Source organism: Dipodomys spectabilis, unplaced genomic scaffold, assembly GCF_019054845.1.
Source record: "Dipodomys spectabilis isolate Male_0828 unplaced genomic scaffold, ASM1905484v1 ptg000105l, whole genome shotgun sequence".
NCBI classification, from domain to species: domain Eukaryota; kingdom Metazoa; phylum Chordata; class Mammalia; order Rodentia; family Heteromyidae; genus Dipodomys; species Dipodomys spectabilis.
Genome location: NW_024870782.1, coordinates 3,780,969 through 3,925,147, shown reverse-complemented (window position 1 = coordinate 3,925,147; position 144,179 = coordinate 3,780,969).

Sequence of the window (144,179 nt, the reverse complement as noted above, 5' to 3'; positions counted from 1 at the left end):
ATTGTCTAAATGAATGACTGAAGGCAATTTCACTTTAATCTCTTTTTCTTTGCCAGTCCAGGTACTGTTATAGTTTTATTTATAGACAATTTTTGTGTATATGTGCACATTAATTGTAAAATGTTACTTTTTCCTCCTGTTTTCCTTTTTTAATTTTTCTTGGTCATGGGGCTTGAATTATGGGTCTGGGCGTTGTCCCTGGGCTCAGTGCCACTTCCGGTTTTCTGGTGGTTAAATGGAGGTAAGAGTGTCAAAGATTTTCGGCCAGGGATAGCTTTGAACAACCATCCTTAAATCTCAGCTCCTGAGTAGCTAGGATTACAAGAATGAGCCACTGGCACACAGCTAAAATGGTACTTATTTTAAGTTCTATGATTTAGTTGAGGGAGTAGCATGAGTGTGTAGAAAGGTAACTTTCAAGTCATCTCTCTAAATAATTTTTTCATTTTCATAATATTTATTTATTTAATAACAGAAGCTTCCAAATTAACAGTATGATCCTTCATTTTCTCCCTCCCATAGATAATATTGGAGACAATGAGTGAGATTTAAGTCTAAGACAATATATACTTGAAATTATAAAAAAATATTTTGATGATACATAAAGAGCCAGATAACACAACGTGCTTTTCATTTTCTATAGAAAGGAATGTCATACAAGTATGTTTATTGGCAGGCTTTTTTCATCTGAAAAACAAAGAAAAAACAATATCCTAAAAAAGCTGATAGCAATCAGCAACCATGAAAATGTGATATAGCATTGGAGACTTGAAGACATGAATTGGTTCAGGTAAAATAATTCTTTGAGAAAGGTATCTGTTCAATTAACTTATTCATTGTAAATTTTTTATTTACATGTTAATATATAAATACATACGTGTGTGTGTGTGTGTGTGTGTGTGTTTGTGTGTGTGTGTATCAGCAGTATGTGTCCAGTAAACTGTTTGGTTATGTATGGTTAGGTAATTTCATCATGTCAAGTTCATCAAAAGGATGGACTTCCATAAATATTAACAACCCTGAAACACCACTGCACATGCAAACTTAAGTGTTCATCATTGTAAGCTAGACCTGTGTTTTACCAAAGCTTTATATATAGTGTGCTATTTTTCATTTAGGCTTGACACAAAATATGTTTGGCCCTAGAAATAAATGATGGCATTTATTACTATGATAATTTAGTGTAAATCTTTACATTGAACACTTGGTCAGTATGAGTTGTTATTTCTTTCCTTTTCTTATTTTATATTTAGGAAGTTGATTTGAGTTTTGATGTTGTGTTTGCCAGACAGGTACTCCACCACTGGAGTCACATCATCAATCCTTTCTCATTTAAGTTACTTTACTCCTAGAGTAGCAATTTTTGCACTCATACCAGAAAGCAGGGATTATGATTGCATTCCAATATCCCTACCTAGTAGGTGGATATGAGTGTTTCTTTTCCTTCCTAGACTGATTCAGAACTGTGATCCTCTCAAATTCTACCTCTTTATTTTATGGTGTGAGCTCCAGTTCTTCCTACTTCTAGAAGATATGACAGAAATAAATGATTACAGGAAATTTGAGTTAATCATTGGTTAATATAGGTGATTTGATATAAAAATGTAGGGTAAGTTTGAAAGTATAATCACAGTAGTTAGATATTTTGCTAAGTAATTTTGTTTCACATTGAAAACACCTCTCAACCAAAATTAAGGAATTATTTTTGTTGTCTGTCAACTTGTATGTCATTTGGGAAAATAAACTTCATGTCTTCCATGTGTGATAAAGGATTTTGAGTGGTCTGATGTGTTAGTTCACATCTATAATCGTGGTTAGCAATCAGAAATAAATAGATCACAATTTGAACATAGGCTAACCAAAAAATTAAGAAGTCCCAATCTCAACAAATTAGTGGATCATGTTGAAGCATGTCATTAATTTCAGCACAACGAGAGGCTAAGTCTCTGCCAAGTACCTGTGCCACTTAGGTAACTGGCTCTCATGGAGCCAGTCATCTCTCCTGATGCAGAAACTGGGCTATGATTGCCCAAGAGGAGGGAGGAGTCTGCCACACTTTCCCAGGTTGGACCTCACAGAATGCAGTGAGCATGCTTGCTTTACTCCCCTAAATGCCTTAATATGCTATGCTGCTGAGTGTTCATTATTTGATTCAACTGATCTGTGATACAGGTATAAGGGAACATTAAATTAAAGTTCACATTCACTAATTGAGCTGGTCTTCCCAGCCTGTGAGTTCAGCTCAGCAAGTGTTCATTGAGAGTTAAGAATACTGAGGTATGGGAGCCTACCTCAGAGAGAGAAAGACAGACAGAGAGAGAGAGAGAAGGAAGGACGGAGGGAAGGAAGGAAGGAGGGAAGGAAGGAAGGAGGGAAGGAAGGAAGGAAAGAAAGAAGAAAGAAAGAAAAAAGAAAGAAACAGAAAGGGAATGAAAATGATTGACAATGAATTTTTTAGAGTATGAAGTCTAATGGCAGACGTACTTCCTGTATTTAATATTAGGTCTGCCCCAGGCCATGCAGACCCTATGCAGATGCCTTTTCACTTCTTGGCTAAGTTTCCACCCTTTATGTGTTATCTAAGTATCTGGAACACCTGGAGGCAGCCACCTCCCCCTCCCCCTAAGTCATGACCTGGTCAGCCTCTGATCACACTTTCCATCTGATCGGAGGTGAGTCCCAGGCCCTGATGTCACATCTAGATCCAGTATGGCTAGTCTTTCCTCCCACCTGGCTACACCTCATCCGATCCTTTGCCTAGATACATCCTGGCCCGAGGTTGGGTCGCCCTATTTTTTGTACATGCCTTTCCACCATGTATGGCATGGGCAACAGTTCAGTAATAAACTACTTTACCTGGCTTAATACTGTGCTATGTTCTCGTCATTGGCTACCTAATGAAATTCAACTAATTAGCATGCTTTACACTTCAGAATGTCTAGTCATGAATCCATGGATATTTTTGTGACAAATGTGAGTTCACTATCTAGAAAACACGTGCATTAACTCATCATTTAACAGTATAATTCTGCCAGGAATCTTTAATAACAGATTAATTAACCATAAAGTCTATTTTGTTTGCTTTCCTTTGGGTTTTTTTTTCTTAAAATAATAAAAGAGTTGTCGGGACAATCTGAAAGGATCGCTGGTTCCATATTTTCTAATCACACTGGGCTACAACCTGTGTGCTGCCAGTTCAGATGATGGTACTTTGAAATCCTGGAAAGTAGACGCACTTCATAAGGGCCAATGGCTACGGGATTTCTCAGATTTTTTTAAAAGTGTAATTGTTACTAATTGTACAGTGAGGTTACCATTTCACAATTCATGTAATGTGTACATTTGCCTTGTAGACATTGCCATCCTTTCCTGAGCTTTCTCCCAGTTTCTGTTTTTTTTTTTGTTGTTGTTGATTGTTTTTGTTTTTGTGCCTGACTTTCTATTGAACTCAGGATTGGGTGTTGCCTCTAATTTTTTTATTTTTTTGAGGTCCGGTTGTGGGGCCTGAACTCTGGGCCTGGGCACTGTCCCTCACTCTTCAGCTCAAGTCTAGTGCTCTACCACTTGAGCCACAGCACCACTTCTGTTTTTTTTCTTTGTGCTTATATGGTGCTGAGGAATTGAATCCAGGGCCTCTTTCATGCAAGGCAAGAGCTCTAGCACTGAGCCACCTTCCCAGCCCCCACCTCTGACTTTTTGTAAGCAAGGCTACTCTACCTCTGGAGCTCCAGCTCCATTTATAGCTGTTTGGTTGTTAATTGGAAAGAAGAGTCTCACAGATTTTCTCACTCTAGCTGGCCTTGAACTGTGATCATCAGTCTCCTGAGTAGCTAGGATTAGGCCTGAGTCCCCAGTGTCCAGCTCATAAAGAGTTGGTTTCATGCTTTCCTGGTTGTGTTACCATTTTCCTCACCTTTTGACACTAATACTACATATTGCCTGGCTCAAATCTGAATTGGTGGAACATGCTTGTATTTGAGGAAGGCAGGAATAGGAAACTATAGGCCATAGGAACATATAAGCTAAACAAATCATTCGGAATATCGCATAAAGGCAAATAAGTTTATTGCAAGTTGACTGTGTCCTGTTTTTACTGTTAATTCTGCATGGCCTGTGAATGATGACATACATATCCAATTAGCCGTTGGCAGAAATAAGGATTCTCTTCCTGTCCTAAAAACAAAACAAAAACCAACCAAAAATATTATGTATGAATCCAGCAATTTCCTCTAATTAGAGACCTATCTGCCCTAGTTTATGAAAAAATGTCCTTTATTCAAGTGCTGCTACTTTTTCTAACCACAAGTATAATGAAATCTGTAGTAGACTGTAGAATTGTATACCAGAGCTGTCATTTTAATTCAGAAGAAATTCAGACATTTATATGTTTATTTTTTTGTCAGTTGTGGAGCTTGAATTCAGGGCCTGGGAACTGACTCTGAGACTCCGTGCTCAAGTTAGTTAGCACTGGGTCAATTGAGCCATGGAGCCACTTCAAGTTTTTGAGTTGTTAATTGGAAATAAGAGTCCTATGGGGAGTTTTCTTCCTTGGCTGGCTTTGAACTGCTATCCTCAGGTCTCAGCCTCATGAGTAGTGGGGATTACACACATGAGCCACTGGCACCTGGCTTCACATAGACTTTTTTTTTAATTGTGAAAATAACATACAGAGAAATTACAATTAAATGGACAGGGTATTGAATACATTTCTTATCAAGCATTGCTGCCCTGTCCTTTGTTTCCCCTTCCCATACCTTCTTATCTCCACCACACACCTCCCCAACCCCCCCACTGCCTACCCCTCCTGGCCAAAGTTGTAAAGTTCGTTTTTCAACATAATGGCTTGTACATCTCATTGTTGCACTGGGTCCCCCTGTATCCTTATTTAAAAACGTGTTTTTTCCTTCCCCTCCACAAATTATACCAACATCAAATACAGTGAAAGCAGTGGACATACTGTGGGGGAGGGACATACAAAGCAACAAAGAAATAATCTTATGAATTTGTTCGAAACAATCGCAAGAAAGAAAAAAAATATTTGAATCCTTCTCTGGGGGTTTATTTCATCCAACATCAACTTAACTGACCTTTTCTGCATGTCTCAGACATATACTAGTAATTGAAAATAAGGGAAACCATGGGACCTATGTTTCTTTGGGCCTGGATTACTTCACTTAATTTAATTTTTTCCAAGTCTTTCCATTTCCTAACAATTGGGGCAATGTCATTCTTTCTGATAGAGGCATAGAATTCCATGGTGTATATAGACCACATTTTCTTGATTCATTCATCTACTGAGGGGCATCTGGGTTGGTTTCATATCTTAACTATGGTAAATAATGTTGTAATAAACATAGGTGTGCTGGTAGATTTAGTATGATCTTGTTTGTGATCATTTGGGTAAATGCCAAAAGTGGGATTGCTGGGTCATAGGGGAGCTCTATGTGGAGTCTTTTGAGGAATCTCCATACTACTTTCCAAAGTGGTTGAACAAGTTTACAGACCCACCAACAATGCAGTAGGGTTCCCTTCTGTCCATATCCCCTCCAGCATCCTTTGTTATTAGAGTACTTGATTATAGCCATTCTATCTGGGGTGAGGTGGTACCTCAATGTTGTTTTGATTTGCATTACTTTTATGGCCAGGGAGGTTGAACATTTCTTCATGAGTTTATTGGCCATCCTTCTTTCCTCTTCAGAGAAGTTTGTCTTTAAGGCTTTAGCCCACTTATTTATTGGGCAGTTGTTTCCTTGAGGATTTGTTGTTGGGGGCTTGAATTTTTTGAGTTCCAGGCATAATTTAGATATGAGACCCTTGTCCGTTGTATGGCTAGTAAAGATCTTCTCCTAATCTGTGGTTGATCTATTGATCTTGCTAGCTATGTCCTTTGCCATGCAAAAGGTCTGCAATTTCATGCAATCCTATTTGTCTAACCTTTCTTTGATTTGTTGTGTTTCTGGGTGTCTTTTAATAAAGTTTCGGCCTGTGCCAAAGAGACCTAGGTAGTCTCTTATTCACGGATTCCAATCCCAAATTACTCCCGGTGATTCAAACTTTTGGCAAAGCAACAGGGTATCAAATTAACCCTCAAAAATCAATGGCTTTTCTGTATGCCAACAATGAGAAAAGCGTGGCTGAAATTAGGATAGCAACTCCATTCGTAATAGCCCCACAAAAAATAAAATACCTAGGAATTAACTTAACCAAAGAAGCAAAGGACCTCTATGATGAAAACTTTAAAAACCTTTTAATGGAAATCAAAACAGAACGTAGAAAGTGGAAAATCCTCCCATTCTCCTGAATTGGATGGATCAACATCATGAAAATGGCAATACTTCCCAAGGCTATCTACAAGTTCAATGCGGTACCAATCAATATTCCAACCTCATTCTTCAAGGAAATAGAAGTAATCCAAAAATTCATATGGAACAATAAAAGACCCCAAATGGCAAAAAATTATCCTTAACAGAAAGAACAGTGCTGGAGGAATATCAATACCAAATTTCAAACTCTACTACAAAGCCATAGTAATCCAAACAGCTTGGTACTGGCAAAAGAACAGACCTCAGCACCAATGAAATAGAATTGAAATCCCAGAAATGAACCTACAGACATACAACCATCTAAACTTCGATAAGGTAGCTATAAAAAGAATGGAAGAAAGACAGCCTCTTCAGTAAATGATGCTGGCAAAATTGGGTAACTACTTGTAGAAAAATAAAGCTAGATCCTTATATATCACCTTGCACCACAATCAACTCCAAATGGATCAAAGACCTTGGAGTCAAAGCAGACACTCAAATAGTCATTTTATAATGATGAACTGCTTAGTACCTCTGGCTAACATATATGATCCAAGCTATAGTTAGGAATAAAGGTATGAAAAACAAACACTGAGTGTGTGTTGTTCATGATGCTTTGCATTGGCATGTTTTAATATTGTTTGTTTCTTATACTACAATGCTCTTTCTTTATTTTTACCTAGGTGGGGGAGATAGGTGCTAGCCAGTATTGAACCTTCTTTGGTTGAGAGGGAGCCATGTGGAAGTTATTGACTTGTATGGCATGTAATTGAAATCCTCCCGCTTTCACCTCCCTATGGACCTGGGTGATTCCATCATGCACAGCCAGGGGTTGGGGATCATTGCAGGTAAAACTTCACTGGTCTTGAAATGATGTCCCAAATAGCTAGCTTTACAGGCATATGCCTTCAAAACCTTGTTGTATTCCGTTTCACTTTGAAGTAGTGTTTGTACATACTTAAAGATAAAATGATAACACACTACATGTTTAATATATAGAATAGTCAATATAATTAGCAAGTTTATCTCCTAAAACATTGCAGCTAATGTATTTTGGTAACTTCCTCACTCTGCTAGTCATTTTTTCGAATATACCATAAACATGAATACATTGATAACTTGCACTAGAACACTGTATGTTAATAGATAGAGACAAGTTAGACTATGTGTAGTGAATATATATTTATCTATTGCTGCTCTGAGGAACATTATCATATATTCACCATAACAATACCCCCATATATTCACCATGACAACAATTTTCCTGCAGTGTAGAATTTTCCATTTCATAATCTGCCATTTTTTTATCTTTTTACATTCTCATAAGTATGAATTTTTTCTTGTTTCTTATAATGTTTTGAAATTATTAAGATGGAATTAAAAAATTCGTAGAGTCTCCTAAAATTAGCTCATTTTGTTTGGTTTTGTGTTGCTAAATCATTAAAACCAAGGTTTCCTGAAAGTTATGCTAGCAGACTATATCACTAAATGCATCTTATTATTGTATTTTGATATAAGGATTTGCTGTTGTTGTTTTATGATATAAAGTGTTGTGAAGCCAGACTGAAACTTGCAACCCCACTGCCTCCAGAAACAATGTTTTATCACCAGGTTCTGGAGGCTCATAATTATAACTCTAGCTGATCAGGAGGTTGATACCTGATATTTAGTTCAGACAGCCTGAGCAGGAAATTTTATGAGTCTTTCCTCTCCAGTTCACTAAAAAAAGCTTGCAGCTGAACTGTAGTGCAATTAGTAGAGCACTAAGGTCAAGATGCTTGGGATTGTCATGTAGCCCCCGAGTTCAAGCCCTAAAACACAAATATGCACAGACACACATTCATACACACAGACACACACACTCCCACACACATGTACACGCACAAAGTCCCAGGCAATGTTGTATCTTAAATTCTTATCCAGAGATTGGACAACAGCCTACTTATTTGTGAAAGTTTTTTCCTTGATTATTTTGATGGAGGAGGATAGTTCATGGGACACAGACGACAAGACTTTAGTGAGGAATACTTTATAAATGACTAGCTTATAAAAAGAACAGGAGCACAGTTTTTATTTTCAAATATTACATTCCTTCAACTATACTATTTTTAAAAAATAATCATTGAATTATTAGAAAACAATGCAACACCTCTTCCCTTCTCCCCTTCGCCTCTCTCATAAAATATGACAAAAGATTCAAAAATACTCTTTTATCTTACAAGAATGTACATCTGTAAAAATGTCTGACTATATTGTAATGTTTGTTTTCCAATTCTGGTTTGATTTTCACACCGCTAAGAACTTGCCTTTTTTCCAGATGACAGCACACTGGGACTTCAATGGCAAACAAGATTAGGAAACAAAATCCTAACAATGTCTTAGGGAGTAGACGTCAAAAATAGATGCAAGAAGCACAAGGCAGGCCGAGGGGGCCCTGAAAGGCAAAATGATTTGTGCAGGATGAGAGGAATAGTGACAAATAAGGCCTGGATCTGACCTAGGAAGGGCTCTTTGAGGCTGAGTCATGACTGTATCTTGGCCTAGCTGAGGATATAGGGATTTGACAATGTCCACATGTGTATAAAGTGATGTGGGAGGGGAGATTTCATCCTTCAGTTTGTCTTTGGGATCGTCTTATGTGAGCAAGCAGCTTAGATCATTGGGCTCTGAGAGCCACGCAACTGTAACCTACAGTCAGCTCAAGCCAGCTCACTTGGCCTGTGGCTCAGGAACAAGAAAGATGTTCCTGTGTTCTTTTCAAAGTCAAGAGACTCAGGTCTCAGGCATGAGAGGTGTGAATGCCTCACTCGATGCTGCAGACATTGGATCAGTTCCAAACCACGAATCCAATGTCTCAGGATTTTTTATAAGAAGAAACCAAGGAAATCACAAGGAAATTCAGGCCAGGTATAACTATGACAGAAACCTATTTAATCTCATCCTAGACCACACTAGAAACTTTTTCGTATGTGCTCTTATATGTGTAGGCAGTGCACTTTTCAATCCACTCTATTACAATTACTCAGTTTGAAGTGTACTCCCATTTCCATGTTTCATAGATCCATTCTTTTTTACCACCTTAGTGTGACAATGAGTCAGCCCAAACCCTGAATGTGCCTTATAATATATGGAGCCTGGACTCAGGCTTTCTGGAAATTCTGGTAATGGACCTGGTCCCTGCCTTCCAGAAAGCTGATCCCTTCTATGTTGGAAACTTACTCCACGACTACACAGAGTGGAGGACAATGGAGCAGTTGCTGGATATTCTGTTTAAAAAGTGAGTGTCCTTGGGTGGAAAGGTGCCTCAGTGGTAGAGAGCTTGCCTTGCATGCATGAGGCCCTGGGTTCGATTCCTGACCACCACATAAGCAGAAAACAAGCCAGAAGTGGTGCTGTGGCTCAAGTTGTAGAGTGCTAGCATTGAGCTGAAGAGCTGAGGGACAGGGGCCAGCCCCAGAGTTCAAGCCCCATGACCGGACACACACAAAAAAAGTGAGTGTTCCTAAGCCAGGCAACAATAATTCGTGCCTGTAATCCTAGATACTCAGGAGGCAGAGATCTGAGGTTCATGGTTCAAAGCCAGCCCTGGCATGAAAGTCCATAATACTCTTATCTCCAATAAACCACTAGAAAACCAGAAATGGTGCTGTGGCACAAGCGGTAGAGTGCTCCCCTTGAGCTGAAGGGCTGAGGGATAGCACTCAAGCCCAGAGTTCAAGCCCCATGACCAACAAAAAAAAAGTAAGTGTTCCTCCTTCAAACCCAGGGCTGATGAGACCCCGTGGCAGAGTATTGGAATACTTAGTACATCTCTGAGACAGTTTCACTGGGGTCTTATCAAAGGAACTTGGCTTGAGACAATGAAGTGCAGTCCTTGGCTAATTCCTTAGGATTGGGCTGCCAGAACATGTTATTTGCCTCATAAGCTAATGGAGCCTTAGCAATTTGCTTGCTGAGAGACTAGTATTTAAGGAAGGAGCCAGTGGCACCCAACGTCCACGCTCACCTAGGAAATCACTATCTTGGAGGCCTTTGAAGGAATATAGACAGAAGAAAGGAGGCAACTTTAACTTTAATTGGAGGCTTGAGTGCTGTCCCATTTCTAACACACTACCAATTGAGCCCCAGGTAAAATTCTGGTCTTTGGCTGGTTAATTGAAGAAAAGTGTATTTAGATTTTTACAAACTAGCCTGGGTTCAAACTGTGATTCTCAGATCTCACCCTCCTGATTAGTAGGATTAGAGGCATGACCCATTGTGCATTTTTTGGACAAATGCACATAAACATCTTCACAGAGTTACCATGAGGTTGTATAGACATATCTCCAATTTTGTCTGTCATGTTTACATTACCATGTGAGACTTAGCAAGTTCCATGTGTGTCCCATTAGTTCAGAAAAGGAGAAGCATAGATTTAACTTCCTTCTCTCCTCCCATTGGTACAGATCCTTCTACCATAACTGGGAGGAAGATGAACAAGTGAAGAAGTAAGTGGACGCTAGCACAAAGAGAAGTTCTATCCTTGAAAACTTGGTATCTTTGAGGTTTCTGAATCAAACTCAACTTTCTTCTTTGCACACCAGTTGTGATTTTCACCAGGGGGTTGAGGCTTGGCACTTCAGTGGATAACAGATTACACAGTTGTGATTGTGGTTGTGCTTTTGGACTCTCATGATGACAGGGAGGGCTGTGTATAGCAAGTCAGATCCAGTGGGGAAACAAATTTGTCTTCCTATTACAGGGAGAATTTTAGAGGATTATATTTGAGAAATTACTAGAAGTGCTTTGTGAGGAACATCCTCCTTGCAGGAGTCTCTTCCCACTTCCCAACATGGGATGGGGAAGGTTGGCTCTCATTTTCCTTGTCATCAATCTGCCCACAGCCTTGTTTGTTTCATCCTCCCTATGTGGATGGACTTCTACCCTCATGAATTTCTATGAGCCCAAGAACAATGACACCCTGAAAGAACTTACACAGTATGTCAAGCTCAACATGCCCTCTTCAGACCTGCTCTTCCGCTTACATATTTTTCTGGACCAGCTGGAGGAACCCATGAGACCAAGAAAAAGAGTAAGAAGTCCTTGTTTAGATGCCTCAGAGCTTGTGAGTAGAGATGGAACCTGAGTCTCTAGGGATTGGCCAAGAGCCCTTAGACTCCCCAGCTTGGAAAAATGTCCTTTTATGGATATTCTTTGCCAGGTAAAGTCTGTTTTCCTTTTGAAAGAACTTGGAAGTAGCCACTCGTTAGAAACAGCCTACCTCCACATCAGTGTTCAGTCCCAACTCAAATTCTACTGCTTCTCCCATTAGATCCTCTTGGAAGTTTAGTGACACCTTAAATACTATGGTCTACTCAAAGACTCCTGTACCTATTTTCATTCTCAGGTTTGCATCACCGTAGAGAAGCTCCTGCAGAACTCCAGATAAAGAACCCATCAGTGATGTAGTCTATGGTGACTGATGGAGAAGGGAAGCCATTGCTGATCTCCAGAAATCATGTGAAGGTAGAAGGGTTTTTTCAATTTGTAGAAAGGCCCAAGTAGGTTTAGAGTCCTGTGGACATCCCACTGATTCTGAACCCCACATGTGATGCAGGTGTATCTACACATACCACCAAGGAAGAAGACGATACAGAATGTCTTCCATTGATATTCACTATCCAGCTAAATCAGCTCTAAATCAATCAGAAAAACAAACAACAAACAAACACGTATTGGTGTGCAGGGTAAATGTGTGCTAATGGAAAAAGACCCCAGTCTATGTTTAGGAAAACCAATAAGTGAGGTCCAAAATCTAGATTCAGTTGAGGAAAGGGAATCTGTCCTCACAGAATACCCAGACAAATCTCTCCACTTGCAAGGGTTCCAATTTCCAATTGATAAATTAGAATCTGTCCCTCCCTGGACTCAGGAAGAAAATCCTGATCCCTTTGAAGAATCTGAGGCAGAATTTCTGCCTGAAGGCAACTTAGAGGCCAATCTAGATTTTGAGATTCCTTCTCCCCTTCCTGAGAAAATCCTTATTTTTCTTTTTGTCCTGATTTTTGTAAAAGGTTCATTCTATTTATTTTTCTAACTTTATTAAAATGTCAATGTTTTTGACATATTCTAGAATTCATGAATCCTAAATATATTTCTTTTTAAACCTACAATCTGAAGCACCATGCATACCTATTCTGGTGGTGGGGAAGCAGAGTGACAGGGGGCTGTAGAAAAGAGCCTACTGGATATAATGGGAGCTGTTAAATGCAAAAAGAGTGGCAAGGAAGCCAGGCCATGCCTGCATGGAGTGATAAGGTGGCTACAAAAGGTCTAGGACATAGCAGATCAGATGTCCTAGAAAGCTATTCTGTCAATTGGGACAAATACCACAATACTTATAGTGGTAACTGGGACTCTCTTCCAACAACAATGAGTTTAAATCTGTATACATTTTCATTGTATTCATTTGCTTTGGGCAAATATGGCAGAAAAGTTTGGCTCCAATAATATAAAAAGTCTACTTTGGGCTGAAAATATTTGACAAAATATATAGGAGATATGTATGCTGGACAGTAAAATCCATCATCAATAGAAGAAAGAAGGCATACATAGATGAACAAACACAAAATCAGGAAAAGTTTCCACAATTAAATCAGTTATATGTAAATACATGTTATATTCTTTATGTTATATATAGTATGTTATATAATATATAAGATTCAATATGATTTTTCAAACTAAAAAGGCATTTAAAATTTTAGAATTGAGTGTTTTTTGCCCAAAACATTAGTGTAAATATCATTGGAGAAAGTAGTGATATAATTTGATTATAATTATATGACTATATATTTGTGTGTTTCTAAATATAACACTGATTATAAATAAATATTATATGCATATATTTGTATATATCTGTCTATGAAGTGAATATAATGAAAGTGAATATAATGAAACTGACTATAGTATGTATAAAAAAGTTGAGTCCATGAGACTCAGACCTGTAATCCTACTGTTGTAGGAAGCTGGGTTTTGAGTTTTAGTATCTCTTATCCCCAAGCCTTAGATTTTTCAGAGGAGGCATGGCCCCTTCAGTGTAGCAAACAGACACATATGCCATGGGATCACACTCCCTGACTCCAGAGGAAAGTCAGTAGAAATCAGGACAAGCCTCTTATCTTGACTGTGTACTCAGTTCCTGTACCAAGAAGGCCATCTGTAGAACACCAGATGGAAAATTGGCATTCCCTCCAAAAGGTTCTAAAAAGATCCTTCTGAATGATAGTCTGACTATATTGAATTAAATCTTTTTTCCCTTCGCAAGCTGCAAACACATAGAAATATGACAAGAGCTCAAGAAAGATGGACAAAGACTTACAAATACATAAAATTATATACTCTGTTTCACTAATTCAATGACAAATCATCAAAGGCATGTCTTGAATTTTTTTTAAGGCAATAGAAACATACTCTGAGTTTATCAGGAACTGGATGATATTTTGGTTGCTGAATTGTTGAATGCACTTCTGGTCAAAGGAGACACATATCTTGGGAAAATTGTGTGGGGTTGGGTGTCCTCACACAGCTTCACAATAAAATGGCCATAACTTCTAGGATGTCACAGCCAACTTTGCCATGGCAGCAAATAGGTGTTAGACACTGATTTTGCCCTGAAGTGAACCCAACAACACCAACAGGCACAAAGAATGAGAGGGAATGGCTACTAGCCACCAAACTTCAGCTTGAAGAGCTGTCCTGACCAGAAGCTAGGATAAATTGAGCTGGAGAAGGCTGATCTCCATGTAAGGCTCTTGAGCACTAAGGACTAGTGTGTGTGTGTGTGTGTGTGTGTGTGTGTGTGTGTGTGTGTGTGTGTGTGTGTGTGTGTGTGTGTGAATACTGGGGCTTGAACTAGGGAGCTGACCTTTACCTTTTTTAAATCAAAGGTAACAGTCTACGACTTGAACCAAACTTCCATGTCTTGATTTTGAATGGTTAATTGGAGATCAAAGTTTCAGTGTTGCACATGTTCATTTTTTGTCCCTCCTTTTCAATGACCCCTTTAACTTCTGAAATAGAGATAAATGTAAAAAAAATGACAAAAATGAAAGAAAATAAATATCATCTTGTTTCTGTTTCCTGGTCACTGATTATTTTTGAGATAGTGCTTCTTACTAATAAGAATAAATGTTAAAATCTGAAAACATATTTGAGTAATAAATAGACTAGGAAAAATGTTGTCTCCTATTTTTTATCACTACATTTCTTTTTGTCTAAGTATAAATGCCAGACTTACCCTAAGGGCCTAGAATAAGCAAAATGGCTTATAGAGCTCAGATCATATCTTTCAACAGAAGATGACAGCCCCAGAAGAAAAACAGATCCACAACTTGCACAAGGAAGAGAGAGTTTGATGTCTCCTTAAATCTTAGGATTGAATGCTCATGAGGAGCCCTCGGGACTGATGACAGCTTAAGGACCTAACATTTCCTGTGTCATTCCATCATAGGCACAGTCACCAATCTCCCATCACACTCTAGGTGCCGCGCCTGACTGGTGACCTTGGCTGTGTCATGAGAACATGTAGCAGGGCTCTGTCATGGTCATTGGAGAGTCAGGATTGCACACTAAGAGGACATTCATGAAAATGGTAACAAGGCCTGAGTCAGGATTTTGTCAGATCTAGATGATTTGTAACAGGCACTACTGTCTTCTGGCTAAGAATGTGGATATATCATCGCGGTCTTGCACACAAATTTATCTTGTTAGCTTACAACATTTCCGTATGAAAGCCAACAAAAGGTCATCAATGCCCTCTGAACATATTCTCATCAATTGTCCCGACCCGCAGGACTTCAACCAGGGCAATGAACCTAAGCAAGAAGGAATGACAGGACAAGAGACACGAAGAATGACAGCAAGACAAGGATTCTGATCAAGCTGCCAATTTTTATTTTTCACACAAGGGTATTTATATGCTTGGACTTAGGGCGTGGTGAAAAGGTGGTCGTTAGTAGCTGCAGGGTGTTTACGTAGGGCATGGTGAAAAGCCTCAAGAAGTTCCAATGAGATAGTTAAGCCTATTACATTGAGAGACTTAACTTTTGGCTCCCAACATCTCCCCCTTTCTTATTTAGAAAATTGACCATCAACTGTTGGCTGCTTTTTTAAAGGGGTGACAGAGGCTCTGTTCCTCTAAGGGCCCAGGGTTTTTCTCCACTCCCGAGCGAGCGTCCTCACTCGGGGAGGGGAGTTTTACAGGCCTTGGCATGTTTTTTGAGGAGACGGCTTGTGGGTATGCATGCCAACCGTCATGCACCAGAGCTTGCCACTCAGGGGTCTTGGGTTTTGGGATCTCGCAGATCCATCCCCCTGCAGTCTTACCTGCACCCTTGATTTGAGCATTTTTTCTTCCTCCCATAGGTGCATCCTCCCCCAAGCGGAGGGGCCTATAGGAGGAGGGGCGAACCTATCCCTTATGGCAAGGGCGCAATAGGTCTTGCCCGTTGAATGGTCAGGAGTTATGGAAGGGTTTTCTAAATAAGAAAAAGGAAGGGGGGAGTGTTTCCCACATGGCAAAACACTAATTAAAAGCCTGGGGTAAATCCTAGATCTCAATACCATGGTCTGCCATATCAAGGCGATGGTGATGAACTTATATGGGCTTAGAAGCCAAGAGACTAATCTGTTATTTAATAAATTCAAACAGGAAGGTCCACGTCTGGAGTTCTAGCTGCACCTGTAAGAGAAAAGGCATCATCCTCGGGGGGGGGGGGGGGGAAGATTTTCCCCGGGTTGTGGTAAGCTATTCACTTGTTTTATCAAGCCTTCTGGCAGCCACCTTGGGGCCGCTTGTTCTTTTTTTTTTTTTTTTAATTTTAAATGTTATTTTTATTATAAAGATGCTGTACAAAGGGGTTTCAATTACATGAGTAAGGTAATAAGTACATTTTTTGTAGAACATAGAAGGAGTCTTTTTTCTTTTTTTTTTAAATTTTATTTTATTTTATTTGAGAACATACTGTACAGAGGGGTTACAATTACATGGGCAGGATAATGCATACATTTCTTACCAAGTATTGCAGCCTCCTCCTTTGTTTACCCTTCACCTCCCTTCCCAGCCTCCCCCCTCCCCCCCACCCAATCATACCCCCCTCCCCCCCATACCGACATTGTAAAGCTGGTTTTGACATGACATTTTGTACTTCTCATTGTTGCAACAGGTCCACCTGAATCCTTAAACGACTTGTTTGTCCCCATCTCCTCCACATGTTATACTGACATCAAATATAGTGAAAGCGGGTATTAACTGTGGGGAAGGGACATACAAAGCAACAAAGAAATAATCTTATAAATGTGTTAGAAACACATGCATGAAAGAAACGAAAACATGAAAAGCCACTGGTTCTTGATCTAAAAGACAATGAGTGGCAGGGAGTGGTCTACCTAAAGCTTGGGAGGGCATTGCCCCTTGGCTTTGTTTGCCGAAGGGACATTCACTTGCAAAGTGACCAGGTTGTTTACAAGTAAAACAAGTATGGGAGCCTAGAGCCAAGGACTGACCTTTGAAAAGCCTTGGTAAAAGCAGCGCCCATGGCGCCCATGGCATGGGCGGTTCCTACTCCAGCAAAAAGCCTGAGGAACTCAGATAGGTCACCCTTGTTTTTATGTGGCCGGAGGACATCTTGTCATGCAGGGTTAGCATTTTCAAAGGCAAGATGTTTAACAAAGGCACTTTCACTTTCACTAGGCCCAAGAAGCCTTTCCACAGCCAAGTTAAGCCAGGAGACAAAGTCACTGTAGGGTTCATCTCGCCCCTGTCTAAGTTTTGCCAGGGAAGTAGTAGCCGATCCCTTTTGAGGGAGACGCTTCCAAATATAAAGGCCAGCATTTTGAATTTGCACCAAAAATCCGGTAGGAAAGCTCACCTGTTTACCATTGGTATCAAAGGGCACATTACCCAAAAGTTTAGTATAGGTCCAGGTTTTTGAAGATGTTTTAGCCAATTTTTTTTTTTGCGCGGTCTCTCTACATTGTTCCTTAAAGTCCGCATTCCATAAAACAAAATCACCCTCACTAAGGGTGGCGTGGGCCAGGAACTTCCAATCATTAGGGGTGAGCCAGGGCACACTTTGGTTTTCTAACAAGGCTAACCTATAAGAGGGAGTCGGGCCATATTGGGCACATGCATTTTTAAGCTTTTCGACAAACCGGAGGCTAAGCCTCTTATACTCTTGTTGGCCTTTTCCCTGGGTGGGTTGTTCCTCTTCATCCCCTGTATCCTGTTCCTCATCTTCCTTTTCCTCCTCTTCTGATTCATCCTCCTCACCCTCTGAGGTCCTATCTGTCTGGCTCCGAGTTACTGGAAAGGTGAGAACTGATTGATCGCCTGATCTAACCTTAATTTTATTAGGCAGTTTTGGCGTATCCGCCAAGGCCAGTGTGCGGAGTTCATAATCAAGGGACCGCAGTTCTTTTAAAAGTTGAAGGTGTTCTCGCCTATGTTGAAGGGTCTCTTGTAAAGGGGCCAGGTTAGGTAAAGGGGGGGGGGAGAATAAACATCTGGATCTGGAGGGGCAGTGGGCCCTTGAAGGGCCGGGCCACAAAAGGAAGGGATTTTCAGTAAATTGACCAGCAGTCATATCTAATACAACTGATGGGCAAGACGAGGGGGGCCTAGAGGCATGTTGGAGAACCTCCTCTCCAGTTTTTACAAGATTTAAAATTCCACTATCAAATAGAGAACATTTTAAAACTTCGTTAATCAAATTCCAATAGGAAAACGTGGTAGCAGGAACCTTTTCCAAACCAAAGATTTCATAATAATCTTTTAAACAATCTCCTACTCTTTGCCATCTTTTTGCATCTATGATTCCTTCAAAGGAGAACCAAGGACACACATCCTCTATGAATGAGAAAAATAATTCTAAATCCTTTTTCTTAACCCACGTTCCCCGTGTCTTGAAGGTCTCCTTGAGGTCTGACAGAAATAGATCATATGACGATATTGCTTGTCCCATAGTGGGTCACTCACCATGCGCCATCCCCACTCTCCTCCTGGATCTGTCTTTCCGCGGGGTCTGTCGAGGCGATCTCGAGATCTCGGACTGTACTTGGCCAAGTTTGCCAGGAGGACAGTGTTCCTTCCTTAGTCAGAGCCTCATGCCCCACGTTGGGAGCCTGTTGTCCCGACCCGCAGGACTTCAACCAGGACAATGAACCTAAGCAAGAAGGAATGAAGGGACAAGAGACACGAAGAATGACAGCAAGACAAGGATTCTGATCAAGCTGCCAATTTTTATTTTTCACACAAGGGTATTTATATGCTTGGACTTAGGGCGTGGTGAAAAGGTGGTCGTTAGTAGCTGCAGGGTGTTTACGTAGGGCATGGTGAAAAGGTAGGATTCTGTAAACTCAGCCTCAAGAAGTTCCAATGAGATAGTTAAGCCTATTATGTTGAGAGACTTAACTTTTGGCTCCCAACAATCAATATTTAGGAGGTAAAAAGCTATAAAATCAAGTTCATCATGAGGAAAAAACCGAAATGAAAACCAAATTGAGGAGCATTTACAAAAAATGTTTTTCTGTATGTATCAAATGTGACAAAATATTAAAAGTTAATGAAGCTGGGAAAGTTAAATTGATTTCTTTTTTTACTATGGTTGCAACTATCTTTTACATTTCAACTACTTAACAAAAAGAAGGTAGGCCAAGCACCACTGGTGGGTTACACTTGTAACTCTAGCTATTTAGAAATATGAGAACTGAGGAAAGTAAATTGAAGTTAGACTACTTAGGAAAAACCAGTGAAACTTTGATCTCCAATTAACCATTCAAAATCAAGACATGGAAGTTTGGTTTAAATCGTAGACTGTTACCATTGATTAAAAAAAGCTAAAGGTCAGCTCCTTGAATTCAAGCCCCAGTATTCACACACAAACACACACACACACACTCACACACACACACACACACACACACACACAATCTCAAAAATAACCAGTGACCAGGAAACAGAAACAAGATGATATTTATTTTATTTCATTTTTGTCATTTATTTTTACATTTAGCTCTCTTTCAGAAGTTAAAGGGGTCATAGAAAAGGAGGCGCAAAGAATGAACATGAGCAACACTGGTACACTGGTATTCAATTGGTATTATATTGAAAATGACCTATGCGATTTGTTTTTGGGGAAGAACGGGAAAACAGAAAAAGAGATAAAAATGCACTCAGGGAATTAGAGTTGTGGCTCAATATGAGTGCCATTATTTAGCAAAAGAGCTCAGAGAGAGTGTCCAGGCCCTGGGTTCAAACCTCATTACTAAAACAAAAACAAAGAAAAAAGAAATGTAATCATTACCACACAATTGTAACTAAACCCTCTACAGCACAATAATAATAATAACAATAATAATAATAATAAAAGAAGAAGATGATGAAGAAGAAGAAGGAAGTGGAAAAAAAACAAACCAGTGAGAAAAATTGAGAGAGCAAGGGAAGGACTGACCTTTCAAAAAATAATATATCTGTATCTAACTTATATGACTGTAACCTCTGTGTAATTCACATATATAATAATCATGCAAGAGAAAAAACAGAAATTTAGTGCTGGAGCCATAACTCAAATGGGAGGTCAGACTAAGATGTATGTGATATCAAGGTCAAACCCCTTATCAATTTCTCCTTCAAAAATGGCTCTTCTCATCACTTGTGCTTTCCCTAGCTTATAAAAGGGGGTGCAGTTAAAGAAAGAGAAAGGTAATCTGTCAGGCACAGTACTGTACTTGCAGAGAGCAGTACTCACTAGAACACATGTTTACTAGACCACATGATGTCTCCATGTTTTCTGAAATAAACAGAACTAATTGGGCTTGAATACATGCTCCACTATATACTAGATAGGGACTCAAAATTAATGAAATTCTCTGGATCTCAAATTCTTTTCAGGTAAAGTGAGCATAACAATACATATCTCACGGGATTATGAGATCTGGTTGTCATCAAACATGGAGCGGGTTTTATCTTAGGTGTGTGTGCAACATTCAAACACTGCTGGAAGGAGTATAAACTGGCATGATGTTTACTATATTACTTTACAGTAATACAACATACCTATAATCCTACTTACAAAAGTGGCTGAGAAAAGAGGATCAAGGTTTTAAGTCTGGACAGGAAACTGGATCAGACTCATCTCCAATGATCTCTAAAAAAGCTTGAGGTAGAGTTTGGTTCAAGTGGTAGAGTGCTAGACTGGAGCATAAGCCTCAGGAACACTTCTTAGGCCCTGAATTCAAGCCCTAGGACCAGCACAAACACACACACACACACACACACACACACACACACTAAATTTGGTGTGTTCCTATCACCCTGCTTAGCAATATATTCCCTCTTCCAAGCTCACCTGATTTGTTTTGTTTTAAAAGGGACTTCCTGTAGCACAGGCTGCTCCTAAACTTACAATCCTCCTGGGTACTGGGAGTACAGGCATGCCTACTATAATTGGCTTCACTCAGTAACAACAACAACAACAAAAGACCCAATGACTGGGAATGTGTTTAGTGGTAGAGTGCTGGCCTTACATGCAAGAAGCACTTGATTTGATTCCTCAGTATGACCTAAGCAGAAAAACTGGAAGTGGTGCTGTAGCTCAATTGGTAGTGTGCTAGCCTTGAGCAAAAGAAATTCAGAGTAGTGCACAGGCCCTGATTTCAAGCGCCAGCTCTGGCAAAATTAAAAAAAAAAAACAAATGCAAAATGCTGTTTGTTGAAATAAATATGTTGAAGAATTTTTGTACTCACTGGAAAATTGTGCTTTTGGGAATTCATAATGAACTTTGTTAGGAAAAATTAAAATAAATTAATGAAATATTATCTGGCATTGGAAAGGACACAGTGAGATGTAAAAATGATTGCTGCCTATCGTTACTTGATACAACAATGTTACAGATACACTTGCCAGATTGTGATTTTTTTTAAGTATACAATCGTGGGTTTTTTTCTTTTTCAAAATAGTTTTACTGCCAGGCCTAGCTACTAAGAAGACTGAGAACTGTTCAAATCCAGCCAAGGCAGGAAAGTCTGTGACACCTTTATATCCAACTAAAGTTTCAGAAAATGTGAAGTGGCACTGTTGCTCAAGTGGTAGAGTGCTAGTCTTGAGTTGAAGAGTTGAGGTATAATGCCCAGACTTAGAGTTCAAGCACCACAACTGACAAAAATAATAATAGTAATAATATTAAATTTATTGTTACTATTAAGGTGTTATATATAAAGGCTACCAATTCATAAGTTTTTTCTTTGCTAAAAGAAATACATATCAATCTTCATTGCCAACAGCCAGGATATGGCCATCTGCTTTCCAGCTGATCTCTGTGTGTAGAGGCAATGTGTAATATGAAGCAATACAAACCATTTCTGCGTATAAATAATTTTTCTCTGCACATCTTGAAAATCAATGCTGACAACATAAAATAAAAAATCCCTAAGTTTAAAACATTCTTCTAGACAAGTTAAAGAAATCCTGATAAATATTTTAAGAATAATTTCAGAGAGCTTGAACTCAGGGCCTGGGTTCTGTCTATGAGATTTACTACTCAAGATTGGGGTTGCCGCTTTGAGCCACAGTGCCTCTTCCAGTTTTCTCATGGTTAGTTGAACAGAAAAGTTTCACCAACTTTCCTCTCCAACCTGGCTTTGAACTAGGATCTAGAGATCTCAGCCCTCTGAGTAGCTAGGATTATAGGCAATGAGCCCCTGGCACCTGACTTTTTGCTTACCTGAGATAGAGGCCAGTTAATATTAAATGTCAATCATGTTTAACTTTGTAAAATAAAGTTAACTGAAATGATTTCCACTAGAAATAAGGAATCAAATGTGTAGGTGGGTTACAAAGTTCTTACCAAAAGTTACATATTTTCCTTGTGTTTTTTTTTTTCTTCCAAAATTGTGTGCTTTCCAGAATAATACCTTATCTTTACTTCCTGGTTTATTTAATTTATTTCATAAATGTCCACAGCTTCTTCAGCCATCATTTATTTATGTGAAGAGCTTTAAAACATCTGTTTTCAGTCTAAATTCCTTGTATGCACCTCTCATCCATATATTCAACTGCCATAAAAACTTGTGAAACAGTAATCATGTCTTATCATTATTGGATATTAATGTGTAATAAAATTTAAGAAAATAAAGAATAACATCAATAAATAAAGCATGATTTTGATAGTAATGCTAAACATAAATATAACGTTGATTATATGCTTAGAATTTAATAAAAACCTCAAGGAAAAGAAATCACTTTTTTTAGTGCTGATATTATGGTTTAAACTCAGGGCCTTACCTTCTCAATTAAGCTTTTTTCCCTCAAGGGTAGTGCTCTGTATTTCAACCACAGCTCCCCTTGGAATTTTATTTGGGGGATAATATAGAGATAAGAATCTCATGGAATAAAAAAAAAAAATTTGTGTCCCTATCTTGGGGTTCATTTCACATAACATTCTCTTATAAGGTTATATGGTACCATGCATTACTTAGTGCAAGGAGGTTAACCATGGGAACTATGGTTATTTGAGCCTCGCTTATTTCACTTAATAAAATTGTTTCTGCATCTTTCCATCTCCTAGCAAATGGGGCGATGTCATTCTCTCTGATGGAGGCCTAGAATTCCATTGTGTGTGTGTGTGTGTGTGTGTGTGTGTGTGTGTGTGTGTGTGTGTATCACATTTTCTTGATTCATTCATCTACTGAGAGGCATCTGGGTTGGTTCCATATCTTAGCTATGGTAAATAATGCTGCAATAAACATAGTTGTGTTGGCAGCTTAGTATGGTCTTGTGTGTGATCATTTGATAAATGCCCAAAAGTGGGATTACTGGGTTATAGGGGAGCTCTAAGTGAAGTCTTGGAAAAAATTATATTAAGTAAAGTAAGTCAGACAAAAGAAACATAGGTCCTATGGTTTCCCTTATTTGGAATAACTAGTGTATATCTGGGACAAGCATAAGAGTTCAAAAGCTATGTCATACCACCAGATAAGATGATGTTAAGCGAAGTGAATCCCAAGATAGGGTTTACAATTTACCATGTGATTTTTTTTTGTTTTTGTTTTTATTTCCCCCCCCCCAAGGTATAACTCCTGTTTTCACTGTATTTAAGGTCGGTGGCCTACATCTTGTATACAGTGTTTCTCTAGTTTGGGGAGGGCAAGGGAAAAAACAAAATGTTTAAATGGGCAGGTTGACCCATTGTAGCAATGAGATGCACACGACACTATGTTAAAAAAGGAACTTTACAATATGAGCAGGGAAGCAGGGAAGGGAGGAGAAGGGGAGTGTAGTTGTGGAGGTGGGAGGGAAGAAAGGGTAGGGGGAAAACAAAGGAGGAGGTAACAATGCCTCATAGAAAATGTACACATTACCTTGCTCATGTAACTATAACACCTCTATACCATATTTTTATAGTAAAAACCTCTTTTATAAAATAGAAAGTGTCATGTACACCAATTATAGTAGCCCACATGTGTAATTCTAGCTGATTGGGAAGCAGAGATGACAAGGATCATAGTCTGAGGCCATGTCATAGAAAAAAACTGCCAAGACAGCCATCTCAACAAATGAGATTTCCATAATGGTTCACATCTGTAATCCTAGCTAATTATGTGGGAGGCATAGGTAGCAAAGTCTCAGTCAATCTAACATCAGATCTGGGCAAAACGTTCAAGACCTCAAGTAATTAAATTGACTAGAAGTATGGTAAAAGTAGTTGAGCTTCTTGATGCTATACAACCAGAGTCCTGTCTAGCAAGCAGAGAACCCCTGAATAGAACCCTTCCACCAAAAAGCCTAAATAACTTTATCCTATTTGAACATCTAATTTTAAGGCGACTGACATATCCGAGATGATGACATTCTCTTTAAAATTAGCTATTCAAAAGAGACAAAGTTTTTTAAGTTTTGAAAAAATTGAAAAGGAAAATGCATGTGATTTTTGTTAGCTCTATAATTCTTGAAAACATAAAATGTACTCAAGTATTTAATATATATCCATATGTGTGCATATATCCATGTAAGTATGTATATCCATGTATGTATGTATATATGTATATATATATATACATATATATATATATATACACATACATATAAATGGTTCATCTCTTTTCTGTGTAGCCAATGTTACAAATGAATCTGTATAATCACTACTTAAATGCATGAATAGACAAAGAGAATGAGCAGAGAACTCATATTCAGGAAATTATGGCTAGCCCATAAATCTGAAAATCTTTAAATCAGTTTGCATGTTTCAGTTACTGCAGTACAGGTACAGTATGACAACAGTGGGATACCAGGCAGATGAATTGAGAAATGAGAGATACAAATGTTAAAATATTCTTTCTGATGATTAAGTAGAATTTCTTGTGTGTGTGTGTATTACAATTTCTTGATTAATTTTTCTCTTGAAGGTTATCTGGGCAGTTTCAATAAGAATGGTTGGGCTGAAACCTTTACTATATCCTGGTTTGTAATCTTTCAGGTAAATGCCCAGGAGAAGAGTTGCTGGATCATATGGAAGTGGGTAGTCAAAAGAGGGGTGAAGGGTTAAAAGGTAGAAGAATGAACAGGAGAAAAGGGGGGAAATGCAGAGTGGAATCCAATAAATATCCTACAATATTAAGAAGAGTGAAGGAAGAAGTGCATAGAGCAGGGAAAATTAGAATATTGAAAGGGCTGGCATTGATCAAGGTACATTGTACACATAAAATGCTTTGTTTAATGATAATTCCTATGCTACTTAAAATAATAAGTAAAAATTCATGTCCCTGAACTGTTATGCAATTAGAAACAAAGAATAGAATTTGCTCAGATCAGCTCCAGGTTCTATAAGTCTTTTTTGTTAGGATAAGTTTTAGAACAACACTAATGATACATATCACCTGAAGAAAATTTAATGATTTTTAGCTATTTAAATAATCATTTTTGGAGATATAGCTCAAGTGGCAGAGTGCTACTTAGTGAGCAAAGCTGTCAGATAATGAATTGAAGTCTCAATCTCGAACAAAAGTAAAAACAATCAGTAAAATTCAGGCACTTTCCTGGGCACTGGTAGTTCATGAGTTTAATCCTACTTTTAATCAGAAGGCAGAGATCTGGGGAGCTCAGTACAATGTCAGCTTAGATAAGAACATCTGTGAGACTCTCATCTCCAATTCACTGCCAAAGAAAGCTGGAAGTGGAATCATAGCTCAAGTGGTAGAATGCTAGCCTACAGCAAAAAGCTCAGGGGCAGAACCCAATCCTTGAATTCAAGCCTTAGAATCGTGCATATACATACACAAAGGAAGTAAATCACTCAAGTTCTCAATCTTCCATTTCCCTAATCCTAACTGAAATCTTGGACAGAACCCTCAGAGAAACCTTGATGATAATAGTAACCCAATCCTAAAATTAATGGAAAATATATCCTAACAGATACTCATTGTCTTTGAAATGATTTGCAGTGTGCTCCAAATCCTACAGATTCCCTGACTTGGATTCTGAAATCGTTCCCTATTATGAATCAGTAACCTCAAATCTTCATATCATGAAAACTACCGTAGTTTCCACTGATCTTAACTTTTACTGAACTCCTCTATCTCCAAAAAGAAGTTGCAGGTTTACTTCAAATCTACTATCGTTCCTAACCCTAACTATAGATCTAAACCTTACTAGAAACCTAATTCTAAATTTAAACCTATTGAACCCTGAATAGGAATATTAGGAAAACTCTGTAGTTTTTGGTAAATTTCACACTTATTTTACTTAAAAGTGTTAGCAGAAATCTCAGTTTTACCTTAAAGCTTACCCTTCCCTAAGCCTAAGTCTAACCTGAACTAGAAAAGCAACCCTAGCCCTAGAACTAATAGCCTTTGGATTCTAAAAGCCATACAAATACATTACTTTTTATTCATCCTAACTTTGATTCAACTCATCTCTCTCAAAATAGTTTGCAGTTTTATTCATTATCTAGCCATTTTTGTAACCTTAACCCTAACTGGAATATTGAGGCTAACCCTCACACTGACCATACCCTAATCTTAGTATTATTGGCAGTTTCTTATTTCACATTCATCCTAATTCTAACTAGACTTGTTATTCGAAGATTTACTTTCAGTTTGACCCTAAACATTCCATTTCCCTAATGCTAACACTAACTCCAGCTGGAACTGAAACCTAACTTTCACCCTAATGATAGTCCAATTCTAATGTTTAAGAAAAATACTCTAGTTTTTATTCATTCTAATGAATACTCCAGTTTGCACTCTGGAAATGAGTTTGTTTGTCCTAATTCCCACAAATTTTCTGACTCTTCCTCTGAAGTTATTTTATTCCCTAACATGAACCATTATATTATTTTTCCTCACATTGTCTTATCAGGAAAAATACTGAAGTTTCCAATGATTCTACCTTTTCCTGAACCCCTGTGCCCTAAAACAATATCAGATTTACTTTCCATCAATTCCATTAATTAACTTTAACTCTCAACCTAAACCTGGCTGGAAAACTCTCATTAATCATTACAAGAATGATCACTGAGAAATAAATATAATGATAATGGTCTAGTTACTGTTCAAACTCATATTTTTGCTTCCACTTGTTAGTGAAAACTGAATATTATACTAAAAACTTTCCTATTCATAACACTATTCATAATCAGAACAAAATACTGACCCTAATGGTAATCCAAATTATATGTCAATACTAACACTAACACAAGTACACTAGTTTTCACTCATCCTAACTTGATTCAAATAAGCCTTCCAAAAATTGGTTTCAACTTTTTTTCCAATATCTTAGTCATTTTCTAACCCTAAACTTAATCTTACCTGGAACATTGAGAATAACCATAACCCTAAATGCAAGTAGATCCTAATATTAATAGCAATACTCTAGTTCACATTCATTCTAATTCCTGCCAGGCTTATTCTAAAATTTACCTTCAATTTGACTCTCATTTTTTTTCCTTCACTCTAAACCCAATCATGGCTAGAATCCTAACCATATCCTTGACACTAATGGTATCTCACTTCTAAAATTTATGAAAAATGCTTGTTTTGTGTCATTCTTTACTGAAATTCCACCTGTAATTCTTGAAATAAATTGCAGGTTTTCCTAAACCCTATACATTTTTTCACTCTTAACTCTGAATCTATCTTGTTCCTTAACAGGAATCATTATGTCCATTGATCTCAAATCCTGATATTATGAAATACATTGTACTTCCAATATCCAAGCTTTTCCTGAATTCCTAGAACCTAAAATAAGTTCAGATTTACTTAACATTTAACACATTTCTTTTCTTTTTCTTTTTGTCCAATGTGGGGCTTTAACTCTGGGCCTGGGCATGATCCCTGAGCTCTAGGTCATGAGCCCTCAGCTCTTTAGCTATAGGTGTGCACTTTACCACATGGCCACCGCACCACTTTTGGGTTTTCTGGTGGTTAATTAGAGATAAATGTCTCATGGACTTTCTGCCCCGGCAGGCTTTGAACTGCGATTCTCAGAAATCAGCTTCCTGACTAGCTTAGATAATAGGCATGAGAAACTAGTTTAACCAATTTCTTTATCCTATTCTCAACCCCCTTTAACCAGAAACCTAATCCTAATCACAATCTGATTTAACACCAAATAGTTACTGTAAGGAAAATTGTCTAGATTCTAGTCAACCACACATTTTTTTGCTTCTACTTCTTATTGGAAAACTAAATTTTATACTAAAGCTTATCCTTCCCTAAACCTAATGAGAACAAAATGTAATTCACCCTTTAAGCCAAATTATGTCTGAATGTTTAAAGTAACACAGACACTGGTTTTCATTCATTCTAACCTTGATGCCATTCATTCTTCTTAAAATATGTTGCAGTTTTACACCTTTTTATATCTTACATCTTTTTCTCATGCTAAACCCAGCTCTAACTGGAACACCTTGCCTAATCCTAAACCTACATATAACCGAATCATAATGTTAATAGCAAGCCTCTATTGCACTTTTATTCTCTTGCCCAGCGTGTAGGTCTAAATTTTACTTGCATTTTGAGCCTACATTTTTTAAGTGTCTTTCTATTTCCTGTCAGGTTTTCTTTTTCGTTTTTTCTTTCTTTTTTTTTTTTTTTGGTCAGTCATGGGGCCTAAATTCTGGCATTAGACTTTGTCCCCCACTCTTCAGATCAAGGCGAGCACTCTGCCACTTGAGCCACAGCGCCACTTATGGTTCTATAGTGGTTTATTGGAGATACGAGACTCAAAGACTTTCCTGCCTGGGCTGCTTTGAACTCTGATCCTCAGACATCATCCTCCTGAGTAGCTAGGATTAAAAGCGTGAGCCACTAACGCCCATCTTCATCATGTTTTTAAATTTTATTTTATTGTAAAGATGCTTTAAAGACAGATTAGTTACACGAGTAAGGTAATGGGTATATTTCTTTGTTGAGCATTGTTACACTCTTCTTTGTTGTTCTCCTACTACCCCACCTCCCTTACTCCTCCCTCGCCATGGGTGTAAAGTTCATTTTGAACATAGGGTCTTCTGAGTATCATTGTTGCAATGGGTCATCCTGTATTGAACCTATTTCACTAACCCTAATTCTAATTCTGTCTGGGATCCTAAACCTAACCATAATAAAAATGATAGCTAAATTCAGAAGTTAACAAAAATATTCAAGTTTTTATTCATGCTGTTAATCCACTATACAACTTGAAATAAATTGCAGTTTAGTTTAATTTTTTCTCCAAGTTAGATTATATGTGCATATATAAAGACATAACTTTATGTGAAATACAGAAGATCTTTGGAAGAAGAAGTAATGAAAAGAAAATAGAAGGAGGGAGTGTAATCAAATGCTTTAAACATATTATGGAATTGCCACTTCTGACTATTAATAACCATTAACAAAATAACTAAAAATTAATAAAGAACACACTGCCGTTTAGTATTTTTAAGAGAGCCATGATATGTCTTGTGAATAAAATACTTGTGTTAGATAAACTTTGTTCATGCATATTTTATATTGTTATTGGTCAATTACTTAACTTAATGAATAAGAATATATCAAATAAGATTCCATGAAAAAAACATAAAACAGTGTTTTAGCAATTGTTTGAGAAAAAGTTATATTCATGAATTTTAGGAAACTAAATTTCTATTTCCCTATGAAGCAATGATTTAGGTTTACTAATCTAGTTATTTTAGAGAACATAATTTGCATGAAAAACGACTAATGTACATATTGTTTCTTTAATGAGTGATGTTTAAATATTGTCTTTCATTCAAATGAATACTTAGGTTTACTTTTCAAAATAAATGCAATTTTATCTCCTTTTAGAAGTATTTACCCTGCAATTAAATGTATTAGTATGTTCAGGTATTTAAAAGCTAAAATTTCGATGTTTGTTACGTAGCTCTACATATTCAGGGTGACACGATTTTTGTATTCGTAAATGTCTAACCAGTGGGATTTTTGCTTCATCAATATAAATTATCTCATGAGGTTGTTACAAAGGCTCCAGTAACCAGTGTGGTCAAAAACATTTCCTGAATTCTAAATTTTAAATCTAATCATTTTTAGACTTTGATTATATCATTTATTATATCTTCAGAGCAATTAAGCTAAACTAAATACTACTTTTTAAACATTTTGTTCACATTGTAAATAATATCAACACGGATCACAAAGAGACAAATTATTTCAGACTCATCATCTTTGGTAAAATTAGTGTGAAGAATGTAGAGAGCAGAAGGTTCTTATACTCAATAAATATTTTGGTTAATTTAAATTAAATTAAATATCTGGATTTCTAATTTGGAGGTTAATCACATGGAAAGAGGAAGATAATTTTTTAAAAATAATTACTTTGAGACCATTTTTCTTCTTAAAATATGAAGCAAAAATATCTCTAGGAAATATTTTTTTCAATAAAATGTTTCAACCCTTAGGAAAGTGCTTTATACTTTAAAATAAAGTCTGTCTCAAAATAGAAATTCTGCAACTAATCTAATATATGTTTTCATGCACAAAATTCTGTGACTTCTAGTCTTATGTGATTTTAATTATATGTTATAGTTGTGACATGATCGCTACTTATATTTATACAAACTTCTGTAATTATACAAATCATGCCAATACACACTAACTTACGAAAGAAAATATTCAAACAAAATTATCTTTTTTTTCCTGTCTCCAACAGGGAAGGATGATGTGCTAAAGTATATTAAATGAAAGCACACTAACAAAGAGTCTATGGAGTGGAAATGTGCAACATGAGGATGGGAACATGAGCACTTTCTACTTGGCTGAACAGGAATTTTTGTTTCTACAGTACTTTCTTACCTTTTAATCACACAGGAAAAGACATAAAATTTGAAATTCATATGAAGGAATTGCATTACTAAAAGATGTGGCAACCTTGTTCAAAAGCTGGATCTTATCACTAGTTCTTTGTGATTGCTGGCTGATCTATTTCTCTATCATATGTTTCATATTATTAAATATATTAGTAATTGAGCAGTAAGTACATTACAGGAGATTCCTGAAAATCACAGCTATTGCAGTTTAATAATCTGAAGTGAGGAAAAAGATTATATTAATCTCCAATTTCTCCCTTTGGCCTTCAATGTGCCAATTAATTTTCAAAACAATCATGTAAGATGTTAGTTTATTTTTCCCTTTTTATTTATTTTTTTTTCTTTTTTTTTTTATTGTAAAGCTACTATACAGAGGGTTACAGTTACATGAATGAGGCAATGAGTACACTTCCTCTTGAACATTGTTACCCCCTCCATTGTTTTCCCCCTACCATCCTTCCCCGAGGTTCTTTTTTTTTTTTTTTTTTTGATTGTGATTAAATGATTACATAATTTCAAAGTCACAAGTTCATTCTAACTTCCCTGGAGCAAATTGTCTACCACAGTCTGTAATATATAACAGTGTTCACATGTTATATACCATATTTGTGATCAGCAGCATGGGGATATTTAGTAGTGGTTCAACCGGATGAGCAGGAGTTCTTTGTTTCTTAAGTCCTGTTAGTTTTGTCGAATCACCTAACCTTTTGGATTTAGCATCCACTTATCAGGGAGACCATGTACCGTTTGTCTCTTGGTTCTTGGCTTACCTCGCTCAACATGATTCCTTCTAGCTCCATCCATTTCCCTGCAAATGCCATTATTTTGTCATTTCTAATGGCTGCATAATATTCCATTGTGTATAGATACCACAATTTTTGGATCCATTCATCTGTGGTGGGGCATCTCGGTTGTTTCCATATCCTAGCTATTGCAAACAGTGCTGCAATAAACATGGAGGTGCATTTGTCCTTGTATATTGGTTCCTGTTGTTCAGGGTAGATGCCTAGAAGTGGTATGACTGGGTCGTAAGGGAGGTCAATCTTTAGCTTTCTAAGGACCCTCCAGACTGCTTTCCAAAGTGGTTGTATAAGTGTACATTCCCACCAGCAGTGTAGTAGGGTTCCTCTTTCTCCACATCCCCTCCAGCATTTGTCGTTGGCTGATTTGTGGATGTAGGACATTCTGACTGGGGTAAGGTGGTATCTCAGGGTTGTCTTTATTTGCATTTCCTTCACCACCAGGGATGATGAACATTTCCTCATGTGTTTCTTTGCCATTTTTATTTCTTCATTTGAGAAGTCCCTCTTTAGTTCCCTTGCCCATTTAGTAATTGGTTTGTTAGGTTTGGGAGGGATTAGTTTCTTGAGTTCCCTGTATATACAGGATGTTAACCCCTTGTCTGATATATTGCTGGTAAATATTTTTTCCCAATTAGTTGGTTGTCTTTCTAGCTTAGTTGCGATAGATTTAGCTGTGCAGAAGCTTTTTATTTTAAGGTAGTCCCATTTGTCGAGTCTCTCTCCAACTTGTTGTGACCCTGGGACTCTGTTCAGGAAGTTCCTTCCTGTGCCTATTAGTTCAAGTGTCTCTCCTACTCTGTCCTGCAGTAGTTTCAGAGATTCAGGTTTAATGTTAAGGTCTTTAATCCATTTTGAGTTGATGTTGGTGCATGGTGATAGGCTGGGGTCCACTTTTAGTTTTCTGCATGTGGCTGCCCAGTTTTCCCAGCACCAGCGGTTGAAGAGGCTGTGTTTCTTCCATTGTATGTCTTTGGCTCCTTTGTCGAATATCAGCTGGCTGTAGGCCTGTGGATTTATATCTGGATCTTCTATTCTGTTCCATTGGTCTTCAGGTCTGTTTTTGTGCCAGTACCATGCTGTCTTTGTTATTATAGCTCTGTAGTAGAGTTTGAAGTTCGGCATGGATAGCCCTCCCATATTGTCTTTATCCCCTAGAATTGTTTTGGCTATTCTAGGTCTTTTGTTGTTCCATATAAATTTTTGGACTGTTTTCTGTATTTCAGTGATGTACGTCATTGGGATTTTAATAGGAATTGCATTGAATTTGTATATTAGTTTTGGAAGTATCACCATCTTTACTATATTAAGTCGACCTATCCAGGAGCATGGGAGGTCTTTCCATTTCCTAGTGTCTTCTGCAATTTCTTTCTTTAACTTTTTATAGTTCTCATTAAATAGTTCTTTTACATCTTTGGTTAGGTTAATTCCTAAATATTTTATTTTTTGGGAGGTTATTGTGAATGGGGTTGCTCCCTTTATTTCCCTCTCTTCCTGTGCGTTATCAGTGTATAGGAAGGCAACTGATTTTTGTGGGTTTATTTTGTATCCTGCTATTTTGCCGAAGTGACTTATGATTTCTAAAAGTTTGGGGATGGAGTTTTTGGGATCGTGGAGGTATAGTATCATGTCGTCTGCAAAAAGGGATAGTTTAACTTCTTCTTTCCCTATGCGGATTCCTTTAATGTCTTTTTCTTGCCTTATTGCCCTGGCTAAGGGATCTAGGACTATGTTGAAGAGGAGTGGAGACAGTGGGCATCCTTGCCTTGTTCCTGTTTTTAGGAGGATTGGTTGTAGCTTTTCCCCATTAAGTATAATATTGGCTATTGGTCTGTCATAAATGGCTTTTATTGTTTTTAGAAATGTTCCTTCTATTCCTATTTTCTCCAGAGCTTTTATCATGAATGAATGTTGAATTTTATCAAAGGCCTTTTCTGCATCTGTGGCGATAATCATGTGATTCTTGACCTTGATATGTTGATATGCTGGATTACATTTATTGACTTACGTATGTTAAACCATCCCTGTGTCTCTGGGATGAAGCCTACCTGATCATAGTGTATTATTTTTTTTATGTGTTTCTGGATTCTGTTAGCTAGAATCTTGTTAAGGATCTTTGCATCTGTGTTCATCAAGGAGATTGGCCTGTAATTCTCCTTTTTGGTTGGGTCTTTGCCTGGTTTGGGAATGAGTGTGATATTGGCTTCGTAGAATGAGTTTGGGATAGCTCCCTCCTTCTCTGTTTCTCTGAAGAGCTTGAGGAGTATGGGTATTAATTCTTCTTTAAAGGTCTTATAGAATTCTGCTGTGAATCCATCTGGTCCTGGGCTTTTTTTTGTTGGAAGACTTTTGATAGCTTCCTGTATCTCATTATAGGATATTGACTTATTTAATTGGTTAACTTCTTCTTTGCTCAGTTTGGGTAACTTGTATTTCTCTAAAAATGCATCCATTTCTGCCAGATTTTCTTCCTTTAGAGAGTATAGCTTTTGAAAGTAGTCTGTTAGAATTGTTTGGATATCTTGGGTACGTGTTGTGATGTTTCCCGTGGCGTCCCTAATCCTATTAATATGGGTTTCCTCTCTTCTTTTTTTAATTAATCTTGCCAACGGGCCATCAATTTTGTTTATTTTTTCAAAGAACCAGCTTTTTGTTTGGTTTATTTTGGTTATGGTTTTCTGATTTTCTAATTGGTTAATCTCTGCTCTCAATATCGTTATCTGGCTTCGTCTAGTAGCTTTAGGTCCCATTTTTTCTTGTTTTTCTAGCTGTTTTAGTTGCAACATGAGATTATTTACTTGGTCTGTCTCCATTCTCTTGATGTGGGCACTGAGGGCAATAAATTTGCCCCTCAGGACTGCTTTTGCTGTGTCCCACAAGTTTCTTTGTGAGGTGTTTTCATTTTCATTGAGTTGTAGGAAATGCTTTATTTCTTCTCTGATCTCTTCTGTTACCCAGGCCTTGTTAAGGAGTGTGCTGTTCAATTTCCATGTATTAGAGAAATTTCTGCGGTATGCTTTGTTATTGAGAACTAGCTTGATTCCCCTGTGGTCAGATAGGATACAGGGGATTATGTCGATCCCTTTGTATTTGCTTAAGTTCCTTGCATGAACTATGATATGGTCTATTTTGGAGAAAGTTCCTTGAGCTGCTGAGAAGAATGTGTACTGTGTTGTTTTAGGGTGAAATACTCGGTAGATGTCAGTTAATTCCGCTTGAAGTATGGCCTCACTTAATTCGGTAGCTTCTTTGCCAATCCTCTGGTTGGTAGACCTGTCCTTTGGTGAGAGTGGCGTGTTAAAGTCTCCTAGTATTATCGTATTGGGATCTATTTTATTCTGTATGTTTGAGAGCATTTGTTTAACATATCTGGGTGCACCGATATTTGGGGCATATAAGTTGATGATGGTTATATCCTCCTCTTGGATTGTTCCCTTTATTAATATGTAGTGTCCGTCCTTGTCTTTCTGTACTGATTTTAATGAAAAGTTTATTTTGTCAGATATCAGGATAGCTACACCTGCTTTCTTATTGGAGGCATTTGATTGGTAGATCCTTTTCCACCCCTTCACTCTGAGTTTGTTTGTATGTTTGGCTGAGAGGTGGGTCTCCTGAAGGCAACAGATGGATGGGTCTTGTTTTCTGATCCAGTCCTCAGTTCATTTTCTTTTAATTGGCGAATTCAGCCCATTTATATTAAGAGAAAGTATAGAGAGATGCATTGTTGTCCCTGCCATTCCGTTTTCCTAAGTTTTTCTTCTTTCCTTTCCTCCTGTGCTTGCTCAGTTAGACTTTGAGTAATGCCTGTTTGGGGCAGGTCCCAGTTCCTGGTTGCTTTCTTCAGGTTGTGTCCCCCTTCTTAGAATTCTTTGCAATGCTGGCTTAATGTTTATGTATTCATTTAGTTTTTCTTTGCTATTAAAAGTTTTCAGTTCTCCATCAAATGTGAATGCTAGCTTTGCCGGGTATATCAGTCTGGGTTGGCAGTTATTGGCTCTCAGGGCTCGTATGGTGCTTTCCCAGGCTTTTCTTGCATTCATTGTTTGTGTGGAGAGATCTGCAGTGATTCTAATTTTTTTCCCGTTGTAGTATAGCTCCTTCTTCATTTTTGCTGCATGCAGGATTGTTTCCTTATTATTCAGATCCATCATTTTTACTATAATATGTCTACAAGTGTTTCTCCTGGGATCTTGCTTGTTGGGTGTTCGATAAGCTTTTGTCATGTAGTTAAGATGGTCGTTTTTGAGGTGAGGAAAATTTTCATTGACTATCTTGTTAAATAGGTGTTGCATTCCCTTGCTCTTGAATTCCTCACCTTCGTCCACTCCGATTATGCGAAGGTTAAATTTTTTAGCATTATCTGCTTGCTCTTGAATTTCCCTTTGGTTTAATTTGAGTGATTTTTCCATATCTGTCACTTTTTAGTCCAGTTGGTGTATTCTGTCTTCTGTATCTGACACTCTACCTTCCATTTCATTCACTCTGTTGACCGTGGCTTCTATTGTGGTTTGCATGGTGGAAAGGGATCCCTTTATGGATTCAATGTTGGTTCTCAGAGTACTGATCTCACCTCTCAATGAGGTGAGATCAGTATGCATTACCTCTAATTTGGCGTTTATCTCATTTCTTACTGAGGTTTGTGCAGCTTCTATTTTTGCATCCAACTTTTGTTTGATAACCTGTATATCTTTTGATAGTTCATCCTTGTGCTCTTTCAATTTCTGATCCATTTCTCGCTTTATTTCTTGAGTCACTGCCTCCAGCAACCCTTGGATGTAGCTTTTGTCTTCCATTCCTGCTTTGCTCCCACTGGGGCTCTCCCCTGCGTGGCTGCTGGCTTTTGAGGTGAGCTTGCTGTCCTGGCTAGTGGTAAACCTTGTGATTTTTCTCTGTGATTTTCACATGGGGGTTCAGGAGACTGCTCTTCAATCTTGTTTTGGTGTGTCTGTCTTTGCTTGGTTGCTGATTCTGTATTGGTAGAGAGAGTCTGTGCCTGATCTGGATTCTGTTGGGAGCCTATTTCCAGCTGCTATTCTGACTTACTTAGGATTCTCAGCTCTCTGCTGTAGATTGCTGGCAATTCCCGCCTTTGGAAGGGTTGAGCAGCCTAGACTGCTTGTGTTTGCTCCTGCGGGTGCTCTTGGGAAGATCAGATGCTCTGGATGCACTCTCCCAAATACTGGAGTCTGCTATGGGCTCCTGATGTGTTTTTGTTTGTTTGTTTTGGGCTGGTTGTGGGCTTGAACTCTAGGTTTGGGTGCTGTCCCTCAGCTCTTCAGCTCAAGGCTGGCACCTTACCATTTGAGCCACAGCCCCACTTCTGACCCTTTTTGCTTTGTTCAGGCGCCGGTCCCCAGGCCTGGTTCCGGCCCCAGCCTGGAGCGTGCTCGTTAGGCCTGTGCTAATGTGTATACCACCTAGGTTATGCAGCCTGGAGGACACAGTTCAAATTTCTTCTACTGTTGGTAGTCTTGACCCAGGGGCGCTGTTCCTGGCTTGGGCATTTAAGCTCCCTTCCAGGGGCGCTCTTGCTCTGGCCTGGCCAGCAGAGTGTGCTCCACCAGCTGGTGGAGCTCTCGAACAGTTCCCAGTTTTAGTGGGTCCTGTGGTCCGGGTGTTGGGGTAGGGAGTCTAGGTCAGGGTCTGGGGATTCCCTCCAGCTCTGGTCTCCCTTGATGGATTCACTGTCCCCTGTGGGGTACTCACCCTGTAGGTCGTCAGTTGTTGTTGCAATCCGAGTTCAGTTGGGGTGGTTGCGGGCTGGGTTGGACGGCCCCCCGCCGGGTAGTTGCGATCGCGATTGGGCGGGTGGTCTGCCGACAGGTCCCTTTGTCGCGCTGCTGGTGCCGGGCGGCTTTGGCGGTATGGAGCCTCTCCGCTCCGGTGGAGAGTGAGGGGTGGGGGTGGGATCCTCATGGAGACTCCCGGCTGGTAGGTTTCTCTGTTCCTGGCGATCCGCTGTTCTGCAATCCGGTACCTAGTGATCTGCAAGCAGCCCCCTGTGTCTCTGTGGCTCCGGCAGCCCCCGCCGGGCCGGCTGGCCGGCGGCTTGGCGCACTGCCGAGCGGCCAGTAAAGGTTGGGGGAGGGGTCTTCGCTCATCTCTGTTCTGAGTTTCTTCTTTTCCTCTCTTTCTTTTTTTGTTATTTTCCACCTCTGTTTTTTCTCTGAGTGTTCGTCTTTTTGTTGTTGTCGGTCTCTTGGGGAGATTAAACGTTGGAACTCAAACTCTCTTTTTGGTTGGAGAGAGCTGTGGCGTTTCCCTACTGCCCCATCGCCATCTTGGTCCGGAAGTCTATTTTTCCCTTTTTAATTAGAGATTAAGAAAGTGTGTTTTTGCAGTAGAAAGTGATGACAGTGGTATCAGAGCTCTGGTAAGGGCACCTTCTCCTTAACAAGTAATGCTCTATGGACTGGAAATATAGAAGCCACACTAAAATTCTCTCTCTCTCTACACACACACACACACACACAAACACACACACACACACACAAACAACACACACACACACACCGCTGCCACCCAGACACATCAGAGATATGTTCCATTCCCTTGTAATGATAGTTGATTGATGTATGCTGCTTTGCTTTATCTCAGCTTCAAGAACTTCCCTGGACCTTTATCTTTTCCCGAGATCAAGTCCCTAATTCTTAGTATACTGTGTGTCTGTGTATTCACAATAGGTTCCTGGCTGCTTCAGGCCAATTAATACCCTCAATACAGTATCCTCAAACTTCACATCCAAGTCAAACTCCATGAATTTATACACCGTTGCAAAATACTAAAATTTATTGGATGTAGAAACCAAGAGAACACCCACCTTGTTACTATAGTAGCAATTGACATCATGAAAGTAGAAGAATATTGATCAAGAACTGAGGTAAGAGAATGGGAGAATGTCTAAAATGGAGAATACTGGATGTGTATTACAGATACAAAATCATCATCTATAGGCTTATTTATTGAAAACGTCATTATATATTGAAATCACTATTTACAAATACAGTTTTCCAGTTACTTTGCTTACCTATCACTTCTGATCACAAATCCGCTCATGAATTTTTATAGTACCTTTGAATAAATGACACGATTTGCATGTATCATCTTAAAAAAAGACAGTATGATTTAACATCTTCCTTTCTATATGACAAGTCCTTATTTTTTGTTTCCCTGTTTGCTGAATAAATATATTCCTGAAAACAGGATATTCACATCAAATCTGGGTGTAATTTTTATTTTTTAAATTTGAAATATAAACTTTGTTATGACTAGTCATTTTCTAAAGATGAGTGATATTCATGAACACTAATATGTTGGCGCCTTTAAGTAAATTGAGACTTGATGTGGTATGATAGTTCTTGTGTCTAATTGACATAACCATTAGATGATTCATGTATAAACATGTGCATTGCACTTTTTTATTTTTATATATAAAATAGTCCCCAAGGATATACTTTAAAGTGATGGGGGGGGTTGTCTCCATGTTCCATACTTTATATTTATTTCAGTAAAAGTACTAGAAATAAATGATGTTTACTGGAACAATATAAAAGAACATATTTTCTTTAGAACGTATTTCTAAAGATAATAGATTTATTGTTTAAAGAATAGAAAAGAGTAAAATAGGTTTCTTGCTTGAGACTGCATAAATTACATATGAATGTAGCTCAAGATGAGACTCAGAGATAAATTCATATTAATATTACTGAGATTTATATCACAATATAAGCAATATAGGTATTTTAAGGAATGGGTCATTCCAAGCCCTAGATACCTAATGGATGAAGAATGGTATTGAAAATAGCAGAGGAAAACAATTCAACATGCAGATGTTATGATTTCATAATACTAATACAAAGAAAATGGATCATTTGCCTTTCTGAAGAAGAATGTTTAGCCAGTAATTTCAGTGAAAGGCATCAGCGGTAATCAGTCTAAAGTCTTTTCCTCCAAGATATCCAAGAGTACTATACTCATCCTCTGAAGAATAAATAAGAGTTAATTAGCTTTGCTTAATATTAATTTACTTGTAGCAAATAGGTTAAAATGTCTACACTCTTTCTTTCAATGTAATAACTTACATTTGTTTTACCTAAACTCCAATCCCCCGAAGACCACCAGAGACCTCAACCAATGCAAATAACAAAGGCGTCTTTTATTTGCAAGTTCCAGGCTGCAAATAAAAACAAAGCTCTGTGCAATCGGTAACCCATGACACTAAGAGACCCCTAGCATAGAATCAGCACAGTTTTTATAGTATTGAACAAACAACTTTAAGGAAGTTTTACATGAGAAATTACATGATTGATTAACATTTTAAGCAAACTAAGCTATACATATATGATTGGCTAATATGATTGAGGTGTTATTGACAGGAAGTGTCTGGCCACTGGGTCACCATGTCCTGCATGGCCACCCAATGTTTGGTCAATGCATATGGAGAAAATTCCTGTGGCTTTCCCAAGGATTGTTTATGTCTCGGTTGTTCAGGAATTGATTTTCTTTTTGTGTCATTTCTGGGTCCAACCCATGGTTATTTTCATAATTCGTACCTCACAAGATGGTTGCTAGCTTGTAATGAAGTTACTTAGGACTTCATTGTGCCTCATTATGCTTTAAGCTCTTCACATTTTATATTATTACTGTCTATTCATACAAGCCTGAAATCACTATTTCAAAATAACACAAACAGAAAAACAAAAATAACTTGATACAACCATCACAAATCCTAAATTATGTGAAAAAAAATCCACAATATAATAAATGAACCAGAGGAAGAGGAAAAACAGTGGCAGAATAACAACAGAAAATTACCCTAGATTTCTCAAATGAAACAGAGATTTAGAGTCCTAGAAGGTAATCCATTTCTAGAGTGTCACACCAAGTTAGGTATAATTATATATAGATATTCAATTCAAAAGAATATTTTATACTGTCTTCACAAGAAAACAGAAATCTATGAAGTTACCCAACCAGGAAGGTGACTGCTGTGACTCTGTTGGCCAACATATTCAAAAACACAACTGCAGTGTGGAAATGAAAGGGCCACATGGGAAAAAAAAATCATGAACAGAGACAGTCACATATAAACATAGACACAATTCACCTTACCACTGGATAATTGGAATTGTCGTTGGAACCACAAGTATTAATTTGAAAACATCTCTCACAACTGATCTCTTCTACCTACACTTAATGGTCTAGACAAAAACCTAATTACAGAGAAACAAATCACAACAGAAGACCAAAGCAACACCTGGCAAATCATCCAAGAACATAGATAGTCACCTATTAAGATCATATATCCCCCAAATGAAAGCCAAGAAATACTTCAAATGAGCAGAACAAATCAGAAAAATATGAGAAAAGTCATGCCAAGGTAATACAACTCACACAGTAAATAAACAGGCATTAGAACAATCAGTTACCTAGAAGATAGTTTTCAAAATACATTACAAATACTGCTGAAAAATGTGATTAATGAAAAGATACAAAACCTCTACAAGGAAATTTGTGAACAAGATAAGACCAAGCAAAGATCAGTAAAATAATTCATGGAGACTCCAAACACAAAGAAAAACAAATTCTGAGAAGGCAAGAGAGTCCAATGGAAAAATGGATGCCTAGATTAAAGATATGAGAGAAGACACAGCTAAAACACATACCTCCTAAGTCCCCACCCATCTGTTTATTGGGTGGGGGCGTGGAAGGTATACAAGACCTAAAATAAAGCTTTATTAAAGAGATAGAAACCCTAAAACAATAACCAATTGTAAGACAGGGAAATCACAGAGATAGGCTCATTCAGATAAGAGAAGCCTTTAGAACACCAAACAGAGTATACCAGAACAGAACAAACCACCATCACATCATAATCCATTACAGGATCATTAGACATCAATGAAGGGATTCTTAAATCTGTCAGGAGAAAAGACTGATCATTTATAAAGGATATACAGTCAGAATAAATACAAATTTCTTAGCTGATATGGTAAAAAGGGGAGCCTCGCATTATATATGACAAAAATTAAAGGCAAACAACTACCAACTGTGAATATGGTCCCAACCCAAACTCTCCTTTACATTAAAAGTATATATAAAAATATTTCATGACAAAGAAATCTTGAAACAATATATCTCCACCAAATCAGCAGGATAGAAGTTAATCAAATATATCCTACATAGAGAAGATCATGAAGAACAGGTACTGGTTATATAAAATGCTCCCTACCAGTGAACAAGGTAAATATATTGAGAGTAGATGAGACACAGAGCCTAACAGCAGGTGAATAACATAGCAGGACTTATGAGATATTTCACAGACTTAACTCTCAATATTAATGGACTTAACTTTCCAATTAGAAAACAGACTAAATAATAGTATAATAAAACAAGATGCATGCATGTAGTATCTACAAGAGACACATTTTATTGACAAAAACAAACACATACTCACACTGAAAGGCTGGAAGGAAAATTTTCAAGCAAAGAACACCATAACCAGGCCACAGTAAAATTACTAACATAAGATAAAATAGAATTCAAAATAAAATTACTAGGACGAGACATTATATATTGATAAAGGTACATCTCCATAAGGTGGATATATCAAGTCTAAGTATCAATGCCTGGAGCACCCCACTTCATCAACCCAAAACTACTTAACCTAAAAACAAATCTCAACACATCATTGAAATTCATGGATAGCTCATCCAGGAAAAACTCAACCAAGAAACTGAAGACCTAAATAAATAGATTGAACGCCTAGCCCTCACACACATCTACAGAATATACATTCAGCATCAGTATACACATTCTTCCCAGCAGCTCATGGAAGCGTCTCCAAAATAGAACATATCCTATGTCACATAGAAATTCTATCCAAATTGAAAGAAAAAATATTTGAATTCCCATATCTTGTCAGACCACAGCAGAATAAACTTAGAATTAAAAAGCTAAAGCAAAAAAAATTCCCAAACTCATGAAGACTGAACAACACATTGCTGAATGACCAGTGAGGCACTGAATACATTAGAATGAAAATCAGAAAGTTCCTGAAAATTAACAAATTGAACACACCAAATACCAACTCCTCTGGGAAACAGTAAGTGCAGTATTTAGAGGAAAATTTATAGCTCTAAGTGCCTATATCAAGCAATTGGGGAAATCTGAAGTCTGTATATTAATTGTATACCTGAAAATTCTTGAAAACAGGAACAAGGTCAAACCCAAAGCAGAAGACAGAAATAAATAAAAATAAATAAATCAGAAATAACTAAATAAAGACAAACTAAAACATAAAAAGATCAACAAAACAGAATTGGTTGTTTCAATAAATTAACAAACTTGACAAACCCTTACCAAATCTAAGAAGAGAACTTACATAGATAGAAAGATAAATAGAAAGTCCACAGAATGGGAGAAGTTTGTTACTTACTCTGCAACAGGCAATGGCCATACAACTCAAATATATTTAGAGCCCCAAAAGTTAACTGCCCCCAAAAACAAATCTTCAAAGAAACAACCCTCTTAATAAGTGGGCTAAACATTTAGAGAGACCTTTCTGAAGAAGAAATATGAGTGGCCAATTGAAACATGAAGAAATATGCAACATTTCTAGCCATAGAAATACAAATAAAAGCAACATTGAGATTCCACCTCCCCCCAGTTTGATGAACATTATGAAGAAAAGTAATAATAACAGAAGCTGCTGAGCCATACGGGAGCTCTATGTGAAGTCTTTTGAGGAACCTCCATACTGCTTTCCAAAGTGGTTGAACAAGTTTACATTCCCACCAACAATGAAGTAAGGTTCCCTTCTGTTCACATCCCCTCCAGCATCTGTTGCTGTTAGAGTAATTGATTTTTGCCATCCTAACTGGAGTGAGGTGGTATCTCAATGTTGTTTTGATTTGCATTTCTTTTATGGTTAGGGATGTTGAGCATTTCTTCATGTGTCTATTGGCCATCCTTCTTTCTTCTTCAGAGAAGTTTCTCTTTAAGTCTTTAGCCCACTTATTTATTGGGCAGTTGTTTCTTTGAGGATTTGTTGTTGGGGGATTTAATTTTTTGAGTTCCAAGTATATTTTAGATATGAGACCCTTGTCTGTCGTAAGGCTAGTGAAGATCTTCTCCCAATACGTGGGCTTTCTATTGATCTTGCTAGCTATGTCCTTTGCCATGCAGAAGCTCTGCAACTTCATGCAATCCCATTTGTCCAACCTTTCTTTGATTTGTTGTGTTTCCGGGCCTCTATTCAGAAAATTTCTGCCTGAGCCAAGGAAACCTAGGGTTTCTCCTATTCCATCCTGTAAAGTTTTCAGAGTGTCTGCTTTGACTTCGAGGTCTTTGATCCATTTGGAGTTGACTCTGGTGTAGGGTGATATATAAGGGTCTAGCTTTAGTTTTCTACAAGTAGTTAACCAATTTTGCCAGCACCATTTACTGAAGAGGCTGTCTTTCTTCCATTCTATTGTTTTAGCTCCCTTATCAAAGATTAGATGGCTATAGGTCTGTACGTTCATTTCTGGGTTTTCAATTCTATTCCATTGCTCCTGAGGTCTGTTCTTATGCGAATACCAAGCTGTTTTGATTACTATGGCTTTATAGTAGAATTTGAAATTTGGTATTGATATTCCTCCAGCAGTGTTCTTTCCGTTGAGGAGCATTTTTGCTATTCGGGGTCTTTTATTGTTCCATATGAATTTTTGGATTGCCTCTTCTATTTGCTTGAAGAATGAGGTTGGAATTTTGATAGGTATCACATTGGATTTGTAGATAGCCTTGGGAAGTATTGCCATTTTCACGATGTTAATCTTTCCAATCCAGGAACATGGTAGGTTTTGCCATTTTCTAAGTTCTGTTTTAATTTCCTTTTTCAAGATTTTAAAGTTTTCATCATAGAGGTCCTTCACTTCTTTGGTTAAGTTAATTCCTAGGTATTTTATTTTTTGTGGGGCTATTACAAATGGAGTTGCTTTCCTAATTTCAGCCACACTTTTCTCATTGTTGGCATACAGAATAACCATTGATTTTGGGGGGTTAATTTTATACCCTGCTATTTTGCCAAAGTTTTGAATCAGCTTGAGTAATTTCGGAGTGGAGTCTATGGGATTCTTTAAATACAAGATCTGCAAAGAGGGAGAGTTTTATTTCTTCTTTCCTTATTTGGATCCCCTTTATGTCTGCATCTTGTCTTATTGCTGTAGCTAGGCATTCTAATACTAGATTGAAGAGAAGTGGAGATAGTGGACAAGACCACACTAAAGCTACCAGCACAATTATGTTTATTGCAGCATTATTTACCATAGCTAAGGTATGGAACCAACCCAGATGCCCCTCAGTAGATGAATGGATCAAGAAAATGTGGTATATATACACAATGGAATTCTATGCCTCCATCAGAAAGAATGACATTGCCCCATTTGTTAGGAAATGGAAAAACTTGGAAAAAATTATATTAAGTGAAGTAAGCCAGGTCCAAAGAAACATAGGTGCCATGGTTTCCCTTATTTGCAATATCTAGTATATGTATCATTCAAGCGGAAAAGGTCAGATAATATGATGTTAGGAAAATGAATCCTTAGATATGTATTTTAATGTTTTTTTTCCTTTCATGCATTTGTTTCTAATGCCTTTATAAGATTATCTCTTTGTAGCTTTGTATGTCCCTCCCCCACAGTATAACCTCTGCTTTCACTATATTTGATGTCAGTATAACTTGTAGAGGAGGTGGGGAAAAACAAGTCGTTTAAGTATACAGGTGGACCTGTTGCAACAATGAGAAGTACAAGTTGTCATGTCGAAAACGAGCTTTACAATGTTGGTGCAGGGGGGTGGGAAGCGGGGAGGTTTGGGTGGGGGGTTTGGGGGGGAGGCTGGGAAGGGATGTGAAGAGTAAACAAAGGAGAAGCCTGCAATGTTTGATAAGAAATGTACGCATTAACCTGCCCATGTAATTGTAACCCCTCTGTACAGTGTGTTCACAAAAAATAAAAAATAAAATAAAATAAAAATAAAAAAATAAAAAAAAGAAGGTCAACAACCAAAAAAAAAAAAAAAAAAACCAGAAGCTGGTCTGGTGGGAATATAGCCGAAAAGGAATGTTACTACATTATTGGTTGAAAAGTAAACTTGTTCAAATACTACATAAAGAAGTATACAGGTTCCTCAGAAGGTCTCCCCTATGACCCAGCAATCCCACTACTGGTCATTTACCCAAATGACCACAGACAAGGCCACACTAAAGTTACCATCACAGCTCTGTCAATTTTGCATTATTTATCATAGCTAAGATATGGAACCAACACAGATGCCCCTCAGTAGATGAATCAATCAATCAAATGTCATATATATTCACAACAAAATTCTATGCTTCAGTTAGAAAGAATGGCATTGCCCCATTTGTAAGGAAATGGAAAGACTTGGAAAACATAATACGTCAAACAAGCCACACCCAAAGAATCATAGGCTACATGTTTTCACTCATTTAAAAAAACTAGAATATGTCTAGGATATTCTTATAAAAGATCACAACAGCTCAATAGCTATATGCATGTCACCATAGAAAATGATGCTTATTGAAATGAGCTCCAAGAAGTGGATACAAGGTAATTGTATAGTGAACTGACTTTAGTTATTTATATTTGCTTTTTCCTTTTGGTTTATTCCCTGTAGTCACTGTTTTTGATATCTGTACCCTTTGTCTTAAACAAAAGTTTATCTGATTTGGGGAAGGGAAGGGAAATCACAGAAATGGTCTGACAAAGATTAACCAAAGCAACAGTGATATACACTAAACCCAATGTTAGAAATGAACTTTACAACTTTGGGGAAATGGGATATCAGAGTTGGGAGAAGCAGGAAAAAATGAGGAAGTGGTAACACTGTAAAAAAAAAGTACTTATTACTTATGTAACTGTAACTCACCCCTTGGAATATCATCTTCATAATAAAAAAAATAATAGAGCTGGCAGGAAGCTCGGCCTGACTTCTCTGTCATTCTCCCTAGGACAATGGGTGCTATTCTGTCCACTTCTTGTGGTGGGAAGTCCACTTCTTGTCAGTCGTAGGGCTTGAACTCTGGGCCTGGGCACTGTCCCCGAGCTCCTCAGATCAAGGCTAGCGCTCTACCACTTGAGTCACAGCACCACTTCCAGTATTCTGGTGAATATTTGGAGATAAGAGTCTCACAGATGTTCCTGCCCAAGCTGTCTATAAACCATGGTCCTCATAACTCAGCCCCCTGTGTCCTTAGGATTATAGGCCTGAGCCACCAGCACCTGGCTTAAATGTAATTCTGAAGCTATTTCTCTCTTTCTCTCTCTCTCTCTCAAACTTATTTAATGGGTGCTGGAGGAGGTGGCCCAGCATCCCCATGTGGCTGGAACCAATGTGGCCCTCTCATTCTGGAGGTGGGCTGTGGGTAGGAGTTATCTTGCTCAGTCTGTTTTTCCAGCTCCATGAGGTAAGCCCCTCTGTGTTCTGGCTAGACTGTGACAGTTATTCATTGTCCATCTATCTTTACTGGACTCAGTATTGTGTTCAATATCCTTTTCTAGCAAAAATTTCTGGCTAAAATTATGATACGTAGTTACGGAATGAAAAAGTAATGCCATCTTAAGAAAGTCATTTAGGGCTCTGGGAATGTAGCTTTACAGTACGGTGATTGATTAGCATGCATGAAAACTTCGGTTCAATTCCTCAGTACCATATAAACAGAAAATCACTGAAAATGATGCTGTGTTTCAAGTGGTAGAGGGTTAGCCTTGAACAACAACAACAAAAATAGTTGAGGAATAATTCCCTATCCCTGAGTTTAAGCCCCAGGACTGGCAAAACAACAATAACAACAACAAACATTTAGTTCGTAAATGCAAAATAAACAACTCATACTTGGAATATATAACTGCTCCTTCCATACTGATAACTGACAATAATCCCTAATTCATGTACTTTACCTATATTAGTATACAATTTTGAAAACAAAAAACAAAAAATTTGTTCATTAAGTCACGGCAATTAATACCAGGAATTTGCTTAGATGTCAGGTGAAGATTAATTCTGGAAATTCAAAGATTCCAGGCTTTTGAGTGGTCACTGCTAATCAGAAGAGTAGCATAAGTGAGATTTGGAAATCTTTTTGATAAGTCATGGCACCAAAAAGGCAGAGGCTAATTAATAGTTTTTACAGAAGAGAAGGAATAACTCCAGATGGAAGGAATAAATGGTAATAACTAAGTTATACCACAAAATGTTCTAGGGAACCATTTTTGGTTATTAAAGAACTAGTCATCAACTAGGCTTATTCCTCATTGCCTTTAGCATTATATTAATTAGGATAATTCTTAATGTCTGTGTGATAAGTTGTATATCCTTCTATGCTGTACTTTCATACCTGAACTCCTTTGTTTTCTAAAAATCTCAGTCTTTTATATTTCTCTATGAACAATTTCTGATACTAAGTCGACAAATGCAGACAGCAGAGGATGCTAATGTAAGAGTCTCATAACACATGAATCATTAATGTAACAACGTGGAAAAGGAGGACAAATTTATTGCTACCTCGATTTTTCTGAAAAGTTGCAACGTCATCATTTGATTCAAATTTCCATTCTTTGTCTACATAGTGTCAATAAGTGCACATAAATGCAAATATAAGATGGATGCTGGTGGCTCACACCTGTAATCCTAGCTACTCAGAAAGTTGAGACCACAGGATTGTGGTTCAAAACCAGCCTGGTCAGGAAAGTCCATGAGACTCTTATCTTTAATTAACCACATTAAACCCAGAAGTGGTGCTGTACCAAAAGTGGTAGAGTGCTCAACTTGAGATGAAGAACTGAGGGACAGAATCCAGTATCAGAGTTAAAGACACATGAGCAACAAAAAAGTGCAAATATGACTTTAAGTTTCCCCAAAAGGAATGACAAAGTCAATAGTAATCTTCACAAGTAGAAAAAATAATTCCAAAATGATTCAGTGCACCTACTTTTGTTGAGTTATTTAAGTTATGGTTTCTTTGCTTGACATATTCTCTTCGTTTAAAAAATGTCAAATATTAGATTTATAATAAACTTCATCTAATATTTCTTGGTTCCAAAGAGAAATCCGAGGGGAAACAAAGGAGGAGGCTACAATGCTTGTTAATAAATGTACTCATTATCTTGCCCATCTAATTGTAATCCCTCTATACAGTATTTTCACAATAAAAAATAAATAAAAGTTAAAAAAAATAGATGTCCATACAGTTGAAGTCACTTGGATTTATTATTATCTCAGTTCAAAGCCAACCCAGGCAGGACAGTCTAACTCTTATCTGTAATTAAACACTAAAAAAGCCAGAAGTGGAATTTAGGCTCAACCAATATAGTACTAGCTTTAGGGGCAGGTGGGCAGGAAAGACAACTGTACAGGGACAGGGTCCACCCTCTGGGTTCAAACCCCAAAACCAGCACAAACTAAACAAACAAACAAGCAAATGAAAAACACCATGTTTCTTTGTGACCATCATTAAAGCACTGGTTTGAGAAGAGGCTCCTTTTGCTGATCATACTCTCTGGATCCTGCTTTTTGGAGTCCTTATTGCTATGGAGACCACAGAACGAGCCTAAAGCATTGGGTAACTGACTCCTGCAACAGGAGAATCATCTCAGGAGTGAAATATCCGTGCAAAAGTCTCTTTAAAACCCCCATATCTTTGTTTCTTTGCAGGAGAACACTTTTAAGACAAAGTTATTTCCATTTATTATATGCTGGCCTTCAAATGGCATATTGTTTCCTTTTGTTATACTCTCAACTAGAAGTTTACAGAAAAGTTATATATAAGTAAAGGACACACTTGAAAAAGTCAGGGACAGTTTCCTTTAGGCCTTGGATTCTTTTCTTGTACCGTATAAAGGACAGCACAAATTACCTTGAACTTTGTCATTTTTCTATGTTCAATTCCTCTCTTGGGCTCAGTTTCCACTTGCAATAAAAGTTCCTTCCACTTACTTCCAGTAACAATCTATGGTGCTACTCCAGGTAAAATGAATGTTTTCTGGCTTCATTGAAATAGCACAAGTATATCTTTGGACATGAGGTAACATGTGTTTCAGAGATAACTTCATAATGAGAAAATATGGAATTTGCATGGCTTATCAAACCTTATTCATGTACATATGGCCATATAAGATGATGTTAAGTGAAATGGAACCGAAGATAGGGACACAACTTGCTTTTTCTTTCTTGCTATTTTTTAATGTATCTAACATGTAGTATGTGATTTTTTTGTTTCTCTTCTATTTTCTTCCTCCATGGTATATAACCCCTGTTTTCAATATATTTATTGTCAGCTACCTGCATCTTGCATATACATTTTTCTAATGTGGGGAGGGGAAGGGAAATAACAAAATGATTTAACAAGTATACAATATGGCCTATGTAACAATGAGTTGTACAAGGCACTATGTAGAAAATTAGCTTTACAACTTGAGGAGGGGAGAAGGGAGTTGGGTTGGTGGGGAGGAAAAGGATTGTAGAAGAAATACAAAAGAGGAGGTAACAATGCTTGATAAATAATGTTCTCATTAACTTTCTTATGTAACTCTAACCCATCTTTAAACCATTTTTACAATAAAAAACATGAAAAAAACATCCTGGACTACTTTAAGCTCAAATTTCCTAAGTGCTCTGTTATTAAGACCAATTTTATGTGGGAAGAATGTTCTCTGAAACATTTTTTGTGAGTGTGTGTGTTGTGCATTATTTCCCAACTGTACATAAGTTAGCAGTAGGAGAAACAATAGGAATAATAGGAGAAAAAGAAGTTTTGTGCTTAAGTATAATGGTTCACTACACTATAGAAGACTCTTCAAACAAGACAACTTTGAAACAATAAATCCAAGGCCAGTATGTAGATCTACGGGAGTGATATAGAGAAACATTACTACTAAGTGGAACATGAAGGATGAGGCCACTCTTGCTTTCTACTAGATCTAAATCATGGTAGTTAATCATGAAAATTTGTAAAGAGTAGAACAGAAGAGTAATTCTGGTTCCAAAACAAGTCAGATATAAGAGCATGGACAACTGTGAAAAAAGTCCATGTTGATAGAGCAGGAAATATAGCAGCAATGAACTGGTGGATAAGATCACATTTCTTTTTCTTTTTTAGTTAGTTAGTTTGTTTGTTTGTTTTTTGATGGTTGTGGGTTTTGAACTCTGGGCCTGGGTGATGTCCCTCCCCTCTTCAGCTCAAGGCTAGAGCTCTACTATTTGAGCCACAGTGCCAATTCCAGTTTTCTGGTGGTTAATTGGAGATAAGTGCCTCAGAAAACTTTCATACTGGTGCTTGATCTGAACTGCAATCCTCAGATCTCAACCTCCTGAGAAACTAGGATTATAGTTTTGAGCCAGCAGTACCAGACTTAAGATCACATTTCTAGCAGTGTACACTCAGGATATGTAATGTGTATGTTCATCTATCTTTGTATGAATTCTTGAGTTAAAATCTAGGCTACAGGTTAGACTTTACATTCACAAAAATGTTTGTAGTTTAAAACCATACTCCTGGAAAAAATTAAAACTAAGAATGTAAAAGAGTCTGGAAAGTTCAGTTTGCATCCAGCCTCGGCAGAACAGTCTTTGCAAAACTACCTATAATTAACCAGCCAAAAGCTGCATTGGACGAATGGCTCAAGTGATGGGATACTAGTTATGAGCAAGAGTGCTGAATAATAGCCTGAGGTGTTCACATACATACATACAAACATTTACATACATATAGAAGTACTTATATGTGTGAACACACATATGAAACAACTCTCACAATGTGTAAAATAGTTAGAAAATAATAGAAAATATATCCTGAGTAAGACTATAATCAAGTGATAATTTTTAATATTAGAAAGTCGTCAAGTGAACTTTCAACCCAAAAGCTTGAGACTATTACTTAGGTAGAGACCAGAGATAGAAAAAGAGCCAAGTAATAATTATTAAAGGGATTGGATCCATGGAAAAATGAATCAGAGACCCCTGCTGGTGCATCTGAAAATGTTCTTATCCTGTGTCAAATGTTAGAACATCTTTGAAAATTGTACAGAAACAGTTTGAGCAGTCAGTCGTGGATAAGATCATCGGAGAAGTTCAGAATTACTAGTATGTTTCTCGATTAAATAAACCAACAATCTATGGCAGGACAATGTGATACAAGTCTGGAATTCTAGCACTCAGACTAATACAGGAGATTAGAGAGTGGATTAAATAGTAATATCTTCCCTGGACTAGGTAGTATAATTTTGCCTCCATAAAACAAACCAAAGAACAAGAAAGGAATTGACAGTTGGAAGTTTGGGCTAATTTTGTCATTATTTTTTGAGAAGTCAAGTTTCCTATTGAAATGCAACTCATATATCATCCTCAGAAATGTTTTAAATGCTCTCTTCATTACAGAATACTTCTAGATGCAAAATAAGTCAGGAATCTGAACCAAAAATTTGAAAAATTTAGCATCATTCTGTTGGATTCCAAAGAAATAATGGAAGGATTACAAAAGCTTAAGTCTGGACAAACAGCAAAGTTATCTAATGTAGGACTTTGTAGACCTTACTAAATTATCATTTAGATTTATATCTTTTGCTTGTAATTTCATATTCTATAGGATACTACAAAATACTTTTTAAGTAGAAGTTTTCATTTGCAAATTCACAAATGATTCTAGCATTCTATTTGTCTAGAATATTCTTTCAAGAGAGTTGAAATTAAGACTTAATTAATAGATAATTCCAACAATTCATGTAATGTGTATAATATAGAAAGAGTTGAGAATCAATGGATGCTATTAATTTATAAATTTAGAAAAAGAGCAATGTTTTGAGACTTTCGTGTAAAATGGTGTGAAGAGAGTTATTGTTTGAAAACTTTTTTTCTTCTACCTGTACATAACATAGGAAGAAATTTCCTTAATTATATATCTCTGTGTACAATGAGAAAAATTCTAGGTTTGGGGTTTGTTTTCATTTTGTTTTTGTTGTTTTGTTTGTCCTAGGGCTTGACGTCTGGGCCTCGGCACTGTGCCTGAGCCTGTTTTTTGCTCAAGGATACTGTTCTACCACTTGAACCTCAGTGCTACTTGTGTCTGGCTTTTCCTGAGCAGTTTATTGGAGATAAGAATCTAAGGAACCTTCTTACCTTGGTGGGCTTTGAGCCATAATATACAGATCTTTGCCTCCTGAATATCTATGGTAGACAAAAAAATATGTATAAATAATATTTTCAGGTTTTCTGATCTGAAGAATACCACTAGAGGGAAAATGATGCAGAAAAGTTTAGTGTAGTGTTCTTTCAACAATAGAAAGCGCATAACATTAGCAGAAGTGTAGAATTTTTTCACAATAGTGATAAGCTAGTCATGCTGTGAATTTAGGGAATATTAAGGTGCACCTTACAAGGTGGAAACTGTTGGGCTAGAATGACTTTATTGCATAAAATGTTGGGATTGATTGTCATTGAAATAATAGCTTACTATGATGAACAAATGTTTACTCTATAAGAATTAATTATTATAGATAGTTCATAGTTTTATCTTCTACCAGAACGTGGCTAGTCTCTCTGTTGACCTTTAAATATGTAATGCCCTATTGGAAACTGTATCTATTGCAGAATTAAATTAAATGCATACAGGCACTGCTTTAAATGTCTCTGGTATGGCATGCTCAAAATTTGAAAATTAGTAGTTAGTAGAACACATATATTCTGTCCTCTTAACAAATATTCAGTTTTAAAAATTAGGAGTTTCCAGAGAATGGAACTATTTTCTATTTAGTATGAGACAATACAAAAATAATGTTTTTTTTTTAAAATAATGGCAAGTATATTCTGAAAATTTTGTATAGTTTGATAGCATTCAAGTTGATGACCCTCTGAAAAAGAAAGGGGCAATTAATTCAAATTAGAAGCCAAATATAGTTCATTTGTTTAAAAATGTAATACATAGAATATTATTTACCATAGAAATACAGTGAAATTACATTTTATGTAGCTTACTTTTAAATTTAATTTTATTGTCAAGGAGATATATAGAAGGGATTGTAGTAATTGTAAGGTAGTGAATATCTAACAAGTCGAACTTTTTATGCCCTCCCTCATTTTTCTCACACTTTTACTTCACACCAATAACCCTCACAAGTTGTAATGTGAATATCCTACATGTTGTTTTGTGAGTATTGCTATTGCATTGGTTTGCCCTTTGTTCTTTGTCTCGCCATTTTGTTGTTCCTCTTCCGTTGCCAAATTAAGATAAATGTGTATATAATACACAGGATACTGACATCAAATACAGCAGGGAATAAACCACAGGGGAAAACACAAAAGAAAAATGAAATCACATAGTACAGTAAAATCAACAACCACAAAGACAAACCTCTGTTTCCATGTCTAGGAGTTCATTTTGCTCAGCATCCTCTTATATGTATGTACACACACACACACACACACACACACACACACACACACACACACACAAATAGCTATTGAGCCATTCTGCTCATCTTCTAGGACTATCTTAGATATTACCTAATTATTACACATGAAGAAAACCAATGAATCTGTTTCTTTGTGTCTTGCTTATTTTTCTTAGTAGAATTTTTCCAAGTCTTTCCATTTCCTCATGAATTGGAACCATATAATTCCACCCTGTGTGTGTTTAATGGATTCGTTCATCTTCTGAGTGGCATATTGGTTTAAATCATGATTGCATGTAAGTATCATTAGGGTCATTCAAAAATGACAGATGCCACCTCCCAAATATACTAAAATCATGATTTCTAAGTAAGATAGTTTTTTATGGTGGTACAAGTGTTGAGATACCTGGATAAGTCTAATGTATTTCTTGCACTGAGTTAGGCAGGAAAACATCATATAGGATAAAAATGGTAGTGACAAAATATTACCTTGAGAAAGATTTAGGAGGCTTCCAGAAATATGAAGAAATTCAGATAATTTTTAAGAATTTAGAAATGCAAGCTCAAGTATGTCTCTTTAAATAAAAAAATTTGTAAGTGGAAGGGCAAAAGAAGAAATACCTGACAGCAGATCATTATTCCAAGTTAGAGTATAAAAAGACATTATCTATAACTTCCCAGTTAAAAAGAGACGAACATAATACGTCCCACTTAATTTAGGTACCTGAAAAATATTTACTTGGCTTTTTCCTATTTTAATGCTCCGAATAAATGAAGACTTATAAGAAAAGTTATGTGATTCCCATTACTTCAAACAGAACACTAACTGTGATGAGTCCTCTTTTTCGCACTTTGCACTTGGAAAATAGTCCTTAAGTTGATGATGTTGTGGCTCATTAGAGTCAGAGTTAGGGGCTTCTACGTGTAGAATTATCCCAAAATAGTTTAAAGCAGTTTTTTCCCCAAGATATCCAACTGCATTTTCTGAGGGTGTACTTTGAACACACCCTCAAACATGAGTACGTAATTTGAAATTATACTTCAGCATTTCCTTGGCACATTCAACTGTGTGCCTTTGTCTTTTTTGCACATTCGTTTTGAGTTCATAGTTGCTCTATGTCAATTTCATCTTTATAAACTACTAAGAACATTGTTCAACTACCACTTCTTGTTTGCACACACCCAGTGTCTGTATCAAGGTACTTTGTCTATGTTAAACAATAGGGTAGTACTCACTCTCTGAGGAGAAAAGTTCCACAGTATAACCCTATGCCCACATTAGAGGGTGTAGAATTTAAAGCATTTTGAGACAAACAGTGATATTAGAAGTGAAAGCCTCCTTAGGGACATTTGCTTGGAGTTCATTAGTTTTCCCAGGAGAAATATAAATATCCACAAAATTTGGAGCTAATTAGTAAGTAACCAAATTAACACTAGATCCTAGAAGTTGTGTTAATTCAAGTCACCATTGTATTATTGTTATATCAGAATTCTTCCCTATTTGCCAATGTGTATGAGAAAATGAAAGATTTGGATTAAATGGTGAGGGTAATGTCTGAACTCTTCCATTCAAGAAAAGCTTGAAGTTTACTATGGCACTTCCTACATATAAGAATTTGTGGCAGGTTGATTGACAGGGATATTTAAGCATGGAGATATTTCTAACAAGAATTAGATTTCAATAGAGTATATGGCAGTTATGATTTGTTAATGTCTACTGAAGCATTTTCTGTTCTAAAGAAGAATCAATTCAAGAACCAATTCAGTCACATCAGTAAAGCTGTATGTTTAACCTAATACTTGGTGTTACTTGTCCTACATTTGGGATGATTAGGCTGATAAGATATACAAACAAATCTGAACGTATTGCAATAAAATCCCAAACTGATGTGGATACATGAGTAACTCTTTGGAACTGTAGGACAAATTAGGCTTGTCTGTGCTGTAGTTCAATCTCTAATGTCCTGTCTAAACAGTCTTGAAAAATATTCACAAAATACCTCTAAGGAAAGTTCATGACAGTTATATCCGTATAATTCTTCTAAGGTCAGGATAAAAGCATTTGCTCCCAGCATTTAAAATCAACAGGATCTGTTGAATTCATGGATCCAGAATTTTATAGCTTCACATTCCTACCACAAAATTTTATCAATATGACTTTCACCGAAACACTGTTCTTATTGAACTTGTCTATGTCCTTTTACTTTTCAAATCCAAATATCATATTTTCTTCAATATATACCTGCAAATTCTTTCCTTTACTTGTGTAAATCTGTGTTTATTACTTGTTTGTTTCCTTATTTATCTCTCTCTTCCAGTCTTGTCCACACTGGTGCTCACATTGCTCACACTTGTGTCAGAATTTTTCTTTTCCTCCTCCCTTTAATAATGCCCCCGATTTTATATTCTTTTGCATATTCAAGGTCATGGATATTTTGATGATGTCTAAACAGACCTATATTCGCATCTCTTTAACATAAACCTTAGAACTGAGAGTCTTTTCCTTTAAGTCCATATTTTCCACCTGTAGTCCTTTTCACCAAGAATATAACTAACAGTTGCCAACCGAGATATGGATGCATTTTAGATTTCTTCTTACCTTTCTTCTTAGTTTTCTTCTTACCTTTCTTACCCTCCCCTTAGATAAGATGAATGATTAAGATTTTCTCAGTTTCTGTCACTAATACAATTTCTATGTACTCCTTTTTATGTCCATGACACCAGCCTGTTTCAAGTATTCATCACTGGTAACCTAGTCCTAAAACAACCGTTTACAAAGTATGCTTTTTTCCCCATAGTCTTTTCATATTGGTCCTCTCCATCACTTTGTAAGCACACAGAGTGAAGAGCTCAGACAAAAATTCTAGTAACATTATTTACTCACTACATTGACTGTTGGCCTTACATTTCTCATCTGTAAATGGATGTAATCTACCAGAACTATTGAAGAATATTTGTTGACTTCTAGAACAAGAAAAAAAAGTGGAGAGTCCTTACATTTTCCACTTTAGCTTACAAATAAGGAAAGAGTCAAATTCAGTTTGTTGGTATAAAGTCACAAGTTATTTCATGCAGAAATAAAAAGAAATTTTAACTCCTGGTGGTGCTCATGGTTTCCAGTCCCGTCAGTCATACAGTCCAAAAATCAATAAACAGTACAAACAAAACACATGCAGGCCTGACAGTTATCACAAAAATCTTACAAAGTGGAGATTTCACAAATTGGTCCACTGACTCCTGTCATGGCGGGTTTCCACACCCATGCCCCACAGCAGAAGGTGCAGAGCCCCAGTGGGCAAGTTTAGGCCTCGGTTAGGAGGCCCTCTTGGTCAATTCCGACCCAACACGGAAACGACCCCCTTCCCAAAATTCACATGGTGGTGTTCCAAGAACCCCCTCCCCACCGGCCCACCCCACACAGTGGGGTTACAACTCCCTCCCCACATGGCAAGGTTCCAAGGACCCCCTCCCCACAAGAGGATCTGGGACTTCTCCCAGTTCCTTCAGGGTTGTTGTGCAAGCGCCTCAGCTTTGACAACCCTTTAGGAATCAGAGCAGCCATCCTCACAAAGGAAAATGAAAGTCAAACAGACAAACGACAGGACAAGACAAATTAACAAAGATAGTGCTGTTTTACCTTTGGAGTCTGAGATCTCGGGCGTCTTTGGGGGAATCCCGGAGGACCCCCACTAATGTTATACCCAGGTTGCAGGATCCCCACCAAGAAGACCATCGAGAGTCAGACTTTACAGTTGTTTTAAAATTTTATTTAAACGGGCTGTAGCTTGGGTCTCGTCCTACACTCCAACACAGCAGAGCCTAGGAGGAGAACCCTGAGCTAAAGATTAGCAGGGTTTATAAACGCACACAACCAACCAGGTGTTTGGATTACCACCATGTGTTGCTCTGCTAGAAACAAGCAACAAATATTCACTGCCTCAAAACTTTAACCCTTCACATGAAGATGCTACTAGTGTGTTATAGACATTTAAGGTTGGAGACACAAAGCACTCAAAATTATTAAATCATTTTATAGGCAAAAGGAACGATTCAGACTCTATGAGGATCGCTCCTTATATCCTGAGACAGTAAATTCACAGCAGCTCAATACTAAGTGACAGAACTGGCATGTACTGTGGATATTTGCTCCCAAATCCTGTGACACTCATTTCTCACTTTTGGCCTCAAACCTGTGACCAGAGGTTAAGATGAGGAGAGAAAATCCTTCTCAGAGAAAGCACCTATAAAGAACATTGGGTAGATTACATATAAATTCAAACCATGGGAATGACCCTGTTAAGAAGACAGATTGTCCAGATTAAAAATGTGAAGAAGAGAAGAAATAAGGTGCCAGTAGCTGCTGTCTATAATCCCAGGTCCTCAGGAGGCTGAGATGTAGAGAATCTTAGTTTGAATCCAGCCAGTGTAGGAAAGTCCATGACACAGATATTTCAAAGAGATCACAGATCTTGAGTCTGTGACTCAAGCCTAATGCACTATCCTTGAGCAAAAGGAGCTCAGGGACCACGCATAGGCTCATACTTCCACCCCAGGACCTGCCCCTTCAAAAAGAGCCTGTACTTCCATGTCTTTGTCTATGTATTGTATTCTTATAGGTGAAATTCCCGAGTAGCTATGATGAATGGCACCAACCTAGGAAATTTTATTCTATACAATGAGTTCATAACAGAGAGACTTCTTTCAAGAAAGTGCATGTTCTCGGGCTCCGTTCACTGTTTACAGTGTAACCTGAGAGTTTCTTTGCATCCAAGGCCTGCTGGAGGAAGTCTCTCGTTGTCTGGACAGGCACACAAAAGACCTCACTTCTGTACAGCTGGGTAAAAACCAACTTCATCTGGGCCAGTTAGTGAGGATTAGCGTGGGTGGGCTCTGAAGGTCAGGAGAAAAAAGCCTGTTTGTACCCTTAGCAATCTCTCTCCCCAGTGTTCTGTTTTAACAGGAGGCTTTCATTTTTGCCACCTCCCATGGAAGTCCAAGTTCTGTGCACATATCATGCCTTTATGAGACTATATTCCGCTGTTCAGTTACAGTGCTCAATAAAATTCAGGAGTCCTTTAGGCAGACAACTACGGCACTGAACATAAGGAAACGTTTCATTGCAGGCAATGTTGGGCCAATGATGCCTATCCTATGTTTCTGGAAGCTTGGGAAATCCAAGCACATGTTGGATATCACAAAGCTTCCTGTCATCTAGGACTGGTGAAGCTCATCAGGTTTTGAAACTTTTGACTTCTCCTAGTTGGGCCTTGGGTAGCTAGATTTGGGGGTTGAACACAGGGCCTGGGTGATGACCATGAGCACAGTGCAGAAGCCCAGTGCTTTACCATTTTGTGTAACAATATCACTTCTCATCTGTTAATGTATGTGTGTGTGTGTGTGTGTGTGTGTGCACGATGGTGTGTGTGTGCACGGGTGTGTGTGTGCGTGCACACACATACATGAGTCCTGAAGCTTGACCTCAGTCCCTGAGCACTGTGCCTAGTTTCTCTTATATAATGATATTCCTCTCCCACTTGAGCCACAGAGCCATTTCAGGCTTTGTTCTAGTGATGTGGTCCTGAGAAAATGAAGCCCAGAATTTCATATATGGAAAGCACTTTACCACTAAAGCACATTCCCAGCCCTCTACTTCAGCTTCGTTAGTTTATTTCTGTCTTTTTTTATTGTTGTTGTTGTCGGTTGAAGGAGTTGAAGTCTTGGCCTGGGTGCTGTCCCTGACCTCTTCAGCTCAAGTCTTGTGCTCTACCACTTGAGCCAAAGAGCTACTTCTGGTTTTCTGGTGGTTCATTGGAGCTAAGTTTCTCAAGAACTTTCCTGCCTAGGCTAGCTTTGAACCATGATCCTCAGATCTCATCCTCTTGAGTAGCTAGGATGAGAGACATGAGCCAAAAGCACTCAGCTTCCCCTTCAGGTTCTTAGTAGTGAATTGGAGATAATAGTCTCATGGTACCTTTTGTGTCTGAAATAGTTTGGAACCCAGATCTTTAGAACTCACCTTCCGGAGAAGGCAAGATGACAGACTTCAGCTACTGACACATTGGCTGTGGGCTCTGCTGCAAAGGGGTCCATGGCTCCACGTGGTGGAGTGCTAACCATGAGCCCAAGAGGTAAGGGTCAGCGCCTAAGCCCTAAGTTCAAGGTTCATGACTGAGAGAAAACAAAACCAAACCATTGTCTGCTGTAGACAACTCACTAGTCTTCAGTAATACATAATGTTGTCCCTGACATGGAGACCTTTCTGAGCCTCAATATTCTTGTCTGTATAATCATCTAAGTTGTGAAGCTCTTACATAGACAAGATGTAAGAATGCACCCGGTTAAGGACACAGCACATGGCACTCTTTGCACCACTCAGCACACAAGATCCTGTTAAAGAATCAGCACCCAGCACCCAATGCAGGACTCAACACACTGCATCCTATGAAAGACTCAGCACACAGCACCCTGTGCAGGACTCAGAACAGAGCACCCTATGGAGGACTCAGCACATAGCTCCATCCCACAAGCTGTCATTAGATTTAGGGTGCTTTCATCAGTATCACCATTGTTTGAAGCAAATTTTACAAACCATACAAGTTCACATCTAATGGTTTAGTGGGGTGTCTTTTGGGGCAGGGGATGTTAGCGATGGTGCTTGAAGTCAAAGCATGGGGATACTGTTCTAATAACATTTGCTCAAGGCTAGAAATCTACCTCTTGGAGCCACATTTTTAGGTGTCTCTCAGACTTCCTGCCAGGACTGGGTTTTAAACCCCCTGAGCAGCTAGGATGACGGGCATGAGCCAGGATGACGTGAGTAACCCGTGGAGCTGGGTTGCAGCAGTTTACATGTGGCTAAGTCAGATTAGGTGGCAGCTGTCAGCACCAGACTCCTAGCTTGATCTGTAATGAGGTATTTGAAGTTCTGTCCTTCGATAATTGCAGTTAGAACATTCTACATTTTTTGGCATCAGACCTGGGGATTGAGTAAGAGCTTAGACAATGTCCCTAAACATTTGTGCTCAAGGATAGCATTCAATTGATTGAAAGACAACAGAACTTCTGGGTTTTCTGTTTTGTGGCACTGAGGAATCGAACCCAGGGCTTATTAGGGGAGCACTCAACCACTGAGCCCCAGGACATTTATTACTCTTATTTATTTTTTATGTATTTTATTTAGTACTATTACATATATAACATTTATTTCATTTATTACATCTTATCACATGGATTTATTTACATATGGATTATACATCATACTGAGACCCACAACTTTCACAGAGAAGGAAAAAAGTGGGTCAAAATTGGCTTCTGACTCCACATATAAACTTTTGGCCATGCTGGGATTTGAATTCACAGCCCACAATGCACAAATCATGAATGGGTCAGTTGTAAAATAAAAGCCTTTGGCAAACTGAACTGCCAGCCAGTTCTGAGGACCTGTGATCAAGCAATAGTAGTGCTGGATAGATAGATAGATAGATAGATAGGTAGATAGAAGTCAGAATCATACCATGGTGCTGGAATGGAAGACATTATCCAATACTTTTTGTGTGGCATTCTATAGGAGAATCATGAACTAACTGCAAATTTAATTGTTTCTTTTATAACATTTCATTAGGCATTCCCATGGATAGGAATGATTTTCTCAAGATCTCCCTCCATTTGTAGGTAGCAGTCCAGGCACTTCAACTCCAGGCTGTAACTCTAGGCTGCAACCCAGCCTAGAGTGATCAATGCTGAGGCACAGCTGCCATTGAACTTGACAAACTAAAAATACATAATACATACATGCATACATACATATATACATAGATACATTAAAATATTTAAATAATTATGATGCTACTTGGCGTATTCGTGCCATTTTTTCTGCCAGGCCTGGGATTTGAACTCAGGGTCTGGGTAAATCTTCAGTACTGTGGGGGAAGGGAAAGCTCACAATGCTGGAAGAAAAGAAAGACAGGCCTGTTCCCAGGGGCTGAATTCAAGTCCTAGCATTCACATAAATAATATTCATATGCATTTTAAATACATGATTTATATTTACATACACATGTTTACTGCATATTGCAGTTAGTGTAGTTATTCATTTTATTTTGTTTTTTATTTATTTATTATATATTTTAGAGAGTATGATTACATGTATACAGTTTTTTACATCCTATTAAATAGAACATACATTTGCCTATGTATTATACATCATTCCTGAGACCCAGGACTTTCACTGATAAGGAAAACAAGTGGGACAATTGGCTTCTTCTACCAGGATTAAGTTTTTGGCAGTTCTGTGATTTGAACTCCGGGCCTAGAAGGCCCACTTCATGAATGGGTCAATGCTAGCACACCAGTCTGTCGCAAGTGAATTTGCATGGCAAATTTGAGGACCTGAGATGAAGCCCTAGGAGTGGCCAATATATAAACAGATAGATATGTAGATTGCAGTGTGTGTATTTACATATGTATATGCATCTATAAATAAAGTTATAGAGACAGATAGACATTTATGTAGATTCTAATGTATAAGTCTATATAAAGAGTGATGTCTATATCTTATTTTTATATATTCTATTAATATGAATTATTTGGTCTAAAATTATGTTTCCATTAATTAATCAGAGTGGGAGACTTAATAAAGTATTAATTAATGTAATCAATGACCTATATTTATTGTGTGCAATCTTATACTACAATGACTAGCTAATTAGTAGTTCAACTGGTACATTACAAAGATTCTATTATTGTTCCTATATATAGTAACGAGTAGGTGGAAGTCCTAGGATCAAACTATGGGCCTTGGTTTCTGGGTTTGGCTCAGGCTTCACTGACAGCCTGACAGCCTTCAGCCATGCAAGGTTATGTACAATTTTTAAGCTGAGTCATTGAGACCCAGGATGGTCACAGTGCAAAGGAAACAAAGGTAAAACTGTTGTCTAAAACTTCCTGGTTTTTCCTCCTCCATCTTGGTTGGCTTATTTTTGTGCCAGAGCTGGGAGTTGAACTCGGGTCCTAGGACCCCTGGATCATCTGTGGGTGTAAAAGTTGCATCCCAGCCTAGGGTAATCAAGGCTGAGGCAGAGTTGTGGCGACCATAGTACAAGCTCCGTGCCTGCCACCCCAAAAAAGTTAAGGTCCTGGCTAGGAGTTTGGGTCATTTTATCTGCCATACCTGGAATTTGAACTCACGGACTGGGTAACTCTATTGTGCTCTGGGTGAAGTGAAAGCTAACCTCCTAGAAGAAAAAAAAATCCGGAGCATTTCCCAGTGTGTGAATTCCAGCCCTAGAACTGGCAAAAATAATATTTATATACGTGTATAATATATATCATATATATATTTGTATAGATATTACATATTGTTCCTAGGACACAATATTTCCACAGAAAGGAAATCAGGTCATCATTGCCTTCTTACTCCACCTTTTGACTTCGGCACTGCTGGGATTTGAACTCAGTGCCTGGAATGTCTATTTCATCAAGGGGTCAGTTTAAGCATAGCAGCCTCAAACAAATTCAATGCCAGGCAGTTCCCAAGACCTGAGTTCTAGCCCCAGGAGTGGATAATATATAAATAGATAGACGTGTAAATTGCTGCAAATACATGTATATAAATATATTGAGAGAGAGCGAAAGAGATAGAGATGTATATGTACATTCCACTGTACATTTAAATATAAATATATAGAATATGAGATGTCTATATATAACTAAATTACAAGTAATATATTACTAATAATTATTAGGTATTTGCCACGCCTACTCCGGTGGAGTCTGCTTAGCATGGGAAACCTACTTTCAGACCTGAGAATGGGGCTTCATAGAAGCCTATCTCTGAGAATGGGACTTCACTGAAGTCTACCTCAGAGAATGGGGCTTCAAAGAGGCCTACCCCCTGGAAAGGCTGGCAAGCCCCTGGGAAAGATGTGTTTTTGTTCCTGTTTTTCTTTTCTTCACTGTATAGGAGTGCCTATTAAGCTTTTACTGTTCCTGCTGCTTATTGTACTCACTCATGCTCAACGTTCCCTTATTCAAGGCTCTTTCTTAAAAGTGTTGACGACTCCAACATCCGATGAGTGTCCTGAGAATATGACTAACTCACCAGAGTTAAGTGCTACCCTGAAAGCCCCTCTTATGGAGGCTAGTAGACAAGTCATAAGTAAATATAAAAGTATTGGGGGTTTCATGATGTCATTTCAGCAGAAGGAATTGTTTGTAAGAGATTTACAAGAAGCTGTAGGCACAGCTAGAGCAGAAAGAGTGTATGGCTATTCCTTTAATTCTAAAACATATACAATAGATTCATATAGATATCCTGTAGATAAGAAAGATGTAGAGGGATATTTAGACCAAAAGCTAAATAAGATTCCTAAAAGGTTGGTAGATGAAAGGTGGCAATGGCTTTTCAGAGGAAAATGGTGGGATCCTCCATTATCTAGAGGACCCCAAAGACATACCCCAGATCCAGCCTTTAACAGGTGTATATGACAAGGATGGCAACCATTGGGAAAACTACTTAGGAGAAAGAACTTCCTGTTACTCTCTTTCATTTACTGAGAGACTTGCTAGATCTAGGCCTCATTGGTGCTTACTATTAAAGAAGGAACAAGAAAGATCTTATGAGACAGTTAAGGCCTCTATAGAAAAGAGTAAACGATTATGTGAAAGGTTTACAGAAAAGACACTAGGAGCTTAAATTTGATATATGGCCAGATTTAATTAAGTATAGTGAATATCATGATTTTTGGCCACAAATTGGTAACCCTCTAAGCACAATTGCTTAGAAAAGATTTAAAACGTATAAAGTACAAAACTAAACAAAAGTAACTATGAAGTACTAGAGTTCATGTCTTTCTGTTCAACACCTTGCCCATATGCTCTGGTTAATGGTTAATTGGTGATAAACATCGAAACCCATTGTATTTCTTAAAAATAGAGGTAAAGCTGAAAACAAGTGCCTATCGTCATAGCTCGTCATCCAAAAAACAAGATCAGGCGACCAGCTGGTGAATACCCAAGAACGAAGCCTTGCAGTAAGATTGTGTAACATTTTGCCCTTTCTCATGGAGACTTTTGCTATAAAAGCTTGTTATCCTCTGCATTAAATCGCACTCAGCATCCACTCCTCTTGTGTGTGAGTTGTCTGTTTGCCATCTCCCCACCTATTCCAGTTCCTCCACTAGGTGTCCTCCATCGTCCCGACAGAGCCGGTCCGCGGCAGGTATTTAATTATGCCTCCATTTAATGAAGTATCATGGATTAAGGCACAATAAAGTAATTCCTTGTGTAAATGGAGCTCAGCGACAATTTCTAGGCTCATAGTTCAAGCTCAGGACCTGCACTAAAAAGAAAGAGCCAGTAATTCCATGTGTCTGTGTATATATGCATGTATTTCTATCAGTGAACATCCATAGTCATTAGGAAGAATAGCACCCAGCTAAGAAATTTGCTTTGAATAGAATGATGTCATAGCACAGAGAGTGCTTTCAAGACAGTGCATGTTCCTGGTCAAAAAAAAATTAAGACCTTGGCTTGGAATTTGCATCATTTTTCTGGCATGCCTGGGATTTCAACTCAGGGTCTGATTAAATCTGTGGCACTGTAGGGGAGGAGAAACTCACCATCGTTGAAGACAAGAATTTCAGACCAGTTTCCAGGGCCTGAATTCAAGCCCCAGCACTTGAAAAAATAATATTCACATATGAGATCTATTTACATACATGTGTTCACTCCCTATGACATTACCCTTATTTATTTTTTATTTATTTTATTTAGCACTATTAATATATAACGTTTGTTTCATTTATTACATCTTATCACATGGATTATTTACATATGGATTATACATCATACTGAGACACACAACTTTCACAGAGAAGGAAAAAAAATGGGTCAAAATTGGCTTCTGACTCCACATATAAACTTTTGGCCATGCTGGGATTTGAATTCACAGCCCACAATGCACAAATCATGAATGGGTCAGTTGTAAAACAAAAGCCTTTGGCAAATTGAACTGCCAGCCAGTTCTGAAGACCTGTGATCAAGCAATAGTAGTGCTGGATAGATAGATAGATAGATAGATAGATACATACATACATACATACATACATACATACATACATACAAACATACATAGATGTGTAGTTTGCTATGTATATTAGAGAGAGAATGTGAGAATATTAAATTATATACATTATGAATTGTTAGTTATTTAATTATGCCTCCTTTTAATGAAGTATCATGGTTGAATACTTATTAAAGCATTAATGTAAAAGAAGTCAGTATTCCCTAATTGGGAGAATCATACCATGGTGCTAGAATGGAAGACATTATCCAATAATTTTGTGTGGCATTCTATAGGAGAATCATGAACTAACTGCAAATTTAATTGTTACTTTTATAATATTTCATTAGGCATTCCCATGGATAGGAATGATTTTCTCAAGATCTCCTTCCATTTGTAGGTGGCAGTACTGGCACTTCAACTCCAGGCCTTGGTATTTTACTTCAAAATGCAAGCCATTGAAATTACACTGTGAAGATTTCAGATTGTCAGGATGAAAGGAAAGAATGAGAAGAAAAGAAAGCCAAGTGTCAGTCGATCCTATCTATAATCCTAGCTCTTCAGGAGGCTGAGAGGTAGAGAATGCCAGTTTGAATTCAGCCAGGACAGGAAAATGCACCACACTCTTATTTCTGAGGGATTACAGGAATAAAAAATCCCCATGAATGGGGCTATGGCTCAAGGGCAGAGTGCTAACCTTAAGCACAAGAACTCAGGGGCAGTGCCTAGGCTCATAGTAAAACCCCCGGACATGGCAATAAAAAAAAGCCAGTAACAACATGTCTCTCCATGTATGTATGCAAGTGCGACGGACCAGCTCGGCCGGAGCACTGGGACTGATGGGACAGGGATCTCAGGATAGGTGGGCAAAGGAGTCGGCGAAGTGACAAACAGACACAGCCTCAAAAGAGTTGCATCTGAGTGTATCTTTATTGAGGAGAATTAACATTTTTATACAGTGTGAGATTGTGACATAGATTCCTTGTTTATTTAAGCATGTAATCAATTTTTTTAAAGGCAAAGCATTGATGAATTACATGAAAATTGATGACTATCCCACCAACTGTTTAAGCTAAGTGGTGTGAAACAAGTCTAGCATATTGTTTAATAGAATACGTCATCTATTCAGCCTTTTTATGTTTAATAATTAACAAACCTAAGACAGGGCTGTACTTACATTGTACTCTTTTTAATTTTATCCAACTAATTTCATCTTTGTAAGCTCCTGTATAAGGAAATGGTTCTTGGTTGGTTCAGGAAATATGTTACTAACTTTATATTTTGTGTGAAAACACCATCTATTCCCTATAACGTAAGTTGGACTAAACTTAATCATAACTGTTGGGAGAATCTTTCTTTTTCTTTTATAATCAGAGGTCCCTTCTTTTTTAGAACTCTCTGAACTACTGGGATAACTCTTTCTAACTTAGTTTAATTCATTGATTTTATCTATTGGACATATCTGGAAATTTTAAGTCTCTATATTTACTATGCGTGAGCTGCAAAACCGCTTGTGAAGTTGTAGTTCCTGGAGGCACCGTCACATCAGATGATAGATTGATTGGGGCATTGCCGACTTTTAATCTTTGGCCTTAGTGTTTATTAGTTAGAGAAGCCGTCTCTATTGGACTGGAAAAATACAACATGCTCTGTTCGCGGATCAATAGAAAAATAGCCAAAACGAAAATAAAGGCAATGAATGTACAGCCAAGAAGAATATAGTAAGAATAAAGGTAGAGGCTATAAAGGTGCAGGCAAGTGTATGGGAAGCCTTGAACCAACACCCCCTTCCTGAGGGCATGCTTCCTTAAAGCTCTTTGTCCAACGCAATCTCTCAAGCAGACTCCGCAGAAGGTGGCGTGGCACCCACTGGTCACAGAAAGATTTCCACTCAGTTGGAAATACCAGGAACCACTGGAAGTGCAGAAACTTAAGCGTTTGACCTTGTTTCTCTGGCCAGAGACTATTCATTGAACTTGCAGTCCCTTATTCTGTTGTCGATGTCAAATCAGAAGCCATCTATCCACGACAGGCAGCTTTATGGAAGTGCTCCGCCCACCTGCGCCGGCCTCTCTTTGCTGAACCCAGCTAAGGACTCCTTGCAGACACATCTTTATGGCTGCTTTGCCTGCTGTAATCTCTGCTCCTTTCCAAACGCTTGCTTCGGCAGCTTCCCCTCCATTGTGCCTCTCGGACTGGGTTCCCATGGTGGTTGGATACTGAGCTGCTTGTTAGAGGAGGAAACAAGATTTGTTGTATACAATGGCAGGCCTGAACTGGCTGGAGGCAGGATAAACGCTCTCCCAGGTGGGACTTGTCAGGGCACAGGGCAGGCATCCTGCCACTGGGCCCTGGGTCACTGTGGTGAGCAGCAGTCACGCTGGAACTTCTCTTTCTCAGAGAACAACTGGTTAAGTCTGACCAGATTGTCTTTTTTAGGGAATCCAGTTCTCCACCAACTCCTGGGGGATGCCTGGAGCTTGAGTCTATGCCAGGCTCCACTCCTGTCCAGAACCTTTCATTCCAGAAGTTTTAACCAAGTGTATGTGGCGTGGCATGCATGTATTTCTATTGGTGAAGGACCAGAATCCCTATGATGAAAGGCATCCAGCTAGGAAATTTGCTTTGAATAGAATGATTTCATAGCACAGAGAGTTTTCAGACAGTGCATCTTCCGGGGCTCCTCTCACTGTTCCCATTGTAGCCTGAGGTTTTCTCCACATCGGGGACTGCTGGAAGAAGTCTTCCTCATTGTTGGAACAGGCAGACAAAAGGCCTCACTCCTGTACAGCTGAGTGACAAAAAAACTCCTTCTAGGCCAATTAGTGAGGAGTGTGGGTGGGCTCTGAAGGCCAGGAGAAAAAGGCCTCTTTGTACCTCAATCTATCTCTCTGCCCAGAGCTCTGTTGTGACAGGAAGACTTCATTTGTGCCACCTCCTGTGGCAGGCCAAGTTCCCTGCACTTATCCTGTCTTTGTTAGACTATGTTCCAGTCTGCTACAATTAATTCAAGGGTCCTTCTGGCAGACAACTAGGGAGCTGAACCTAATGAAATGATTCATTATTGGCAATGATGCCTCCCTGGGTTTCCAGAAGCTTGCTAAATCAAATCACATACGTAATATCACTATGCTTCCTGTCATTTAGGGCTGGTGAAACTCATGAGGATTTGAAACTTTGGCCTCTCCTAGTTGGTCCCTGGGTGGCTGTGTTTCAGGGTTGAACACAGGACCTGGATACTGACCATGAGCTCAGAGCAGAAGCTCAGTGCTTTATCATTTCGTGTCACAGATTCACTTCTGTTATCTGTGTATGTGTTTGTGTGTGTGTGTGTGTGTGTGTGTGTGCGTGTGTGTGCGTGTGTGCATGTATGTGTGTTCATACACTTGTCCTGGAGCTTCAACTCAGGACCTGAACACTGTACCTGAGTTTCTCCTGTACAAGGATAGCACTCTACCACTTGAGGCACACAGCCACTTCAGGCTTTTTTCTAGTGTAGTATTAAGGAATCAAATCCAGGGATTCATACATGCAAAGCACTCTACTCCTAAGAAACATTCCCAGCACTCTATTTCAGGTTTCTTTCTTTCTTTTGTTGGAAGTTGGGGGAATTTAAGTCTAGGCCTGGGTGCTATCCTTGAGCTCTTTAGCTAAAGCCAATCACTCTACCACTTGAGCAACAGCACCCCTTGAGTTTTGTGGTGGGTCACTGGAGAGAAGCGTCTCAAGGAATTTCCTGCCCAGGCTGGCTTTGGACCGTGATCCTCAGCACTCAGCATCCTGAGTACCTAGGATGACAGGCACGATTCAGCAGCAACTAGATTCCACTTCAAGTTTCTAAGTAGTGAATAGGAGATAAAAGACTCATGGGACCTTTTGTGTCTGGGATAGTTTTGAACCCAGATCGTCAGATCTCAGCTTCCTGAGTAGACAGGATGACAGACCTCAGCTACTACATGCCTAGACTGTAACACTCTGTTGCAAGGGGGTCCTTGGCTCCATGTGGTAGGGCGCTACCCATGATTCCCACAGGTAAGTGTCAGTGGCTAGGCCTTGAGTTCAAGGTTCATGATCAAGAAACATAAACCAAAACAATTGTCTGCAGGAGACAACTCACTAGAGTTAGGTACATACAAAATTTTGGCCATGAAATGGGGCCACAAGTTTCCCATCTGCATAATCATCTTACTTGTGGAGCTCTTACAAGAACCAGATGAAAAAATGCACCCCATGAAGGGTTCAGCACACAACAACTCATGAAAGACTCATCACATAGCTTTATCCCACATAATGTCATTAGAATTAGGGTGCTTTATCAGTATCACCATTCTTTCAGAAACACTTCACAAACAGTCCAAATTTGGATTTTAGAGGGGTGAGTTTTTTTTGGGGGGGAGTCAACCACGGGGATTGCACTGAAATGTTGGGGGTACTGTCCTAAGGTCTTTTGCTCAGGCTAGAACTCTACCACTTTGAGCTACAGCTCAGAGTTTCGTAGACTTCCTGCCTGGGCTGGGTTTTAAACCCACCAGTGTCAGATCTCAGCCCCTGAGTATCTTGGATGACAGGGGTGAGAAAGCCAGCAACATCTAGTCCATAGAACTGGGTTGCAGCAGTTTACTTCTGGCTAATTCAGATTAGATGGCAAGTGTCAGCACTAGACTCCCAGCTTGCTCTGTGAAGATGTATTTGCAGCCCTATCCTTATATAGTTGCAGTCAGAGCATTCTATCATTTCCTTTTTTTTTGTATTGTTGCCCATCCTGGATCTTGAGTAAGGGTCTAGACACAGTCCCTAAGTCTTTATGCTCAAAGCTAGTGCTCTAGTGTTTGAGCTACAGCAAAACTTCTGGATTTTTCTATGCAAATGGTAGTGAGTAATTGAACCCAGGGCTTCCTACTTACTAGGCAAGCACTCTACCACTGAGCCCCCGTAATGACAACTGTATAAACAGATAAATGTGTAGATTGGTAGATAGATAGATAGATACATAGATACATAGATTTAACAAGAGATGTCTGTAAATTATGAAATTGCATATATATTTCTATCAAATATTGCCAATTAAATTATTCCTTCCTTGTTTAAGTATCATGATTGAATACATAATAAAGTATTAATTGAAAATTAGTCAATGTAGTATACCTGTTGTGTATAATTTTATAATATAATCGTACACTAACTACTAATGTAATTGTTACTTTTACAAAATTCCATTTGTACAGATGTCTTTTGGAGAGTTTCTTAGAATCTCCCACCAGCCATTCATTAGTGGCAGTCCTGGGATTCAACCTCCAGGCCTAAGTTGCCAATTTCGGTTTTGCTTCCCTAATAGCCAGCCAAACATCAGCAATGTAAGGTCATGTACATTGTCTGGGCATTGTTATTTAGACTCAGGATGGTACAATACAAAGGGAAAAAAAGTGAAATCATCTGATTGAACTTCTCAGTTTTATCCTTTTCCTTTTATTTTTTTTTTTTGCCAGCCCTGAGATTTGAACACAGGACCTAGGATCCCAGGATCGGCTTTGGCAGAGATGCCAAGACCTGAGTTCAAGCTCGGTGCTTGGCCTAAAACCAAATAATAATCATAATGATTACAACAACAACAACAACAATAACAATAATAATATGGCCTAGGTTTGGTATTTGCACCATTATACTGGCAGGCCTGGCATTTAAACTCAGAGTCTGGGTAACTCTGTGGCACTGTGGGTGAAGGGGAAGATCGCCGTCCTTGAAGACAAGAAGTTGGGAAAAGTTCCAAGGGCCTGAATTGAAGCCCCAGTACTGGAAAAAGTAATACTCATATATGAGATTTATTTACATACATGGGTTTACGCCATATGACATTAATTACCCTTATTTATTTAGTATTATTACACATAAATCATTTATTTTATTACATCATATCACATATACTGAGACCCTGGACTTGCACAGAGAAGGAAAAAAATGTGTCAAAATTGGCTTCTTACTCCATGAATACATTATTGGCCATGCTGGGATTTCAACTCACGACCTACAATGCCTAATCCATAAATGGGATCACAGTCTTAGCACACCAGCCTCCAGAAAACTGAGCTGCCAGGAAGTTCCGAGGACCTGTGATCAAGCCACAGTAACACCAAATATATATATTATATATATTTATATATAATATATATTATATATTATATTCATATAATATATATAAATATATGTACTGACAAAGGGAATGTGAGGATATTATTAAATTATATATTATTACAAATTATTAGTTATTAAATTATGCTTCCATTTAATGAATGGAAGTATTGAAGATTTGAATTAACTCCATTTTGAGGCAGCAGCCATTCTGTCCTTTATGTTAAATTATGAGTGACCCAGAGCAAACATAAATTCCAGGAACTGACCTGTCCATGTTGAACTTAACCAGAGTTCACATAAATCCAAAGAACAGAGTTATCTGTGGCCACAAACTTCCCTTGCTTCACAGATTACCCGCTGCCCTTTATTGCCTTAGCCCAAATGGTCTAATAACCCACTGCCTTTTATTGCCTTAGCCAAATAGTTTGACAACCCCTGCCCGTTATTGCCCTAGCCCAAATGGTCTGATCACCCTGATCACCCCCTATCAACACTTATCACCCTAGAATGTCTTGTTAACACATCTGTTTACTGTAACTTTGTAGTTTTTGCCTTTATAAGCCCTATGAAATTCCAGCTCGGGGCTTCCTCCTAAGCTCCGCTGTGTCAGTGTGTAGGAAGAGACCCAAGCTGCAGCCCGACTGAATAAAGCCTTGCTTTTGCATTTTGGAACGTCTGACTTTCGGTGGTCTCTTTGGTGGGGGTCCTGCGACGGGTTCACTTCAGTATCATCATCTAATACTTAAAAAATCATTAGTAAAAAATCAGTCAATATCCTTAATCATACCATGGTGCTAGAATGGAAGATATAAATTCAGTACTTTTTGTGTGGCATTCTAAAATAGAATCATAAATTAACTGCAAATTTAATTATTACGTTCATAACATTCCATTAGCATTCACATGAATAGGAATGAGTTTGTCAGGATCTCCTTCCATTTGTGGGTGGTAGTCCTAGCATTCGAATTCCAGGCCTGGGAAGTTTACTTCGAATGCAAACCATTGGAATGACACCTTGAGTCACAAGTAGGGCAGAGGGTGGGGTCCCAGAATGAGGCCCAGGGAAAGATTAGCTTGACATTTCACCAAAGACCCCAGCCAATTTCTGTGGCTGGAAGCCTATTTTTCTCAGCTCCTGACCCTCAGGCCCTCTTTGCATGGAGGAGTCAGGGCAAATGCAGGGAAGAACTCTTGCTTAAGAAAAGCTTCTAGCCCAATGCCACCAGTGGTTCAACCTCCGTAAATCCTAGCTACTCAGGAGACTGAGATCAGAGATCGTGGGTCAAAGCCATCTCAAGGGAAGAAAGTTAGTGAGACTTTCTTGCCCATAAACTAACAAAAGCCAGAAATGGAGCTGTGGCTCAAGTGGTAGCATGTCCTCATTGAGAGAAAACCTTAAGAGACTACAGGCCAGACCCTGAGTTCAGGCCCCAGTACTGGCACCTAAAAAATAAAGAAAAGCTTTCAGGAGCTCCCAGTCCACTGTGGTTAATGGCCAGATCAGCCTGGTATGGGTTGCTTATGCTGGTCCTCCTAGCACCTCAGGAGGCTGAGATGTGAGGATTGCCGTTCAAAGCCAGCTTGGTCAGGAATGTCCGGGAGACTCTGATCTCCAAGGATCCACCAGAAAACCAGAAGTGGTGATGTGGCTGAAGTGCTAAGCTGAAGAGCTGAGAGACGATGCCCAGGCCCAGACTTAGAGCCCCATGACCAATTCCTGGCCTGCTTTGACCTCATGTTGTGGCTCTAGCAAGTACTTTCCAGTGGGCTCCTGATGGTCTTCCAATGTCTATGTGTCCTACAAGTCTTGAGAGCAGCCTCCTTGAAGACCTTTGCCTACAGAGCAGGACACAGTACCAGAAAAGGATCAAGCCTTGTGGCATGCAGGTCATCTGCCAGTCATCAGAAGGGCATCTGTCATGAGTGCAGTGTGGATCTGAGCACTAAATCGACGTCTCAGATCACGGTTCTGGGCCAGAAGGGGTAGACCAGTTAACGCCAGCTCACAAGGGAATTACAAGAATGTGAATTTGTCAGGCACACCTTGGGCAGGTTTTGAGTTGGGCTTATGAAAGACTTGTAGGCTGAGGAACAAAAGCAGGCTGGCTGCTGCTTGTACAGTCACTATATTCCAGGAGTCCAGTGACTCAGAGCCCTGCTTAACTCACCAGTGTTCAGGGGCAGATGAAGGTCTGCAATCATGGGACAACTACAAAGGAGCATCCATAGTGTCCTTCCCTTGGTTTATGTCCCCGTGCTGGGATGGAGGGGCAGGTTCCATGGAACTTACTGCCATAGCCCAGACCCCTCAGCCCAAGAAGGACTTAAGGAGAAACAACTGATGTGGCTTGAGAGTTTACTATGATTATGCCTCAGGACTGCCCCCAGTTCTAGCTCAGCTTATCATTAGTACCTTCCTCTCTGTGTGTGTGTGTGTGTGTGTGTGTGTGTGTGTGTGTGTGTGTGTGTGTGCATGCGCATGAGTGCATCTTGGTAGTAGGGCTTGAATCCAGGGCCCGTGCTCTGTCCCTCAGTTTTTTCATTCAAGAATACCACTCTACCACTTAAGCCAGAGCTTTTCTTCCAGGTTTCAGTTGGTTCTTGGGAGAGGAGAGTCTCACAGACAATTCTTGCTGGGCTGCATCTGAATGTTAATCCTCCAACCTCAGCCTGCTGAACGAGCTAGGAATATGAGAGCATGAGCCCTTAGCATCTGGGCACACTTTCCTTCTTGGATAAAACAGAGTACCTGTTTCCAAGCCGAGCACCCATCTACAGCTATCCCTCCTACCCTTTCCCCTACCCCTCCTAGCTTCAGAGGAGACATACCCTCCCCTGAGGACAAAGAAATAGGATGCACTGACAAGTTTGAGCATTATGGTCTCCATACAGTCAGTGGCGGCTGGGAGCTGATGTAGAGGTCAGCGATCTAGGCCAAGGCAAGTAGACAGCTGTTAGAACAGAATGAAAAGATATCCATGCAGCTGGATGTCAGTTTCTCATGCCTATAATCCTAGCTACTCAAGGCTGACACTGGAGGATCAATCAAGATTCAAACCTAGCCTGGGCATACTCTTATCTCCAAAGAATCACCAAAAAGCTGGGAAGAAGTAATACTATAGTTCAAGTGTTAGAGCACCAAACTTGTGCAAGAAGCTGAAGTTTACCACCTAGGCTCTTCAACCCTTGGTAAACACACACACACACACACACACACACACACACACACACACACACACACACAACCCATATGCATGCAAAATCAGAGATTTCTACACTGTAACCTTTGGGTATCCTCTACCTTTTTCCCACTAAGTCTGGTGGTTGTTGGCCTATGAGTTCGATGCATCCAACACCACCTGACATCTATAATTTTGGGGAACAGAATGGCTAGAATGTCAGCCTTCCCCAATCCCAGTTCCTTGATTGGGTATTGGTCTATCCAGGCCTTTGGGGTTCCTTTTACAGACTCGCCAAGATCCTTTAAAAAGGCATCACATGCTGGGCACTTGTGGCTCACGCCTGACATCCTAGCTACTCAGGAAGGTGAGATCTGGCTTCCAAGCCAGCTTGGGAAAGAAATTGTGTGAGACTCTTATCCTCGATGAACCATCAGAAAACAAGAAGTGTCCCTTGGCTAAAGTGGTAGAGTGCAAGCCTTGAGAAAAAGAGCTCAGGGACAATGCTCATGGACAATAACAACAAGGAGAGGCATTGCATGTTGGCTTTGGGATTGGCATGGGCCAAATATTGGAAATTTCAAGTGCACCAAGATAAAACAGTACCTCCTCTAGTCCTGTGCTCCTCTGTCTTCTCCACCCCCTGGCCTTGGCCGTGCTTTGGGTCAGGATGGCTCTGGCTTGACAGGAGGGCTCCAAGGAGGAAGATCCCAGACCAATTGCCCTGGGTCCTTCCTCCCTGATCACCCTGCTGCTTCTGCTCTTTGCCATAGAACGTCTTCCTGAAATCCATCCATGAGATCATTGACACCAACACAGTGGTGAGTGGTGGGTCCAGCCTAACTCTGGGAAGTCAGAGATAGAAGTCAGTTTGGGACTAGGAGCATCTACCCTGGGTGTGGGCTGAGGCCAGGGCTGACATTTATTTCATTCTGAGCCTTGCAGGAGTAGGGAGACAGTGTAGATACAACACTGAGTCAGGTAAGATGGAAATCTGTAAGACGACTTGTGTGGGGGAGGCTGTGGGGCTCAGGGGGCCACTGTTCTTGGTACTCCTCTCTCAGATGTCCCTCTCCCTCTCTCATCCCTCAATAGTAAAAGAGAAACTTTAAATAAGGTTGTCGAAGAGGAGGCAGGGGAATATTTCCATGTGAACCAGACTTGTGTTTCATATTCATCCTAGCCCCTACTTCCTATTTATCTGAGGAATAGCCATATGGGTTTGGGGACAGGAGATCATCCTAGCTGAGAATGTGGCTCAGTGATAGAGTGGTCGCCTAGCAAGCCTGAAGCCCTGGGTTCGATTCCACAAAGAAAAAGCTGGAAGGGGAGGTGGGGCTCAACTTGTAGACCACCAGCCTTGATCAAATAGAGCTCAAGGACAGTGGACAGGCCCTTAGTTCAAGCCCCATAACTGGAAGAACAAATGTTTGTGGAGGCTTTTTTTCCCCTTTGGAAACGATTTATTCTTTTTGATAAGCATAACATGGGCCTCTTCCCTGGCCACCAATGGGCCATTAGATGTTCCTGGAAGTTGGGCCTCCTCGAAGCAGCCTCTGCTCCACCAGGCCCATAGTCTACCCTTCCTATCACCAGGCAGATGGAGGCCTAGAGAAGCCCACCTGGCCACCTAGTTCTGGTGGCTGCTGAGGCTTTTGGGACTCAGTAAGTCACATAGGGAGTCATCATCCCCATCTGTCTACAGAAAAAAGGGACAGAGCACAGCAAGCCTGAGCGCACCAGCTGTGGGAAGTTCTGGATGTGGGGATCTGCAGCAGGACATGCTCTGTGGGGGAGTCCTGTACGGGGCAGGGAACCTTGACCTCTCCTCTTGCAGTTTCCACACTATCCTGAAGTTGCAATTCTTCAAAACCTTTCTGCTTCTCCCTGATTTTGACCACCCAGGAGCCTGAGGCCTCTGAAACAACTGCACTGGTGGGGAGCTCAGCCTGTGTTGGCATCTGGAGCCCCGTGTAGGAGTGACAGAAGCTCTTGCAGCTATCTACTCTTCATCTTCTCCTGGGACAGCTGGCACATGAACTCGGCTTTCTCCTGACACAGCTGATCCAGAATGAACATCTCTCCTTTACATGTCAGGAGGGACTCCTGGATTTTGCAGATATGTGCCGAAAGCTGGTTGCATCAATGGTGTAGCTCATCTGCAGGACTCTGGAAGTCGACCTTATCAGGCAGGTTGTGGATGAAGAAGATTTTCTTCTCAGACGCCCACGTGTCCCACTTGCCATCCTCACACATGCTGTGGTGGCAGCTCATGGGCCAGGGGATCTGTGGCTCCAGCTCTATCTGGCACTGAGCTGTCGGTGGGAGGGGGTAGTGCCTGCAGCAGTCCCGCCACTCCTGTGGCAGGAGTATCCCCCGGTGGATCTCAGCCTCCGAGAGTGCTAACAGTGCCACCTCCCTCTGAGTTTGGGGGACATCTCCATTCTCTGCCATGGGCACATCGAGGAGAGTCACTTCCTCAGCTTTTGCTTCTCCAGGGTTCACAGCTTCTCCTTCCCCAGGGAAAGCCAGGAAGCTCAGCTGGCCCTGTAGGCGCTCCTCCTGTGGACTGATCATGTCCAGGCACTTGAAACTGTCCTGCCACTTTGGGGTCACCATCTAGTCCACCCAGTTGGTCGGACCCTGCACTTGTTTCAGCTTCTCCAACAGCTGGGTCTGCCTCTGCAGGTGCTACTGCAGGACCTACCTCTTGGAGCACAGCTGCTCATTGGAGGCAATGTGCTGCTCACAGGTGACTCTGAGCTCCTGAAGCTGGGCCAGGGACTGCTCCTGCTGCTCCTGGAGCTCCTGAGTTGCTTGGCTCTCTCTCTCAGCCACCTCTTTCCCTTCCTCTATCTTCTCCTCTGAGCAGTACAGCTGTTCCCATAGATGTTTCTTCACCTGCTGCTCTGAGTCCACGATGCTGGTGAGCTCCTCCTTCTCACTGCTAACCCTGTGGAGAGCGTCCCGCAGCAAAGCCAGCTGTTCCTCCAACTGTGGGTTTCACACGCATGCACATCATGGGGTCTCGGGGATGTCCTGCGGATCCTTGGTTTTCTCCTCCAATCTTCCCAGTTGCTCCCGCTGCTCTGCATTCTGGAGACTGAGATTCTAGTTTTCCTGTACCTGGATGTGAAGTTGTTTCTCCAGGTTTTTCAAGTCCATCTGCGTGCGGTAGGTGTGGACCCGCAGGTGCTGCTCCTCCTGAGATGGACCCACAGAGGGCCATGGCTTTGCCAGCTTCCTTCTCAGTTCCCCCAGCTCATTCTCTAGGTGCAGCACCTATCTTCATCCTCACTCCTTTTCCTCTGTCAGTTGGTTCACCTGCTCGGTCTGCCACCAGGGCTCCTCCTTCTGCGTGGACCTCTCAATGCTCAGGTTCTGCGAGAAGGTGTCTGTCTCCAGATTCGCTGTAGACACCATTCAACTCAGGTTGTCCTGAAGTCTCTTTAGTACCTCACACCCCTCCAGCACTTGTTGGAACTTTCAGATTCTGTTCTTCCTGTTGCTCCTCTATGTTCAGAATGCTTACACCTTCTCCTAAAATTCTGTGTTCACTTGCTGCAGGTCATAGAAGCTTCTCTTCTTTTTCTTGAGCTGAAGTGTTACATCATTTAGCTGTTTGAACATTTCGGCCACCTTCTGTAAGTAGTAACCACAGAAGCCACCATCTCCAGCTCTGCCATGCGTTGCTCTGCGGCCTGTAGGCAGCTGGTGAGAGCTTCATGCTCCATTTCGCTGTCATGGGCCATGAGCTGCATGTGGGCTGGTGCTGATTGTAAATCACTTTCTGCCAAAACCAACCTCTATATGGGTGGCTTGTGGATGTCTAGCTCTGTTTTTGGTGCTTTGTGTACTTTGGCTACCTTCTCCTTCTCTTTCTCTCGTCAATCCTGCAGGTCTGTCTTTTCCTGTTTCAGTGGTTGGATCTTGGCATAGAGCACCTGGTTTCTCCTTTTGCTGTGGTCCAGGGCAGGAACCACATGTCGCTAGCACCTCTGCATATTCTTGGTGGTATCGGGACCCTTGACATTCTGGATCCTGGTGGCTGTGACTGTGTCCAAAGGCAGGGGAGGCCAGTGGTCAGCATCACCTTTGGCCAGACCCTCGGTTGAATCACCCTTCCCAGAGGTATTTGTCTTTGGCATCCTTCCCTTTTATGTATCCTTTGTTTTCTTGAATGCTGAAGGTCTGATGGGAGGATTTCTTCTGCTGGTGTTCTGGCAGTAGTTTGTTGCCCACAGCTCTCTCACGGAGTCTTGTTGTTTCAGACATCTGAGCTCTGGGATGGGAAAGATGGGCTGGCCACATTCCCAGGCTCTGGGAAATCCTCTATTCTCCCACTCTCTGACTAAGTTGTCAATTTCCTATTGTACTCCAAATTCGCCTCGAGTCTCTTGTTTACCACTCAGTTACCTCTACCTTCCTCAACTGCTGGTAGTGGTGTCAACCAACAGAGGGAATCTTGGTGCTACAGGGCAGCATGGAATGTGGGTGGCCACGATTCTTGTATCTCATTGGTCAGAAAGAACCATAAAAGAATGGGGGTATGGCTGGTATCCTGTGATGCAGGCAGAATGGGCAGAGTCAAGATGACAGCAGCCCCTTTCCCAGGGAACTCTGTCCAATCCAGTTGTGAACAAGAGGGAGACCTGCTTTAGCCATATAGCTGCACAGATTTTTGTGTGTATGCCTGTTTGTTGCCAGTCCCGGACATTGAACTCAGGACCTAGGCACAGTTGGTGAGCTGCTTTTGCTCAAGGCTACCCTTCTACCACTGGCTCTACTTCTGGCTTTGTTGACACTGAAGTTGGACAGGGGTCTCAAGTACTTTCCAGCCTAGGGTGACTTTGACCATGAATCTCCTTTCACAGCCTTGTAAGTATCATGGAGGACTGCTGAGAGCCACTGGTGCCTGCTTAATTATTGGTCTTGATGATGTTCTTGAGCAGACCAGTGAGTTCCCTATCTTCGGATTTAAGTAGTGGGAGCTAGAGCCCACAATTTGAATCCTGGTCCTGCCACCTCCAAATGGCAGAAGATCCTAAAAACTCATTTCTATCCATATGAATACCAATGGAATGTGATGTATATCATGATTGAATGGACAGTTTTTGAATGATTCTAGGATAAAATTATACACAATTATATTCTAGGACACTGATTGATTTTAATCAATACTTTATGAAACATTTAAAAAATTACATTCATCAAATGGAGAAATAATGAAATACCTAAGAATTGGGCATCCCATAGCATAGAGATGCCATTTTTTTCTGCCAGGACTGACATTGGAACTCATGGTCTGGGTAAATCTGTTGCACTGTGTAGCAAGGGGAGGCTTGCTTTTTTGAAGTCAAGAAATTCAAGTCTGTTCCTTAGGCCTGAAATTGATCCCCACCACTAGAAAACATCTTATTTGTGTACATTTTAAATATATGATTTATATTTATATATATATATTGACTCTATATTGCATTTAATGTAGTTATTCATTTTATTTTTTGTTTTGTTCATGTAGTGACCATTTATTTTATTGATTATTATGGCACATAGAATATTGATTACATAAGATATAGGTCTGCATATGTACTCCATTGCATACCTGACACACAGGACTTTCACAGAAAAGGAAAACATGTGTCACCATCTGCTTCTTACTCCACGATTCCTTGTTTGCCAGTGCTGGCATCTGAACTCATGGCCTACAGGGCCAAATTCATGAATGATTGAGTGTCAGCATGCCATACTGGGGCAAACTGAGCTGACAGGCATTTCCCAGGACCTGAGATTGAGCCCCAGGTGTTGACAAAATAAGAACAGATTGACACACAGATGGTAGTATGCTAATAAATATATATCTTTATTATGTGCCAGAGATGTCTATCCATTATTCAGTTATATAGACTACATTCCAAACAATTCTTGGGTATTTATTATGCCTCCATATAATTAATGTTATTTTTTTAATCCTTAATAAACAATTAAGTAAATCAGTGTCCTGAAATTAATGTGTCCCTGTAAGAAATAGTAGTGTTTTTAAAAAGAGAAACCTTTGTTTTTTTGTCAGTCATGGGGCTTGAACTCTGGACTTGGGCGCTGTCCCTGCACTCTTCAGCCCAAAGCGGAGAACTCTACCACTTGAGCCACAGCACCACTTCCAGAAATAGTAGTCTTTTAATGCTTCATATTAAATAAAATCAATCAGCCTACTGAAATCATAATGTCTAATTTTATACGAGTATCATTCATGAGCAACTCATTCAACTGTGACACTTACAATATTCAATCATTATGAATGGATCAAGAAAATGTGGTATATATACACAATGGAATTCTATGCCTCCATCAGAAAGAATGACATTGCCCCATTTGTTAGGAAATGGGAAAACTTGGAAAAAATTATATTAAGTGAAGTAAGCCAGGTCCAAAGAAACATAGGTCCCATGGTTTCCCTTATTTGCAATATCTAGTATATGTATGAGTCAAGCGGAAAAGGTCAGATAATGTGATGTTAGGAAAATGAACCCTTAGATATGTATTTTAATGTTTTTTTCATTCATGCATGTGTTTCTAATGCATTTATAAGATTATTTCTTTGTTGCTTTGTATGTCCCTCCCCCACAGTATAACCCCTGCTTTCAGTATATTTGATGTCAGTATAACTTGTGGAGGAGATAGGGAAAAACAAGTTGTTTAAGGATACAGGTGTACCTGTTGCAACAATGAGAAGTACAAGTTGTCATGTCCAAAACGAGCTTTACAACGTCGGTGTGGGGGTGGGAGGAAAGGAGAAGGATTGCGATGGGGGGAGGAGGCTGGAAAGGGATGTGAAGGGTAAACAAAGGAGGAGGCTGCAATGCTTGGTAAGAATTGTACGCATTATCCTGCCCATGTAATTGTAACCCCTCTGTACAGTATGTTCAAAAATAAAATTAAATTAAATTAAAAAAATATTCAATCATTATTCTTACAAATGGGAATGAGTCTCTTAGGATCTCCCACCATCCGGAAGTGATATGACTTGGATTTGACTCTAGGCTTATATTGCCCTGCAGGACTATGTCTTCCCCAATACCCTGCCAGCCTTCAGCAATATAAGGTGAAGTAACCTTTGGAGCCATGTCATTCAGACCCAAATGGTCATGGTGCAAAATGTTAAAACTTCATCCCACCACTTCTTCTCTGTGCATTTTTCCCCTCCACAAGGCCTGGAGGTCTAAGATCCCAGGATTGCCTCTGGTTCCAGTGGCTGCACACCAGACAAGTGTGATAGAAGCTGAGGCAGAGTTGCCATGACCTGAGTTCAAGACCTTGCATCGCACAAAATAAATAGATAGATAGATAGGTAGATAGATAGATAGATAGATAGATAGATAGATAGATAGATAGATAGATAGATAGATAGATAGATAGATAGATAGATAGATAGATAGATAATCTCCCTGGCTTACAATTGGTGCCGTTTTTTCTGCCAGGCTTTGTATTTGAACTCGGGTCTGGGTAACTTTGCAGCACTGTGGACAAAGGAGAAGCTCACCGTGCTTGAAGTCGAGAAAGTCAGGCTTGCTCCCTAGGTTTGAATTCAAGCCCCAGCTCTGGGAAACTTACTATTTATATATATTGTAATGATAAGATTTGTACTTACTTATAGATGTTCAGTACTATCCTGTTTGTTGTGGTTATTTATTGTATTTCTGTTTTATTCATTTATTTACCATTTATTTTATTGACTGTGATAACACGCATTCCATCTATTATTTTGATGACATCCTGTCACATAGTATCTAGATTTGTAGACGTGTTCTCTATCATGTCTGACGCTCAGAGCAAAGGAAAACAGGTGTCACACTTGGCTTCTTACTCCACGATCCAATTGTTGGCAGTGCTGGGATCTGAACTCAGGGCCTAGCAGAACCAATTCATGAATGGGTGTGTCAAAATGGCAACCTCTAGTCCAGGAAACTGCCAGGCAGTTCCCAGACCCTGACATCGAGCCACAGGGGTAGACAAAATAGCCATACATGGATAGGCAAGTGGTAGTATACCAATAAATATATATTTATATAGAGTGCCAGAGACATCTACCTAGGATTCAATGACATCAACTACGTTCTTACCAACTCTTAGGTAGTTATTATGCACCATTGAAGGAATAGGATTCTTTTCATGCTTAATAAACTATTCAATAAGATCATTGTGTCTAATTTTAGACTAGACCAATGCATGCAGAAACTTCTCAATCATAGTTTGCTAACATTCCATCGGTATTCCGATGCATAGGAATGAGTCTCTTGGGAAATCCCCCGATTGGTAGGTGTCAGGACCAGCAGTTGAACTCAGGGCCTACATTGCTGCATGGGCCTATGGCTTCCCTGATACCCCACTAGCCTTCGCCAATGCATGGTGAAGTACCCTTTGTAGACGTGTCATTCAGACCCAGGATGGTCACCATAGAAAGGAAAAAAAATGTAAAAAATCCATCCCGCGGCTTTTTTTCTGTGTGTGTGTGTGTGTGCTTGTGTTTTCCTGAAAGACTTCAAGGCCTAGGAAACCAGGATTGGCTATGGGCCCATGGCAGCCTGTCACCCTGAGGTTATTAAAGCTGAGGCAGAGTTACCACGAACTGAGTTCAAATCCCTTCCTTGGCAAATAATAATAACAAAAATAATAATTATAAAGCACCCTGGCTCAGAACTGGCACGATTTTTCTACCACTGCTGGGTTTCCAACTCAGGTCTGGGTAAATCTGTAGCACTGTGGAGGAAAGGGAAGCTCACCATCCTTCAAGACTACAATATCAGGCTAGGTCACTGTGAATGCACCTATAACATTTATTACATTCATTCAAATCTATTCCATAGCATTTAGCTTTGCAGACATATTATACACATCATACATGACACTCAGCACTTGCACAGAAAAGGAAACAGGTATCATACTTTCAATCTGACTCCAGGAAGACATTTTTAGCAATGCTGGGAACTGAACTGAGGACCTAGAGGCCCCATTCATATATGGGTGAGTGTCAGCACAGCAGAATTTAGCACATTCAGGTGCCAGGTGGATCCCAGGACCTAGGATGGAGACACAGGATTGGCCAAAATAGCAATACCTTTCTATGCAGACGGTGGTATACAAGTAAATATATATTTCAATATTGCCAGTGATGTCTACCTGTTATTCAATGACATATACTACCTTCCTAGTGATTCTCAGCTATTTAGTGAGTATTTAGTGAGTAGAATAGTATTCTTTTAGGGTATGGGAAGGTGGCTCATTGGGACAGTGCTTATCTTGCATGCGTGAGTCCCGGATTAGATTCCTCAGCAACACATGATCAGAAAAAGCCGGGAATGGCACTGTGTCTCACATGGTACCACCCTAATCCTGAACTGAAAAGCTGAGGGATAACGCCCAGGCCTGAGTTCAGTCCCCAATACTGATAAAACTCACGCACACACACACACATACACACACACACATACATAATGTATTCTTTTAATGCATAATATACTATAAATTATAATCAATCCACATCTTGTGAATACTTGATTTAGTTTTTGCTAGTATAATTGACAAACTACTCATCCAACCATAACATTGATCACATTCCTCTGGTGTTCCTATGGACAGGCAATAGTTTCTTACGCTCTCCAGCCCTTTGTAAGTGGCATGACAGGGATTCAAACTCAAGGCCTAGGAGTGCAGATTGGCCTATGGCTTCGTTGACAGCCCGCTGACAGCAATGCCAGGTGACCTACAGGTTGCAGTCGTGTCATTTGGACCCGGGATGGTCACCATGCATGGAAGGAAAACCGAGAAACCTCTAACTGTTCGCAATTCGTGGCTATGTTTCCTTGTCATTTTCATTTTTTTCCTGTCAGCCCTGAGCCCTAGGATCCCAGGATGGGCTGTGGGTCCAAAGGCTGCACAAACCCAGCCTAGGGTGATGGAAGGTAAGGCAGAGTTGCCACAACCTAAGTTCAAATCCCGTTCTTGGCTAAATAAATAAATAAATAAATAAAATACATAGAAAATAAAATAAAATGAATTTTAAAAATTTAAAAATACTAATGGTGCTCCCTGGCTTGGATTTCATGCTCGTTTTTTTCTGCCCGGCCTGAGATTTGCACTTGGAGTCTGGGAAAATCTAATGCACTCTGGGGGATGGGGAAACTCACCCTCTTTGAATACAAGCAATTCAAGCCTGTTCCCTAGGCCTGAATTCCATCCCCACCCTGTTAATTAATATTCATTCACATTTGAAGTGATTAATATCTACATACTTATGTTTACTGCATATTGCATTGAGTGTATTTATGTTATGTATTATGAATTCATTATATTTATTGACTATTAATACACTTATAACACATATTAAATTTATTACATCTTATGAAAATTATACAGATTTGCATATGTATTATATATCTTACTTCAGACCCAGGTCATTCACAGAAATTCTATAGTAGATGATCCCATGCTAAGAAAAATGCAAAGAATACACTAACCAAAGTCTAATTTATCCCTAGGCACCCCAGTGGCTCACATCTTTAATCCTAGCTACTCAGGAGGCTGAGAACTGGAAGATGAAATTTCAAAGCCAATGAAGGCAGAAAAGCCTGAGAGACATCATCTCCAATTAACTGGCAAAATGCCAGGCTACAGGTATAGCTGAAGTGGTAGAAAATCAGCTATGATCAACGAAGCCAAGAAAGAGCAAGCTGAGTTCAAATGTGAGGAGAGAGGGTAGGGGGAACAGAGAACAAAACAATACACAAATCCCACCTAATTTATGGTACCAACCAAACTGAAAAGAAAAATGAAGCTTTTTCATTTGTATAACTTTACATGAGCACATATGCTCTTAAGTACACTTCAAAGTTATGTTTTTAATAATATATATACATAAATAATGCATATATATATTTAAATAAACTAAGAAACCAGCCAATGAATAAATACTTCTGAATTAGTGCCTTAACCATGGCATTATAAATTATTTATACTAAAAGTGTTTTCCAAGTTTCTTTTCTCAGAATCAATCTTTAAGATGTTTTTCATGTGCCTGGCACCAGTGACTCATGCCTATATTCCTCGCTACTCAGGAGGCTGTGATCTAAGTTCGGCAGTTCAAAGTCAGCCCAGGCAGAAAAGTCTGTGAGACTCTTATCTCCAGTAAACCACTAGAAAACCGAAGTGGCACTGTAACTCAAGCAGTAGATCACTTGCCTTGAGCTGAAGAGCACAGGGATAACCCCTGAGTTCAAGCCGTAGGACCTCCCCCCCCTCCCTCCCCCCCGCCAAAAAAGAAGTTTGTTCATGCAGATCATAAAATTCTAACATTCTGAGCTTTAGGAAACTTTTCTGCCAGGGTCTTATGCTCTTTAGGAAAGTACTCCACTACTGAGCTACATCACAGTCCCATTGTTTTCGTTTTACATTTTACAATCCAGTTTATTCCCAAAATGCTTATAAGTACCTACTGTCCTCACAGAAGTGAGGTTTTATTCAGAAATCCTACCTTTTGTGCTATGAGGACTCCCCTAGTGTATTTCGTGGTAGGCACTGAAGAAACCTCATATGACACAAATGCAGAGAGTTTATAATTGTAGAAATAACTTTAAATAGAAATAAATTCAACAGTCCCGACCTTCTAGGGAGAAATGATGTCCTTATTTTCATTCTCACTCTTCAGGGCAGATGGTCAAAATAGAAACACCAATGTGCTATGCTGAAATGTAAAAGTTTAGACCCATTTTTTGAAAAACTCTCATGTTATAAAATCAATATGTATCAAATAAAGGCTAAGTGAACTTAAAAAATATTAAAAATGCTAAAGAAGCTGCCTGGCTTGGAATGTGTGCCATTTTTTGTCTGCAAGTCCTGGAATTTGAACCCGGGGTCTGGGTAACTCTATTGCACTGTCGGAGAAGGGGAGGCTCACCCTGCTTGAAGACCAGTAAGTCAGGCCTATTCCATAGGCCTGAATTAAAGCCCCAGACCTGGAAAATGTACTCTTTATATACATTTTAAAGATAGGATTGAACTTCCATACAGATGTTCAGTCTATATTATGTTTGGTGTGGTTATACATTACATTTTTTTTCATTTATTTACCGTTTATTTTATTGACTGTGATGCATCCTAACTATGTATTACATTGTTTACATCCTATCACATACCATCTAGATTTGTAGATGTGTTCTCCATCATGCCTGACACCCAGAACTCTCCCAGAAGAGTAAAACAGGTGTCGCACTTGGCTTCTTACTCCAAGATTAAATTTTTGGTAGTGCTGGGATCTGAACTCAGGGCCTAGCAGGTCCAATTCATGAATGGGTGAGTGTGAGCACAACAGCCTCTAGCTAATGAAGCTGTAAGGTGGTTCCTAGGTGCTGAGATCGTGACCCAGGATTGGCCAAAACAACGATACAAGGATAGGCAGACAGTAGTATACAAATAAATATATATTGGTAAAAAGCACCATAGTCGCCTATCTATGATTGAATGACATATACTACATTTCTACTAACTATTAGGTATTTATTATACCACAATTAAAGGAATTCTATTCTTTTCATGCTTAATAAAGCATGAAATTAAGATCAATCACTGACCTAGGATTATTGCATCCAATTTTAGGCTTGACCAATGCACAAACTTCTCTTTCAATTGATATTCCTATGCATAGGAATGAGTGTCTTGTGATCTCCTGCCATTGGTATTTGTCAGGACCTGGATTTGAACCCAGGGCCTATGTTGACAGGTTGGCCTATGGCTTCCCTGATAGCCTGCCAGACCTCAGCAATGGCAATTAAGGTGTACTTTGCAGCCATGGCATTCAGACCCAGGATGGTCACCGTGCAAAGATTAAAAAAATAATTAAACCCCCATCCCTCTGCAGCTTGACACTTTTTGTGCCATCCCACTCTTTTTTTTCTTTCTGCAAGCCCTCTGGACCTAGGATTCCAGGATTGGGTATGGGTCCCGAGGCTGCACCTAGCCTAGGGTGATCGAAGCTGAGGCAGCGTTACCAACGACCTGAGTTCAAGCCCTAAAAAAGCCATAAAAGAGAAAAAATAAAAATAATTGATTATTTAAATAAATTTAAAAAAAATGGAGCTGTCTGGTTTGGAATTTCTGCCAGTTTTCTTTGAACTCAGGATTTGAGTTCAGGAACTTGTACTGCAATTTGAACTCAGAAACTTGTAGCAATGTGAGGGAAAGTGCAGATTTGCTACTACTTGAGTTCAAACCCCGTGCCAAGCCAAAACTAAAAAATTAAGTCACTGAGCTTGGTAGGGGGAGTAGTTGTGGAGATGGGAGGTAAACAAAGTATGGTAGGGGGGAAACAAAGGAGAAGGTAACAATGCACAATAGGAAATATACTCATGACCTTGCTCATGTAACTGTGACCATTCTGTACAACATTTTTACAGTAAAAAACATACCAAAAAGAAACCATGTTGTACTCCCAGAAGCACTTTGGGAGTAAGGGGAGGATGTCTGAATAGATGTACAAAATTCTACACTGCTTTTTATTTAATGTTCAGTATGGAACTGAACAAACATAACTGCTTCCATTAAAAGATTAAGTCACTGTCTTGGAACTGGGGCCAGTATTTCTACCATTGTTGGGATTTGATCTCACCGTCCAGGTAACTCTTTTGTACCATGGGTGAAGGAAAAATTTACTGTCCTTGAGGAAAAGAAATTCAGGCTAGAGTTCCCATGGCCTGAATGAAGGCCCTGCAATGGAAAAGATATTTCTATACATGTGTAATATATGATATATACTTACATATGTATGTTTATTACATGTTATTATTTTCATTATTGATTTTGTATTTCTTTTTATTTTTTATTTGATTCATTTTTATTGTTTATTTTATTTATATTATCATTCCCATTTACATTTTGCACATGTATTATAAAATTATACACAATAATTTATGACATTGACTCATTTATCATTAATACTTTTTGTGTTGAAACATGATACATAATTAAATGGAGGCATTTGTCCCAGTCTTCCCACGTTTAGAGTCTCTCCCAAGAATGAGCTTTGTCTTATTTATCTTTGGACACCTTCCTATAGGGATGTCATTAGATGATTTATACTGAGAAGCCTTTTGGCAAGTTGTAGGATAAAATTGTAAGGGGGAGGCTAGAAATGTGGCTTAGTGCTAAAGAGCTCACTCAACATGCATGAATACCAGGGTTTGAATCCTTAGTGCCACATACTCAGAAAAAGACAGACGCAGTAGAGTGGCTCAAGTGGTAGAGTGCTAGCCTTGAGAAAAACAATCCCCAGGACTGTCAAAAACAATAGGCCAGACGCTGGTGGCTCACACCTGGAAAATTACCTCCTCATGAGGCTGAGATTTGAAGACCACAGTTCAAAGACAGCCTAGGCAAGAAAAGCCTGTTAGACTCTTATCTCCAATGAACCACTAAAAAATCCCACGTGGAGCTGTGTCTCAAGTGGTAGAGAGTTAGACTTGACTGAATTGCTCAGAGACAGTGCCCAGGGTTGATACAAGACACACAACTGGAAAAAAATTGAGGGTTAATCAAAGTACTTTTCCTATTTGCTAATTACGAGAACATTCTCTGGAAAATCAATGCTGATATACACCAGAATAGGAGTCAGACCTCCAGGCTTAAGTGTAGCAGATCCACATGTCCAGCCTCACAGACTCTAGCATTGTAACCTTGTTTCCACAGGGTTCTGAAAAGTCCAATGTTGAAAGGCTTAATATGCTCCCCAAACCCTTTGTGATAAGCAGTTGACTTGTATTGTCAATGTCATTACTCATCTGAATTTAGCAGAGCACCAGTAGCCCTTGCCCATCACCCTAGCTCAGGAGGCTGAGGTCTCAGGATCACACTGAAGCCAGCCAGGGCAGGAAAGTCTATGACACTCTGACTTCCAGGTCTGAAAGGTCAGATGTTCAAGACCTTCTTGTTTTTCCCTTGGTGATGAGAAGTTACTCTAAATGTTCTTAGTGTTCTTGACCCATTGACCCTTCCTGGGTTCAAATGAAGTTCTCAGGATCCAAGCCCTGGCAGAGTTAGCAGGAAGAACTCCAGTGTAACACTGTATTTGAAGGACAGAAAACAGTTTCAAAAGCCAGGCTAGGTGAAGAGAACAAGGAGGCAGAATATACACACTCAACAGGGAAGGGAGCTGCAAAACCACTTAATTCATTCCAGGGACTACCAGCAATGGGGGGAAACCTGAAACATTTGTTAGAGTTACACCAGGGTCAGGCTTTTCTCAGCTTCCTCAAACAATGACTAACCTTCCTCCCTCAGGTAAAGAGAGCCTCAGGCTCTCTTTAGGTTACCAATAGAGAGCCAGTTTAGTGAGGGAGAGGGGCGGAACAGATTAGAAAAGCCCTGCTCAAGGATTGGGATTGGGGGGGGAGGGGGGAGGCTGGGAAGGGATGTGAAGGGTAAACAAAGGAGGAGGCTGCAATGCTTGGTAAGAAATGTACGCATTATCCTGCCCATGTAATTATAACTCCTCTGTACAGTATGTTCACAAATAAAATAAAATTAAATTAAAAAAAAAGAAAAAGAAAAGAAAAAAAAAGAAAAGCCCTGCTCTCTGGTCTTAGGGAGTGGGTTTTTTACTCTCCATCTATCAGATTTGAAGGCCCTTCTTCTACCTCTGCCAGTCTTTTCTCCTTCCTTCATTCTCCACATCATTAATGCTAATCCCTAGTCCAAGTGAGGCAGAGTCATTTCTCTTTTGTCTCCAAGCAGCTGAGTTAGAACCTGGCTCTGCCCTCTTGGCTCTGGGGCATTTGGCTGCCTCAGAAGTGGGAAAGAGACATTTTTCCTGCTCTGTGGTTGTGTGAAAGTGATGCGGGTGTCCTGGCACACTGCAGAAGCCTCATGACTGGGAATTGTTCCCTTCTTTCCTCCTGAAGTCCAAGACCAGATTCATCTATCATTTTTCTATCTATCTATCTATCTATCTATCTATCTATCTATCTATCTATCTATCTATCTATCTATCTATCTATCTACCTTTCTTTCTTTCTTTCTTTCTTTCTTTCTTTCTTTCTTTCTTTCTTTCTTTCTTTCTTTCTTTCTTTCTTTCTTTCTTTCTTTCTTCCTTCCTTCCTTCCTTCCTTCCTTCCTTCCTTCCTTCCTTCCTTCCTTCCTTCCTTCTTTCCTTTCTCTCTTTCTTTCTTTCTTTTTTCTTTCTATGTATCTATCTATCTATGTACCAACCTATCTACCTACCTACCTACCTACCTACCTACCTACCTACCTACCTACATACCTACCTACCTAAGTAACTAACTACCTACTTAGTTATCTCTTTGACATTTCTTGGGCTGAACTCAAGGCCTGGGCCCTGTCTCTATCACTCGGCTACTTGAGCCACAGCACCAATTCTGGATTTTTCTGTGTATGTGTTACTGAGGAATCGAATCCAGGGCCTCTTGAATGCTAGGCAAGCACTCTCCCACTAATCCACATTCCCAGTCTCCTCATCTTTTTTCTTAATGATAGTTTTTCATATTTATGCTACCATTTTGCATCCCCAAGTATAATTTTCTGAATACCGCTTATTTCTGTGAACTCTGATCTTCTCTTCCCCTGCCAGATTTATGACTGCTCCTGCATTGGCCTCATAATAAAATGTAAATAAAGGCTGCTGAGAGCTTCAGTGTGCATCATATAAGGAAACATGCCTAGAATCCTGGAAGAGAAAATCAATGGGGCTGACATGAAGAGAATGATGCAGTATGTACAATGAGCATATCTAAAACATAAATCTGTAAATAAAAGCAGAAGTTTTGTATACAGCCTCTTTGCACTTAGGGAAGTAATATACACACGTAAGTAAGTAGGACACTGATACATAAACTTTGCCTTCTCTTTTTGAATTTTATTTTGTGGCCATCTCATGGCTTAAACTGAGGACACGATGCATTCCTCAGTTGTTTTTCACAAGGCTGAGGTTCTAACACTGCCACAGCTCCACTTCCAGCCATCTGGTTGTTCAATGGACATAAGCACCTCTCAGGCTTTCCTGCCTGGTCTGGCCTGTATCGCCTGCTTGGCTTTCTCTCTCAAAGCTGGATCTCTACCCTCTAGGCCATTGCTCCACTTCTGGTTTTCTGGTGGTTTATTGGAGACAATAAACCTTTCCTTCTAGGGCTGAATTTGAATGGAGATCTCCTGAGGAGGCTTCAAGTGGATTTCCTCAGGGATTCACCTAGGAGCCGCTCCACCCGAACCTTTAGTCTAAATCTCGAGAGGTACTAGAGAAAAACAGAAACAGGGACATGCTTCTAGTGTGTCCTAGATACTTAAGGTTGGAGATACAAAATACTCATAATTATTAGATCATTTTATAGGCAAAAGGAGCAATGCAGATAGCATGAGGATTGCTCCAGCTTTCGGTCCTCATATCCTGAGACAGTAAATTCACTGCACCTCAATGCTAAGTGACAGAATTGGCATGTCATGTGGACATTTGCTCCTAAATCCTGTAACACTCATTTCTCACTTTTGGCTTCAACCCTGTGACCAGAGGGTAAGATGAAGAGAGAAAATACTCTCAGAGAAAGCAGGTATAAAGGACATTGGGTAGTTTACTTATAAGTCCCAACCATAGGAATGACCTTATTAAGAAGTCAGTCCAGATTATAAAACAAAGAAGAAAAGAAAGAAGGTGAAAGTGCCTGCTGACTGTAATCCCAGCTCCTCAGGAGGCTGAGATGTAGAGAATTTGAGTTTGAAACCAGCCAGTGTAAGAAAGTCCTTGACAATGTTATTTCTAAGAGATCACAGAAAAACCCAGAAGTGGGGTTGTGACCCAAGCTTAATGCAGTACCCTTGAGCAAAAGGAACTCTTGGACCAGGCCTAGGCTCATAGTTCAACCCCAGGACTGCCCCCTCAAAAAAAAAACCTGTACCTCAATTTCTTTGTGTATGTATGGATGTATTCCTCTAGGTGAAACTCCTGAGTAGCTATGATGAAAGGCACCAAGCAAGGAAAATTGTATTCAATGAGTTCATAACACAGAGACTGCTTTTATGATATTGCATGTTTCAGGGCTCCCCTCAATGCTCCCAATGTGGCATGAGGGTTTCTCTTCATCCCAGGCCTGCTGGAGGAAGTCTCCCTCATTGTCTGGACAGGAACACAAAAGACCTCACTCCTGTACAGCTGTGTACCAAATAACTCCATCTAGGCCAATTAGTGAGGATGTGTGGGCGAACTCTGAAGGTCAGGAGAAAAAAGCCTGTTTTTACCCTTAGCTATCTCTCTTCCCAGTGCTCTGTTTTAACAGGAGACCTTCATTTTTGCCACCTCCCATTGCAGGCCAAGTTCTGTGCTCTTATCCTGCCTTTATGAGATTATATTCCAGTGTTCAGATACAGTGCTCAATATAATTCAGGCAGACAACTGGGGCACTGAACATAATGAAACGTTTCATTGCCGGCAATGATGGGCCTATAATGCCTCTCCTAGGTTTCCAGAAGCTTGGGAAATCCAAGCACATGTTGGATATCACAAAGCTTCCTGTCATCTAGGACTGGTGAAGCTCATCAGGTTTTGAAACCTTTGACTTCTCCTAGTTGGGCCCTGGGTGGCTAGGTTTTGGGGTTAAACTTAGGGCCTTGGTGCTGGCCATGAGCTCAGAGCCAAGGTCTAGTGCTTTACCACTTTGTCACAGCTTCACTTCTGCTTTCTCTCTGTGTGTGAGTGTGTGTACGTGCATGTGTGTGAGCATACACTAGTCCTGGAGCTTGAACTCAAGACATGAGCACTGTACCTAGTTTCTCTTGTACAATGATTGTCCTCTCCCACTTGAACCACAGAGCCCCTTCAAGCTTTTTCCTAGTGATGTGGTTCTGAGAAATCAAGCCCAGGGTTTCATACACGCAAAGCACTCTACCCCTATGGCACATTCCCAGCCCTCTACTTCAAGTTTGTTAGGTTGTTGCTGTCTTTTTTGTTGTTGTTGTCATTGTAGGAATGGAAATCTGGGCCTGGGTGCTGTCCCTGAGCTCTTCAGCTCAAGTCTTGTGCTCTACCACTTGAGCCGCAGAGCCACTTCCAGTTTTCTGGTGGTTCATTGGAGCTAAGTGTCTCAAGGACTTTCCTGCCCATGCTAGCTTTGAACCATTATCCTCAGATCTCATCCTCCTGAGTAGCTAGGATGACCGGCATGAGCCACAAGCACCTAGCTTTCACTTCAGGTTTCTTAGTGGTGAATAGGATATAATAGTCTCATGGTACCTTTTGTGTCAGGGATAGTTTGTAACTCAGATCTCAGCTCCTTGAGAAGGCAGGATGACAGACCTCGGTTATAGAACCCTAAGCCGTGGCACTCTGCTGCAAGTAGATCCTTGGCTCTGTGTGGTGAGTGCTAGCCATGAGCCTAAGAGGGATGGGTAAGTGCCTAAGCCCTGAGTTCAAGGTTCATGGCTTTGAAAAAACAAGACAAAACAATTGTCTCCTGTAGACAACTCACTAGTCTTCAGTAATACATAATTTTGTCCCTGCCATGGGGACAGATCTGAGCCTCAGTATTCTTTTCTGCATAGTCATGTCAGTTGGAGTTCTTACAAGGACAAGATGAAAGTATGCACCCTTTGAGGGACAAAATACATACACTTTTTTTTGTTGGTCATGGGGCTTGAAATCTGGGCCTGAACACTGTCCTTCAGCTCTTCAGCTGAAGGCTAGTGCTCTACGACTTGAGCAACAGCAACACTTCAAGTTGTCTGGTAGTTTATTGGAGATCAGAGTTTCAGCGGACTTTCCTGTCTGGCCTGGCTTTGAACCACTATCCTCAAATCTCAGCCTCCAGAGTAGTTAGGATTAGAGGCGTGAGCCAATGGTGCCCGGCTTCAAATAACCCTCTTTACAGGACTCAGCACACAGCATCCTGTGAAAGACTCAGCAACCAGGACCCAATGCAGGACTCAGCACTCTGCACCCTGTGAAGGACTCAGCACATAGCATCCTGTGCAGGACTCAGCACACAGCACCCCGTGAGGGCCACAGCACTCCAGGAAGTACTCATCACATAGATGCATCCCACAAGCTGTCATTAGTATTAGGTTGCTTTCATCAGTATCACCATTCTTTCAGAAACACATCACAAACTGCACAAAGTTCACATCTAATGATTCAGAGGAACATTTTTTGGGGGGGAGTCAGCCACAGGGATTGCACTAAAATGTTAGGGGTACTGTCCTAAGATCTTTTGCTCAAGGCTAGAGATCTATCACTTTGATCCACAGCCCAGACTTTCACAGACATCCTGCAAGGATTGGGTTTTAAATCCATCAGTGTCAGATCTCAGCCCCCAAGTAGCTTGGATGACAGGGGTGAGCAAGCCAGCAGCATCTGGTTCTGTGGGGCTGAGTTGCACTCGTATACCTCTGACTAAGTCAGGTTAGATGGCAGCTGTCAGCACCAGACTCCCGGCTTGCTCTGTGATGAGGTATTTGAAGTCCTATCCTTATAGAGTTGCAGTCACAACATTCAGTATTTTTTCATGCCCATCCTGGACCTTGAGTAAGAGTCTAGACACAGTCCCTAAGCTTTTATGCTTAAAGCTAATGCTCGACTGCTTGAGCGAGAGCACAACTTCTGGATTTTTATGTGCATGTGGTAGTGAGGAATCGAACCCAAGGCTTTGTATGTACTAGCTATCGTTATACCACTGAGCCCGAGGAGTGACAAGTGTATGAACAGATGTAGATTGGCATATATGTATATGTATATACATATACACACACACACACACACACATACATATATATATATATGTATAAGAGAAGAGAAATGTGTCTGTATATTATGAAATTACATATATTTTATTACTACCTATTATTGACAGTCAAATTATTCCTTCCACTTTTAAGTATCATGGTTGAATACATAATAAAGTATTAATTGAAAATTAATCAATGTAATAAGATTGTTGTGTATAATTTTATAGTATACTCATACACTAACTACTAATTTGTTACTTTTATAAAATTCCATTCAAATGAATGTACATGGAAATGGGTTTCTTGGAATCTCCCGCCAATACTTAGTGACAGCATTGGGATTCAACCTCCAGGCCTAAGTTATGGTTTTGGTTATGGCTTCCCTAATAGCCAGCCAAACATCAGCATGCAATGTCATGTACACTTTCAGGGCTTTGTCATTTACACGCAGGATGGTCACAATGCAAAGGGCAAAAATGTAAAACCACCTTCTTGAATTTTTCTGTTTTATCATTTTCCTTTTTATTTTATTTCTTGCCAACCCCAAGATTTGAACTTGGGTCCTAGAATGCCAGGGCCAGCTGTGGCAGAGATGCCAAGACCTGAGTTCAAGCCTCGTGCTTGGCCAAAAAAAAAATAATAAAATAAAATAAGGCCTTGGCTTGGAATTTGCACCATTTTTCTGGCAGGCCTGGGATTTGAACTTAGCATCTGGGTATCTCTGTGGCACTGTGGGTGAAGAGGAAGCTCACCATCCTTGAAGACCATAAATCCTGATTTTGGTCATCCTAGACCTCACATACACTCCTGCCACTTCCACAGTACTGCCACAAGTGGCCGGTGTGTGGCCAACACTGGGTTAAGAAGTGAAAGTACATAAGGGGGTGCATAGCCAGGTCAACACTAATACCCCAAAACAATGAGGTATTGGCCATACCAGTTTTTATTGTCCATACCAGTCTCTCATCCCTCAGTTCCCTGGTCCTGGAATCTAAAGTCTGTGCCTCTGTATTCTGAGCATCTGGAATTTTCTAGAAGGACCTGAGAGGCCCAGTTGGGGCCGGAAGATAGACTGTCCTGTGATAAAGTACATTTACATTTCCTAGAAACTGACCTATACTTCCAAGCCACCTTAGCCTCACATCCCATGTAGCCCTAGATCCTTCTTGCTTGGGCAGCCTTCAGTCAGCTCTCAAGCTCATGTTGGCCAGAGCTACCAACAATCCCCCATTTCCCACTCCACTGCCAGCCTGCTGAGAGGGATGTGCAGTCAGAGGCCCAGCTGAGGAAAAGGATAGGACATCACATGACTGAGGCCCTCCCTCTCAGGCAGAGGAAACACTATGCCAGCTGGCATCACTGACTCAGAATCCCCTGGAGGCGGACAAATACTGGGACAGCCAGACTTGTGCCCCAGAGAAAAGTTGGAACACAGGCCTGTGGCAATTTAGGACTCATTGTATACCCTGATAGGGAGCTAAAGGCAAGGTCGGTGTGAAGGAGGGGCACCATCTGAGGTCAGAAAGAGGCAGACCAGCAACCAGGTAGGGGACAGAAAAAGACGAGGGAAAATTACACACACACACACACACACACACACACACACACACACATACACACACACACTCACACATAGATATTCCAAGCCCTTAGCAGTTCCTGAAAACAAAACCATGAACTCCCTCTATTAGGATCACATCCAACCCGTGAGAAGATGGCACTACCATACTCAGACTAACTGTAGACACAGCATTGAGCTTCTCATATCTGGAATGTCTCATAACCCAGCATGGAATTTCCTACCGTACACACTGCAATGTGGAAAACTCAGCCAACCCCTTAGTTTATTGTTGGTCATGAGGTTTGAACTCTGGGTCAGGGCGCTGTACTTCAGTTCTTCAGCTGAAGATGAGCATGCTACAATTTGAGCCACAGTGCCGTTTCCTGTTTTCTGGTGGCTCATTGGATATCAAGACACACAGACGTTCCTGCCCAAGCTGGCTTTGAACTGTGGTCTTTACATCTTAGCTTTATGAGTAGCTAGGATGACAGTTGTGAGCCACAGGAGGCCCCAGATTTCATCCATCTTCATATACCCAGAGGAAACCAAATTCATCAGGCCACAAAATTCATGCAACTCTTTACTTCAGACTTTGACACCCAGCATCCAAAACCATCCTTCATTAGAGAGAATCAGACACAACAATCCCACCCATGCACCCATTTGCCCACTCCCTGCCTGCCATAGGCTTCGACCACTTGAGTTCTTGGTATGGCACCATCCATTCTGCTGTGGCTTCAAAGTGGTGCAAACTTGGGGAGTTCTTAGAAATGTCTGTAAAGTGAGGCCAGCACCTGGTCTCTCAATCACAGCACCCTCCCACACATACCTCTACATCTTTGCATCGAAGATGTTTTACTTTCTTTCTTTTTTTTGATTGTGGGATTTAACTCTGGGCCTGGGTGCTGTCTCTGAGCTCTTCAGCTCAAGGCAAGCACTCTACTGCTTGAGTCACAGCACCCCTTTCAGTTTTCTGGTGGTTTGTTGGAGATAAAAGTCTCAGGGTACTTCCTGCCCAGTCTGGTTTGAAGCGTGATCCTCAGATCTCACCTCCTGAGTACTTAGGATGACAGCCATCAGCTACTGGCACCCAGCAAAACATATTTTTCAATGCCTGTCATCCTATCCTCTCAGGAGACTGAGATCTGAGGACTGCAGTTGGATGCCACCCTTAGAAGCATAGTGCATGAGAACTCTTTATCTCCAATTAAACACCCAAAAAACCTGTAAGTGGAGCTGTGGCTCAAGCAGTAGAGGGCTCGCCTTGAAGAGCTGAGGGATAGTGCGCAAACCCAGAGTTCAAGCCCCATGCCTAACCAAAAAAATATTGTTTTCACTAACAAGTAGGAACAAAAATGAGAGATTGAATAGTAACTAGAGCATTATCGTTATATTTATTTCTCAGTGATCATTCTTGTAATGATTAATGAGAGTTTTCCAGCCAGGTTTAGCTTGAGAGTTAGTGTTAGGTAATAGATTAGATGGTAAGTAAATCTGAAATTGTTTTAGGGTACAGGGGTTCAGGAAAAGGTAGGATCATTGGAAACTACAGTATTTTTTCCTGATAAGAGAATTTGAGGAAAAATAATATAATACTTCATGTTAGGGAACAAGATAACTTCAGAGGTAGAGTCAGAAAATTTGTGGGAATTAGGGCAAATTGAAACGCATTTCCAGAGTGCAAACTGGAGTATCCATTAGAATGATTAAAAACTAGTCTTTTTCTTAAACATTAGAATTGGACTATCATTAGAGTGATAGTTAGGTTTCAGTTCCAGCTGTAGTTAGAGTTAGCCTTAGGGAAATGGAAAGTTTAGGGTCAAACTGAAAGTAAATCTTCGAATAACAACACTAGTTAGAATTAGGATGAATGTGAAATAAGAAACTGCTAATAATATTAAGATTAGGGTATGATTAGTGTGAGGGTCAGCCTCAATGTTCCAGTTAGGGTTCGGGTTACAAAAATGGCAAGATATTGAGTAAAACTACAAACAATTTTTAGAAAGATGATTTGAATCAGTTACGATGAAGAAAAACTAATGTATTTGTACGGCTTTTAGAATCCAAAGTCTATTAGTTCTATGGTTAGGGGTACTGTTCTAGTTCAGGTTAGACTTAGGCTTAGGGAAGGGTAAGCTTTAAGGTAAAACTGAGTTTTCTGCTAACATTTTCAAGTAAAATAAGTGTTAAATTTACCAAAAACTACAGAGTTTTCCTAATATTCCTATTCAGGGTTCAATAGGGTTAAATTTAGAGTTAGGTTTCTAGTAAGGTTTAGATTTATAGTTAGAGTTAGGAACTAGAGTATAATTTAAGTAAACTTGCAACTTCTTTTTGGAGATAGAGGAGTTCAGTAAAAGTTAAGATTAGTGGAAACTATGATAGTTTTCATGATATGAACATTTGAGGTTAATATTCATAATAGGGGATGATTTCAGAGTCCAAGTCAGGGAATCTGTAGGATTTGGAACAAAGTGCAAATAAATCATTTCAAAGACAATGAGTACCTGTTAGGAAATATTTTCCATTAATTTTAGGATTGGGTTACTATTATCATCAAGATTACTCTTAGGGTTCTGTCCAAGAGTGCAGGAGGAGAGAGATAAAAATTAATATAGAAATCATCTTATAAATATGTTAGAAACAACTGCATGAAAGAAAAAAAATTGAATACTTATCTTGGGGTTCATTTCCCTAGCATCAATTTATCTGAACTTTTCTGCTTGCCTTGGACATATACTAGTTACTGCAAATAAGAGAAGCCATGGGACCTATGTTTCTTTGGGTCTGGTTTACTTCACTTAATATAATTTTTCCAAGTCTTTCCATTTCCTAACAAATGGGGCAATATCATTCTTTCTGATGGAGGCATAGAATTCCATTGTGTATATATACCACATTTTCTTGATCCATTCATCTACTGAGGGGCATCTGGGTTGGTTCCATATCATAGCTATGGTAAATAATTCTACAATAAACATAGATGTGCTGGTAGCTTTAGTATGGTCTTGTTTGTGATCATGTGGGTAAATGCCCAAAAGTGGGATTGCTGGGTCATAGGGGAGCTCTATGTGGAGTCTTTTGATGAACCTCCATACTGTTTTCCAAAGTGGTTGAACAAGTTTACACTCCCACCAACAATGTAGTAAGGTTCCCTTCTGTCCACATCCCCTCCAGCATCTGTTGTTATTAGAGTACTTGATTATAGCCATTCTAATTGGGGTGAGGTGGTACCTCAATGTTGTTTTTAGTTGCAATTCTTTCATGGCGGGAGAGGTTGAGCATTACTTCATGTGTTTATTGGCCATCCTTCTTTCCTCTTCAGACAAGTTTCTCTTTAAGTCTTTAGCCCACTTATTTGATGGGCAGTTGTTTCTTTGAAGATTTGTTGTTGAGGGATTTAATTTTTTTGAGTTCCAGGTATATTTTAGATATGAGACCCTTGTTCGTTGTAGATCTTCTCCCAATCCATGGGCTTTCTAGTGATCTTGCTAGCTATGTCCTTTGCCATGCAGAAGCTCTGCAATTTCATGAAATCCCATTTGTCAAACCTTGTTTTGATTTTTTTTGTGTTTCTGGGTCTCTATTAAGAAAATTTCGGCCTGTGCCAAGGAGACCTAGGGTTTCTCCTATTCCGTCCTGCAATGTTTTCAGAGTAAGATTTCAAAATTTAAAGTTTCAAGTATTACAGGAAGATCTTTGATTCATGTTGAATGGATGTGAGTAGCTTGAGCTGTTGCATAATTCGTGTGTGTGTGTGTGTGTGTGTGTGTGTGTGTGTGTGTGTGTGTGTGTTTGTAAGGGGGGTTATGTGTATCATTGACATCAAGGATAAGGAACTTGGTTCCTTTTTCTGAGATGTACATTATGGTGTTTCTTTGTTGGTGGTAGACGCTGATTGCTTGCCTTTGCCTGATGTGATCATTCTAGCTCAATTTTTCAATTAAAGTTTCTAAATTATTATTGAACATATAATGGTCTGATATTGCTTTGTCTTTAATCTGCCATCTAGGATGTTCTTTTCCTCTTAAATATTAACATTCAATTTGAATTTTACCTCCTGACTAATTTTCCCCTTTAATTTGGATTTTGAAATAAGAATTATAATGTCTTTGATCTCTGTATTCATGAAGAAAAACCATTTTGAATTCTCTATTTAATGTAATAATACCTGGACAGATTTGTTAGCACCAAGACCTTAAATTTTCTTTTGTAGTTTTCATTTAAAATAACCCTCCTTCATGTTTTTAGAATGGGTAGACAAAGAATTCCCACAATGCCTCACAACTTTTATCTTTCACTTGTCTGTGCTTCCTTGTCACTGCTAAATTGTTCTGGATACCTGTATTAGAAACCCCAACCCCTGCAAAGCTGTTTCTGCTACCCAATTTCCTGCCACTGCAACTCAGAAATTACAGTCACATTTAACCTTTCCCTGGTATCCTATTCTCTGCTACTCATTTTGCTACCCATAATTCTTAACACCATGGTTCCAGCCACCTGATCCCTGACACCCCTGTCTCTGCTACCACATTCCCAAACAAAGCAAAGCAAGAGTAGGCACAGACCTTCGACTTGGGTAATTCTCTTGCAGGCACAATGGGACATTATTCCTCAGGTATTTAACATGAGGGATTAACTAGTGGTGTAAAGAAAAGTTACTTAGAGGGGACTAAAATCCAAGGATATCAACTTATAACTTGTTGCTAGGAAAAGCAGGCCCTAAAGTGAAAGTTAATGAGAAAAGAAAATTTGACAAAATTTTGGGGATGATACAAATAAAAAATTTAGCTTAATCTCTTCTACCAGTGATCTGAATTATTTTATGACATAGATATGTAACTACTTTACAGTTTAAAAAGTATATGAAGATGAACATTTATCTGGTACTTATATTAATTTATGGAATATTTGCATATGACCATGTTAATGATACTCAATAGTTTATGCTTTATGAAATGCTCATGAGTCTGCCTTTGGCAACATGAATTGAGCTCTCTAACAATAAATGGAATTTCACGGTCAAATACTACAAGGATATTACTGAGGCTAATACCAAAATGAAAGCTGGAACAAGAAAACTGAACAAAGCTACAAGTTTGAAGGGAAGGGATCTGTGGTAAGGGCTATGATTAAAGAGAAATTTTTCATCATGGAATGAATCTTTGTTGAATTACTAGCTTTTTAAACATTCTTAGAAAGCAGAACATGATTTTTGATTCTTGCCTTTTGGAACCTCTTTAATGAGTGGTTAAACAAAAAATTATCAAAATGACTGAAAATCCACTGACATAAATTATTAGATTAACATTATACTCAATGTTGCCTTGAGATGCAGGTAGGCTGGATTCCTTTTCTATTAAATTAATGGAATAATCTTCCTTTTGAATGGTTGGACATTCCATGACAATTGTTCCAAAACAAGAAAAGATACTGGAGAGAAAAAAAGAGGAAGGAGAGTCAAGGCTGCTGAAGTTAGCATATTTCCCATTTGGACTTTAATGGATTGTTTCTACAAAGATTTAGAATTTCATCTTAAGATAATAATTTCAAAATGGATGTGCTAAAGGATAGCTTTGAAATGTAATATTTAATGCTTTTGAATTACTTGAAGACAAAGGTTTACAGAAAACTTTAAATTCCAGAAAAACTGTAATGTTCCAATAAACACCTAGGAGAAATATAATTTAAAAATTCATCTGTTCAAAGCAAATCCTGGCATGAAAGTCTGTGAGTCACCTATCTCCAAACAGGAAGTGGCACTGTGGCTCAATTGGGAGAGGGCTCCTCTTGAGCTGAAGAACTCTGGGATATGTTAATACCCAAGCTCTGAGTTCAAGGCCCATGACTGACAAAAAGAAATTTTAAAGAATTAAATCATTAGGGCTGGAAGAAAACTCAGTGGTAAAGTGCTTGTCTTGCATGCATGAGGTCTTGGGTTCAATTCCTCAGCACCACATAAGCAGAAAAAACTGGAAGTGGCACTGTGGTTAAAGTGGCAGTGCGCTAGCCTTGAGCTGAATAGCTCAGGGACAGCACACCGACCCAGAGTTCAGGCCCCCCTACCAACATTATCAACAACAGCAACAAAAAATTAAAGCATCAAACAAACTGAAGATGTTGTCCAGAATAATGAATGCAGCATTATCCGTTGACATGACTTAGTGACTTGAAACCAAGTTTACCAGGGGAGATAGTGGGCATTTTGTGTGTGTGTAAAAACCTGCAAAATTATTTTATACTTTCCCATGGAGGGTAAAAGGAGGAAATGGGAGGGGGGAGGTGTTTGGTGGACTTGCCTTTCCGTTCACTGATTGTTTTCTGGAGTCAAATTCAGAAAAATTCTGCCTTCAATCCTAATTGCATGGGCAATGACGAAGCCATGTCCTGAAAGTGGTTTTGTCCTGTCCTTGGCCTGGTTCCAACTACCACTGGATAATCCAAGTCCCACTGCAGGACCAAGATGCCTCTAAGACTACTTATCTATTGGGCAGGTGGACCTAACCACAGCCAGAATAGGCAGAAAATGCAATTCCGAGGGCAGCACTGGAAATCTACAGTAGGCAGAGATTTTTTTAAAATACATTTTTATTGTAAAAATACTGTACAGAGGGCTCAGAGTTATAGGACTAGGTAATGAGTACATTTCCTATACAGCATTGTTACCTCCTCCTTTGTTTTTCCCCTACCATCCTTTCCCTCCCCACATCTACAACTCCCCCCTCCTTGACCCCTGCCTGAGATTGTAAATTCATTTTCGACACAGTGTCCTGTACATCTCATTGTCACAATGGTCAACCTGAATCCCCATTTAAGCATTCTGCTATATCCCTTCCACTCCCCAAATTACAAATATATATATTTTTTTCTTCATGTGTCTAATGGAAATTTTTTATTTCCTCTTCAATGAAGTCTCTCTTTAAGTCTTCAGCCAACTTAGATATTGGACAGTTGTTCCTTTGAGGATTTGTTGTTGGGGGATTTATGATTTTGAGTCCTAAGTATATTTTAGATATAAGACTTTATCTGTTTTATGACTCATGAAGAACTTCTCCCAGTAAGTGGGCTTTTTATTGATCTTGCTATCTATGAACTTTACCTTGCAGAAGATCTACTGTTTCATGCAATCCCATTTGTCCAACCTCTCTTTGATTTGTTTTGTTTCTGGTTCTCTATTAATATATATATGTGTGTATATATATATATATGTATATATATATATATATCACCCTGCATGATTATTATTTTTTCAAAATAATGGCAAGTAAATTCTGAAAATATTGTATAGTTTGATAACGTTCACGTTGATGTCCCTCTGATAAAGAAAGAGGTAATTCAAATTAGCAGGCAAAATGTTCATTTTTTAAAAGGTAATACACATAGAATAATATTCACTATACCAATACAGTGAAATTAAATTTTATGCAGCTCATATTTAACTTAATTTTCTTGTCAAGGTGATATATAGAAAGGTTGCAGTAATTTTAAGTTAGTGGATACATAACGTCAAAATTCTTATCACCTCCCTCACTTTTCTCACACTTTTCCTTCACCCCAATACTCCTCACAAATCGTAATGTAAATTTCTAACATGTTGTCTTGTGAGTATTGCTATTGCATTGGTTTGCCTTTTGTCCTTTGTCTCACCATTTTATTGTTCCGCTTCCCTTGTCAAATGAAGATAAATGTATATACATTACACAGGATACTGAAATCAAATACAACAGTGGACACACCATAGAGGAAAACACAAAAGAAAAAAGAAATCACATAGTACACTAAAAAAAAAAAAAAAACAGCCACAAAGAAAAACCTTTCTTTCCATGTGTAGGAGTTTATTTTGCTCAGCATCATTTTATGTGGTCATTTATACATAGCTATTGAGCCATTCTGTTCATCTGCTAGGAATATCCTAGATATTTCCTAGTTATTACAAGTGAGGGAAACCATGGAATCTGTCTTTGTGTCTTGCTTATTTTTCTTAGTAGGATTTTTCCAAGTCTTTCCATTTCTTTATGAATTGGAAGCATAGAATTCCTCCGTATGTATATAAACCACATTTTGTCAATTCGTTCATCTACTGAGTGGTATATTGTTTTAAAACATGATTACATGTAAGTATCACTTAAAGCCATTCAAAAATGACAGATGCCAACTCACCAGATATACTAATATCATGACTTCCAAGTAAGATAGTATTTTATGATGGTACAAGTGTTGAGATATCTGGAAGAGTCTAATGTATATCTTGCACTGCATTAGGCAGGAAGATATCCAATATCATATAGGATAAAAATGGTAGTGACAAAATATTTCCCTTGAGAGAGATGTAGGAGGGTCCCAGAAGTATGAAGTAGTTCAGATAATTTTGAAGAATTTAGAAATGCAAGCTCAATTATGTCTCTTTAAAGAATAATTATGTAAGTGGAAGGGCAAAAGAAGGGTAAGAGAAGAAAATAACTGACAGCAGATCATTGTCCCAAGTTAGAGTATAAAAAGACATAATCTATAACTTCCAAGTTAAAGAGAGACCAGTTATGATGTGTCAATAGCTATTGAGGCATTTTCTATTTTAAAGAAGAATCAATTCGAGGAGTCTTCAGTCACATCAGTAAAGCTGTATGTTCAACCTAATGATTGGTGTTACTTGTCCTACATTTATAATGAGTAGGCTGATAAGATATCCAAACAAATCTAAATATATTGCAATAAAATCCCAAACTGATATGGATAGATGAGTTACTAATTGGAACTGTAGGACAAATTAGGCTTGTCTGTGCTTTAGTTCAATCTATAATCTCCTGGGTAAATAAAGTTTACAAAAATATTCAGAGAATACCTCTAAAAAAAGTTCATGATTCATATCTGTATAATATTTGTAAGGTCAGGATTAAAGCATTTGTTACCAACATTTAGAATCAACAGGACCTGTTGAATTTATGTATCCAGAATTTTATGTCTTCACATTAATATCTCAACATTTTATCAATATGACTGTCATCAAAACAGTTCTTATTGACCTTTTCTATGTCCTTTTACTTTTCAAATCCAAATAGTAGATTTCCTTCAATATCTTCCTGAAAATACTTTCCTTCCTTTTCTTCTGTAAATCTATTTATTACTTTTTTGTTTCCTTATTTATCTCTTTCCTCCAATCTTATCCACACTGATACTCACATTGTTCACACTTTCATCAGAACTTTCCTTTTCCGCTTCCCTTTAATAATGTCCCTGATTTTATTATTATTTTTCATATTCATGTTCGTGGATATTTTGATGATGTTTAAACAGACCTATCTTTGCATCTGTTTACATAAACCTTAGTACTATCAGAAAGTTTTTTCCTCTAAATCCATCTTTTCCACCTGTAGTCCTTATCATCAAGAATGTAACTAACATAGGAGACAGAGATGTGGAAACACTTTAGATTTCCTCTTACCCTACCTCCATCCATTATATAAATGAATGATCAAGATTTTCTCAGTTTCTGTCACTAATGTAATTTCTATGTACTCCTTTTTATGCCCCTGATACCAGTCTATTGCAAATACTCATCACCAGTCCCTCAGTCCTAAAACAACTGTTTACAAAGTATGCATTCTCCCCATAGTCTTTTCATATTGGTCCTCTCCATCACCAAATTGCTGTCCTTGTAAGCACACAGAGTGAAGAACTCAGACAAAAATTCTAGTACCATTATTTACTCACAACATTGACTGTTGGTCATACATTTCTCATCTGTAAATGTATGTAATCTACTAGAAATATTGAAGAATATAAATGTTGACTTCTAAAGCAAGGAAAAAGAAAGTAAACAGTCCTTACATTTTTCTACCTTAGCTTACAAATAAGGAAAGAGTCAAATTCAGTTTGTTTGTATAAAGTCAGAAATAGTTTCATGCAGAAATAAAAATAAATTTTAACTCCTGGCTCTGTAGCTTGTGTCCTTTTATGGTAACTGCAGATAAGTAAGTGGTATTATGTAAATTGTGTCATGTATTTACTGCTGTAATGAAGAACATAGTCTTAATATATCATTGGTAAACAATGATGGTAAACCAATTGGTAAACCATTGGTAAACCAATGGTAAACATTGGTTATTGAGTAGTATCTATATGAGAATGTTATTGGAACTAATCACACTAAGTGGAAACCTACATCTTAGTCCATCAAAATATGGAAATAAAAGATTTAATTTATAAGAAAATAATATCACCAAGAACAGTGAGTATACATTAGAAAGACTACTGGAATAACATTAAGGTTTTTACTGTCTCTACCTGTTTATTTGATTGTATTTCTTGATATTGAAACTCTCCTCTTTTTATTCTGGGTTTATTTTTTTTTTGGCTCGTCATGGGGCCTGGACTCTGGGCCTGGCACTGTCCCTCAGCTCTTCAGCTCAATGCACTCTACTACTTGAGCCACAGTGCCACTTCCCGCTTTTTCTGCTTATGTGGTGATGAGGAATCAAATCCAGAGCCTCATGTAAGCAAGGCCAACACTCCGCCAATAAGCCACCTTCCCAACATTCCTCTTGTTATTGTTATTGTATATAATCCAACACTGTTTATAACTATGCACTCAATGTGGGAAATTTAGCTTCAAAGATAATTGAAGTTTTTTGTTTTTTTTCCTTTTCAATCACAACATCGTCATTGTCAGGCTACACTGTGGTCATCAACCTCTCCATCCAAATTATTATTAACATCATAAGTGCTAATTATTGAACGTTGGTATGTGTCTATGATTTTACTATTATTTGTCTTTTGATTAATAATTTTAATGTTACCAATGTGCATGCATCCATATTGAAATTTTGAAAAAATAAACAAAAAAACTAAACCATATCAGGTAGCTTAACTATGTGCTTATAACAAATTATGGAATAGATTTTTTGAAGCATTGCAAATTCCTAATCAGTGTTAATTAACTTCCTCTCTCTCCTTAACTACGACAAATATTTAAGAGTTTGGGCAGAACCTTTTCAAGTAATATACTGTAAATATTACTACAATATCATGTGTATATCTAAAATTCCCTTGAAAATAATAAACTCTACTTTCTATTGAAATATTAGTTATTTTATTCTATGAAACTTTTAGAAAAATAGACTATATCTTTGAAAGGAAAAAGGTAAAAATACTAACATAAAAGTTTTAGAGGGAGTCTGTCATATATATATATATATATGTATATATATATAGAATAGTACATTTTTAGAGATTATTTGTCATCAGAAATATATACATATATCTAAATTTATTTGCAGAATGATATACATCATAGTGAAACAAACATCTTAAAACATAATTAAAATTAAAAAAAAAAAAAAACTTCATGAAACCAAGTGCCGGTAACTCACCCTTATAATACGAGCTATTCTGGGTGCTGAGAACTTAGAATTGTTTTCAAAACTAGCCCAGACCGAACAGTAATTGTTAGCTTCTTATCTCCAATTAACCACTAAACACAGGAATTAGCTCTTTTCCTCAAGTTATAGAGTGCTGTCTTTGAGCATAAAAAGGCTTAGGGACAATGCCCAGACCTTGCAAACAACACCCACAACAACAAATTGTATCACATTAATTTCACAAAAGCATCTTTTAACTGCTGTGAACATTTCTTAGAAACACGAATACATACCCCTGGAAAATGTTAAGTAAAAAAGTATAGAATATTTACATCTATGTTAAAGACATGACTATTTAGATTGTTTAAGATATTTAGGTAATGATTAGAAGTTAAGAATAATGATAGGTAGGTCATATATTGGGACTGTTTTTTTTTATTCTATTGTACAATAGTAATAAAATGATATTTATAATGATTATATAAAATTACTCTTGCTTGGTATTTGAATTATCATAAGTGATAAATATTTTTAAATGATTTCCAAAGCAAAGGGGGTATCAATTCTTTTGTAATTTCAAAACAATTAAGAAAATGGTTTCAAGTCTGGTTCACTCTAAGTCTATGTTTGTTTTCTTATTCTAGTTTTCATAGGAGAAATTAAAATTCCAAAAATGTAATGGATATTGGCATTCAGGAACATCTTCACATACACTAATATTGGAGTCATTAAGTGGAATTGTTTTATTTCATTTGTTACTTTCACAAATAAATCAAGATGATTGTGTATTTTCTTCTTTTCACTGCTTTTGGCTCTTATCTTGAGAATACATTTTTCCTAGCAAGGTAGAGATAAGCAATTGGTTTGAGCAAGTAACATATGACTTTCATAAAATGCAGATGCATAGATTTGTATCTTCTGTCATTTGCTAAAAGTTTCTTCCAGAAAAGTTTCTCAATTACTTAGAAGTTTTTCCCTTTCCCCTCCACAAATTATACCTACATCAAATACAGTGAAAGCAGGGGTTATACTGTGGGGGAGGGACATACAAAACAACAAAGAAATAATCTTATAAATGTGTTAGAAACAATCACATGAAAGAAAAAAAACATTTGAATACATATCTTAGGGATCATTTCCTTAACATCACCTTATCTGAACTTTTCTGCTTGACATACATACATATACTAGATATTGCAAATAAAGGAAAACATGGGGAAAAAATAGGGATAAAGGTCGACTCATTGCAACAATGAGATGACAAGTCCTTATGTCGAAAAATGAACTTTACAACTTTGGTGGGGAGGGGTAGGGGGGAGGATTGGGTGGGGCAGCGGGGGAGGATCGGAAGGGATGGGAAGAGGAAACAAAGAGGAGGCTACAATGCTTGATAAGAAATATACTCATTATTTTGCCCATGTAATAGTAACCCCTCTGTACAGTATATTCACAATAAAATATAAAAATAATAAAATAATACTTAGAAATGATGCATAATTCCTAGGTATAGGTATTCCAGTTATCACATTTACTTTTGGATTAAGTTATCTCTGTATAAACTCAAACGGACAAAATACCCTCAAAATAAACAGAAATCACATCTTTGTTTTTTTTTGGGGGGGGGGGGATGTCAGGTCTTGGGGCCTGAACTCTGGGCCTGGGCATTGTCACTCAGCTCTTCAGTTCAAGGCGAGCGCTCTATCACTTGAGCCACAGCACCACTTCTGGCTTTTTTCTTTTTGCTTATGTGGTGCTGAGGAATCGAACCCAGGGCCTTGAGCATGCAAGGCAAGCGCTGTACCACTGAGCCACCTTCCCAGCCCCACATCTTTGTTTTAAATGTAGTAGTTTACCAAGAGTTTTTAGCCAACACCAAAAACATCTTTTTAGCTATTCAGCATTTTGTGTGAAGAAGTTTTAACAATAGTGATTTTTTTTCCTGACATGCAATTCACTTACAATATATTATCACCTTTTATTGTATACATTTTAGTGCTTTGGAAGTGAATTGTACTTTTATAAGTTTTCAAAGCCTAATTTTCACAAACTTGCATTTCTTCAAATAGAAATGCTATAAATTTTAGAACAGACATGAAAATAGACATAAAATTCAGTTACCGGAATTTCCCCAGCATACATCCTCTATAGTGTGTCTTTTCAAAATTTCGTTTTGGGGATCATTTCCAGGGTCTCACACATACTATTCAAGTTCACTGTCAACTAACTACATTCTCTGTCCAAAAAAGTTTTTTACTTCTGTTTAATACATTCATAGAAGTGTATTGCCTGGATCCTATACAATTCTCTTTCACCGTTTGAAGACTTGAAAAGTTGTTTGCTAAAATGATTGCAGTATTATACAAATCGATCACTATGAGAAGTATATCAATTTCTCCACAAATGCATTACTATATTTTGCGTCCTCTTTTTATATTATGGTCATACTAGTGAGTTTTCTTTTTATTATTTCTTAGACACTAAAGAGGATCTTATTTCATATGCTCCTCCTATTGACTATTAATTTACATATGTTATTTAAAGAAATATCCTATTCAGGAAAAAATTTATATAGAATTAGAAGATATAAAAATACTTAAGTTTCAGAATCATTATAGCATTAACATTGTAGCATTAACAAATATGTGCCCTCTGTTGGATATGTTTTCATTTCTGTTATAGTGTCCCTTGAATTATGAAAGATTATCACTTGATATAATCCAGTTCTTGCTTTTCTTTAGCCAGTAATGTTTTCCATGTCAAATTTTAAGAAACCTTTATGATCAATGTCATGAATTTTTTCATTTATGTTTTATAGGTTTTTACATCTCACATTTAGTTTGATAATCATTCTTTATAAGGTTTGAGGTAGCCAGGTGCTAGTGGCTCACGCCTGTAATCCCAGCTACTCAGGAGGCTGAGATCTGAGGTTTGTGGTTTAAAGCCACCCCGAGCAGGAAATCCATGAGACACTTATCTCCAATAAACCACTACAAAAACGGAAGTTTTGCTGTTGCTCAAGTGGTAGAGTGCTCACCTTGAGCTGAAGAGCACATGGATAGTGCAAAAGCCCAGAGTTCAAACCCCATGACCGACATACAAACAAACAAACAAAGGATTGAGGTAGTAGTCTAAGATCGTTCTTTAAATCCAGAGAGGCAATAGTGCCAATACAACCATTTAAGATTCTGTTTTTATTTCATAAAATCGTAGAATCTTTTTCAAAATCTGTGGACCATAAAACTAAGAATTTATTTTTGAAAAATCTGTTACCTTATTCTATGTGTCTGTTCTTATAGTTGAACTATGTTGTCTTCACTACTAAACATGGTAATACTATTCAAACTAGTATGAAGGCTCAAGCTAAACCATTTTACAAGATTGCTCTGACTGACCTGAATTCCTTGAATTTACATACAAGATTATTGAGCAGGTGGACCAATATTCTACAGAGATATCTAAATATTTGATAGTCACTCATATTTCGCACCTTGTGAAAATACAAACCCCTGATATTATATATAGAAAATGTCTTTAGAGACTGCTCAATGCAACTAAAATTAATTTAGGAATGAGATAAGATTTAGATAACAGTACAGCATAATAAAGCTGAATAATAACGACTTGAGCTGTACTGCAGAAGAGAGTGAGAGGGGGAAGAATGGTGGACCACATAGGAGCTGTATGTCATTGGTATTGTTTCAAAAAACAGAAAGACTTCAGAGAAGACAAGGAGAAAAATATAGTGTCCTGAATCTAGTTTCTTTTTAATCCACTGATAGTTTGGACTGAAAGTCAGATAACATGGGAAAAATAAAATAGAAAATAAAGCATTGTATAGAGCTATTACAATGTAAAGAAGTTGTAATAGGAATATAATTTATTTCCAAAGAAATAAGAGAAAGAATAACAATAACAATTGCTAACGTGGATAGAAGATGGATCACATTTCATCATATATAATTTTTAAAAAACATACTACGAAAGAAAATTTAAAAGTCATAATTTAAAATACAATTTGTATTATAACTAGATAGTATAGCTCAGTGGTAAAATATTGGCCTAACATATGTGAAGCAATTGTGTGATCTCCCAAGCATTGCAAAGTACACACTAAGCACACATACAAAAAACCCACATAAACACACACACATACCACATTCACACATTTGGAATATTGCTATTATCATATTAAACAGAGGAAATTATCACAAATAGTAAAACCATTTTAATATATGTAATCATAATATTGCTCATACTATTTAAAAGTTTAGTAGAAGTAAAATAGTCACAAGATACTTGGATTCTTATAGATTGAATAAATTGAAAATTAAGAAATAAAAGACATGAGAACTTTACAAACAAATTTTAAATAATAAACATTTTGAAATATGTGTCCTTTTAGTTTGACAAAAGATTGATGTTACTGGTGTTTTAACTCAAGATTTAGAAGATGATAACCAAGTGCTCTATATCTTGCTAGGGATGGCTATATCTCTAATCATTTCACTCTGGACATTTTATGATAAGGTCTCATAATTTCTCAATCTCGCCCGAATTACAAATCCTATTTACACTTCCCACCATAGTTAGAAAATGCAGACCACAAATTACTATGCCTAGCTCAAATATTTTTTTTTAATTCAAGTACAAATATTTCCAAAAAGTGACCAGATAATAAAGCCTTTTTTAATAAAGTATGTGCTTCTTGAAAATATACTATTTGTTACATAGACAAACATGTTTAGCACTATAACAAAATAAATTTATTTAAATTCACCAACCATATAAAATTTAAGAAAATAATTTTTTACATATTCACATGTTAAGTATTTTGAAAGCAAAATATATGTCTGAATAATTTACATGTGTTAAAATTATGCAAAACTAAATTAACTAATCCTACAACTCTGAAAAAAGAATTACCCTAAGGAAATAAAACAAAATAAGTTCAAAATTTGAAATTTAGAAAATAAAGTGTACTCTTTAGTTGACTTAAGTAACTGTAAACCCTCTGTATATCAATTTTATAATAAAAAATGCATGAACATAGAAAGAAAAGTACCCATTGGTCAATAACAACAGGAAAAACATCAGTAGATTTTTTTTGAGTGTTCAAAAAAATCAATGGAAGGGATAACAATGTTCCTTCCATAATAAATGTACTCATTACCTTACTTAAGTAACTGTATCCCCTCTGTACATTACCTTTACCATAAAATTAAATTGAAATTAAAAATAAACTATATAATATACCAATTAAGAATTTGTAGAGAGCTAGGAAGGTGGCTCAATGATAGAGCGCTTGCCTTGCATGCTTGAGTCCCTGGGTTCGATTCCTCAGCATCACATAAACAGAAAAAAAAGCCGGAAGTGGCGCTGTGGCTCAAGTGGTAGAGTGCTAGCCTTGAGCTAGCCTTGAGGGAGAGTGCCCAGGCCCAGAGTTCAGGTTCCAGGACCAGATCCCTCCCCCACAAAAAAAACCAGAATTACTAGAAGCCATTGGTTAAAACTTTTTAGAAAACTGCCCTAAGTACCCAAGTAATATAATTTGATGATACTATTTATATACTTCAACTTCAGCAGAGAAGCTAAAAGTTTAAAAACTGTTACAAAGTAAAGTAATACATCAGAATATATTACTGTTAATAATAATCATAAGATGAATTTATAGTGGTAGTCAAATATGTAAGAAATGAGGCAATTTGCCATTTGTTTGCACTTAATAAGTGAGAAAGAATTTTCTAGGTCTTTTTAAATATATAATAAGTTTAATAAAGAAACTATTCTGTCACATCATATGATAATCAGATGAAGCTGATATTAGAACAAAGAGCAGATTGTACTAAGTTTTGGATGTTAATGTATATACTTATTTTGGTTGTGGGAAATTGTGTTCAACTTGGGGTATTGTTTTTGTTAGACTGGTTAATTTTTGGATAAGGGTTCCCTTTCCACAAGAACAAGCACCTGATCTGTATTTTTAGCCTTCCCATTACCAATGGCATAAGAGTTGCACACCAACTTGTCTAGATTCCTACCTTGGCTGACCTGGATTCTGCAGTCCTTCCAATCTTAACCTGTAAATAGTGCAGGATGGTGGAAGTAATACAGTGCATCGAGAGATAGATTGAGAAGGAAGTCCACTAAACTTTTGGCCTGGGTTCTGTTCTCAAGCCTCCTCAATAGTTAAGAGTTCAGTTGGAAGCCCCTGATGCCAAGCAGTAAGAGTATTTTTAAAGCAACTAGACATACATATGACTTAGGCATGTGAACACCTCAGGACAAGAATAAAAGAGCAGTGAAGCATAGAGGACAGGCCCAATTTTAACTAGCTACTTAGAGGCTGAATAAGCTTAGCTAGCTACTCGGGAGGCTGAGATATGAAGACCACTATTCAAAGTCAGTCCAATCATGAAAATAAATGCGATTATCTCCAAAAAAACAGAAGTGGAACAATGGCTCAAGTGTTAAACCACTATCCTTGGTCACAGAAGCTTAGGGAGAGTGCCCAGGCACTATCAAGCCTCAGGAATGATGAATGAATGAATGAGCACATGCACGTGCCCGTGCATGTATACGTGTGCATGTGTACACACACACTCTCTCTTTCTCACACACACACAAATGAGTATTTCAATGTGAAGTTCTTTTTTTTACCTTGCTGTAATCTATTTCCCTGTATTAGTTTACAAATTAAAAAAATCAGCTAAGCACCTATTTACATACAACTCATCTTGTTTCTCTAAAGTCTACTCTTTTTGGAAGCATGCTTTTATTTGACCCAAATGTAAATTATTCAGAAGGTCGATTCATCTCCCTCAATTCTGTAGAATTAGATGATTGTTTAGCTTCCTCCAAGCAATATAATTTTGTGAAATCATGCATCAAGCAATGTATTTCTTTCACTAGAAGGTAAGTCTCTGTCAAACAATTAATAATAGGTTTTTCTTCTCCTTGCTAGCATCTGTAGTTTTATTATCTTCATATATTTCATGATCTGTCTGTGTATGACAAAGACTGTTGTGAAAATAAAAAGACCCTTCGCAGCACTTATCATTTATATATCATTCATAGATATGAAGGTGTTTGAATATTACTGAAATTGCTTTGGAATGAATCATGTTCACATTGACTATCGTGGAAAATAAGAATTGGTTTCTCAGAACTTTAGGTAAGAACTTGATTGAAAGAAACAAAAGGAAAAGTGAGAAACAACTCAACACATACATTAAAATGAAACAAAACAACCCTAGAAAACAAATTAATTCATTACTCAAGAACCTGCAGGAAATGCAAAGGCTTAAAAAAAACATCAGCTATGACAAGCTTATGAAAATCCTGACTACATGGGAGTCTACTCTTGTGAGGATAGAGGTTAAAGCCCAGAGTGGACGGAAAGATATATACACAATGCCATGCACCTGTTATTCTAAATTCCAGGAAGAATAACATAACTTGGACTGAGCCCATGATCATACACAAGTATCTGAAAAATAATCAGGATAATTTAGGGCTGGAGACATGAAAACGTGGTAAGAACATCCATTTATGGGGCACAAGACACTCAATTTAAACTCTAATATTATGGGTATTAAAGTAAAAAGCTATGATTTTAAATAATTGTAAGATTTGAGTATTTGAGTGGAAAAATGCATGAGAGAGATAGAATGAACCCATGCAATGCTTTCAACTTAAGTGAAAATGTTTTGTGGTACTTCAGACAAAACAGAGTTACCTTGCAAATGAGCATGGTTGTGCATTTGAGTGATGGAAATACTTTACTTACACAGGTGTAAATTAAATAGATTTTATATGGGTAGATTGTATTTCTTGAATTAAAGCCTGGATGATGTCCCTGAGATTTTTCTCTCAAGGCTACCATTCTACTACTTTGAGCCACAGTTCCAATTCTGATTTTCTGTTGATTGTTTAGTGATAAGAGGCTCCTGACATTCCTGTCCAAGATGGGTTCAAATCATGACTGTCAGATCTCAGCCTCCCGAGCTACCAGGATGCCAGGCAATAGCCGCTGATAGTTTTAATAATTTAGAAAATTGTACAGTTACTGAAGTTATTCATTATCATTATAACCTGTGTAATATATGTGTGTGTGTATATATCAATGCATATGGATAGAAATATTTTAACATATTTTTGTATCTACAGTAGATTTATGAAATCATTCATTATAAAATAAAATGGAAACTAAAGTTAATAAGGAGCAAAACAAAGGAAATTATCACTTTTCTTGTTGTTGAATGGAATACGAATTGCGAGAATCAGTTTGGGAAAACCATCTCTACGTTAACAGAATGGATAAGAGGTATTAATTCCAATCCATCTATTTTCCCATATTGTGCAACCTCACACATGAGTGTCAAAATCAAACCACACTTTTTGCCTTTGCTTTTAACTCACTTGTTATAATTTATGGGTTAGTTGAAGTAATCAAATAAAGATTAGAATAACATTATGTGAAGTTATGAATTAGAGCTGAAAATGATTTTAAATGTGATAATACCTAATTAAATTGCATATTTCTTACTTTTACTCTGTAATGTCCCTCATTTCCACATTAGGAAAGTACATAGAAGGTTCTCATTAAATTATGTGTACATTTATGAAATAATGTATTGAAAGAATATGGGCACAGTGTGGTTTTAGCTTATTGAGACCTGTGTTTCTGAAGACTTGCAATACATTGTGATGAAGGGAGGGATGTGCTTATTCTGGAAAACTGGCTAGAGGATTGCTCACATAAAGGTAGTGATGAATTCTTCCAAAAAGTTACAGTAAAATCACTTTCACAACCATGTTCACTGCTGCACTATTCACCATAGCCATGTTACAGAAACAGCCCAGATGCCCTTTGGTGGAGTGATGGTTGGAGAAAATGTGGCACATATAAAAAATTGGATTTCAACCATCAATTATGAAGACTGTTACATTATTTGCAACGAAATGGATAGATCTAAAACTATTTTAAATGAACTAAGAGCCAGACACACAAAGGACCCATGTTCTGTCTCATATTTGGAAGCTAGAATTTTATTACAAGTTTATACAAAAATATTAACCAAAGTATGCTATGTGCGGAGGAGTATTTCAAAGGTGTAATTTCTTATAAAAGTGAACTTTTAATCCAATAAAATATATATCAGGAAACTATCAGTTGGAAGATGTGAGGGCAAGTCAAAAGGAAGGAATAAGGAGAGTTATGGAGGAAGACAGTAAAAGTATAATATTCAATGTAGATAGTATGAAACTAGGAAAAATTAAAGTGGGGTGAGATTTGGAAGGGTGTGGAAAAGTTATATAAAGATCCTTTATACTTAAAAAAATTGGTTTGTTGAATGGAAATTCCATTGTCCAAGTATTTAAGATAATAAAAATATAATTAAAAACAATGGAGACATCTGATCTTAAATTCTATTTAAATCTCTTTTAAAAAATAAAATTGCTCTATAAATTGATCAGAGGGATGGATTTTGTGGCTAGCTAGATCATTGCACATCTGTCTCTCTCCTCTCCCTTTCATGGTTTTCATAGGTAATATGATTGCTCTATAATTATCCTAATTTATTTTGCTTTTATATTTTTGATTGCATCATTTCACTTTCTCCTCCGCCATTTCCCAACTAATTTACATAGAAGGCATTATTTCCTATTTTCTCATTCCTAGAATAAGCTGCACATGAAGACACCACTGGCCCTCATTTTCAGTCTGTACCTTTGAATACGGAGGAAAATCTTTCCTCTGCTCTCTACCAATTCCAAGTTAGAATCATTTAGAATAGTAAAAATGATAAAAAGAGAAAATAAATAATAGTGAAAAAAAACAGATGCAGAAAATTCATCGGATTTTTCTGACCAGGTTATCCAATGTGAACTATTGGGAAAATACATGGACACCTCATTCTCACTGGCACTCAAAGTCTCTAGCTAGGCAATTCTGATGAAGATGAGGAACAAGTTGAAAAAGTGAGAAATTGTATCAATTGCAAGAAAAAATGGAGAAGGATTCAAGCAAATTTCTTCTTTGGTCTACCGAAAATAATCACCTTACTACAGTGCAGAAACTACTTTCCAAAAAGGCCACTCATCTGAATACTAGGGATAACAATGAGTGTACTCCTCTTCATCGAGAAGCCTACAGTGGACACTTAGGCTTCTTTATTTCATCATGATGCAGATACCAATGGCCAAACTAAAGGCCTCTTGACCCCCTTGCTTCTTGCTGCTGGGAATAGAAATAGCAAAATTATGCTAGATCTCCTTCTGTTGAACCATTATATCAAACCAGATCTGAAGCACAACTTGGAAGAAACTGCATTTGATATTGCCAAAAGGATAAGTATTTATCACTACCTCTTTGAAGTTGTGGAAGGCTGTACAAATTGTTCTCCAAAGTACTAATGGTTTGGTTAAGTTTCTTAAATTTCAAAATTGCCAGTCCATCCTATGTGTCCATACAAAATATTTTCACAATACAAAGCAACAGCAATATCTTACTTTAAAAATTCATGGATTGCATGGTATTCTTCCAAGTGAATTGCCTGTCTTTGATGTCAAAATATATTCGAGTTGTTTGTATACTAATGATTTCTGTAGAGTTTGTGATTTTTTAATAAGAAATAATTTTAACTTATCTGTTGAAATGAGTAGTACAGAAACTAAAGATATTTCTGATGCTTGTCTGAAAAATGTATATTTTAAAATATTTAGTATTCTGTTTGTATAATATCCATAATCTATTTCATTCTCTCCTAGATATAATACTTTGAATTCGACATTGTTTTATAATATATAGGTTCTTAATAAATCTGTCCTTTCAGATTGCATTCCATATAGAAACAGTTTAAGATTCCTTTAATTCCTAGGTCCCTATAGAATTTTATATCTTTGGGATAAAATAACAATGTTATCTTATTTCCAAAGTTTTATAAAGGTTATACTATGTAAAGGCCTTTCTGAAAAGGTGAAGATTGAAAACACTGATGTCAAACTAACTTTTTTTCTATGAATTACATGTATTATTACACTTGTATATTTGTAATCAACTTTTTAATAACTGTTTTTCATTTCTTGAAATCTGAAGAATGAAAAATATGGAATACTTCACAAATTTTCATATCATTAACATGGCTCTTATGGAAGAGGCATGTTAATCTCTGTATTGTAATTCGGGTAGATGTGCTGCTGAAGCATGTAGTATCCTGTAAATTTAAGTATTTAATGATGCAGTCTTAAGACAGGCATATATCCTTTGTTGCCTTTTTGTAACAAGGAAACTTTATTGTTACCTAAATTGCTATTCATCTTATTTCTGTAAAATTCTGTTTATGGTGGAAAAAAACTTATATTGTTTGTTCAATTGCTCACATTTGCAATTTTTGTCAATAACAGTTTTAAGTCTTTTTCATTTGAAATTTTATCATACTTTGAAGCCTTTATAGCTAGGTCTAAAGGTGATGGCTTTTCAAGTACTTATTTATCAACTGATTTAGCTTTGTGGAGCTAATGTATTCAAAGTAAGCCTTGCTTAAGAGCTACTTCTAAAATTCTCCAGCTTAAAATGTCCCAAATGAGGTCTTACTGGCCCAAATATCTGCCTGACCCATTACCCGTGCTCCATGTAGGAACAGACCAACCAGAATATCTTACCCTGATAGCATAGCTTGTCGTACTGGAGCAAAACAAATTTAGTTACAAGAGGTCATAGAGAGATGAACACTTCAGACAGAACTGTTCAGACTAGAACGTGTTTGTTTTTTTTTTTAATTTAATTTAATTTAATTTGTGAACATACTGTACAGAGGAGTTACAGTTACATGGGCAGGATAATGTGTACATTTCTTACCAAGCATTGCAGCCTCCTCCTTTGTTTACCCTTCACATCCCTTCCCAGCCTCCCCCCTCCCCCCCTAATCCCAATCCTTCTCCTTCCCCCCCCCCCCCGGCCCCCCCCCCCCCCCGCACCAACGTTGTAAAGCTCGTTTTGGACATGACAACTTGTACTTCTCATTGTTGCAACAGGTCCACCTGTATCCTTAAACAACTGGTTTTTCCCCATCTCCTCCACAAGTTATAATGACATGAAATATAGTGAAAGCAGGGGTTATACTGTGGGGGAGGGACATACAAAGCAACAAAGAGATAATCTTATAAATGTGTTAGAAACACATGCATGAAAGAAAAAAAACATTAAAATACACATCTAAGGGTTCATTTTCCTGACATCACATTATCTGACCTTTTCCGCTTGACTCATACATATACTAGATATTACAAATAAGGGAAACCATGGGACCTACGTTTCTTTGGGCCTGGCTTACTTCACTTAATATAATTTTTTCCAAGTTTTTCCATTTCCTAACAAATGGGGCAATGTCATTCTTTCTGATGGAGGCATAGAATTCCATTGTGTATATATACCACATTTTCTTGATCCATTCATCTACTGAGGGGCATCTGGGTTGGTTCCATATCTTAGCTATGGTAAATAATGCTGCAATAAACATAGTTGTGCTGGTAGCTTTAGTGTGGTCTTGTTTGTAAACATTAGGGTAAATGCCCACAAGTGGGATTGCTGGGTCATAGGGGAGCTCTATGTGGAGTCTTTTGAGGAACCTCCATACTGCTTTCCAAAGTGGTTGAACAAGTTTACATTCCCACCAACAATGAAGTAAGGTTCCTTTCTGTCCACATCCCCTCCAGCATCTGTTGTTGTTAGAGTTCTTGATTTTTGCCGTTCTAACTGGAGTAAGGTGATATCTCAATGTTGTTTTGATTTGCATTTCTTTTATAGCTAGGGATGTTGAACATTTCTTCATGTGTCTATTGGCCATCCTTCTTTCTTCTTCAGAGAAGTTTCTCTTTAAGTCTTTCGCCCACTTATTTATTGGGCAGTTGTTTCTTTGAGGATTTGTTGTTGGGGGGTTTAATTTTTTGAGTTCCAAGTATATTTTAGATATGAGACCCTTGTCCGTTGTATGGCTACTAAAGATCTTCTCCCAATCCGTGGGCTTTCTATTGATCTTGCTAGCTATGTCATTTGCCCTGCAGAAGCTCTGCAACCTTATGCAATCCCATTTGTCCAACCTTTCTTTGATTTGTTGTGTTTCCGGGTCTCTATTCAGAAAATTTCGGCCTGAGCCAAGGAGACCCAGGGTTTCTCCTATTCCATCCTGTAATGTTTTCAGAGTGTCTGCTTTGAGTTCAAGGTCTTTGATCCATTTGGAGTTGATTCTGGTGCAGGGTGATATATAAGGATCTAGCTTTAGTTTTCTACATGTAGTTAACCAATTTTGCCAGCACCATTTACTGAAGAGGTTGTCTTTCTTCCATTCTATTGTTTTAGCTCCCTTATCGAAGATTAGATGGCTATACGTCTGTGGGTTCATTTCTGGGTTTTCAATTCTATTCCATTGGTCCTGAGGTCTGTTCTTATGCCAATACCAAGCTGTTTTGATTACTATGGCTTTATAGTAGAGTTTGAAGTTTGGTATTGATATTCCTCCAGCAGTGTTCTTTCCATTCAGGAGCGTTTTTGCTATTCGGGGTCTTTTATTGTTCCATATGAATTTTTGGATTGCCTCTTCTATTTCCTTGAAGAATGAGGGTGGAATTTTGATACGTATTGCGTTGAATTTGTAGATAGCCTTGGGAAGTATTGCCATTTTCACGATGTTAATCTTTCCAATCCAGGAGCATGGGAGGTTTTGCCATTTTTTAAGTTCTGTGTTGATTTCCTTTTTCAAGAGTTTAAAGTTTTCATCATAGAGGTCCTTCACTTCTTTAGTTAATTCCTAGGTATTTTATTTTTTGTGGGGCTATTACAAATGGAGTTGCTTTCCTAATTTCAGCCACACTTTTCTCATTGTTGGCATACAGAAAAGCCATTGATTTTGGGGGGTTAATTTTATAACCTGCTACTTTGCCAAAGTTTTGAATCAGCTTGAGTAATTTGGGAGTGGAGTCTATGGGATTCTTTAAATACAAGATCATGTCATCTGCAAAGAGGGAGAGTTTTATTTCTTCTTTCCCTATTTGGATCCCCTTTATGTCTGCATCTTGTCTTATTGCTGTAGCTAGGCATTCTAATACTAGATTGAAGAGAAGTGGAGAGAGTGGGCATCCTTGTCTTGTTCCTGAGTTAAGAGGAAATGGCTTTAGTTTTTCACCATTGAGTATAATGCTGGCTGTAGGTTTGTCATATACAGCCTTTATCGTACTGAGGAATGTAGAACGTGTTTTTTCAAAATATAATTTTTTATTATCCCTACCATTTCAAAAGTAGCTAAAGCCAAGAAGGTGAAAAAATTGTTCATATGCATGATTACCTAATGTCCTGGCCTGTCTACAATCCAACCAGGCAGAAACTTACACCACTGATTTTCTGTCACCAAATATATTCCATAGCTCCAGGAGAAGTCCATATGTTTCTCCTCGTTATTAGGCTTAAATTGGTAATGTTTTAATCATAGTGTTTCCTCTTGCTTCTAGGCTGTACATCTCTGAATGGTAAAGCTTTAGGTCTAATTCTACCAAACACTGAGGTAGAGGTAATGGAATTATATTTTAAAACAGTTGCCTTTGTTACCCTAACCACAACAGAAAAATGTAAAATATTTTCTTATATTATATATACTTATATATTTTATATTTATATGTGATGATTTTATATTTCACACAATGAATCTTACTGGAATTAATTGATAATTTGACAAATTACTTGATATTTATTCCAATAAATAGATTGGAATATAAATAAATAGGATTAGAATATATATTAAAATATAAAAACTATCAATACAATGTTTTCGGTATAAACTTGTGATACCTTCTAAGGGTTCTTTGTTTCTGAATTCATATGGTAAAAAACAATGTTGTTTTCCTCTAATCTATAAGGGATTTTACTCTGCTGCTCTGTTTCTTGTTTTAACTCGCTGATCCCAAACTGTTTTTCTCCATATTTCAGAAGCATTCCTACTGATTATACCCAAATTTTGCTGATAGGATAACTAAAAGGTATTATTCTTGTACAGGATCCACGGGTCCTAGGATTCCAGGTCCCAGTTATCTGCATCATCAGATAACTAGGGCAAGAGTTCTTACCTAGGCCCATGCAACATGCCAACAGAAAGTAATTGAAAACCCATCTCAATTTCTCATTTCCTATATGTCAGGGCCCCAATTCCTTGAAATTCAGGAATTAGCAGTAAGCAATTGGGAAATGCAAGGCAACTTAAAATGCAAGATGAAATCACAAAATATGAAAGTACAGTAATTCAAATTTTCAATTTTCAGATGACCACCCCATATGAGTGAACAAGACCACAAATGTCACAAGATTATTTGTAATACCCCTCTCCTAATGATTAATGAATGATTTCAGTCCAGCATCATCAGGCCAAAAAATAGTTCCTGGAACGATAGATCCATAATTGGTCTACCTAGGCTAGGAAAACTTGACATAGAAGTCAAATATAATTCAGAAAAACATTAATTGAGAAGATCCTTAGTGCTTCAAAACACTGGTACTTCAGTAAATCTTGGTTCTTTAGTATAAAAATGTTGTCATTCTTAAACAAATGATGACCTAGATTTAATCTCCTGAAAGTATATTCCTTTTCAAATAAACTTTTTAAAATCACATTTGCCAAAATAACACTTTACAAGTAGATAATATTTAGTGACGTTACAAGTTTTTCAAGTGTAGGGACTAAGTTACAATAGAGTTGATTTATTTACCCAGCATTAATGCCAAACAGGTTCAACCATTCATTAAAGTGTAGAAATAGTACCCCCCCCCACCATTTGTGTTGTTCAGTAGGTGACTTCGAAAATTTATTAAAAAGATCCGCCTCCCATATTTCAAACCAAAATATTAGCTAATAAAGTAAATTTCATCACATAATAAGTACATTTTAAAAAGTCATGAATAGTTGCCTTATCATATGGTGTTTTATGTTTTCCCTATCTGTCTAACATAGTAAGAAATATGACTTTAAGTCGTGAATATGGGTATTCATCAGAGATTTGACAAACATAAAATCTGTCTTCTATTTCTATCATATTCCTCTACAGTAGTAAATTTTAGTTTTCTTCTTTTTCCAAAACTTATAGGTAGTAGAAAATATCATCTCATGTAAAATAAAATAATCACAAACCATTGTACAACACCCTTTTTAAAACTGGTAGTTAGGAATACATTCTAAGCCATTTTTAAACTTTCTTGTTGACTACAGATTAATCTTCCAAATGGAGGGTAATAAAATCATGTCTAGGTGCTTCATGTCTCCACTCTTACAAATTGTTACTTCAGATGAATGATTTATGGAAATATAAGCTGACATCAGTTCAAGTATATGCAGGATATAAACTCCAAGGAATGAATATAAACCTTTCAAAGTACTAGCAGACAGTTTAACAGAATGACTATCAGGAAGTTGAAACCAGAGAGGAATAATAGTAAAGACATAGAATGAATGAAAAGGGAACAAGGAGCAAGTACAGCTAGAATACTCAATGTACACATGTGAGAAAGGACGTGGTAAATCAGAAATAAATCTTGTAGAAGGGGTTGGTTGAGAAGATAGAAGGAGTGACTCTGATCCCGAAACATTGGAAAATTTGATGGACGTACTTAATTGTAACACACTTGCACAACCTTTTGAAATTCAGTGAAAAAACACAACAAAAAAAAAAAACACACACACACAAAGCACAACCAAACAGCATCTCTATAGAGTAAGATTATGATCTCTCAAAATTTTAGTTAATGAAGGACAATCTTGGGAAAGCATACAAAGCTGTTTAAAGTAGGCAGTAGGTTGAGGAGAATTTTTAACAGATTTAAATAGATTGTCTAAGGTTATAAATCACCTACATCTGCTGCAAATATTTTCTTCTGTGAATTCTCTTGGCCTGAACTGGATAATCCAGTCCTGAGCCACACTTGGTAGCTTGTGAAGATAGAAAGGAAGAAACAAGATAAAAAACCCATTACTCCACTGGAGAGGAAACAGTCCTCTATGCTTTCTCTCATTTCTCTTGACTAGTTTTATTCATAATTTTAAGTCAAGTGATTTTGAATTATATTTTTTCCTTCTTTGTTCTGGCAAAATAATTGTTCAAAGTAATTTACTAAATATTATTTGCCATTTTTTTCTATCATGGTGTTTACTTGTCCAAGTGAGTCCATTAAACTTCCCCCTTTCATTTGTTTGCCATGGAAACCCAGCATCAATGTTAATGAGGATAATCTCTAATGTAAAACTTTGTCTCCAAAATACCAGTCCAAGAAGCTGTGATCACAAATATTTAGCTTTACTTTTTTTCTTTTTTCTTTTACCTTGAAAGTCTTCTTGTGTCTAAAGTGCCCTCAAAAATGGATACTCCACCACTTTTTGGTTCAATCACTTCTAACCTCAAAGATACACTTTGCTAACAAGATGCTTAGAGCAAACTGAAGAATACTTCAATTTTATCTTCTCTCTTAAGACTCTCCCTAGATACCATATCAGGATCAGTGAAGTTATTCGTTCCAAAATTATTTCAATAGATTATCTTTTTCTTGGTCTTGCATTTGCTCAGAAAGATGTATGGAAAACAACAGAGTTAAATCATTCATACCTTGGATGACAGTGTCTGTTACAAAAGGACAATGCTCCTATGTCCTATTTCTCTGTCCTCCTCTTAGCTCTTGCCTGATTTCCAACTAATCACAGATTTTTGGCTTCAAGTCTAGTGAAGGTGAAGGACTATAAGTCCTTCTCCACTGCTACATCTTCATGGTTTTCTTTTAAAACTCTTTTATTTGGATGTGGAATTTATTTTCACGTCTTCATTCAATCCGTTCTAAATTGTAGTGAGCTAAATAGGCTCTGTAAAATCACTTTAGGTAGCAAAAATATTAAGACAATGTATCAAAAATTTTGGTCTCCCTCCACTGATGAAGCCAATATGCTTAGCTAGGGCTTCTAAGAACGCGTTTTCTTGCCTTTTCAATTGCTCAATTCTTTACTGATCCCAAATTATTTGGCTTATGTAATAAGAGAAGTCTTCACTATCTCATGTTAATAAGGATATTATATTTTTGAGCTACTAAGAAATGTGAAATCGTTGGTTTCAAGTATCCAATCAGGTGTTTTTCTGTAGTTCAGTGCTTCACATGCAAAAACATTGTAGAAAGTATTACAAACAGAAAAGTGTAAACCCAATACCTACTTTCATTGTTGAGGGCACTTTCTCCCTAAATATTTTGAGCCACATTATCTTTTTCAGAGAATTACTGGTTAGTAATTAAAGTCAATTCAAAATTTTGATGTCTTTTTTTTAAGAACGTAGAATTTAAATTCCACTACAACCTTGTTTCAAACAGTGAGTAGATTTCCTGGGTAAGGACAATTCTCAAGGGAACCTACAGGATTTATAGCAAGGTTTCTGAGGTTTGTTTGTTTAGTGTGAAAATGAGCCATCTTCACGCACTTTGCTCCCTCTCAGCTAAGTCTCCATTGATTACTTTGCATGAAAGCCTATTTTCCCAAGCAATTTTAAATTTTCATAATAGGCTAAGTTGTTAAAAAGTTCGAACAAATTAAAATTTACCTGTCATAGTTTTTTTGGGGGGTCCAGTTGTGGGGCCTGAACTCTGGGCCTGGGTGCTGTCTCTCAGCTCTTCACCTCAAGGCTAGTGCTCTACCACCTGAGCCACAGCGCCAATTCTGGCTTTTTTTTTTTTTTGCTTATGTGGTGCTGAGGAATCGAACGCAGGGCCTCAGGCATGCAAGACAAGCACTCGACCACTGAGCCACCTTCCCATGCCCACCTGTCATAATTTTAAATCTCTTTTGAAATTCCTTTATTAGAACCGTGAATTCATCAATCCTAACTCCACCTTTATCATCAAAAACAGTTAACATGTTGTTTTCATGATACAGTGTCCATGAAACTATTATTTTCCAGTGGCTTTGTTATGCATATATATCACCTTATAAGCTGATGCTAAGCAAAATGAACTCCAAGATATGGAAATAGAGAGTACTATGTACGGTTGTTGTTTTTAATGTACTATGTGATTTCTATTTTCTTTTGGGGGTTTTCCCCTATGCTTTATTCCCTGCTGTATTTGATTTTGGTAGCCTGTGTATTGTGTATATATTTACCTTAATTAGGGAAGGGAAGAGTAACCACAAAATGGTGAGACAAAGGACAAAGGCAAACCAATTCAATAACAATACTCACAAGACAATATGTTGGAAATGTACATTACAACTTGTGAGGGGTATTGGGGTAAAGGAAAACTGTGAAGAAAATGAGGGAGGGGGTAACAAGTTTGAAAAGTTATGTATTCACTACCTTAAAATTATTGTAACCCCACTGTACATCACTTTGACAATAAAATTAAATTTTAAAAATAAGCTGCATGAAATAAAATTTCACTGTATTGGTATAGTACATATTATTCTTTATGTAGTAACTTTTTAAAAATCCATACTGTTTGTTGTCTAATTTGAATTAATTACCCCTTTTAAATCAGAGGACTATCAACTTGAATGCTATCCGACTAGACAATATTTTCACAATATACTTACCAATATTTTGAAAAAAGAATAAATACAGTACTTTCTCATACTAAAAACGAAAACAGTTTAATTCTATGGAAACAAATAACTTGTAAAAATAAATAAGTTGTTAAGAAGACAGAATATATGTGTTCGTCAACATTCCAATGACTAGTAACTACTCATTTTCAAATTCGGAAGATTCCATACCTAGGAGATTCAAAACAATACCGGCTTGCATGTAATGTAATTCTGCAATAGATGCATTTTCCAATGGGGTGTTACAGATTGAGAGGCAACAGAAAAATTACCACATTCTGGTAGAGGATAAAACTATGTAGCATCGGTAATAATTAATTCTTCAAGAGTAAGCAATTATTTATCACAATAAGCTATTTTTTATGACCACCAATACCAATATTTATGATATAGCGTCATCTTAGCCCAAAATTTTCCAACTTTTAGGGTGTACCTCAAGCTTCCCTTAATTCATATGAATAACTTATCTCTATTGTGAAAAAATACAACTCCGCTAATGTGATGCCATACATGTTCTGGTAAGAACATCACAATAAACTGGGTTGCATCATTTTCCCCTGACTGGTATTCTTGAGATCAGAACACTTGCAAATATTATTTATATTTATAATTTTTTAGCTATCATATAAATTCTGGATGCTAAGATCTGAAGATTATAGTTGAAAGCACACCCAGGCAGGAAGATTCCCTAGATTCTTATCTCCAATAAACTTCTCAGCAAAAGCCTGATGCAAGTGGCACTGAGGTTGAAGTGGTAGGGCACGAACCTTGAGCATAAACAAGCTCAGAAACAGTGTCCAGGCCCAGAGTAAAAGCCCTAGGACAAACCAATAAAACAAAAACAAAAATAAAAACAAATCCCAAACCTAACATTTTTCTCAGTGTATACAGTAGCAAATAATTAAGGACATTGCTTCCTGTGTTACATACAGGTAGAAGAAAGAAGATGTCACACAATTTTTCTCTTCATACCATGTTATACCAAAGACTCCAAAAATTGCTCTTATTCTAAATTTATAAATTAATATTATCAATTTGTTGGCAACTCTGTCTACAACATTCACATTATCATTTTATACATGAACAGTTGGAATTATCTATTAACTAAGTTCTAATTATAACTCTCCTGAAAGAATATTCTAGGCACATATAATGCAAAATCATTTGTGAATGTCAATTAAACCCTCTACTTAAAAAGAATTTTGTAGAATCCTATAGAATATAAAAAATTCTAATTTAGCAAGATTTTCAAAATCCTACATTAGACGAACTTTGCTATTTTTCCAGGCTTAAGCCTTTGTAATTCTTCATCATTTCTTTGGGACACAACAGAATGATGATAACTTACTTTTTCAAATTTTGGATGGGAATCATGAGTCATTTTGCATGTAGGAATGTTCTGTAATTAAGAGAGAATTTGAAACACAAGTGAGGATTAAGTATGAGTTGCATTTCAACAGGAAATTTGACTTCTCAAAATATAATGACAAAATTAGCCCAAACGTCCAACGATGTATTCCTTTCTTGTTTGTTTTGTTTTATTAAGACAAAATTATACACCTTGGTCCAGGGAAAGTATCACTATGTAATTTCATTCTCTAATCTCCTGTCTAAATCTCAGTGCTAGAATTCTAAGCTTGTATCACATTGCCCTGCCATCGTTTCTTGTTTTATTTAATCTAGATACAGACTACCAATTCTGAACTTCTCCAGTGATTTTATGCACCAGAGTGACTGCTTAGACTTTTACTATTTTCAAAGATGTTCTAACATTTGATACAGGATACGAACATTTTCAGATGCACCTGTGGGATCTCTGATTCATTCCTGCATGGATCAGATCCCTTTAATAATGATTATTGACTCTCTTACTATCTCTGATCCCTACCAATGTAATATTCTCAAACTTATTTGAAGGAAGTTCATTTGAGGACTTTCTAATATTAAAAATTATCACTTGATTCTAGTATTACTCAGGACATATATTTATTGTTTTCTAACTTTTCTACACATTCTGAGTTGTTTCATTTGTGTATTTGTGTGTGCACAGATAAGTGCCTCTGGGTGTATGTGTATGTTTGTATGTATACATGCAAAAGCCTCAAGCTCTTATTCAGCAATTTGCTCATGACTGGTATTCTATCACTTGAGCCATTCTTCCAATCCAGATTTTGACTGCTTAATTTTATATACTGTTGCAAAGAGTGTTCTGCCCAGGCTGGATGCAAATTGAACTTCCCAGACTCCTTTACATTCTTAAGTTTTATTTCTCCAGAAGTATCAACTTTTAAACTACAAACATTTTTGTGAGGGTAATGTCTAAGCTGTAGCCCAGATTTTTAACTCAGGAATTCTTTTTTTTTGTTTTGGTGTGGGATCCGGTCATGGCGCTGAACTCTGGGCCTAGGCTCTGTCCCTCAGCTCTTCAGCTCAAGTCTAGCACTCTACCACTTGTGTCACAGCGCCAGTTTCAGCATTTTTCTTTTTTGCTTAAGTGGTGCTGAGGAATCGAACCAAGGGCCTCATGCATGCGAGGCAAGCGCTCTACCACTGAGCCACCTCCCCAGCTAAAGAATTCTTATAAAGATATATGAACACACACATTACATATCTTGAGTGTACACTGTTAGGAATGTGATCGTAAACTGGGTCATGGTGAGATATGAGGATTGAGGTTCAAAGCCAGCCCAGGTAGGAAAGTCCCAGAGATCTTTTCTCGAATTAACTAAAAGAAAACTGGAAATGGCACTGTGGATCAAGTGGTAGAGCATTAGCATGAACTGAATAGCAGAGAGACAGCTCGCCGGCCCAGAGTTCAAGTGCCAAGACCACTGCCAACAAATATATATATATATATGTGTGTGTGTGTGTGTGTGTGTGTGTGTGTGTGTGTGTGTGTCTGTGTGTGTGTGTGTCTGTGTGTGTGTGTGTCTGTGTGTGTCTGTGTGTTAGTGTGTCTGTGTGTGTAAAGAAAAAAAAAGAAATGTGATCTTAGCCACCAGTTCATTGCTAGCAAAATCCCTGCTCTCACAAGATGGACATTTTTCCAGTTAAATCCATGCTCTTATATCTGACTTGCATTGGAAACAGAATTATTCTTCCATTCTACTTTCTACAAAGTTGCATGATTAGCAAGCATGATTTAGAATGGGAGTGGCCTCATACTTCATGTTCCACGAAGGAGTCTTGCTTTCTGTATATCACTCCCATAAATCTACATACTGGACTTGGCTTTATTGTTTCAATGTTGCCTTATTTGTAGTCTTCTATATTGTATTGAACCTTCATACTTAAACACAGAACTTCTCTTTCTCCTATTATTGCTATTGTTTCCCTTACTGTTAGCTCATGTACACTTGGGAAATAATAAACAGCACGTACACTCACAAAAAGAATATTCTGAAAACCTTCTTCCCATTTAAAATTCGCCTTAATTTACAGAGAACTTACAAAGTTTGAACTCAATGTACTCATGTATAATGTATTTATCAACAATATAAATTTCATATTTTCTCCTTACTAAGTTGTCTTGAAACACGTGTTACCTCAGGTCCATAGATGTTCTAGTGTTATTGCAGTGAAGCCAGAAAACATTCATTACACCTCAAGCAGCACCATCGATTGTTACTGGAAGTAACTGTTACTGGATGTGGAAACTGACCCCAGGAGAGGAATGGAACATAGAGGAAAAACAAAGTTCAAGTTACCTTGTGCTTTCCTTTTTACTGTACAAGAAAAGCATCCGAAGGCTTGAAAGAAACTCTATCCCTGGCTTTTTCGAGTGTGTTCTTTACTCATATAAATTTTTTCTGTAAACTTCTAGTTCATAGTGTTACAAAAAGAAATAATATAGAATTTGAAGGCAAGCATAGAACAAAAGGAAATAATGTTGTTTTAAAAGTGTTCTCCTCCAAAGGAACAAAGACATGGAGGTTTTAAAGTGTCTTATGGATGGATATTTCACCCCTGAGATGATTCTCTTGATGCAGGAATCAGTTATCAATTCCTTTGGTCTGGTCCTGAGTTCTCCAGAGCAATAAGTATTCCAAAAAAGCAGTATCCAGTCAATATGATCAGCAAAAGAAGCCTCTTCTCTGACCAGTACACCTTTAAGGAGGGTCCCAAAGAAATATCTGGGATTTTTGTTTGCTTGTTTATTTAGTTTGTGCTGGTTCTGGGGCTTGAACCCAGAGGCTGGATCCTGTCCCTGAACAGTTGTCTTTCCTGCCCACCTGCCCCCAAAGCTAGTACTCTACTGCTTGAGCCAAAACTCCACTTCTGGTTTTTTGGTGTTCAATTTGCAATAAGAGTTTGACAGACTCTTGTGCCTGGTTTGGCTTTGAATGAAGATAGTAAGAAAGCTAAATGACATCATTTGTATAGACTTCTCTTTTAAAACAAAAAATGTTAGATGAAATTTATTGTAAAGCCAGTATTTGACAATTTATAAAGAAAGAGGATATGTCTAGAAAAGAAGCCATAACTTAAATAACTCAGCAAAAGTAGGTGCACTGAATCAATTTGAAATTATTTTTTCTGCTTGAGAAGATTATTGATCTTGTCCTTCCTTTTGGGGAAATTTAAGGTAATATTTTCACTTTTTGTTGGTTGTGGGGCTTGAACTCTGATCCTGGACGCACTCCCACAGCTCTTCAGCTCAATTCGAACACTCTACCGCTTAAGCTTCAGCACCACTTCCGGGTTTCTGGTGGTTAATTGAAGATAAGGGTCTCTTGGACATTCCTGACCAGGCTGGCTTTGAACCACAATCGTCTGGTCTCCTGAATAGCTAGGATTCCAGGCGTGATCCACCAGCACCCAGCTCATATTTGCGTTTGTGTGCACTGAATGACACTATGTAGACAAATAATGGAAATTTGAATCAAATGATGGCATTGCAGCTTTCCAGAAAATTTGAGGCAACAATACATATGTCCTCCTTTTCCACGTTGTTTCATTAATGATTCATGAGCTATGGGACCCTTAATTAGCGTTCTCTGCCATCTGTGTAGGTGTATTTAGTATCAGGAAATGTTCAAAGAAAAATATAGAAAGACAGATTTTTTAGAAAGCAAAGAAGTTAAGGAAGAAAAAACAGCACAGAAGGAGATACATTTATTACACAGAGATTAAGAAGTAGCCTAAGAGATTTAGAATGCTAAAGGTAATGAGGAATAAGACTAATTGATAACTATTTGTTCAATAACCAACAATGGTTCTCTAAAAAAGTTTCTGGTATACCTTGATTACTATCATTTATTACTTAACTCTGGAGTTATTCCTTCTCTTCTGTCACAACTGTTAATTTGCCTCTGCCGTTTTGGTGCCATGAATAACCAAAGAGATTTCCAAATCTCACTTAGACTACCCTTCTCATTGTGATTAGCAGAGACCATTCAAAAACCTGGAATCTTTGAATTTCCAGAATTAATCTTCAACTGACATCTAAGCACATTCAAGACATTAATTGCTGTGACCTAATGAACAAAACTTTTTCAACACAATATCCTAATATAAGTAAAAGTACATGAATTAGGGACTATTGTCAGGTGTCAGTATTGCAGGAGCAATTATATATTCCAAGTATGGGTTCTTTATTTTGCATTTACTAACTAAATGTTTTTTGGTTTTGGGGTTTTTTTTTGCTTTTTTGCTCAAGGCTGTCACTGTACCACTTGAGGCACAACACCATTTCCAATGTTTTTCTGTTTATGTGGTACTGAGGAATTGATTTCAGGGTTTCATGCATGCTAGGCAATCACCATATCATGAAGCCATATTCCCAGACCCCTAAATGACTTTCTTAAGTTGACTTTACATTTTCATTCAGTAACTATGTACCATAATATTGGCCAGGTGCTAGAAAATAATGTAGAAAAGAATACAATATAATAAATCCAGTTAGGCTAGATGGAAAATGAATAACCCTCACAGCCTTGCAAGGACATAGAGGGCTTATCTCATGGAGATGTATCAACACGCTGAATGAGACAGCTCCTGACCCACAGCCCACCTCCAGAATGAGTGGGCCATCTTGGGTTCCAACCACCTGGGGACGTTGGCCCACCTCCTACAGCACCCATTGTACCAGTTTCTGAGAGCAACAGTGTGTGTGTGTGTGTGTGTGTGTGTGAGAGAGAGAGAGAGAGAGAGAGAGAGAGAGAGAAAACCAGAATTACACTTAAATCGGGTGCCAGTGGCATAAAACTCTAATCCTAACTACACTGGAGGCTGAGATATGAGGATCATGGTTCATAGACAGCCCAGCCAGGAACAACTGAGAGAATCTTAACTCCAAAGTACCACCAGAAAACTGGAAGTCGCACTGTGGGCTCAAGTGATAAAGCGCTAGCCTTGAGCTGAGGAGCTCGGCAACAGTGAGCAATCCTAGAGTTCAAGAACCACGACTGAAAGAAGTGGACTTCCCACCACAAGAAGTGGACTGAATAGCACCCATTTTCCTAAGCATGGTAGAGAAGTCAGGCTGAGCTTCCTGTGAAATTGAGGTCATAAGTAGGTCACCTGGCTTCTCTGTGCCTCGGTTTCCCCAGCTGCAAAAGTGAACAAAGTGAAGGATCCCCTTCCTCATCGGGATAGGGTAATAATGAAAGAGAGCCATGTTTCGGTTCATAATCCCACACCTGTTGTATGATTAATAACAGGCCCCACCTGAGCCCTTTCTGGTATCTTCCTGTCATATGCTCACGGAATTGCCAAAACCTTATCTGAAGGCCGCTCCCTCTCTTCCTAGCCATTTTCCAGAGATCGCTCTCTATAAATCCCTTGTTTCATCACAACTGTTCTGTGAGGAGAATGAGGTCCAATGGTTGAGGCCCTATCAAGAGCTTCACTTGTGGTCAAGAATCCGCTGCTATGGACTGAGTTTGGGATAATCCATCTAAACCGATGACTTAGCATGACACCACATGTCTACCATCCCAACTACAGAGGACCAGGCCTGGTAGAGCATACCTTTGATAAGAAGACCACGAACCAGCCCAGCCTGAGCATATATTTAGTTTCTATCTCAGAAATCCTCAAGACAGAAAGGTGGCTCATACAAGCTGGGGTGAGGAAACAAGCAGGGGGGTCATGGTGCCCCCAGAGGGGTGTTTGACCCAGGGTAGGTTGTTGTTGGGGCGGAAACTCACCTGTGCTGCTGGGAGAAGCTGTTGGCAGCTGCTCCAATTGGGGCAGCAGCGATGGCGGCAGCATTGTGGACACATTGGCCCAGAGCAGAAGACTAGGTGCAGGGACCAGGTTGGGGATTTAGGCCAGCTGGCAGCACGACATTGCTTGAGGTTTGAAACCTGGCATTGCATGAAGGGAGGGGAGGGGCTGGGTGGGGGTGAGAGCATCAATTTTCTATTATACTCCAAAGTCACCTCGAGTCTCTTCCTCACCACTCAGCTACCTCTACCTTCCTCAACTGCTGGTAGTGGTGTAAACTAACAGGGGGAATCCCAGTGCTACCTGGCAGCATGGAATGTGGGCGTGGCCAGCATTCTTGTATCCCATTGGTCAGAAAGAAGCATGAAAGAATGGGGGTGTGGCCAGAATCCTGTGAAACAAGCAGCATAGGCAGAGTCAAGATGACAACAGTTCTCCCAGCCCTTTTCCCAGGGAATTCTGTCCAATTCAGTTGGATACAAGAGGGTGACCTGCTTTAACTGGATGGCTCCACGGATTGTTGTGTAGTTCTGTTTGTTGCCAGTCCCAGACTTTGAACTCAGGATCTGGGCACAGTTCATGAGCTGCTTTTGCTCAAGGCAGGTCCTCTACACTAGAGCCACAAGGCTTCTGAAGTTGGCACTAAAGTTGGACAAGGGTCTCAAGGATTTTCCTGCTTAGGGTGGCTTTGACCATGATCCTCCTATCACAGCCTTGTAAGTATCAAGGAGGACTGCTGAGAGCCACTGGTGCCTGCCTAATCATTGTTCTTGTTGACGTTCTTGGACAGACTGGTGACTTCCCTATCCTCGGGTTGAAGTGGTGGGAGCTGGAGCCTACAATTTGAATCCTGGTCGTGCCACCTTCAAATGGTAGGAGATCCTAAGAAACTCATTCCTATACATATGGTTACCAATGTAATATGATGTAAGTCATGATTGAATGAACAGTTCTTGAATGATTCTAGGATAAAATTAAACGCAATTATATTACACGACACTGATCGATTTTAGTTAATATTTTATTAAGCACTTAAGCAATCACATTCATCAAATGGAGGCTTAATGAAATAACTAAGAATTGGGCCTCAAATACTATAAAGGTGACGATTTTTTCTACCAGGACAGGGATTGGAACTCATAGTCTCGTTAACTCTGTTGCACTGTGTGGCAAGAGGAAGCTTGCCTCCTTAAAGTCAAAAAATTCAAGTCTGTTCCTTAGGCCTGAAATCAATCACCAGCACTAGAAAACACCCTATTCATGTACAATTTACATATATGTTTTATATTTTTATACATATGTTGACTCGATATTGCGTTCAGTGTAGTTATTTTATTTTTTGTTTTATTCATGTATTGACCATTTATTGTATTGACTATTATAGCACATAGAACATTGACTACATAGCACATAGGTCTACATATGTATTCCACTTCATACCTGACACACAGAAGATTCACAGGAAAGGAAACCATGTGTCACCATCAGCTTCTTACTCCACGATTCATTGTTTGGGAGCGCTGACATCTGAACTCATGGCCTACAAGGCCAAATTCATGAATGGGTGAGTGCAAACATGCCATCCTTGGGGAAATTGAGGTGACAGGTTGTTCCCAGGACCTGAGAATGAGCCCCAGGTGTAAACCAAAGAAGAACAGATTGACATGCAGATGGCAGTATGCTTATATATATATATATAGAGAGAGAGAGAGAGTGCCAGAGATGTCTATACATTATTCAGTTATATAGACTATATTCCTACCAATTCCTGGGTATTTATTTTGCGTCCATGTAATTAACGTTATTGTTTTCATCCTTAAAATATTAATGAAAGCACTCAGTGTCCTGAAATTATTGTGTTCCTGTAAGTAATAATATTCTTTTAATGCTTCATAAATATTAAATAAAATCAATCAGCCTTCTGAAATGATGCTGTTTAATTTTATAGGATCATCATTCACAATCAACTCATTCAACTGTGACATTGAAAAAATTCCAGTGTTATTCCTTTGGATGGGAACCAGTTTCTTAGTACCTCCTGCCATTGATTGGTGTCAGTACCGGGATTCGAAATGAGGGCCTATGTTGCCACGTGGGCCTATGGCTTCCCTGATAGTCTGCCAGCCTTCAGCAATGCAAGGTGAAGTACCATTTGCAACAGTGTCATTCAGACCCAGAAGGGTCACTGTGCAAAGGAAGAAAACACAAAAGGCCACATTTTTTCTGTGCATGGTTTTCCCGCGACCCGTGGGGGTGTAGGATCCCAGAAGCACCTGTGTGTCTAGTGGCTGCACCCCATCCTAGGGTGATCGAAGCTGAGGCAGAGTTGTCACGACCTGAGTTCAAGCCCCATGCTGAGAAAAAAATTAGCTCCCTGGCATGCAATTCACACAGTTTATTCTTACAGGCTTTGAATTTGAACTCAGGATCCGGGTAAATCTGCAGCAATGTGGTTAAAGGGGAAGTTCACCATTCATGAAGATAAAAAAAGTCAGGCATGTTCACTAGTCCTGAATTCAAGACCCAGCCCTGGAAAACATACTATTTCTATATATTGTAATGATAGGGTTTATACTTACCTATAGATGTTCAGTCCATACATGTTTGGTGTGCTTGTCCCTTGTATCTTTTGTTTTATTCATTTATTTACCCATTCTGTTTATTATATTGATGACAACCTATCACAGAACATCTAGATTTGTAGAAATGTTCTCTCTCATGCCTGACCCCTAGGATTCTCAGAGAAAAGGAAAAAAATTTTTCACACTCTCCTTACTCCACGATCCACTTGTTGGTAGTGCTGGGATCTGAACTCAAGGCAGAGCCAAACCAATTGGCCAATCAGTCAAGGTGATCATACGAACCTGTGAGGAACTAAGGAGTGTGGCCAATCCCAGAATCTGACATTGATTCCCTGGGTGGTCTACTATAGTCATAAATTCATAATTTAAACATAGGATATATATTGACATACATGTGTGGTCAGCATCTTGTGTTCAGTGCAATTATTCTCCTTATTTTGTCTCTAATTCATGGAAGTATTGTGTATTTTAATAAGTATGGTGACAGGTATAACAGTGCTGACATGGATGACAATCTGTTCAGAAGGATACAGTGTTGTCTATGCATTCTCCATCATATTTTTGACTCAAGACTTTCACAGAAGAGGATAAAAGGCACAATGACTGGCTTCTGACATCAGGATGAATCTTTTGTCAGTGCTGGGATTTTAGCTCAGGTCTGGGTAACTCTGTTGCACTGTGGGAGAAGGGGAAACTCACCATCTTTGAAGAGTAGAATGTCAGGCCTCGTGCAGGGCCTGATTTGAAGCCCCAGCACTGGACAAAATAACAAGCCCACCTTTTTAAAACAGGATTTCTCTATACTTACAGGTGTGGTATGCATCTTGCATTCAGTGTAGTTATTCATTCTATTTTGTGTCTTATTCATGGATGTATTGTGTATTTTATTGTGTATGGGGTGACAGATATAACTGTGCTGACATGGATGACAACCTATTCCCATGGCTAAGAGTTGCCTATATAGCATTCTCCAGCCTCAATGAGACCCAGGACATTCACAGGATAGGAAAACTTGTGCCACCAGAGGCTTCTTACATCAGAATGAATCTTCTGGTAGTGCAGGAATTTGAACTCAAAGCCTAGCAGGCCCAATTGGTGAATGGGTCATGGTGAGCACACCAGGCTTTGAGCCACTAAGGAACTAGGCCATTGCTGGGACCTGAGATGGAGCCCTGGTGGGGGCCAATATAGTCATAAATTCATAATTAAACAGTGGATATATATTTCCCAACATGGGTAGGAGGCATCTTACGTTTGGTGTAGTTATTCTCTTTGTTTTGTGTTTTATTCATGGATGTATTGTGTATTTCCTTGAGTATAGGATGACAGATACAACTGTGGTGAACTGGATGACAACCTATTCCCATGAGTATAGAGTTGCGTATACATTCTCCTTCCTAGCTGAGCCCCAGAACGTGCACAGTACAGGAAAACAGTTGCATTAACTGGTTACTTTCCTCAGGGTGAATTTTTGGCAGTGCTGGGATGCAAACTTTGGGCCTAGGAGGCCCAACTGCCCAATGGGTCCAGGTGATCACACCAGACTGTGAGCCACTAAGGAGCTGGGCCATTCCCAGGAACTGAGATTGAGCCCCAGGGAGGCCAAAATAGTCCTCAATGATCATTGAAACATGAGATGTATATTCAAATCCGTATGTGGACTGCATCGTCTATTGAGTGTTTATTTTGTATGCTATTCATGGGTGTATTGTGTATTTTCTTGAGTATATGATGACAGGTATAACTGGGTTGACATGGATAACAACTTATTCCCATGGCCACGGGGTGGCCCATACATTGTCCATCCTAGCTGAGATCGAGGACTTGCACAGGAAAGAAAACAGGTTCAATGATTGACTTCTGACATCAAGATGAATAAAAGGGCGGGGAATCTGAACTCGGTGCCTAGCAGGACCAAGTGGGGAATGGGTCCACATGAGCACACCAGCCTTTGGAACCTGCGATTGAGCCCCCCCCTAAGGGGAGAGGGGGGAGCACAACAGTCATCCATTCATAAGCTGAAGGTAGTATGCAAATAAGTACACATTTGTATAGAGTAGGAGAGATGGTAACCTGTGGTGGAATCCAATCTGCATGACTACTGATTCTTGGATCTTTCCTGATGGCTCCATTTCATGACTGTGATGATTATTGTCATGCTTCATCAACTTCTTTACAAATAATCGATACCCCATGGGTCTTGCCTATCATTTCCTACTTGCATCATGCACAAACTACTCATTCAAGGATGAGATCGATCACATTCCATGACTCTTCCCAGGTCCAGGAATGAGTACCTCAGGATCTCCCGCCATTCCCTCTGCATAGGGGGACTGAATTCAAGCCTCAGGCCTGGAAAAGATACTCCTTATATAATTTTTGGGGGGTCCACTTGTGGGCCTAAACTCTGGGCCTGGGCGCTGTCCTTCAGCTCATCATCTCAAGGTTAGCGCTCTACCACTTGAGCCACAGCGCCACTGCCAGCTTTTTTTTCTGCTTATGTGGTGCTGAGGAATCGAGCCCAGGGCCACATGCATGCAAGGCAAGAGTTCTACCACTGAGCCACCTTTCCAGCCCTCCTTATATATATTTTAAAGATAGTATTCATACCTCCTTACAGATATTCAGTCCATATTGTGTTTGGTGTGGTTATTTATTTTATTTTTTGTGTCATTCATTTATTTAGAATTTATTTTATTGACTCTGATGACATCTATAACATTTATTACGTTGTTTACATCCTGTCACATAACATCTAGATGTTAGATATGTTCTCCATCATGCTTGGCAGGCCAGGATATGAATTTAGTGCCTAGCAGGCCCAATTCATGATAGGGTGAGTTTGAGCATGGCAGTCTCTAGCCAATGAAGATGTCAGGTGGTTCCCAGGCTCTGAGATCGACCCCCAGGTTTGGCCAAAACAGTGATACATGGATAGGCAGACGGAGGTATACAAATAAATATATATATTTGTAAAGAGTTCCATAGCCGTCTATGTATAATAGAATGACACCCACTATTTTCCTACCAATTCTTAGGTATTTATTAAACCGCCATTGAAGGAATATTGTTCTTTTCATGATTAATAAACTATTAATTAAGCTCAATCAGCATTCTAGGATTACTGCATCCAACTTTAGAGTAGACCGATGTATAAACTACTCTTTCAATCAGTAGGCCCTTTGTGAGCTCATAATCTGTTTTCAATCTGATATTTCTGGTATGACAGGTGATATCAGAAATCCCCAGTGACATCAAACTGCCAGATGTCATGACCATTTTGTCACATTGTGACCTCACATTTCTAACAAAACATGCCTTTGGAGACATTACAATCCCTTTTTGAACTCATATATTCATTGCCAGTTAATGACAGTTGAGATCTCCCATGCCACTCTGACATCGTGAACCCATTGTGACATCACAAACTTATTGTGACCTCATCACGAGAATAACATCAACAACTAATTGTTGTATCAAATCATTATTTTGACATGATATTGTGGTATTGCTGTTGTGATATCACTCTCCCATTGTGTTTTTACAAACCTGTTATGGCCTCATCAGATCTTAGAAAATTCATGGACTTTGAGACTTCAAGCTCTTTCTGTGTACTCATGTACATATGACCTCTAAGGCAAGGAGACAATCCATCGAGTCACATTTAATATAATAAACCATTTTTCACTAGAAAGGGGACTGTGATTAACTTATCCAGGACTGGATACCCAGGTTCAAGAGCAGCCTTGACCACCAAACCTCAGACCTCCAATGGGCAGCTCCACCCTTTCTTAATTGTTCTGCAAACCACCAACCACAAAATTATGATCTCCAAAGCTCCAAAGCTCAATGGGCAAGGCTTTTCTCTTTTCCATTCTTCCCTCCTTCTCTACAGACCTGTCATTCCTCGTATTTCCCTTTTTCCCTTCCACCACTTCCTTCTTCTCTTCAGGCCTCTCCACTCTCCACAGGCCTGCCCTACTCTGCCCCAGTGACCAATTGTCAACCTTCTGCTCTCCCTCAGCTTTCCCCCTTCTCAGGTTTTTCCTTTTCTGCTGTCTCACAACTTTCTTCCATCCAGGTAACTCCCATTTTTATCTCCCCTTACAATGCCCTGAAAATGCAACTTATATATAGGTTGTACCCCTCCTCCCTCCAACGGATCTCAAGACTAACAGTTTTCAGCCATCACTTCCAAAACTGCCCAATGCTCAATCACTTCTTGACAGCTCACCGTGTGAGGCTTGACACCTCCACCTTTGGCAGCATTCCTCACACTCTCCGGTGGGCCAAGCCAAGAATTTACAATGAATATCGGCTCCCACAGGTAATTCTGGCACCACTGGTTATTATAGTATCCTCATAGTGAATTAGAAGAAATTGAAATTGTCTATGTCACTGTTATATTTCAAACTTGATGAGACATCTTTAACTCTTTGTGACCTCATCACCTCGGAGACATCACAAACTCTTTGTGTTATCACATTGCCATTGTACAAACATGATCACATTGTGAAATCCCAAAACTATTATGACTTCAAAAGCTTCGAAAGAAAGCATGGCCTTTGTGACATGACAGGCCTTTTGCATACTCCTATCCTCATGTTGAGCTAATGACAATTGAGATCAGGCATGCCATTTAACATCACAAAACCTTTGTGACATAATCACCAGTGTAACATCACTTTGTCATTATGATAACATCAGCCCATCATGACATCATAAAACAACAATGACATCAAATCACATGTAATTGTGATGTCACAGATACATTGGAATGCCTATTCTGTGATTTCATTCTATTTCAAATATTGCTGGTGGGTTGATATCAGAAATACATTGTGACCACATAATCATCATAATATCACAATACCTTGATGACACCACATTGCCATTATTATATCACTAATGCACTGTGACATCACAAAACAGTCTTATCCTCATAAATTTTTTGACATGCTGCCAGTGTGATCTCTTTGGCCTCCCTAAGTTCATAAATTGTTTAACTGATAATACTTCAGGCATGACATGTGATATCAAAAATCCACTGTGACATCACACTGCCAGATTTCTTGACACTGAGTCACATGAGGACAACACAAACATGTTAAGACTCATTACACTTGTGCCAACATATGCCTTTGGATATATCATTATCCCTTGTGAACTTATATATTCATTGTCAATTAGATATCTGGCATGAGATTGTGACATCACCATCCCATTGTGAAATCACAAACCTATGTGTCCTCATCACCTGTATGGCATCACCATTTGTAACTTCAAAACAATACTATCTCATGTAATGGTAGCATCACATTGCCAATGGGATATCTCTGTCTCATTGCATTTTCACCAGCTTATTATGTCCTCATAATATTTTACAAAATTCATGGCCTTTCTGACTTCTACCTCCTTACATGAACTTGTATCTTCATTGTGATCTAGTAGAATGAAATTGGACATGTAATGGTGATATTACACATTCATTGTGACATCACTATCCAAGTGTGACCTTATCACCACTTGACATCACAAACCCATTGTGACATCATATTTCCACAGTGATATCATGATCACCGTGTGACATCCCAAAACTGTTATGACCCCTTATCACCTTTGAAAAAGCACATGGTGTTTGTGATATCATGGTCCCTTTGGGTAACCATGTTGTCATTATGAACAAAGACAACTGACATCAGACATGGCAGTTTACCATTACAAACACGTTGTGACATCATCTCCAGAGTGAGATCAAATTGTTGTTATAATACCATCAGCCCATTGTTACATCCCAAAATGACAATGACATCTTGGCATTATGACATCACATTTTCATTGTGAGGTCCTAGAGACAATGCGATTGCCTAGT